This window comes from Lygodium microphyllum, chromosome 16 (assembly GCF_053477565.2).
Source record: "Lygodium microphyllum isolate KBCC chromosome 16, Lygodium_microphyllum_v1.1.10, whole genome shotgun sequence".
NCBI lineage: Eukaryota > Viridiplantae > Streptophyta > Polypodiopsida > Schizaeales > Lygodiaceae > Lygodium > Lygodium microphyllum.
The window spans coordinates 85904438-86048616 of record NC_141150.1 but is presented as its reverse complement, the minus strand read 5'-3'; the positions used below and the strand labels follow the sequence as shown (position 1 = coordinate 86048616).

Sequence of the window (144179 nt, the reverse complement as noted above, 5' to 3'; positions counted from 1 at the left end):
TGCAGATCAGTGCATGGGTGGCTAAAAGTCAAGTTTTTGATAAGCATTTTAGCTCAAATAGACATTCTGTCCATGCTTCCTTTCCCTCCCATATCTCTTGAATAGCGATTCTCAAGCTAGGAATGAAAAATTCCACAGGTAGAATTTCCTCAGTTTCATAGGTCAACTTGAAGAGAGTCTGTCCCACAACTATTTTATAGGCTATTCGATAGGCCCATAAGGGTGCCATTAGCTTGTTATCCTAGTTGCTACAGGAAGCAGAGACTACCTTGGTCAGGACGTTTACTAGAGTCTTATTTGTCGATTCCGCTTTGCCATTTTCCTGAGGGTAGTAGGGTGAGGATTTTTTATGGATGATCAAGAAGGTGGACAGGAGATGAGCAATCACCTCATTGATGAACTGCATGCCTTGATCTCACTGACAAGTTTGATGGGGCAACCAAATCGAGAGATTACCTGCTTCCATAAGAACTTAGCAATGGCTTGTGCGCCATTCTTTGTGGTGCATCGAGCTTTCGCTCACTTTGTGAGATAAATCGGGCGAGCAAATAAATTTCCCAATGTATTTAGACTTACCTACGAGAATTAATGCAATGTCGCATGGTTTTGTGTCTGAATCACAAAATAATATTGCCACTCCTTAGAACAAGGTTGGCGAGTTCTAAGTACAAGTCTAATTTTCTAGAGGATGAGTAGTCATCCTGACACATCACCCTTCCTTGGGGCTGATTTGCCAAGTTAGAGGAGTTACGAAATTGCCAAGAAAGCAGTTCACCAACCAAGTTAGGGCGACGAGGTTGCCTAGGATTTATTGACCTTAATATAAGGAAACCTAAGGTATTGACAATTTGGGTCAACAGGGTATAAATCCTAACCCAAGGATAAAAGGGTAAACAAGCAACTCAGCTTACGAAACCCTTGGGATCTTGCCAAGTCGCGATTGATCCCGGATCGAATGCTGGATGTATTCAGAGAAAAGGGCTCACACCTTAGCAGTTGTCCGTACAAAGAACCACCGGAATGCTCGTGATTGTACACTTAGGAGCACTGTTTATGCTTCTTTGCTCAAGGAACTAATGCCAGAAAAATAATTAATGCTTCAGGTTAAAATCCTAAAGGGAGAGGCTGTTTCATTTACCTTCGACTGTCTGCCTGACCCTATCCAAGGGGATTGTTAGCCGCACCAGGTACATGGACCGAACCCACCGCGAGATGTCTCTCCGTGGGTGCTACTTGGAGCAGGAGGACGCTTGGGTGCCAGGGGAGGCTCTGGCCGTAAATCCCTTGCCTCCGGATCCTACCCAAGAGGCTAACGTGACTCTAGATGGGATCTTGAGGCCCGCATACTAGTCAACGGGTGGAACTTGGAATAGCAATCCCTGAGGATTGCTGGAATAGCCTTCGCGTGGAATATCCTTCGGGCAGATTATATGATGTATTCCAAAAACTGATAAATAAATATCAAATGTTGAAAAAGGAACTTGCTTAACATTGTTTTTCTATGTCAGTGCCTAAGTTATGTGAAGGAACCAATGATTAATTTGCTAATTAAGGAAGCTGTTTTTGTTTGTCAAACAAAATGTGGTAGGTAATTAGATAACAAAAGCAACCTAAGGAAAGTGTGGTGGACGTGACCTTGGGTCCGTCCTACGGAAGGGTGGTCACGCATTGGCCGGGAACTTTCTCAAAGTTATTGACAGCAAGGTAGCAATGACCTAGAATTTAGAAAGCTAGAGTCCTGATTTATACTGTTTTAGGGGAACAGAATGGGACTATGCCTTACGGGCAGAGAGGTCAAGCTTTGCATCCCTCTCGTTTCCCATTCTCCTTGAATCAAGTGCCATATAAATCCGCTTTGACCCTGACGTTTCTGCGCAAAGTAGTTCGTCTGGGGCTCGATGCTAGTTACCTCATAAGATTTTGACCATTAGGGAAACCCTAATTCAGGTCGGTCCTTAGTGGGAAAGGCCGAAATGCTTCCACTTCATGGCAGACTTGGGAAGACCTAGATCGCAAACCCCGTGACATTCCTTTGAAGTGACAGGTGGTGCTTTCTGGACTCTCTTCCCGATTGGCTGCTAAGCGTGTCCTACAAGTGGAAAGGGGACACGTTACAGTAAAGAATGTAACATTTCCGCTACGAAATATTGAAGATCCAAAATCTCGCGTAAAAGCGGTTCAAAATAATCCCCCGCAATGGAAAAACCTTTTGCTAAGTGCTCCACCCTCACGCAATAGCAAACTCTAGCTCCGTGTCACGTATAGGAAGCCATGGCTTGAAAACCGCGAGCCACCGTAGGCCTACGCGGGAACACCCCTTGAAGGGGGAAAAGGGATAATGGATAAATTTTTGGCAATTTTTTTTATGGATAAACTCCCCTCCCCTTCAGCCGTTGCATGGTAGGAGAGAGGGAGTGTGAGAGGAGCTCGAGTGCGGAGTAGGAGAGCATGGGGGGGAGGAGGCATGCAACTTGCCACGTGTGTGGCTATCCCCCCCTTCAATCTATAAGACCTCCCCTCTCAAGCTTGAGAGGGAGAAGAGGGAATCGTGCTGCCCGCCCTTCCGTGAGGAGCCGCCGTCGCCACGCTGCTGCCGTGCCCCTGCCGTCATCATCACCATCATCTTCATCATCATTACCATCATCATCATCATCATCTTCTTCAGCATCGTCGTCATCCTCCCAATCATCTCCCCACCTCCACGTTATTTCCTGTACTCAAAAGCTTGGAAGCTTCCATAAGCCTTGTTTACACGTGCCTTCCCCGGTTTTTAAAACCGCGTCTTGTAAGGCCAATTTTTGCGCGGGGGAGAAATCTCGGCCTAGTAGGCAGTTTTGGAAATCAGAAAAAAGGCAAGGAGAGTTCACGAAGTCGAAGTCCACTGTGCCAATGGCTCCAAAGCAAAAGGCGAGAGGAGCACACGCGGGAGCTTCCACCTCGAGTATGCGAGTGGACAATGCCCCGAATCTTAATGCCCAGGTTCCGATAAAATTCCTACATGAAAAGGATGCACTAAGCATGTTTAATTCTTGTAGGCAAGTTTAAATACATTGGGAAATTTATTTGCTCGCCCAATTTACAAAAATTAGTTGCATGTCGTGCATTTGCAATTGCTTGCACTTCCATGGTCAAGATGCAATCCTGAACGCATGATGCATAAGTAAAAGACGGAATTGTGCAAAGGCATCTTTGTTGCACCTCGCAAAGAATAGGACATATAACTCATAACGCATTTATGTAATAAATTCTTGGTTGTGTCTTGCGATTAAGGTAATCATAGACGGACATTAAATGATGTCCGAATAGTTGCAATACATGGAAAGGATTTATGTACCTTGCGAATTGCATGCGATGATAGTTCATTCTGGGTCGGGTTAAGTGCTAAAGGAAGGATTGATTTAATGATGGACTCATGGTATTCGCTCATGCATGGAGTCCTTTTATCAAAGTTTGAATGCATCTTCATTAAAAATATTAAAGCTTTGACTTCGTTGCATCAACGAAGGGTTTATACGAGTTAGCTCTGAATGTCAATCATTATAGTATAGGGCAAGGAAAAGAATGATCTCTAAGTTGCATAAAAGCAAAAGGTCTATGGTTTGAAGTTGCATACTCGCATGGAATGATGCATCCCACCTATCTTCCAGTTACTTACATCTTTGAGGGGAAAGTACTTGCAAATTTAGAAGAATGTATTTACATCTTTAAAGAAAGACCGTCCTAAATCGTGGGTTGGTTAGAGCAACTAAGTAATCCGCAGATGGTTGAGTAGCTTACATGAAAATCATAAAGGTACGATTGGATTGCAAATGACGTTCACCTCAAAGTGCTAGGTAGGGTTAAGTTATGTTAAAATTCTGCCTAGTATCACACTTAGGATGCCAGACTAATATTTTCGATCCCAAAGATCCTACCCACATTCTTGGAATATTAGGGTTATTTAAACATCCATGCAAGAACGATCTAGGGTTCTCACCCTAAGGATCAATTGATCAAATACTAGACCTTCGTATGAATTTAGGAATCCTAGGGCCAAAGCGTTATCGGCCTAGTAGGGTTAGGGATTGGATTGGGTCAAGAGGACTCCCAAACCCTACATCTTGACCAAAGGTATTCTTGACCAAGGAATACCGTGTGATGGGAGAAATAATCCCACAAGTTGGGTGCTAACATCTATCTCGTGCAACAAGTTGCAACGTCGCATGGTTTTGTGTCTGATTTTCACAAAATAGTATTGCCACTCCTTAGAACAAGGTTGGCAAGTTCTAAGTACAAGTCTACTTTTCTAGAGGATGAGTAGTCATCCTGCTACATCACCCTTCCTTGGGGCTGATTTGCCAAGTTAGGGGAGTTACGAAATTGCCAAGAAAGCAGTTAACCAACCAAGTTAGGGCGACGAGGTTGCCCAGGATTTATTGACCTTAATATAAGGAAACCTAAGGTATTGACAATTTGGGTCAACAGGATATAAACCCTAACCCAAGGATAAAAGGGTAAACAAGCAACTCAGCTTACGAAACCCTTGGGATCTTGCCAAGTCGCGATTGATCCAGAATCGAATGCTGGAAACACCATATTGGAGAATATGGGAATTTCCCACAAGTTTGGGACACGTGGTCAAATCTTCGAATTTGTCATAACTTGAACACTATAACTCCAAATCAAGTGCTCTATAGCTCAATAGATTCCATTTTTCAAGCACTTTCCAATGATAGGTCGCATCATATGGTTTTGAGAAACTTATGGGCATGTTATCCGAGTGCCACCTTTTTAGTATTCAGAAAATGGGAATTGGGAGATTCCCAAACTCACTAATATTGTGTTTGGATGTATTCGGAGAAAAAGACTCACACCTTAGCAGTTGGCCGTACAAACGACCACCGGAATGCTCGTGATTGTACACTTAGGAGCATTGTTTGTACTTCTTTGCTCAAGGAACTAATGTGGAAAAAAAATTAGTGCTTAGATTAAAAGTATGGAGGGAGAGGCAGCTTCCGTTACCTCCAACTGTTTGCCTGACCCTATCCAAGGGGGTTGTTAGCCAAGTCGGGTACGTGGACTGAGCCCGCCGCGAGAGGTCTCTCTGTGGGTGCTACTTGGAGCAGGAGGACGCTTGGGTGCCAAGGGAGGCTTTGGCTGTAAATCCCTTGCCTCTGGATCCTGCACAAGAGGCCGACGTGACTCGAGATGGGATCTCGAGGCCCCCATACTAGTCAACGGCGGGCGGAACTTGGAATAGCGATCCCTGAAGATTGCTAGAATAGCCTTCAGGCGGAATAGCCTTTGGGCAGATTATATGATGTATTCCAAAGATTGATAAATAAAGATCAAATGTTGAAAAAGGAACTTGCTTGACATTATTTTTCTATGTCAGTGCCTAAGTTACGTGAAGGAACCAGTGATTAATTGGTTAATTAAAGAAGCTATTTTTGTTTGTCAAACTAAATGTGCTAGGTAATTAGATAACTAAAGCAACCTGAGGAAAGTGTGGTGGATGTGACCCTGGGTCTGTCCTATGGAAGGGTGGTCCCGAATTAGTCAGGAACTTTTCTCAAAGGAATTGACAGCGAGGTAGCAATGACCTAGAATTTAGAAAGCTAGAGTCCCAATTTATACTATTTTAGGGGAACGGAATGGGACTATGCCTTAGGGCAGAGAGATCGAGCTTCGCATCCCTCTCATTTCCCATTCTCCTTGAACCAAGTGTAGTATAAATTCGCTTCGACCCTGACGTTTCTGCGCAAAGTAGTTCATCTGGGGCTCGACGCTAGTTACCTCATAGGATTTTGACCATTAGGGAAACCCTGATTCAGGTCAGTCCTTAGTGGGAATGGTCGAAATGCTTCCGCTTCGTGGAAAACTCGAGAAGACCTAGATCACAAACCCCGTGACATTCCTTGGGAGTGCCGGGCGGCGCTGTCGTATTGCTGTGCATTCGAGGTGTGAAAACCACCCAAAAGTTGTGCATGAGATTTGTTACTTTGTACATACTTTGATGTAGACGTTGTGCTTTGCTTTGCTTGAACATTTTTCTTTCAGTTGGTTCATGTTCAATTTTACAGAAGAAACAAGCGCAAGTTTCCTTAGGCAGTGAACTGTTCTTCTTCACAACTGAGAATGGAATGGTGGATATCTTGTCTATCCATCTCTTTCTACATTACACACACTTGATGCTCACACAGCAGGTTGTTATTGTTTTGCCATTGATCCGATTGGGAGGTACTTTGCAATGGGGAGTGCAAATGCTCTTGTGAGTCTCTGGGATCTTTCTGAGATGCTTTGTGTTCGTACTTTTACCAAGCTTGAAGCAAAGCAAAAGATCTAGAGTTGAAGGGACATGCAACGTGAAGAGGAAAAGATGTTGCTTTTCTGTGTGTGTAAGAGAGGAAAGTGTGGCTAAAAAAGTGGACTTTTTCTAGTTCATGAAAAGAAAAGCAAAGGAAAAAAAAACGCAGGCTAAAGAGGGGGATTTTAAAAAGCTAAAGGAGGAGGGAAGGTGGGACCTTTGTTTTTGGCATCAATGGGTTTGCTTTGAGTTTATCTTTAGAGACTCACCATTAGGATGAGGATGTAGTTCAAGGACATTGAGGGGGGATATTAGATATCCTCAATGGCTAACCTTCTTAAGATGCCACATCAATGGCCCATGATAGTCTAAGTAGTAAGGCCCCCATTATAGGGAGAAGCCATATGTGAGCATGAATATTGGTTGGGTCTCGACTTATATTTTAGATAAGGTCAATGTGGTCAGATGTAACGTGTCCACTTGACCACTTGTGGGACATGTCTTAGCAGCCCATCGGGAGAGGAGTCTAGAAAGCACAACTTGGCATCACAAGGAATGTCACAGGGTTTGCGATCTAGGTCTTCCCAAGTCTACCCCGAAGCAGAAGTATCCGGTCGTTCCCACTTAGGACCAACCTGAAGTCAGGGTTTCTTTCCTATCTGCCAAGTCTCTAGGAAGTAGCTAGCGTCGAGCTCCAGATGAACCACTTTGCGTAGGAGCAACAGAGTCGAAGCGGATTTATGCTGCACTTGATTCATGGAGAATGGGAAACTAGAGGGATGAGAAGCTCAACCTTCTGCCCATAAGGCATAGTCCCATTCTGCTCCCCTAAAACACCATAAATTCGGATTCTAACTTTACTGGCTCTAAGTCTTCATAGTCTCGTTTTTCACGCCTTTTGAGAAAAGTTCCCAGTTAATCGGGACCATCCTTCCATAGGATGGACCCAAGTCACATCCACTGCACTTTCCTTGGGTTGCTTAGTTATCTAATTACCTACCACATTATGTTTGACATGCAAAAGCATCTTCCTTAATTACCCAATTTAAACACAGGTTCCTTCACGCAACTTAGGCACTGACATTAAAAAAACAATGTCAAGCAAGTTACTTTTCCAAATATTTGACCTTTATTTATCATAGTCTTGAAATACATCAAGTATCATGACAATGGTCTGTGTACTAGTCTACGGGCGAAACTTGGAGTATTTGGAATCTTATTGAATAGTTTTTGATAGTATGGAATGATTTGAGTATGAGTTATGACCTTCTGTAACCTTCTGTAGAGCCTCTGTCTCTGCTATGTCTCTGTACTGTAACTGTACTATAGCTGCTCTGGTACTGTACTGTACTGTTCTGTAGACCTTCTCTAAGTGTTCTATAGAATGTATGTGTGACTTTGGGAAAGTTTTCTAACCTTTGGGAAAGGATGAATCTAAGTTCAAAAGAGCTAAAAAAAGTGGAAGAAATAGCTATTGAAGACTAAAGAGAAGACTAAGTGACAGTGACAGTAGTGAGCTGTGAAAAGACACTGTAGTGGCTTTGGTGACTCTTCATATCAGACATTCCTCTTGGGAGGTGTATCCACGACATAAGAAGGATTATTGAGGGTTATTATGAGAGCATTGTTGTGAGGATATAATGTACTATTGATAGAGAGAGAGAGAGAGAGAGAGAGAGCCAGAGATAATCAATTCTATCAAAACAGTGTAACTGTATATGAGAGATTGAGAGAGAGAACTATGAAAACATTGAAGAAGAATAATATGTGATTGATTTCCATTCAAAGATGGTGTATTCTTTTGTGTTCTTTGTTATGTTGATGGATTCTATGAAGATGTTGAAGATTATGGTTGATTCTATCAAATCTGTGGGAGATATCTACTATGATGCTGCGTGAAGAATTGTTGTTTTCTTTGTTTTGATGATCAGAAGAATGAAATAAAAGCTTGTTGATGTTACAAGATAGATTTTCTTGCAAGAGAATTCCATTTTCCTTGGTGTTCCTCTTGGGGCTCCATGTTTTTTGTGCGCAGCCGGGAAAACTTGCCATCAACAAGCACCAAAAGAGGCTGAAAATGAAGGAAATGGCATTGCCAAGAAGAGAAGAATTCAATGGATGTTTATAAAGTTCCTTCTTCCACTGAAGAGTTGGAATTTCTCATTATCAAATCCACTTTCCACAAGAAGTTCATCCCACAATGGCAGAAAGATATCACCATCATGATGCATGCTCTATGTGGTGGACTGTTTCCTCTTCCTGTTGAAGCATCAAAAACTTGTATCTTGGTGGCAAACTGTTTGGGAAAAAATTGAAGAGTAGAAAAAGAGAGAATGACCATACATGGAAGATTTGGCATTCATTGAGAAGTTTCTAGACATCATCAAGTGGGAGATTGTGAAGAAGCTTCAAGATTCTTGGTCTGTGGAGGTTCACGAAGACAAGAAGGAAAAGAGTTGGAATTTGTTCGTGGATGCTCAACAACAAGATACATGGGATGCTTGGTGCACTGACAATCTTGTCCAATTAGCTACCCACTGGAAGTTGGTAGACAGAGTGTTTTTCACAACATACACTATTGAAACCCTCAGAAGGTGGCATTATTATAATGACACAACAACGATCTTAAGAAGAATGAGTTTTGATACTTTTAGAACATAATATCTTCCCCTCTGTAGTGGTTTGAAAGCTGAGTTCAGAGATGTTGAAAAGAAGGAAGTAGAGGAGATGTTGGCCAGAGAATCCATCAGAGATTGAATCCGTCTCTAATACTATCCTGTTGAGTCCAGACCAACTGGTTGAAGCCAACCCCCTAATGAATGACACAATAAAGAGGTAAGCGTTGGAACGAGTCCAAAGGTACGTGAGAAGAGAGAAGGCAAAAATCAAAGCTGAGAACGAGCTTGTAGCAGAAGCCTCCTTTGACGCCCTTAAAGGACTCTTTACAGAAGTCCCCATGGCGACTCAAGGTCCCCTTCCTAGTCAGATTCATCCTGGAAATATTGATGGGGCAGGCCAGCAAATGCAGTCCCATTGCCAGTTTTTAAGGGAGAGTACAATGAAGACCCTGATCTTCATGTAGCAGAATTCATGGTAGCATGTGTGGCTAACAATGCCAAAACCCTTGAGCATTGGTTAGCAATATTCCCCGTCACTTTCAAGGGCGCGGCGTTTCACTAGTATGAGAGATAAGAAGTAGGAACTTTTGGCACATGGGACGACCTGAAGTTGGGCTTCCTCACTAAATTCAGGCATGGAGGTTTTGAAGAGCGGATGCGAGAGGAGTTCATGAACCAAAGTCAGAACCTAAGTCAGTCCTCTGGAGAAAGAGTAGAAGCTTATGTCTCATGAATGGAATCCATCCTAAAGAGATGGACTAACCATCATTTGGATGAAGGAATCCAGAAAGGAGTGTTTCTCAGGGGCCTACAACCAGAAGTTCTCAAGTTTGTGGAATTGAGAAGACCTGTCAATCTGCAAGCTATAGTGGAAGGGGCAAGATTGTATGACAAAGTTGAAGCAAGGCTGTCAATGACTCTAGGAAGAGGAGTCTTACCTCCTCCCATGCCTGGAATGGTATGCCCACCAAATGCAGTCCCAGGGATAGTTCCCTACCCCTATCCCCATATGCAAACAGTGCCACAGTATAATGCACCTAATCCAGTGTGGTCACCGCAGACGACAGTGCCTCAAATGATAGTTCAACCACAACAATAATAGCCTCAAACAGTTCCTCCAATGGTGACTCAACAACAGTGGAATCCTACCAATTGGAATCAACAACCCCAAGTCTCAATAGGAGCTCTGAATCAGAGTCAGAATAGAGGACCTTCTGAATCTACCCAACCAGTTTATGCAGTAATTACAGACGCTTCCCGAAATCCTACTACAAGTACTTCAGGAGGTGAAAATTTGAAGGATTACTTATCTAACTCAGTTTGCAAGTATCAAGAAAGAGCTTCTAGATGTGATTATAGAACAGCTACAGACGCTGAAAGTGAATACCACCAATATATCCACTCATGTGGGAGCTGGAAGAGATGTGATGCGCTCTAATACATGGTGCGGAAAGTGTCATTAAGCGGGACATTTAGCCACTGAATGTACCCGAAAACCAACCATTCTTGGAGCCTTCTGTTCCTACTGTTTGCGGAACAACCATATAGAGGATATTTCCTCTCTGAAAGAGATGCATGAACGAAGACAGAAGGATGAAAATGCAAGGTTCAACTTGCTAGAATCCAAAATGACAACACAGGATATTGGACCCAAGCCTAGGGAATTTGGTCAATTTTGGCCCAAGGAGGTTTCCCTCTCAAAGTTACAGAGGACGACAGTCTGGCAGTGGTCAGAGATCAGAGGTGGAATGTTATAGGTGTGGAGAAAAGGGACATATCTCCCCGAATTGCCCAAACCCTAGATGATCTGTGGATTACAAGCCCTTGTGCAGTCGATGCAAAGAAGAAGGCCACACTGTAAAGGACTATCCCAGTCCAGCCCTGTAAGGCCAATGCCACTGATAGCCAACAGAAGGTACAAGAACATGCTTCCAATTTGGTCGAGTTGGAAGTTGCTGCTGTTACGCGCACCAACAAGAAGGAACCGATGGTTCAGAATGGAAATGACTCTCCTGCCAAGACTGTGAAGTTCAACCTACCTAGTGAGGGTTGTTGGCACATGGGGAAGGGGCTTGTTCTCTTGTTAGGCTGTTAAGCAGATTTTTCCTAAGAAAACAAAGGCACAACCCCTAACAGTGGGCACTGTAAGCCAACTGTTACGGGAAGCAAAATCCTTGTCCATGGGTGAATACCTCCTGTCTCAACTAGAATTAACTTCGAAAATCACCTCTGACAGTGAAATAGAAGCATGGATGTATTGTTCTCCCTATTACATGACAGTCTCGCAGAGACAGAGCAGAGACAGTACAGAGGTAGAGCAGATACAGAGCGGCTACAGATAAGAGACAGAGCAGATACAGAGACAGTCACAGAGACAATAACAGATACAGAGCCAGATCCAGAGGGAGAAGTAGAGTCAGAAGCTGTAGCAGAAGCAAAAGCACATGTAGAGGCAGAAGATCTGTTCTTCTCTTACAGAGCCTCTACAGAAGCAGAGACAGAGCCTTCAGAGGAAGAGGATGAAAATGATGAGGAAGAAAATGAAGCAGGTTATGCAAGTGCAAATGAAGAATTTCCTCTGATAGAGGACAATCTTGTTGATGTCCCTACAGAGGCCTCAGAGGCCGAAGCTCTCCGGGTGCTGGATGTAATGACCATGGTTCCATTTGGGTTGATCAATGGACTACTTGTGGAATTATTCCAGTCACACCTTATTGATCTAAGATGTATCTTTCTTTAAAAATATAGCAACATGGCTACTAAACTACCTCTTGTTTTCTCTTGTGCTTCAGGTAGTTCTACTTTCCCAAGTGGCTCAGTCATAACAGCGGCCCCTTCATATTGCAACTCCATCTCAATCCATGTATTTGGCCACTCTCTCATAAAGCCTCATGATCTAAAGATATGGCATCCTCAAGACCCTAGTGGTTGCACCATAATCAAGACACAAAGTTGCAATACAAGTTGGCAATTTGAACATCAAATATATAACCTTTTTTTGTACAAAATTTGTTACTGGAAATGTAAAAGCATGAAATGATTTGATTTAGGAAAAACAAATAAACACTACAATTTGTATATAAGCTAGGGTGACGGTTATAAAGAAAAACACCTACCTACCAACCTCTTAAGGGTAGGATGCCTAGATAAAACAAGGTAGAAGAGGGAGCACACCTCATCAGATAGCCATGCATAGTGGGCTATGAATTTATTAGGCACTTTAACAAAAATTATATTATCATTGTAGCCTCCCTGTAAAGTTGTAGAAAGAAATCTTATGATGCAAGTAAGAGAAAAGCCTTGTGAGAAGACTCTTCCAAAGTGTTTTCCCTTTTTTTTGGGGGGGGGTGGGGGGGGATTGAAAGGAACATCCATGCCTTTTGGTAGGAAAAGATTTAACATGTTTTTGTCATGTAATGGTAATTTATGATGTGTTGATATTCTTGCTAAAAGGAAGAGGTTGTGATGAACTTTGTTTGAAAAAGAAGAATTGAAAAGAGTTGCTTCTTGATCCTAAGCTTTGAATAGTTTTATATTTTTAAAAAAAATTGGATCCAAAAAATCAAGAGTTCTTTTAGCAGTTACAAATCCATAAAAACCTATTGAGAAAAAAGGAGCATGCTTTCCATGTGTGTCTCATGCCCCAAGCTAAATATTCTTGGTAATAAAAGCTACAACCAAACAAGCAAACAAACAACAATTTAAAATAAAAATACAACAAAAGACCTTAGATCCTTACTTTGATCACTAGGAAGAAAACCTATGAAACAAAGTAAAATAAAGTCCAACCTAGAGACCATAAAGAGAATAGGAAAATATCTTCCAAGAATAGAGAGTGAGACCCTACACTCAGAATATTATGAAGGATAGATTATGGGTTGTGATCACAGATTACACTTCATCCTTAGAAACAATGAATGGTGGTAGATAAAAGAGTATTTTTTGTTGGCATTCAAGATTAAGGCCTTCCTAGAAATGATTGCTTCTAGATTTTGTATCATCTCAAAGATAAGATAAATCATTAGAGGTGAACCAGATAGTTTGAATATACGGATGAACCCCACTGTAGAGTATGAGCAATACCCTTTTACAAGGAAAAGAGCACTCTAGGGTCTTAGGAAAGTGGATCAACATGGAAAACCTCAATTTCTCTTTTTCTATGAAAATGTACATGTTATATATGGGTTTGTTTCAAGTCTTTGAGTTTTTTTTAACCTACTACTTGGGTTTAAAAAGCTAGTTGTCAAGGGCAAAAGTTTAGTTGCAGTTTTCTTTTGTGGTGTAATTGTAATTTGAATGTATAAAGTGCATTTAAGAGGAATGTGAAAGGAGGAAACACACTTTGAAATCCAACTCAGATTGAAAGGAAAGTTTGAAGCATGGTTTAAGATCTTGAGAGAATTTGCCAAATAAGTTCCGAACGGAAGATTGTGAAGCAAGAAACCATGGAAGTGCACCTAACTAAGGGAAGCCAGGATCTTTTGAAAGAGATCGAGGAAGAAACTATCTAAGGGTTTAATCAAAGAAGCTTTTTGCCAAGGAAAGAGCCACAATTGTTCCCTACAATCCTAATGATTGAAATGTGAAAAGAAAAATTTTAATAGAACCCTCAAAATATTCTTATTGGAGCATCTTTGCAATAATTTGATTTAGGAAAGACCCTAATAATTCTTCTACAGGAAAATCCTTGGCTTGTTTGAGGAAACATTGCAAGGAGCAAGTTGGAATTGTGAGTGGAAAGTTTCAAGACAACTCGACAATAACAGGAGTTCTTTCATGAGCTTCAAGGCATGAGAAATTATTAAAGAGCATAAAGATATATTTTGTCAATACTGAAAGATTGAGATTTCCTTAAATTGGGGAGGGAGCTCCTACTACGTTTAAGATCAAACATTTTATCGATAAACCCCATGGAGACATCAAGATGAAACTTGAGGTTAAGAACCTTGGCACAATTAAAGAAGTTCTAGCTATATCCATTGAAAAGGAATATAAACATGGAAAAGATGAGAAAGAGGGATTATAGCAAAAGCTCCAAAGAAAAAAGACCCATGCTAAGGGCTAGAGAGAAAACCATAGAAGTAGATTGTAGCAATTTAGGTTTTGAGATAATTATGATGTATCATGCCTAATTTATCATTAATTTCTAGAAAAAAATATAAATTTATGCTATATAAACATGATATTAAGATACTAGCTTGCCTAGAAAAAAATCCTTTAAAAATGATCTAGTTTATAAATCAACATCCTTGTGTCATAGTAGTTTTTATTTTGAAATGCACAAAATTAAAATTATTAGAAACTTATATGTTATTTTTTACCCAATTTTTAAAAATGAGTCATTCACTTAAGTTTTTTTAGAGAATCCAAGGGAATCTCCTTAGGAGAAACATGCAACTTACTTGAAAGGTTTGCAACTATGTTGAAGAACAATCTTAGCGAAAACATGGTCTATAAAGAAAGCCTAGAGAGTCATCCTCATAGTATTCTAATACCCATCTAAGATTTGTCACTTTGCAACCAATGAAATATGCAAGTAGCCAAAAATTACTTAATTCTAGAGAGGGGTAGTTGCGTCCATTAACCTAGCATTATTTCAGCCCACTCCCCTAAGATAGTATTAGCCTGGGTTCTATCCTACTAAAGGTGATTATGCTCCTATGATTCTTCCTAAAATTTCTTTAATTGAGAAGTTACTCGATTGAGTGTGTCCACCCATCCATAAGAGTTAGTAATTAAGATTGGGCTTGCCACTTTCCACATGCTCACCCAAGGTTTAATTATTAAATCCAATAATTATGTAAATATTTAAGAACATCAAAGGTATTTTTAAATAACTAAGTAAACTATAAACATTCATAATTTTTTCTTACCAAGAGAACTCGATGTTCCTTAAGTCCAAATCCCAAAAAGAAGGTTATGAAACTTACCTGAGTAGCACTAACATTAACTTTATACATGTACTAAGTGTTGAGATATCGAGCTCCACTCATGATACGCCAGGGTGACCGTTGTGTATTTATGTCACCGACTTGTCAGTTGCAGATGCGGTTGGTACACCGCCCATGAATAATAGCTACATGACAGCTATCCTTATCTACTCTAGTTCGTGGCTCAGTTAGTATGCCACCTTAGTTAGTTGAGTTTGGTTTGAGACCCATATATAGGGTTCTTCTATTTCTTTGTATGAGAGTCCTTTTTTGGCTTACACAACTAAGAAGAGGAAAACTGTTTTCAGCCTCCACCTTTGTGTGTATTCCCCCATTGTGCAAGCAAGAAAGCTACAAGTGAGACTCTTTCCTTCTCTCCCACAATCTTGACATGGTATCAGAGCCTTGTTTGTGGTAAGGAGCTCAAGAAAGCAAGCCAAGCTCACGGTGTTCTGGTAAGAGGAGTAGTGTTGCTTTCATTTTCTGTTTTGGGAGCAGATCTCTGCAGGTAGCACAGCCGGAAAGTGCAAGAGTGCATTGTCTCAGGTTGAGACGCCCTTCGCGGTGAAGCAAGAGGGCAGTATATGCTGCGGGTGGGGGCTTTAACCCCAGGCGACCCTATTTTTTTTATTTGAGGCCATTTCGGGGCTAGTTTTGGAGGCGGAAGTTTTCTGCACGCACTCAGGAAAAGGCCCAGTTTTATGCTGTGCAACCACTGTTCTACAGGTCGGTGAAAAGTTACTATAGAAATTGCATCGTATGCTTGTGTGCAGAGACATTGGGAGTTACAGAATCATCCTTGGTTCCTGTATATGCAAAATCGTCACTAGGAAGTGACTGTGTGGTCAAATACTACTTTCACCAGTTTTGCAGATTTGCCCTTGTGAGGGTGAAGCTGTGTTCTTTGCAGTGACAGAATTTTTTGCAGTGTTCTGTAATGGCGTCTGATTCTCTTTCACAGATTGTAACTGAAAAGCTTGACAAGAACAACTTCCAAGCATGGAAGTTTAGAATGACGAATTTCCTTATGGGAAAAGGATATTGGGAATTTGTTGCAGGAAATGAAGAAGAACCAGTTCTTCCTGATGTTCCCAATCAACAGCAAATGCAGGCATTTAAAGCATGGCATGAGAGAGCCAGGAAAGTTATGTATTGGCTGTCTATCAGCATTTTAGACTCTATGATTGTGCATATTCAAGATGCAAGTACGCCAAAGGAGGCATGGGATACTTTGTCAAAAATGTATAGCACAAATACGCAAGCCAGGAAAATGCAGCTCAAGAAAGAGTTGCATAATGTGCAAAGAGAAAATATGAGCATCAATGACTACCACATGAAGGTGAAGAAGATTGCAGATGCACTTGCTTCCATTGGGTCGCCAGTGGAAGATGATGATTTAGTTTCTGTGACCTTGAATGGTCTAGGAAAGGATTATGCACAGTTTCGGACATCCATTTCAGTTCGTGAAAGATTTCCTGATTTTGAGGAGTTGATTGCTCTTCTAATTTCTGAGGAGCAGAGAAATGGTGGTGCATCTTCTTCAGGAGGAACTTCAAAAGAAGCTGTCTTCTACTCAAATGCTGGAAGAGGTAGAGGCAGAGGTAGAGGAGGCCGATTTGGAGGCCGTGGTAGAAATCAGAATATGCAGCAAACTCAAGAAAACCAGCCCTATGGAGGAGGACGTGGTAACTTTAGAGGCAGGGGGAGCCAAAGAGGTCGTGGTGGATGGCAAAGAGGCCAAAATGCAAAAAGTAATGTTGAATGCTACTACTGTGGTAAAATGGGTCATATGGCTAAAGACTGCTATAAAAAGCAGAATGACATAATGAATGGAAAACTGGAACAAGGGAATTATGCATCTTCTAGTAGACAAGGTGATGATAGAAATGAGCATTTGTTTATGGTGCACCACATGAACAATTCTGTGACAAGTGTAGAAGAAAGCAACGATGTATGGTATGTTGACTCAGGTGCATCAAACCACATGACAGGTCATGCAGAATGGATGGAGGATACAAGGAAAATGGAAAAACCAGGATTTGTGGAGACTGGTGATGATACTGCACATCCGATTATGCAAATTGGAAAAATTCCTTTGTCTATGTAGGATGGGAAAAAGAAATACCTGTCCGATGTATTTCATGTCCCGAATATCACCAAGAATCTGGTTTCTGTTGGTCAAATGGTTGAGCAGGGCTTGCAGGTCAGATTTAATCCTTATGGATGCTTTGTTGAGGATATGAAAAATAAAGGTCGCTTGATAGCAAAAGGAAAGAAGAAGGGCAGAATGTTTACATTGGATGCAGACATGTCTGAATTGAGTGCAGCAATGTTTGCACATGGGACCGGTGTAGTTGCAGATATTGATATCTGGCATAAACGCATTGGTCATGTTAATGTACAGCGACTTAAATCAATGTAGGCCCAAAATATTGTTGCAGGATTGCCTAAATTCAAGGTTGCAGAAATGCATAAGGTATGTGAAGCCTGTTAGTTTGGAAAACAGGCAAGGAAACCATTTCCTAGACATGTTCAAGAGAGTAAGAAGTCATTGGAATTAATCCACTCTGATGTGTGGACTACTAAAGCTGCATCTCTTGGAGGCTATCATTATTTTGTTACTTTTATTGATGACTATAGTAGAAAAGTTTGGGTGTATTTTATAAAAAAGAAAAGTGAAGTTTTTGGGCATTTCAAAACCCTTAAAGCTATGGTTGAAAAAGAAACAGGCCTGCAAATAAAATGCCTAAGGTCAGATGGAGGAGGAGAGTACCTCTCAAATGAGTTTGCAAGGTTCTTGCAGGAGCATGGCATAAAGCAGCAATATTCATGCAGTCATACCCCACAACAAAATGGAATTGCAGAAAGGAAAAACAGGCATATTGGAGAGGTATCTCATGCCATGCTCAACGAAAAAGACTTGCCAGATTTTTACTGGGCTGAAGCAGTTGCTACAGCAGTCTATATAATGAACAGGACTCCCACTGCAGCAATACATGGGATGACTCCAGAGGAGAGGTATACTGGTAGGAAACCAGATATTTCTCATTTGAAAATTTTTGGTTGCATTGCCTATGTACATGTGCCAGATGAGTTGAGATCCAAGTTGGATCCAAAAGCTGAGAAGTGCATCTTTATTGGTTACTCTCTGCAGCAGAAAGGGTATAGATGCTATAACCCTTCTACTCGTAAGTTTACAGTGAGCAGAGATGTTGTTTTTGATGAGATGAGTAGCTGGTATAAACTAGTAAATGTGATTGATGATGTAGATGCACAAAATGGTAATGCTGCACAGAATTCACAGCAGCAGTCACAAAATATTAGTGGACCTGGAGCGTCCTCTAGCAGTGGTTCACATTCTTCGCCATGGACAGGCAGATTGAGATCAGGAGAATCTTCTCAAGGCAGTGCAAATAGTGGTATGCAGTTGTCACGAAAAGGAAAAGAGAAGGTAGATCAGCCCATGTTTGATGTGAATGCAGGTCACTCTTATGTGGATGGTGAATCCAGTGGCTCAGAACAGAGCATTGATGATGAGTTGGGTATCCTCTCTATTGTTACACCTAGAGTAAGGAAGACCAGGGATGTTTTGAGAGCACCTGGAAGTGAGCCTACTTTGCGTAGGTCTACCAGAGCTAGGTATCCTGTGGATAGGCTGAAATATGATGGATTTACAGCCATCCACTATGCATATATGGTCAAAGTGATACAGGAACCATAACCCACTTCTTTTGAGCAAGCCATGGGAAAAGAAAAATGGGAGAAGGCCATGGATGAAGAAATGGATGCCTTGGAAGCAAATGCTACATGGGAGTTAGTACCTTTGCCTAAAGGTAAGAATGCAATTGGCTGTAAGTGGGTTTATAAGGTGAAGCACAATGCAGATGGTTCAGTGAACAGATATAAGGCAAGATTAGTAGTCAAGGGGTATGCACAAACATATGGCATTGATTATGAAGAAACATTCAGTCCGGTTGCAAGGATGGCAACCGTAAGAGCAGTCATTGCTATGGCTGCATCAAAGGAATGGTCTTTAAATCAGATGGATGTAAAGAATGCCTTTTTGCATGGTGATTTGCAAGAAGAGGTATATATGGAGTAGCCACCAGGTTATGTGCATGCTGTTCATCCTGAGTTTGTTTGCAGGTTGAAGAAAGCATTGTATGGCTTGAAGCAAGCACCTAGAGCATGGTCTGACAAGATAGAACAGTATCTTGTCACTATTGGCTTTCAGATTTCCAAGGCAGATTTCTCACTTTATGTGAGAAAAACAGAGAAAGGTATTATGCTACTTGTCATTTATATTGATGATTTGATTATGACAGGTGACAGTGATGAAGATATCCTTCATGTGAAAATGCTATTGAAGCAGAAGTTTGAGATGAAGGATTTGGGAGAGCTGCGTTATTTCTTGGGCATTGAGGTGATTAGATCACCAAGTGGGATACAGCTCTTGCAGAGGCAGTATGGATTGGACATGCTATCCAAATATGGGATGACAAGCTGTAAGCCTATTTCAGTTCCTTTGGAGCAGAATGTGAAGCTGAGCGCGGATGCAGGTGAGCTTCTGGAAGACCCTACTATGTACGGACGCATAGTAGGAAGCTTGATTTATATGACTATTACCAGGCCAGATTTGAGCTATGCTGTTGGATTGGTAAGTCAGTTTATGCAGGCTCCAAGGAAACCGCATTTGGATGCGGCTAGACGCATACTCAGGTATGTGAAGTCCACATTGCAGTATGGACTATTTTATGAGACTGGGGTTCAGATACAGTTGCATGGATACACTGATGCTAATTGGACTGGTAGCATTTCTGATAGACGATCTACCAATGGATATGTGTTCTCTTTTGGGAGTGCTGCAATCACTTGGAGCAGCAAGAAACAGCCTATAGTTTCCTTATCCAGCACAAAGGCTGAGTACAGGGGTGCAGCAATGGCTGCATGTGAGGTAGCTTGGTTGCATAAGCTACTTTATGATATGGATCAGCCTACAGATGGGCCAGTTGTCATTTATTGTGACAACATGAGCAGTATACACTTGGCAAATAACCCAGTCTATCATGCTAGAACAAAGCACATTGAGGTGCATTATCACTATGTGCGAGAGAGGGTTTTACTAGGTCTTATTGATCTAGTTTATGTCAGCACAGAGGATCAAGTAGCTGACATATTTACGAAGGCATTGGGTGCAGAGAAGCTGCGCAAGTTTAGAGACCTGCTTGGTGTGCAGGAATTGGGATTGAGCTCGAGGGGGAGTGTTGAGATATCGAGCTCCACTCGTGATATGCCAGGGTGACCGTTGTGCATTTATGTCACCGACGTGTCAGTTGCAGATGCGGTAGGTACACCGCCCATGAATAATAGCTAGATAACAGCTATCCTTATCTATTCTAGTTCGTGGCTCAGTTAGTATGCCACCTTAGTTATTTGAGTTTGGTTTGAGACCCATATATAGGGTTCTTCTATTTCTTTGTATGAGAGTTCTTTTTGGCTTACACAACTAAGAAGAGGAAAACAGTTTTCAGCCTCCACCTCTGTGTGTATTCCCCCATTGTGCAAGCAAGAAAGCTACAAGTGAGACTCCTTCCTTCTCTCCCACAATCTTGACACTAATTAAGGCTTGTGTTATAGCCTTTTGAAAAAATGCTTATTTGTGAGGAACAAGTCCACTATGATGTGGTAGAGACGTCTTGATGTGCATCAACTAGACCAAGAATGGAAAGATGAGGTGCTGAGGCAATTGACAAGACCATGAGGGAGGTGGTTGATGAGGAGCTACACACTTATATGGAGATGTTGCATGGCAAACACTTTTTTGAGATTCAGTGAAGCAATCAACTACATCAACAATTGTGGATGCCTATAAGATGGCATGATGATGCTCCTTATTTCCCTGACTATGCGTGCTAGAGTGGTAATCTCTATAAGCTTGCGATTGTATCATTGCTTTTGATAGCCTTGTTGAGGAGCATTCTAATCATTCTAATCAAGAAGCTAGTAACTTGATTTGTTTCAACCATTTCAAGTCTCATGAATAATTGTTTCAACATTGATTGTTTCATCCTAATTTTAACATTTTATTGTCATCTTCTTTGAATCATCATTGTCTCAGTTCTGCATTTCAACATATTAGCATTGATTTGTACAAAAATTTGCCTCCTATTAGGCAAAGCTCATAGTATATTTCTCTTTGATTTTTTATTATATCTACAGCATTATACTCAATGATAGTCACTCGATCGGACTCTCAAGTATCACAAATCTAGTTCATGTTATGACTTTAGGGTTGATCATCCTCCCTGGCTGAGGCCTAATTCCATCACCATATCCCTCAGACCAATCCTATTGCTCACTCATTTAGTGTCTTGGTTTATGTATTTCCTATATTGATCGATTTCTATGACTTTGATGAATGGCTACGGGCCATGGGGCTGAGAATAGCACTCCTCCAAGTCCTTAGACTAGTTCTACCGCGGAGGATGGGACCAACCTTGCTAAGTCTTCTTGACTAATTAGACCAAGCAAGAGAGCAACTCCCAAAGGCTAATAAATTTACCACTAATTTCACCTCAAATTAGATTTTCTCTAGTATGGCATGAGCTATTTCTAGCGCTCCAGGTCTCATCAAGGATAGTGATATGTATGGAATTCAAGGCCTAGTTCTTTAGACAAGATTTTGTTATGGCATATCCAAAGATGTAGCAGAGCAAGTTCAAATGGGAACCCGAACTGTCACAATTGTGACTAACCTTCTCTTATTCTATAGTCATTTAAAGAATAAAGAATAAAGTAACAGTGATCGGTTCCCACCACCTGCAGCAAAGATGTGTGCGACCATGGTTTGTGAACTAAATAGAGGGCATCCGAGGCATAGGTGGCTCTAGTGACAAGACAGAACAAGAGAAAGTAACAATGTAAAAATGTACATAAAGTAAAATAGGATGGGGAATAAACATCATCTCATCCTACGAAAGCAAGGCAAAACATTCTACAAAGAGAAAATTTTTAGTGAGCACTATGTAGAATTCTTGTTAGTCACCAAGATCTTAACAAGCTCAATAGACATGTCCTCTACCACCTCCTTGATTAAGTGATAGAGCACCTTAATGTGTTTTTTCTCCGCATGGAGGACTAGATTCTTAGCCAACTAAAAAGCACTTATAGAATCCGAATGCAGTGTAGGAATAATAGTAATACCAATGTCTTCCACTAGACAGCCTAACCATAGGGCCTCCTTGTAAACCTCAATGGTTGCAACATACTCTGCCTCATTGTTATGTATTTTTTGCACCCTATACATCAAACAAGAAACACCCCTAGCAAAAGTGAAGACATACCGCGAGGTGGACTTTTTTCTATCTTCATGTCTTGCATAGTTAGAGTCAGTGTAACCCATGACTATAGTATCCTAGCCACCATAGCAAATGCTCATATTTGCATTGCCTTTCAAGTACCTCATGATACCCTTCCCCGTTTCTCCCAGTCCTTAACTATTTTACCTTCAAAATAGCCTATTATGGATACAGGACCTGCGATTTTGTGCAAGATGCCTCCAACTTTTCCCTCAAGTATTCGAGTTAACTTTAACTAGTTGTCCTTGGTCTCCATGGTCGAACTCTCAAGTATCACAAATCCACTTCACATCATGACTTTAGGGTAGATCGTCCTCCCTAGCGGAGGTCTAATTTTATCACCACAACCCTCAAGACCAATGGTGTTGCTCACTCATTTAGTGTGTTGGTTCATGTCTTTCCTGTATTGGTCCATTTATGTGACTTTGATGAATGGCTACTTGCCATGGGGCTGAGGAGAGCTCTCCTTGGATACCTTAGACTGATCCTACTGATCACTCATTTATTTTGCTAGTTCATTACTTATCCTGCTCTCTATGATTACATATCTCTCCTCAGATTTCTTAGAATAATCATGTTTTCCATGTTATCATCGTTTATATGCCTAACATCATTTTACACGTAGGTAGATATGTGTATTAATCAAAAGAATTTATATTGGATATCTTGGATAAAAACATAGACTTAGCGGAGGAGCAGGACCAGTCTCACTAAGTCTTCTCCACTAATTAGACTAAGAAAGAGAGCTAACTCCCAAAGACTAACAAATTTACCACTAATTTCACTCCTAATTACATTTGCTCTAATATGGTATGAGCTACTCATCATTAGATAAGATTCTGTTATGGAATATCCAAAGATGTAGTACAGCTAGTTCAATATTCTTTCTCACTCGTGCCTAGTTTAGCTAAAACTTTCTCCTAGACTCCTACATCCAAGTAGTCATTCCAAAACATGTGGATTATGGTTTCCCTTTTCCCACATTGGTACATTCCATCTATGATACCAAAGCCTTTCAACTTATCTGCACTCTATAAGACATATGTGATTAGTCCCCATACAAAGAGTCTTTCACTCAATGCTCATGTGAAGATTGGATCCTTTGCAAGTACTCATGATCCATCTTAAACTTATAGAGATTTCCAAGGATATTGAATAGGAAAATTAATCCATAACTTGAGGGGACATATTTCAAAAATGGATGCCACTAAGGAAAAGTGAATTGATGGAGTAAGGATTACCTAAAAGATAGAGCCTTAGTGGATGCACACAAGTGGAAGCATGAGCAAAGCAAGGGCTATTGCAAATGGATCGAGAGAGAGAGAGAGAGAGAGAGAGAGAGAGAGAGAGAGAGAGAGAGAGAGAGAGAGAGAGACTCTATGTGGGAACCCCAACTGGCATAATGTGTGACCGGCCTTCTCTTATTCAATAGTCATTGAAAGAATAGAGAATAAAGTAACAAGGACAGGCACCCACCACCTATAGTGAAGACATGTGCAATCATGGTGTGTGAAGTAAATAGGGTATTAATGTAGCCATAGGTGCCTTTACTCCAAACCTCCCACTTAAAGGTGAATGTACCTCTAGTGAGGAGAGATCAAGAAAAAGTGACAAAGCAAAAATGTACATAAAGTAAAATGGAATTGGCAATAGACATCATCTCATCCTACGGTAGCAAGGAAAAAAATTCTACGAAGAGAATTTTATTGAGTAGATATATACGATTCTTGCTGGTGGAGATCTTAACAAGGTCAACAAACTTGCTCTCTACCACCTTCTTGATTAAGTTATAGTGAGCCTCAATGCACTCTCTCTTTGCATGGAAAATGAGATTCTTGGCCAAGTGAATAGCCTTCATAGACTCTAAATGTACTGTGGGAGCAACATTAATACTAATGTCCTTCTAACATGTCTGCTTGTCCACTTGTGGGACACGTCTCAGTAGCCCATCGGGAAGAGAGTCTAGAAAGCACCACCTTGCACTCGCAAGAAATGTCACAGGGTTTGCGATCTAGGTCTTTCCGAGTTTTCCCTGGAGCGGAAGTATCCGGCCGTTGCCACTTAGGGCCGACCTAAAATCAGGGTTTTTTTTTCTAACAGCCAAGTCTCTAGGAAGTAGCTAGCGTCGAGCTCCAGATGAACCACTTTGCGTAGAAACAACAGGGTCCAAATGGATCTATGCTGCACTTGGTTCAAGGAGAATGGGAAACGAGAGGGATGCAAAGCTCAACCTCTCTGCCCATAAGGCATAGTCCCATTCCGCTCCCGTAAAACAGCATAAATCAGGATTCTAACTCTATTGACTCTAGGTCATCACAATTTTATTATCACTACTTTTGAGAAAAGTTCCCAGCTAACCGGGACCACCCTTCCGTAGGACGGATCCAAGTCACGTCCACCACACTTTCCTCGGGTTGCTTAGTTATCTAATTACCTACCACATTATGTTTGACATGCAAAAGCAGCTTCCTTAATTAACCAATTTAAACACAAGTTCCTTTACGTAACTTAGGCACTGACATAAAAAAATAATGTCAAGCAAGTTTCTTTTTCAAATATTTGATCTTTATTTATCATAGTCTTTGGAATATATCAAGTATCTAGCTCGAAGGCTATCCCAGCAATCATCAGGATTGCTGCTCCAAGTTCCGCTCGTAGTTTAGTACATGGGCCTCGAGATCCCATGTTCCACCCGTAGATTAGTACATGGGCCTCGAGATCCCATCTCGAGCCATGTCGGCCTCTTGTGCGGGATCTGGAGGCAAGGAATTTATAGCTAGAGCCTCCCTTGGTACCTAAGCGTCCTCTCGCTCCAAGCATCACCCACGAAGAGACCTCTCACGGCGGGTTCGGTCCATGTACCCGGCCCGGCTAACAACCCCCTTGGATAGGGCCAGGCAGGTAGTCAGAGGTAACTGAACCTGCCTCTCCCTCCAGGCTTTTAACCTGAAGCATTAAGTGTTTTTCCTTGAATTAGTTCCTTGAGAAAAGAAGTTCAAACAATGTACCTAAGTGTACAATCACGATCATTTCAGTGGTCGTTCGTACGACCAACTACTAAGGTGTGATTCCTTCTTTCCGAATGCTCCTAGCATTCGATCCAAGATCGTTCACGACTTGGCAAGATTCCAAGGGCTTGGCAAGCTAGGTTTCTTGTTTACCCTTTTTCCTTGGGTTAGGGTTTATACCCTACCGACCCCAATTATCATTGCCTTAGGTTTTCTTGTACTATAGTCAAATAGATCTTGGACAACCCCGTTGTCCTTGGTAGGTCAATTTGCTTATTGACAATTCACAATTGCCCTAAGTTTGACAAATCAGTCCCCAAGAGAGAGAGTTGTAGTAGGGCGACTACTCAACTCTTAATGAATCTAACTTGTAATTAGAACTCGCCTTCCTTGGCCTAAGATGTAGTGGTATCATCTTATGATTTAATTGCAATAGCATATGACCTTGCAGACTTGTTGCACGAGATAGGTAGCAGTACCTATCTTGAGGAATTACATCTCCTATCATATGGCACTCTTTGATTAAGAATACCTTTGATCAAGGTATAGGATTTGGGAATCCCATTGACCCCAATCCAAAACCCTAGTCCCACTAGGCTGAAGATTGATTTGGCTCTAGGATTTCTTGTGAGATTTTAATGTTTGGTCCTTCGATCTTTAAGATGAGAACCCTAAGATCACATCCTTTTTCCTTATGGACCACTTGTCCCCCTAGTAAGATTGTCTAATCAAACAATCCGATGATTGTCTGATATTATCCTCTCCAAATGTCCAAGGTGTAGGCCTTGATCGATAATCCAACCTAGAGTTTAACCTATCGATTTATCTTGGACTAGAGAAACGTCCTCGTTCCGTAGTCTAAGGTCATAACAACAGTTTGCAAGCAACTTGCTTGGTCGCTTAACATCCTTTGTTTGTTGATATTACTAGTATTCGTGTCCTAAGACCTAGTACCCTCTCTTACTCACAACATAGAACGATCTAAGTATGAGAACGTTGGATTAACTCTACAAGTGCAATACTAAGCAAAATTTTAACTTAACTTAACCTATCTTTTCATATTGAATGTAACTATCATCTCATGCGTATTGCATCCTATATGCTTTTCATCAAATAAAACATAACCCTTTTTCTTTTCATACATTTACTTATGCATGCAAGTTATGCTATGTAAATTTACAAAGATATTGAAATGAAAACATAATCTTTTCTTTTTCCATGCAAGACACGTGAATAAGAATGCAGTTTCTTATGCGAATTCTAATAAAATATAACTCTTTTATTCCTCTCCATAGCAACTATCTATTCTTTAATTAAACATCCTTCTATGAATTAATCTATTTATGGTCATAACAAGGGATTTTTATTGCATAAATGCATTGTGTACAACATAATTCATTCTTTCCAATGTAATTTACTCAATGAAAACCTTCCAATGCACAAAAACATCGCAATATATATATTTAACCTATATGCGAGATGCAATTAGAACATTATTGCATAAGTGCATCTTTTAACACATGAACCATATATTCAAAAATGCAACAACCTTTCATCATGATGATGCAAGAATTATAAGTACCTTGACATGCAATTTAAAACTTTTTTGAACATTCCTATGATCTTTTTAAAGCAAAGTGCTCTAATATAGTAAATTTCCAATGCAATTAAGTTTTCCCTATGCGAATTTATACTTAATGCACCCATATGATGTGGAAATGAAGAAGGTGAATTTGATGGAACATGAACATCCACAGGAGGGGTATTATCGATTATTGCACTTCAGGTGGGAAGTCCTACACGTGATCCTCTTGCTCCCGTGCGTGCTCCTCTTGTGTGGCACTTTGGGGCCATCGCAATTGGGATTTGGGAATAAGTCGGACAGGTGGAGGATGTGCAGAAATTTTCTGCAAGTTGGCAATCCTTCCTTCCCGCAAGGGAACTCCCTTCACAAACAAATCGTGTCCTTCACGTGATCTGTGGGTGAAGCACCCCTAGGAAGCTTTTAGTGGAAGCTTCTAGGAAGCTTCTTTAGCTTCTTGCTTTCTGTCAGTTGGGCCTGACAGTGTCTCCTCCTCCTCAATCGTGCTGAAAATGATGATGATGACGAGGGTATGTGGCAGCAGTCCGACAACTTGGTGGTGTATTAGATGGAGCAGGGGGTGGCATTGAAGACAACGATCTAGCGGGGGAGGGGGGGGGCTCCCCTTATATAGTGGGGAGGGGGGTGGTTCATGGGTGGGGGAGACGGCCATTTGGCAGGCCATCACCCCACACTTGGGGGATGCATGCCCCCTCTCCCACTCTTACTTCCTCTCTCTCTCTCTCTCTCTCTCCTCGACACATTGTCTGGCAGGGGGAGAGAGAGAGACAAAAAATTTTTGAACTCATCTTAATTAAAAGGGTAGCTTTAAAATTTTGAAAAGGGGGGGGGGGGGGGGGGGGGGGGTTTCTTATGGGAGAGGCATGGGAACCCTTTATATGACACCCTTGAAAAAGGAGGCATGTAAAAGAGTAACCCCTTTTTATGACACCCTTCTATATGTAAAAATATATATAAAAATGGTGTTTTAAAAATCCCTTATTTTGAACTCACGTTATATATACATATATACATGAGTGACCCCCTCGAGGTCTTTTCTACTTGAGCAATCAAATGGAGTATTATCCTTAATCTATTAAAATCTCATTTGCAAATGGCTGATAATGGAATGAAACTCATTTAGTGAGCTAACATAGAAGTGCCCTCCTTCATGCAAAGGTCCATGAGTTGCTTCAGTTTGCATAGATCTCAAGAATGGTGCTTTCTTGTCATAGATATTATGAATCTTTTTCTATAATTCCTATGCATATTGCCCATCAGAGAAAACACTATAGAGAACCTGCTTATTAGAGAGGGATAATATGATGGTGGACTTACATAGCTCATCTATTTCAGCCCAATCATCTACATCAGTAAGTTTGGGCTTGATACCCTTGTGTTTCAAGGACCTAACCTACATTTTTTGTACTAAAACTTGCCAAATTTAAGCCTTCCAGTAGCTATAGTTTGTGCCATCCAATTTGTCAATATTAAAGATATCACTATTAGTCAAGCCACTACCCATAATGAAGGCAAACAATTGCACAAACTATCAAAACAAGTTGCTATAATTATTGAAAAGAGCCTAAAACCACTACTAAATGAGGCTGAAAATAAGGGGTCCTGACTAAGTAATGAATTGTCCACAATACTCAATGCAAAGATCTGTCAAATGAAGGTGAGTGCTCACATAAAGAGTGCATTATCTTGCAATTACAACATGCTGATAATGAAGTATAATAGTCAGAGATCAATGCAAAAGAGGGGCAATCACTGATATAAGACAAATTGCAACTACCAAGGAATAGCTCCAAGTAGCCACCGTGAGTGAATATGTGACTCACACTGAGAATTGTCAAAGAATCAGTGTGTCAGACTCAGTTACATCCCATACGCATACGCATAAGTACCATGCATAGAGTGTCTCATGGGTAACGAAAGAGACCAACTAGAGGCACAAGAACGGATTGAGCAATGTAACAGAAGCTCAATACATAACCAACCAAGATGCATACATCACTAACAACATCATGACAGACATAGTTTCCGGCCCTCAAAGGTAATGTCATATCATCCCACTAAGCATCAACTACATACATAGAGCATGACAAGAGCATGTACATGTCTCCAAGTTCCATAGTCTCATTGTAAGACCCTTAAGCTTAACTATGTAACTAAAAGCTTAATGTAATATCCAAATGTCAAAAATTGGCTCCAACTGGAACAAAAATTGAATGCTCGATGAGGAAATAAAGCTTAAAGCATCATGTGGAAGGCATATGACGACCCAAGTAGCTTGCAAAGCTCTTTTACTGGAGCATCAAATAGCCATACATAATAGTGAATGGCAATTAATGTCAAGATTTTTAGCTCCAATCTTAGCTCAAATGCAAATTGGAAGTATAACCAAGCATGTAACAATCTTGGCTACATTTCACTGTTGGCTTGCTTTGGTTGAGAAATAGCCTAGGTATATAGGCACTGAAATGCCTAAGGTCAGATAATGGGGGTGAGTATGTCTCTAAATCCTTTGAGCAGTTTTGTGATTAAGTGGGAGTTGACTACCCCATAAAACCCACCCTAGAATGGTATGGCTTATCACATAAATAGGACAAGTCAGTATAGCAAGTTTGCAGTATGCTTAGCTAGGCAGGCTTAGCATAGCATTTTCTGGCTAAGGTAGTTACTACTAATATACACTTGATAAATTTGTCTTGATGTACTTCTCTTGACTATCAGGTTGTAGAGGAGCTATGGCCTAGAAAACCTCCCTCATATGCTTATTTTCTTGTCTTTAGTTGTGAGCCTTTCTAACATGTACCCAAGGACAAGAGAAATCTTTCTTGGTTACGGGGATGCAAGTGAGATGGGATATCGCCTATGGGATCCATAGGCTTGGAAGGTTATCCACAGCCATGATGTTGTTTTCCATGAGGAGAAAATGCATAAGCATCATGAGCATGTTATTGATGTATGCAAGGTGATCTTTCAAGAGGAACCTTTTGCTACTATATACAACCAACTAGACAGCCTACAGTAGTAACTAATGGCCCAGTGGCCCACGTCCTTGATCCTCCATAGGATATATAGGCCCCATAGCTTGCTTTGAAGTCTACTAGAGATAGACGATAGCCTGCACGGTTTGAGCCCTCTATGGATTACTTTATGGTGACAGATGCTAGTGAGCCTCTTATCTATGATGAGGCCATGCATATAGGTGATAGCCACTCTTTGGAGAGGGCCATGTAGTCAGATTATGACTCACTACAGAAAAATCATACATAGGATTTGGTTCCCTTGCCTAGTGGTGGGCAAGTGTGTTTTGCCATGCAAGTGGATCTACAAGTTGAAAAAGGTACCCCTAGATGCTCCAAGCTAGGATACAAGGCCAGATTCATTACTAAGGGATTCAAGCAAGAATATGGTGTAGACTTTGATGAAGTATTTTCTCTTGTTGTCAAGATGACTACACTACTCTTGGTACTGGCTCTGATTACTCAACTTGACTTGGATCTTTATTAGATGGATATCAAATTGAATTTTCTTCATGGTGACTTGCACGATGAGATTTACATGAAGCAGCTTAAGGGCTTTGCAAAACATGGTAAGGAACATCTAGTGTGTAGATTGAGGAAGAGCCTTCATAGCCTAAAGCAAGCATCTAGGGAATGGTACCATAAGCTTGATGCCTTTATGTATTTACATAGATATTCTCACAGTGATATGAATCCGTGTTTATACATGAGGAAGGCTCGTGATGACAACCTTATGATTTTGATCCTTTATGTGGATGATATGTCGATTGTTGGGAGAGCTCATGATGAGTTGAATGCCTTGAAAGGTCAAATTAAGAAGATATTTGAAATCAAGGACATGCGATAGGCCTCACATATTCTTGGGATGCACATTATGCACAATTTCTCTAAGTGGATCCTCTACTTATCGCAGAAGGAGTACATCCGAAAGGTCCTTGAGCAGTTTCATATGTAGGATTGGTTGTCTTTTACCTTCTCACATGAAGGTTAGTCAAGCCGATTTTCCACAATGTGATGAGTAGAAGGCTGAGATGGCCAAGATGCCTTTTGTACAAATGCAAGGCTTGGGGAGAAACAACTGGTTGAGAGAGTGTAGAACCCCACCCTCTGGGGCACAGAGGATACAGCTTAGATCGTGCACGTAACGAGGAGCTTGATCTGGGAGGTTTCCCAGAGAAGATCCAGCAAATGGTGAATGAATATGACGTTACTCTCTTGGTGGCCACCACTACCACCACCATATCCACACCTAGCTCTACAACCCAGGTGGACACTAGCAACACTCATCGTGTGACATAGCATGTGCAATGGGAGCTATGACATGCTATATGGCTACACCTAGAAGATGGCATTGGGATGCTACCAAGGGTATCATAAGATATTTAAAGGGCACAACAGCTATGTGCATCTATTATGGTGGCTAGGATATAGAAGTCATGGGATACACTACCTTTGATTGTGTAAGGCATGTAGATAGCAGGAAGAAGTCCAACTTTGGCTATGTCTTTATCTTTGCTGAAGGTGTTGTTTCTTGGATGTCCAAGGTGCAGAAATACATCGCCCTATCTACTATAGAGGCAGATTATGTTGCTGCCACTAACGCTTGCAAGGGAAGCCTTTCCTTAGGCTATCTAGTGGTGGCAAAGACCTTGGTATTATTGATGCAATCCCTACACTATATTCAGGTTCTATGAGTGCTATTCACTCAGCCAAGAATCTAGTCTTTCATGTGAAAATGAAGCACATTGAGGTGTGTTACCACTTTATTCAAGAGGTCATTGAGGATAAGTTTATTGAGCTTGTCAAGATCTCAACTAATCAAAATCATAGAGATATGCTCACTAAAAGTCTCTCAGCAGCGGCGGCGGAGCATTTTTCCTTCCTTAGGAAATTGATGGCCATTGGATGAGATGATGTCTTTTCTCATCTTGTGGTAATAATGTAGATTTGTACTTTGTCACATTTTTCTTATTCTCTCCTCATTAGTGGTAAATTTTCCTTTAAGTGGAAGGTTGTTGGGGATAAAGGTGCCTATGTCTAGCCACTCGTATATTAGTTACACTGACAGTACCTACATACCCGCACACTTATACATTGCAAGTGATGGATACCTATCACATTGTCACTTCTGTTGAGAATCAGCAATCACACTCACTAACACAGCCTCTTTGTATGGAGCTTCAGGGTCAAGGATATGCAGGCTAACTTATCCCATATGCACAATGGTGCCTACTGCAGTTTCCTACTTTCCTATAAAGCATTGTACTTGCTTCCTTTCTTAATGCAATGATAGTACTCTTTTCTTTTCAGTGAAGTGTCAATGTCATTGTCCACATACACAAGATTGTGTTTATGAGTCCAAGTCTCAATCTTGGAACCTAATTCACTTGTGTAACAAACAGTGTCTTTGTCTTCTCCATCATGAGTCCACACTTCTCATTTCATCCTCCATAGCTTCCGATTTTGCCATGCTCTAGATCCCGCATTTCTCACATGGTATCAGAGCCCAGTTGGGCATGGCATTGGTTCTCTAGCCTCTCTTGATTCCTCTCAACCTCAGTCTAGCTCAATGTCAGCTCATGACTTCATCTCCCAACTCTACTCTCACTGAAGCTTCCATGGCAGCCATAGCCAGCAGCACCCTGTCAGATTGAGCTGCTTATATCTCACTCCACAGGTCAAATCTCTTGGAGCTTCCTTCTCGAAAAGTATTTCCCAACTCACAAAGCTTCCCTGTATCACATCAATCCCGGACATTGGACCATCTGGAGCTCAGCATTGTGAAAATCCTCAATCTCTGCTCTGTGTCTGACATAGCCAGACAGGACCTACCTTACTTGGAGCTTCAATAACTCCTCAACCGGGCCATTTCAGCCCACGATTTCTTCTAGGGAGTTGTTCCTCTACTCAAGACGATTCATCCTGGCACAAAAATCGACTGCATTACTGCGCCCTGACTCTAGCATTGTGGAAATCGCGGAAATCTGTCAGAATTGCGCCTGCTTACGTTCGAGCTGCCTGCATGCTACATACAGTCCATGATGTTGACGATTATCATGGGGCTTTGATAGCCCATGAAGTCAGCTTCCTAGGCATATAAAAATTTTTGAAAATGATCCACTGTAGCTCCTGCAATTAGCAAAAAACCAGGCTGCCCCCAAAAACCCTAATGCAAAAGCCATAGCCAAAGCTTCAAAATTTTGACATTTCTCACTGTTTCTCTCACTGAAGTTATCAACAGTGATTTTAATCACTGAGCAATACTCTCTAAAGTTCATTAAAGTACTGTCACTCAGATTTGAAGGTATCAGCATCAAATCAAGAAAGGGAAGATTACACTTGGATTTAAAAAGAGTAAAGGACTTTGCAGATTTGATATTCATTGACACTCAGTTAGTGTTTTTTAGCACTTGTGTCTCTCAACCAACTCTTCTGCTGCTCAAATCTGATAAGTCTGAAGTTGATTTGCTACTGTTCTCGTAAGTCTAACATGGGCAAAGACTCTCCAAATGCTCGATTCAAAGGAGTCGGGTTCCATACCTGGCAAACCCGCATCAAGCTCATCTTGATGAAAAAGGGTCTCTGGGCCATCACAAATGGCAAAGAGAAGAAACCTCGGGACTCGAACCTTGCAACTACTTGGCAAAAGAATGATGACAGAGCCCAGGCCATTATCAAACTGGAGCTAGACGACAGTTATATCCATCATGTGGATAACTGTGAGACCTCACAGAATAGATGGAAAAGACTTGACACCCTGTTCGGTGCACAATCTAAATCATCAAAGTATGGTCTCCTGATTGAGTTCTTCAGGCTTGAAATGAAGTCCAGTACATCACTTGCCACACATCTTAATTACATGGAAGGACTCCTAACCCAACTTGCAGGAATCAACATTAAAATGGATGAAGATGTTTGCATCGGTGTTCTACTTAAGAGTTTGCCTCCTGAATATAATAATGTATCAACAACTTTAATCAACATGCCAAATCCTGAACTTGTTGATATCCAGGCATCACTGTTAGAAGAGGAAAAGAAGCTAAAAACTAAGGAAGAGCCAAGTACCTCTAGAGATGAGAATGCATTATATGTTGGCAACAGGTACAAAGGCAAGAAGGATCAGCTCTTCTGCGACTTCTGCAAAAGGACCGGACACACCGAGAAGTTCTGCCACGCAAGAAAGAGATCCCAAAAGGCCTATCTAGTCGCAGTCAAAGAAGAAGAAGAAAATGGAGCAAAGGAAGAAGAAGATGAAGATGAAGACCACCAGGATCGGAAGGACAAGACTCATCAGTCCTTGTACTCTCATAATTCTGATAGACTGTTTTAATAGCCTTGTATTTTCCTTGCCCTAATGCTTCCTGCCATAAGCTTTGTAAACTCCTTATGTAACTTGGCATTACAGTCCATGTACACTTTGTGAGGCCCCTGTTACAGCCTCTGGATGTTCACCATGTTTATGGTACCCACACTTAGCCTTTTCTGCGATAGCCTCTGGTGTTTTGCCATGTTTGTGGTATGCTCACACTTTGCAGGTGGTTCTCATTACAGCCTCTACACACTTTGTGCCTTTCTAGTTGTGATTGAGGAGGGGTGTTGAGAATCAGCAATCACACTCACTAAAACAGCCTCTTTGTATGGAGCTTCAGGGTCAAGGATATGCAGGCTAACTTATCCCATATGCACAATGGTGCCTACTGCAGTTTCCTACTTTCCTATAAAGCATTGTACTTGCTTCCTTTCTTAATGCAATGATAGTACTCTTTTCTTTTCAGTGAAGTGTCAATGTCATTGTCCACATACACAAGATTGTGTTTATGAGTCCAAGTCTCAATCTTGGAACCTAATTCACTTGTGTAACAAACAGTGTCTTTGTCTTCTCCATCATGAGTCCACACTTCTTATTTCATCCTCCATAGCTTCCGGTTTTGCCATGCTCTAGATCCCGCATTTCTCACAACTTCATTATTTATTCTTTCAGTGACATTTGAATAAAGGAAAGGGCAATCACACATTGTGATTAGTGGAGTTCCCATATCTTGTGTGTCTCTCTCTCTCTTACTCTTTCTTCTTCCACCATAGCTTTTGCTTCTGCTCCATGCTTTCACTTTAGGGCTCACTCCTTTCACCTTTATGGTGTGATGCTTTTTGTGAAAATACTAAAAAACCCTAACTTTGGGTTTTTGAAGACCTTGTACAAATATTTGGTTAATGCTTGTTGGTTTGGATACCCAATAAAACTCAACCTTCTAACACCTTAGGAGTTCAAATTCTCTTTATTCTTTGAATTTCTATAAATCATAGGAAATTTCTCTTGTCAAATTTGAGTTGTTGTACAAGTTGACCGGTGATGAGTCGGAGGTAAGTTCACACAGTGATCTTGAGGTGCCACAACCACCTAAGACCAGACGCACCAAAGGGGACCTGTTACTCCATCTAAGGCGTCGAAGGTTGAAGGAAGAACAACACAAGTAGTCTAGGGATATACAGGCTGAAGATCAAAGGAAACCGCAAGACTTGCCAAAGCAATTTACTAAGTTTAAGAAAGGCAAGAGGGTAATGATCTTGCTAGGAGCCAAATGACAAGGGCAAGCAAGCGAACTAATAGAGGTTCTAACCAAAGTAAATGAGGTTAATCTACCTAAGGAAGGGGAGATACCCTCACTTGTCTTTATTGCGGATTCCTTGACCAAGGAAGAGGAAGAAAGTCTCATTGCTCTCTTGTGTGAGAGTACATGGATGTCTTTGCTTGGTCCCTCGATGAGTTGAAAGGGGTAGATCCAAGTGTCGTACCTCATAATATCCCCATGACCCCCAATGCAATGCTGATCAAAAGTAGCGACCATACCCTATGAATCCCAAGCATGCTCACGCTATCAAGAAAGTTATTGACAAGCTGCTAAGGGCACGTTTCATTTATGCAATTGAGCACACGGATTGGGTCTCGCCTATATTGACCATACTGAAGAAGAATGGAAAGATTAGAGTGTGCGTCAACTACAAGAAGTTAAACGCTACTACCAAGAGGGACAATCATCCTCGTGATCGAAATCCACACTAGGAGCTGTGTTGTGCCAGCTTGGTTTTTTCAAATTCTCTATCTCTTCTCGATACCTATGTGCCCTTTCCTCTCTTGCCACCTCTAACTCTTCCGGGTTTTATGCAACTTTTCCATCTCCCATTTCAGATCTTCATAGAGCCCTACAAGATCATCACTCATTATGGTATCGTAGGCTCACTAGGCTTGAGTCTCTTCGTCTAGCCTTGCGTGACAATTGGTTTTTTCTTTGTCCTTGGATTGCAGTTTCTCCTTCAACTCACTTATCTCCCTTTGGCACATGGCTACTTGACAAGTTTTCTCTAATTGGGATGCATCCATGGCCTCCTTTTCTGCCTCTAGTTCAGCCACTACTATCTTCTTATCCTCCTTTTCCTTCTCTAGCTCTGAAAGAAGCTCGTTAACGTATTTTTCATAGTCTCTGTAGGTTGTGGAGGTTTCCACCGTCTACCTCTTGGAATCTTGCCTAGACTCGGTGTATGCTCTGCCATCTGTGTTTTAGTTCCTGGTATGGGGGTATCTTCCCCCATTCCTTGGGCCATTTCCTTATTAACAAACTACTGTACCCGAGCCATGAGGTTGTTAGCATGCACTTTGGCTGTGGAGCTTAGAGTGGATATGGTTGTGGGGGTCGTGGGCACTAGGAGAGTAGGGATGGGATCGATTGGGGCCTTGCCCTTGCCTTTTTGCACTACGGGTGGCGTGATCTCTGGTGCTTGTGTGCTTGAGCTAGGGTTTTCATCTCTAGATGGGCTCTCATGGCACACAACTCATCTTGTCTACACTGCTCCTCTATAGATATACGTGTTTCCAGAGCCATGTCTTCATCTTCCTTTCTTTTCAACTCTTCCTCTTATTCAGTTGCCTTCCCTTTTCTCTCCTCCTCAAATTTTCTTGATTCTTCTTTCACCCTCTCTGACTCCTCTTTTTCTTTCTTCTTCCTCTCTTCCTCTTTCTTCTTAGACTCTTTTTTAGCTTTTTGTAAGTCTACTTTTTCTTTCTTCCTGCTTTCCTCCTCATCCTTCTCTTGCAAATCCTTCTTCTTTGGCTTTCGTTGGGCTACTTGGCATTTCTTTTTCTCCTTCCTCATCATCACTCACTGTCCTTTCACTAGAGTGTGGCTACTATTCATTGTGAGGAGGTGACCTCTCTAATGTTTCTCCGATTTCTTCTCCTTCACCCTGTCCTTCCCCCAATGCTTCGCTTATTACAGTTGTCAAAACCCCACCGAATCTGATGGTAGAGGCCTTTGAGGATGACACTTTTCTTTTTGCCTTGGTAGTAGGGGACTCTCCTCCTAGCGGTCTTCCTCCCTCCTATAGCTAGTTCTTTTGCTGAAGACTCAATGGTCTTCCACACAAAGCCATTTATGTTTACTTCGTCAAGGGATCTTGCTGCAATGCTCTCCAGCATAGGCACATTGATTCGGCTCATTATTGAGTTGTACCTTTGGCTAGAGAATAGTGTGTGCATCATTTTGGCTTGGAGTTGGATTTCAGGGTTGGGGATGTCTGCCAAGTTGATGCCATCGTTTATGTGGACCATCACCTTGTCCATTCCTAACATGGCATACACATCTCTCTTCAGCCGCCTTTCCACCTTATCATTGGATAGACCCAATGCTTTCTCCACCAACTCTGGAGTCAACTCGATCTGGACTTGGCGGATTTCTTCTATTTTCTGCACTATCATGGTGCCGTGGCTCCTACCAAAGGTCCGAAGGAACTCCACACACTAGTTGTAGTCCACTCCTTGACCAACTGCCTCCATGTACTTTTGCAGATGGCATTGTTCAACAATCTGCTTCATTGCTTGTTGCTCCCTGGCAACTTCCTTCAAGTTCAAGATAGGGCCTGGACTTGAACTGGTTAAAGGCCCTTATTTTCATGGAAAGGCCATATTTTGCTTGCTCTTCTTGTGAAAATGGCAACTTGCTGGCTTTCTCTTGGCCTGTCATCATGCTGGGTGCCTGTCATGAATCCGTGTTCGCCATTAGTGCTTTTCAAAACAATTATATGCAAAGGAAAAAGATCAGATGCTAATGGAATTGAAATGCTTAATTATAGAATTAAACGTCTCCCTCAGGTAGTCCATACATTCCAAATTTTATGACCCTTTTTCTTAGCCATGAATTGGTTTTGATTTGTTTTCATTTTCTTTTGCGTTTTATTCTTATTTCCACCTTACTCCCTTCCCCTGCAGAAATAAGAAGAATCCTTCCTAGGATTATAGATTAAGGGGGCTCCACGCATGGTTACTATACTTACTTTTGCATAAGACAAGGATAAAAATTGGGGTTTTATTCCATTTGGGCATATTGGTCCATGTTGTAGGGTGGTCGGATGCTTTGAAAAATACGAATTTAGATTCCTCCCATGAGCAAGGTAGGATTCGCACTTCCATTCCTAAAGGCTCATCCAAAAGACCTAAGTCTAGTCGATCGTAGCTTTCAGCAAGCATGGTAAACGTGGCATCCAAACATCTGGAGAAAGCAACCAAGACATCGCATGTATTCTCACCTAAGTCTGCGGGGCCAAGGTTAGAATGGATCCCCTAAGGCCGACAAAGTGATTGAGGTTTGGTTGGGCTTGACACTTTAGTAGAGCTGACAAGTGCAACTCTGGTTGCGGTTCTGGTTGGGGTTGTGGCCTTCGTACACTTGGCATGGCTAGTGTGGTTGGTGGTGCACTACTAGATGCTTGGGCAGTGGTTGGGGTACTACTAGGGCAAGGTTGAGGTAGTTTAGGAGTAGCAGGCTGCGATTTGGGTCTATAGACTTATTGAGTCTCGATGGATTTAGGTTTTCGAATGGCAATGGGCCTTGCAACAGCCAGAGGCTTTTGTAGCATTGATGCTTGATTCGTCTTGATGTTTGGTGTGCTCAAGCTTGAGGGTAGCGTTTCAATAGTGTCCTTGGCCATATTCACTGTAGGTATCCAAATCCAAGTATTACCTTCATAATAGCCTTACGCTCGCAATATGGTTTCTTCTAGGCGTCCTAGGTTTTGAGGGGAGGTTTCTAGCCTTGCAAGCTCATGGTTGGGTGCTCCTAGGCAGAAGTCTTGGATGTTTTTGTACCCATTTGAACTAGTATTCAAGGGTTTTAGATTTGTGGTTGGCTTTTTTTTTGTGCTGAGGTTTGGTGGGTGGTGACGACAAATCACAATCCCCCTCCTTAGGCTTGATGGTGGATTTCTCTACCGATGGTGATGGAGTCGCTCAGCCCTTGCTGAAAGCTACGACGATTCGTACGTTGCCGATGGCTAGGTGAATACACTATGACTAGTAGTCAACATCACAGTGGGCCTACTTCTTAAAGGTTTGTCCTAACAACGATTTTGCACCTACATATTTCGTGTTTGGAAACAGATAAAAGATCATGGGCAAGATTTTAGACTTGATAGAGACTGCAACTTTGCACTTTCCCAGAAGTTCATATGATCGGCGGGCGGCTGAGTTTGGCATTGGTGGGCTGTAGCTATGGTTTGCCAATTTGAGTCCAATGATCGTGAGTCATGATATTAAAGTTAACGCCCTCGTCGATCAATGCGTCAATGGCATGCGTCTCCTGGGTTGTAATGGTCATGTGTAGGTAAGCCAATGGAGCTACAGCTTCCTCATCCTCATCTTTAATCTCCATAATGGTGGCTACTCCTACATTGACAGGGGCTTCTAGCATAGGGGGTTCATGTAGTAGATGTGTGGGAGGGTAGTACTTTTTTATGTGGCTATCATTAAAGAAGCCTATGCCTTGACCCTCTAGGGTTTCAAGTCCCACATTACCAGTTTGGCGTATGGTGCAAACTCTAAAAGGTCTTAACCCCCTAAAATTCATTTTCTGCTTATGTCCCTTGACCGAGTAGAACAATATGAAGTCACCTTGTTTGAAATTTTACTGCTTGACATGCTTGTCAAACTAGCTCTTGCATCGTGCCTTTTAGCAGATCAATGCATGGGTGGCTAGAAGTCAAGTTTTTTATAAGAGTTTTAGCTCAACTAGACATTCTGTCCATGCTTTCTTTCCCTCCCATATCTCTTGAATAGCGATTCTCAAGCTAGGAATGGAGAATTCCATAGGTAAAATTTCCTCAGTTTTTTAGGTCAACCTAAAGGGAGTCTGTCCCACAACTACTTTATAGGCTATTCGATAGGCCCATAAGGCTGCCATTAGCTTGTTATCCTAGTTGCTACAGGAATCAGAGAATACCTTGGTCAGGACATTTACTAGAGTCTTATTTTTCGATTCCGCATCGCCATTTTCTTGAGGGTAGTAGGGTGGGGATTTTTGATGGATGATCAAGAAGGTGGACAGGAGATGAGCAATCACCTCAAGTTCGATGGGACAATAAAATTGAGAGATTACCTGCTCACATAAGAACTTAGCAGTGGCTTGTGCATCATTCTTCCTGGTGGCTCGAGCTTTCGCCCACTTTGTGAGATAATTGGGGCAATGATGATGTATTTGGCTTGCAAATATTGAGCTGTGGGATTGATAGGCCCGATGAAGTCAATCCTCCATTTCTCGAATGATTGTCTTGCAATGATGGGACTTAGCTCCATTGTGTCCTTGAAAACTGGCACCTTGGTCCATTGGAACTCATCACATTGTTTCACAAATCATGTTGTATCTTGGAAAAACGTGGGCTACCGGAGTTGAGACTATAGCACCTTGTGGGGTGTCGTATCTCCCCCCTAAAGTGTCCTCTGTGGCAATTCCACCGTGCGCTGTCGTACTGCTGCGCATTCGAGGTGTGGAATCCACCAAAACATTGTGTGTGTGACATTTGTTACTTTGTACATACTTACTTGTTGTGTTTGCATTTTTGTTCTGCGTGCCAGTATAGTGGAGAGGGGTTTGGAAGTGAATATATTTGTGGGAAGCATAGTGGTGGAGATGTTTGGGAAGTTTAGCTCAGTTTCAGAAGCACTAGAGATCGATTACCATCTACCTTGGATCTTTCAATGGAGGTGAAGAGGAAGAAGAAAGACTGAGCTTGTACATTCAAACTTTGCAAGGGGTTGTTGTTTATAGTCTTAAGGGGTACAAAGATATCGTGTATTGTGTGGCCTATTCAAGGGATGGTAAAAGATTTGCATGAGGAGGAGCAGACAAGACAGTGATTACCTGGATTTATAAAGCCTCGGGCATAGATCTGGTCAGATTTGCTAGTAGATCACTGAACTGCATTTGCAATCAATTTGTTAATAATGCAAATATATGCTGAAAGTATAAATCAAGTGAAGGCCATTTCGCAGCATATGTGGAACATGGCCTTGGTGATGAGGCACTAAAATGTTCTCAACAAATGCAACTTGAAGGTTGCAGCCCTGACCCCATCACATTTGTTTCCATCTTGAAGGCATCTAGTATCACAGGAGCTCCAGAAACAGGTTATCAAATACATAGAGAAGTAATTACTAGGGGATTTGGAACAGATGTGTACATGGGCAGCACATAAACAAATGGTAGTGGAAGGTGTGTCTGTGGGTGCCATTACTTTGCTCTTTGTTTGAGAGCTTGTGCCACCTTAGGAGCTTTAGATACAGGCCGAGAACTCCATGTAGAGATATACAAAAGGGGACTGGATAAAGAGCTTCATGTTGGCAACACACTTGTGACTTTGTACAGCAGCTATGGCTTGTTTACAGAATCACAGAAGGTGTTCAGCAAGCTTCGGTTCAAGACATAGTTTCATGGAATGCAATTATCACAAGAATTATTGGAGGTGGGCGGCGATTTGTTGAAAATGGTGAAACAGGGGAGGGGGCTATTGTGGGAGGAGGCCGCTTTTCTGGGAAAAAAGGAGGAGAGTGATCAGGAAGGGAAAAAAAAACGATTGCTAATAAGGAGAAGATGCCAAGTTTGTGCGTTTAAAAAAAAATATTACCCGTCTAATCTTGCAGAACAGTAGGGGGATTATCAATTGCGATCCCAGCTGAATTGGGGATTCTTTCCTTCTTCTCCTGTGCTGCCTGCTGATCAGTAGAGGATTCCTGACGTATTGTCCACGCCAGAGGTACCAGTGGAAAGGGCTTCTTTGAAGTGACTCATGATATTTCACACCTCATATGTGCAGATTTCCTACGTGCTCCTGGTGTGCAGAGACCATTACTTGTCAGGTTTTCAATTGTGATTCATGAGTGGGGCAGTCTTGAGACAAGGTTTTGCTGTGAAATTCTACACTAGAGAAGGAAACTTTGACATGGTGTGGCAAATGGTCCAAAATTATTCGAAAGCTTCCAGATCCTGAAATTTAAGGAAGAAATATTTTGCAGGTATGGATGTATAGGCAAGATTACAGCTGATCATGGAGAGCTAGATGCAGATGAAGCTAGAGAATTCTTCTCAGGGCTTGGGATTAAATTGGCTCTAACTACTGCCTATAATCCAGAGGGAAATGGCAAGAGTGAAAGAGGACATCCGCCGATAGTTAAAGCATTGGCAAAAGTCCACTTTACATTATGGAATTTTTTATGAGGAAGGTAAGGATGTACAGGTCTTTGGATACACAGATGCAGATTGGGCTAGTGACATGTCAGACAGAAGATCTACAAGTGGATTTATGTTTTCCCTTAGTAGTGCAGCAGTTACATGGAGTAGCAAAAAGCAACCTACAGTTGCTTTATTGAGTATAGACGCTGAGTATAGAGGTGCTGCTATGGCAGCATGTGAGGTGGACTCTAGGTCAACAGGGGTCGTCTTCCAAGCATCCATCTCTACCCTTTCTACACTAGTTATGTTCCCTAGGAAAATCAAACCATTGCCCCAGTCCTCAACGACACGCACATTCCTCATCCAAGGTCGGCCTAATAGTATGTCATAATCCACTCCCTTCATGACAATGAAGTTTACGGAAAACTACTCACCGGCAATCTTTACTAGCCAATTCTTTAAGACCCCTAATGGTCTTACCTTCATTCCATTTGCTAACGTGACGTTAAACATGGCAGTCTCTACAGGAGGGTTTCCCCATGCCTCTAAGACTGCATGGCTTAGTACAATAACACCTGTGCATGTGTCTACAATTCCTTTTCGCGTCATGTCTCCTAAGGCTAGGATGGGTAAAACTGCATGCATTTCAGTGCCTTCCCAAAAAGCATTGATGTGCAAAGACTTAGGAGTTGAGTGTAGAGTTAGACTTGGGATCTGTGTAACCGCATCACGATCTTGCGGATCAGCACCCACAAGTCCCGTGTGTCCCTCCATCAAGTCTTTTAACTCCTGTCATAAGGAATGATTTTGCCTAAGCAGGTCTTCCAAGCTTAGAGTTACTGGAGTAGACAACAAGGTTGTGAGGAGGCTACTGGGCTCTTGTCTTCCCCTAAGGCTAGCATTTCTAGGCTATGCATTCTGTCTACCCTGGCAAGTTTCCCCTTGGCCTTGCTGTTGAGTTGCCCCTAGTGGTGCAGGTATGCTCGCAGCTTGTGGTTTTGAAGGTGAGACTGGTGTGCTCACGCTGGAGAAATCGTCAATAGGATCTTCTAATATGGGTTCAGCATCCTTGACCCACTCCTTGACCTTAGCTATAGCCTCGAGCTGCCGTTTGGAATGGGGATCCTTTTAATATGGGTTCAGCATCCCTAGCTCGGCTGTCTTAGGAGCTGAGGTCTCTGCCTCTGCGTCTGTGACCCTCTTTCCCGTTACTAATGTACTCGCTTCCTCAGTTTTAAGAGTTATCTTTGCATCGGCTCTCTTTTTTCGTCTCCTCCGGCTTTTCTTTCCTATTGAGGTTGTGTCAAGGTTACTTGGCCCTGGCAAAGAGATGCTTGCCTGTTTTGTTTGAGCTCGCATCATAACATGTAGTGGGATGGGTGTATCCTCACTATCAAAGGTTTCCACTCCAAAAAGCCCCAAAGGCAACGATGGCATGTTGGCAAAGCTGGTTGATGGCTTCCGCCTAGGACAATCAGGAAACAGATGTGTGATTCCACACTCTGTGCATCGGAGATCCGCTTTGTCCTTGTTAGCTTGTTCTTGTTGTGGGCAGCGTGATGAAATGTGGCCTGGGTGGCCGCAAGTCCAGCATGTGACTGGATCTTGGCTTGGCCCTCCAAAGCCTTTGCCTCTTCCTCTTCCTAAAGCCATCACCAGCACCGGCCGATAGTCCATCAGGACTGGATTGCCCTCCTCGTCATAGGATATGTATGGGTTGACATATGTTTCTTCCTCATTAGGCTCCTCCACAAAGTGAACAGGAGCATCGCTAGATGGGTGGGTTACAAAAGGCCCTGGTGGTCTGGGTATACTAGTTGGGTCCATCTCCAGCCTAGGTACGGTAGGTCTTGAGTCAGTCGGTGCTGGGAGAGCTAGCTGGGCTCCCCTCCCAAGGAAATTGGGTGGCCTATTACCTAAGTATGGAGGGTTGTATTGCTGCGCATATGGGAATCTCCTCGGCATTCTGCAACGCACTGCATCATACCCGAATCTACCACAATTTGAGCACAGCCGAGATCTAGGATCTTGGCACTCAACTAGGAGGTGATTGCCATCGCAGTATATACATTGTACATGCGATCTCATAGGCTTCCTTACCAGCTCTTGCAATCGTGCAATCTCCATTCTCATTTCTGCCATCCCCTGGTCGTGGTCTACACTCTTTCCCTTATCTTGCACACTAGCAGTTGCTTTTTTCCCCGAAGTAGTTGATCTCTCAAGGTCCCTTTGGCTTGCACTCTCTCGGTTGGTAGTCCTCATGCTACGTTCCTTGAGTTGATCATCTACGCGTATTGCCTCCTCGAAAATTCTAGCTAGCACGTCTCATTGCAAGGTGGAGTTACTAGCCAAAGCCTTGTAGAGCTCCTCACTCCAAATCCCATTCATGAACACTGTAGATACTGCCCTCTCGGTAGGTCGCTCATTGGCAGGGATTCTCTTGTAGAGGCTACGCACCTGAGTGACGTAATCCCTAACGTCTTCCTTCTCCCTTTGACTGATATTCATCAACCTAACGATGAGGTTATCCAAATACCCTACCTCCAAAAACCTCTTGATGAAGAGGCCCTTAAGGAAAACAAAGTTCGTACGTTCTGCGTCATCTAGACTAGAATACCAGGTCCTCCCCTTATCGCCTAAGCACAGGTTGAAAGATTGAGCTCGCTGCACAGGGTCTGTAAGACCGTTTGCCTCACATACTTGCTCGAACTGCTCCATGAAGCTGTACGGGTCACTGCTAGGTTCGTATCTAGCTAGTTGTTTTGCTACGATGGGGATTCTAGCCTGCCCTTTAGCCCCTTACGTGACTCCCAATCCCGATAGTAGTGCGGTGGCTAGGACAGTAGCGCTCTGTTCAACGGACATATTGTCCAAGAGTTGCTTTGCTACCAATTCGCTCAATGTCATGTCAGCCTTTGCTGCCCGTTCCCTCTCTACATTCGGTCCAAATTTGGCCGCTCCAGCTAGGTCTAACTCGTCTAGCCTCGTACATATCTACGTCTTGTTGTAACCTTCTAGCCCTTTGCTCATGGTTGTAGGCAATTATACCTTCTAGCGCTCTCTTGATTGCTCTTCTCTCTACTTCCAGGTTAGCTACCACTTCCTCTACAGGTCTGCTCTGGATCACGGTCCTAGTGAGTAGATCGTAGTTGTGGACCAGTTCCTAGACTGAGGTTGGAAATTCTCCTAAGTCCAATTGGTCCTCTCCTCATTTGCCTCTTGATCCTGACATTGTTTCTGCTTCCAGCTCCACGAGATTGTCAATAAATCCAAGCAGCTTTGGCAGCGTCCAATTCTCTATATTGTTGCTTTCCGTGTCTTCATGTCTTCTCCAAGTCCTACTAGTAGGGCACTCAGGCACATGTCTAAGTCTTGGGGTCTTCTCCTACTAGTGGGTTCCTTAATGTTATTAGATATCCTGATGTGTTCCTTGTTATTTGAAAGCAGCTGCAATCCTTATTCACACGTTATGCTTAGTGCTTTCGTGGTGCTTGGTGCGAAAACAAGCTTTTCTCTTTTCTTGCAGTGCAAACTTAGTGGAACACAAGAGTGAAGTGCTGATGCAGAAAGCGTTTAATGCAAACTCCACTCTATTTCTCTCCACATTCTTAGCCTGATTTGAGTTCTAAGCTCGGTTCCCAGCTATTCTATGGTCTTTCTGAAGGTCTGTGTTGCGTTTTCTATTCTGCTCTAAGTTCGATTGGTCTCTGAGGTTCTAATGGTCAAACTGGGTCTTGGGGGTGTTCAGGGTTGTGTCCTGGGGGTTAGGTCTATGGCAGGGTCAACTAAAGATCCTTATTTTTCCTTCTGCTAGGATGGTCTGATTCCCAAAATCGGACAGGGTTGGTCCGACTCTAGTAGTCGAACGGTCTGATTCTTGCAATTAGACAGGGCTGGTCCGATTCTTGCAGTCAGATAGAGTGGTCTGAGTCCAGCAGTCAAACAGGGCTGGTCCGACTCTTGCAGTCGGACAGAGTGGTTCGAGCCCAGCAATTGGACAAGGCTGGTCTGATTCTAGCAATTGGACAGGGCCAGTCCGATTCCTAAAGTCTGATGGTCCGACTATGATGGGCGGTCCGAGTGCCACATGGCACATCCGATCGAATTGTCCAATTCTGGGAATCGGACAGGGCTGGTCCGACTCTAGTAGTCGGACGGTCTGATTCTTGGAATCAAATCAAACGGTCCGACTCCAAGACTCGGGTGGTAGACCTGGTCCGACTGCATCTGGCGGCAGGCGCGATTTCGACGCGTTTTGATCCCACTTGACGCCTGTTACACACAATCACAAGAGACTTTCCAGATATGATTAGGGCACTACTAAGAAGCACCAGACTCACTTGGAGTAGCACAAATCGATGGCACCCAGAATCGTGATAGCACTCCCTCTTCCTGGCAACCAGAAGCTCTCTCTGTCTCTATCTCACAAAGCTAACAAGCGCAAGGATAAGGGGAAAGATAAAGTGCAGGAGAAGTCCTCTGATCGCAGCATAGTACCTGCAAAGTCCAGCGTCAAGATTGAGGAAATTAATGTCACGCAGACTGAGGAGTCCGATGGTGGTGATGAGTTTATACTTGCAGCTAGTTCTTCTGATGCTTCACACTTGACTGAGACATCTAGCATGTATGCACAGTGCTGGTTATTGGATTCAGGTGCGTCCTTCCATGTGACGCCTTACCGTGAGTGGTTTCACTCTTACCGTACTGTATCTGGATCAGTCAGACTTGGAGATGACAGGTCTCTTGATATTGTGGACTGTGGAGATATTCAGTTGCAGATTTCCACTGGCAGTTCCTTTTTGCTCAGGGATGTACGTCATGTACCTGCGCTTACGCGCAGTCTTATGTCTGCAGGACAGTTGGATGATGCAGGGTTTCATGTCTGTTTTGGGGATTCTGCCTGGAAAATTACCAAAGGCAGACTTGTGCTTGCTAGAGGCACCAAGGCTGGTAGCCTCTATCCTCTTGTTGTATCTGGGTCTTCTGTAGACCATGTTTTGGCAGTGGGCTCTATCCCACATGTATCACTTTAGCATGCCCGTTTGGGGCATATGTCTTTGAAGGGAATGAAAATGTTATCTGGTTTGCAGTATCTTTCGCCTTTGGACTATGCACGTTTTGACTCGTGTGATCATTGTCTTCATGGTAAGCAGAATAGATCTATGCATAAGAAATCGGGTAGGCCATGCATGAGTGAGCCCTTGGCATTGGTGCATTCTGATGTTTGTGGGCCTATGCCTTGCATGTCTATGGGTGGCGCGAAGTACTTTGTTACCTTCATTGATGATTTTTCTAGGAAAGTGTGGGCTTATCCCATAAAGCAAAAGTCCGATGTCTTGGCAGTCTTTCAACGTTGGCTTGCTCTTGATGAGAACCAGACTGGGTATAGGCTGAAATGCCTTAGGACTGACAATGGGGGAGAATATGTCTCACGTGATTTTGAGCAGTTTTGTGATGACAGGGGTATTAAGCGTCAGTTGACCGTCCCTTACACCCCACCCCAGAATGGTTTGGCTGAGCGCATGAACAGGACTATTCAGGAGCGTGTGCGCTCTATGCTTAGCCATGCAGGCCTACCCCAGAGTTTTTGGGCTGAGGCAGTTAGTATGGCAGTGCATGTCATAAACCGATCGCCTTCCAATGGATTGGATTTCCAGGTTGTAGAGGAAGTTTGGGCTGGTAAGCCACCCTCTTATGCGCATCTCCGTGTCTTTGGATGTGAGGCATTTTGCCATGTGCCCAAGGACAAGAGGAGTAAATTGGATCCAAAGAGCATTAAATGCATATTCCTTGGCTATGGTGAGTCAGGAGAGATGGGCTATCGCCTATGGGATCCGCAGGCGCGGAAAATAGTACGCAGCCATGATGTCGTCTTCCATGAAGACAAGATGCACAGGCAGCCTGAGAAGGTGGTTGAGATCTGCAGAGTGATCTTTCAGGAGGAGCCTAGAGCTCCAGCACAGCCAGTAGTACAGCCTGCAGCAGTTCCTCCACAGGGCTAGGGTGTTGGACAGGCAGTTAAACAGGCAGCAGAGCCTGCGGTGAGACGGTCTACTAGAGACAGACGTCCACCTGACAGATTTCAGCCCTCTATGCATTATGTTTTGGTTACAGATGCAGGAGAGCCTTTCACTTATGATGAGGCTATGCGCAGGGGTGACAGTCACTCCTGGGAGAGGGCTATGCAGTCTGAGATAGACTCCCTGCATAAGAATGAGACTTGGGATCTGGTTGCCTTGCCTAAGGGCAAGAAGGCTTTGCCATGCAAGTGGGTGTACAAGCTGAAAAGTACCCCTGGACACCCCAAGCCGGCATACAAGGCTAGATTGGTAGCAAAGGGTTTTAAGCAGGAACATGGTGTGGACTTTGATGAGGTCTTCTCTCCTGTGGTTAAGATGACCACCCTGCGCTTAGTCTTGGCTTTGGTTGCACAGCTTGACTTAGATCTATATCAGATGGATGTCAAGACGGCTTTTCTACATGGGGACTTGCATGATGAGATCTATATGGATCAACCTAAGGGCTTTGCAGAACTTGGTAGGGAGCACCTAGTGTGCAAGTTGAAGAAGAGCTTGTATGGCTTGAAGCAGGCACCTAGGGAATGGTATCATAAGTTTGATGCATTTATGCAGTCACAGGGCTATAGCAGGAGTGCTATGGATCCGTGTACTCTATGTTGATGATATGCTGATAGCAGGGAAAGCTCATGATGAGCTAGATGCTCTTAAATCTCAGCTGAAGAAGAGCTTTGAGATGAAGGATTTGGGACAGGCCTCACATATACTTGGGATGCGCATTAAGCGCGATAGGCATCAGGGGCTTTTGTATCTCTCACAGCGGGAGTACATTCATAAAGTCCTTGAGCGCTTCCGCATGCAGGACGTAAAGCCTATTGGCTGTCCATTACCTTCTTATGTGAAGGTATCACAGGCCAATTGTCCGCAGACAGATGAGCAGAGGGCCGAGATGGCCAAGATCCCTTATGCTTCAGGCGTGGGCAGTTTGATGTATGCCATGATAGCCACTCGTCCTGATATTGCGCGTGCAGTTGGTCTTGTGGCACGCTATATGGCTACACCTGGCAGCAGACATTGGGATGCCGTGAAGGGTATCATGAGGTATCTGAAGGGCACAGCAGATATGTGTATTTGCTATGGCAGCCAGGATACAGGGGTCGTGGGGTATACTGACTCCGATTATGCAGGACATGCAGATAGTAGGAAGTCCACTTCTGGCTATGTATTCACCTATGCTGGAGGGGCTGTCTCTTGGATGTCCAGGGTTCAGAAGTGTACGGCTTTGTCTACCACTGAGGCCGAGTATGTTGCAGCCACTGAGGCTTGCAAGGAGGCCATATGGCTAGGACGTCTAGTTTCTGACCTTGGGATTGATGCTACACCTACACTGCATTCAGATTCTATGAGTGCCATTCAGTTGGCTAAGAATCCGGTCTTTCATGCGAAGACGAAACACATTGAGGTGAGGTATCACTTCATACGTGGTGTCGTGGAGGACAGGTCTGTTGACCTTGTCAAGATCTCCACTGACGAGAATCCTGCAGATCTGCTCACAAAGAGCCTCACTACTGAGCGTTTTGCCTTCCTCAGGAGGTTGATGGGCGTTGGATGAGATGTCGCCTTTCCTCATCCCTTGTACCTATGTACATTTGTACTGTCTTTTCTTTTTTCTTTTCTCTCTCACTAGGGTAGATTTGCCTTTAAGTGGGAGGTTGTTGGGGGTAAAGGCGCCTCCGCCGTGCCGCCCCGTGTATTACTACACTAACAGTACCCGCCATTGCACACTGCAAGTGGCGGGCGCCCGTCACATCACTTTATTCTTTATTCTTTTAGTGACAGTTTGAATAAAGGAAGGCCCGGTCACACATTGTGACTGTTGGAGTTCCCATTTCTTGTCTCTCTCTTTCTTGCTCTTGCTCTCCCGCCATAGCTCGCGTGCAAGCTTCGATCCTTCTCACCTTTCACAGAGAACCCTACTGTTTGCTTGTTTTTTTTTCTTTGTTTTTTCCTATCCTAATTGCATCCAAATCACAAACTAAATACCTACACTACTCCATTCCACAACATAAATCTCAAGAAAGCAAAAAACCTACTTGCCAAGGAGATCGAACACCCTCTTCAACCCCCTCGCTTCCTACCTATCTACCTCAAGCACCGGCTCGGGGAAAACCCTACTCCAACGCTCGATTCGAAGCGCGCAAGCGCTCAAGGCTTGAATCCGTTGTCTCGGCAACAGAACCAAAATGTGGGAGCTTTCACTCAACCTCCAAGACCCACGGACCACTTATTGTTCAAGCATTCCAAGCCGAGCACTAATGGCTACCTCTCACATAATCGACGCGCCATCCATATCTACGGGTGTAGTGAGCTTACCTCCGTGCCGTTCGAGTTACCTCCTCTCCTGCACACTCCGGTGGCTCCACGATCCAAGTGCAAGCTTCAAGCAAGCTCCATCCTCAAGCTCCACGCTCCAAGCTCCATTGCTGCGAGCAAGACAAGAGAAGAGAAGAGAAGAGAAGAAGAGAGGAGAAGATGGAGAGCTTCTCCTCCTCGGTCCCTCACCCTCACACACTCACTCCCTCACACTCTCACACTCCCTCTCTCAAGCACAAGCTCAAGCAAGCAAGAACAAGAACAAGAAGAAGAAGAAGAAGAGGAGAGATACTTTTGGCCACACACAAGAATGAGCTTCTCATTCACTTTTCCACTTTATATACAAAACCCTAAATCCCTTTTGGGCGGTCATCCCCTTTTCCCTTTTTTACATGGCCGGCCATAGCCTAGGCCCTTTTTCCCATTGTCCTTCTATCTTCCTAGCTTCCTTTCCACCGCCCATCTACATTTACAATTTCCACGGGTGAGAGCCCGGCGCTCTTTTACAAGATTTCAGGGTGCGCCTTTTTATTTAAAAATGCGCCTTTCCCCTTTTGCCTTTGCCTTGGACTTTTAAGGTTGCCCTTAACACCATATTGGGGAATATGGAAATTTTCCATAAGTTTGGGACACATGGTCAAATCTTTGGACTTGTCATAACTTGAATACTATAACTCCAAATTGAGCACTCTATAGCTCAATAGATTCCATTTTTCAAGCACTTTCCAATGATAGGTCACATCATATAGTTTTGAGAAACGTATGGGCATGTTATCCGGATGCCACCTTTTTAGTATTCAAAAAATGGGAATTGGGAGATTTCCAAACTCACTAATATTGTGTTCCTTGCGCTTTTGGCCTTTTCTCCTTTACTTTCTTCAGTCGGGCTACCTTTTTTCCGCCTTTGCCCTGCGTCTTTCCCACTTCCTTTTGCTTTCTTCGTGTTGCTTTCTTCGTGTTGGGGTTAACAGCTGCTCTGTAATCACATCCAAAAGCTCTTTCTTGATACTTGCAACTGAGTTAGATAAGTAGTCCTTCATATTTTCACCTCCTGAAGTACTTGTAGTAGGGTTTTGGGAAGCTTCGGTAATTACTGTATAAACTGGTTGGGTCGATCCAGAAGGTCCTCTGTTTCTAACTCTGATCAGAGCTCCTGTTGAGACTTGGGGTTGTTGATTCCAGTTGGCAGGATTCCATTGTTGTTGAGCCGCCATTGGAGGAACTGTTTGAGGCCACTGTTGTTGTGGTTGAACCATCATTTGAGGCACTGCTGTCTGTGGTGACCACACTGGATTAGGTGCATTATACTGCGGCACTATTTGCATCTGGGGATTGTTGAGATATCGAGCTCCACTCGTGATACACCAGGGTGACCGCTGTGTATTTATGTCACTGACTTGTCAGTTTTGCAGACGCGGTTGGTAACACCGCCCATGAATAATAGCTACATGATAGCTATCCTTATCTACTCTAGTTCGTGGCTCAGTTAGTATGCCACCTTAGTTAGTTGAGTTTGGTTTGAGACCCATATATAGGGTTCTCCTATTTTCTTTGTAAGTGAGTTCTTTTGGCTTACACAACTAAGAAGAGGAAAACTGTTTTCAGCCTCCACCTCTGTGTGTATTCCCCCATTGTGCAAGCAAGAAAGCTACAAGTGAGACTCCTTCCTTCTCTCCCACAATCTTGACAGGGATAGGGGTAGGGGACTGTCCCTGGGATTGCATTTGGTGGGTATACCATTCCAGGCATGGGAGGAGGTAAGACTCCTCTTCCTGGAGTCATTGACAACCTTGCTTCAACTTTGTCATACAATCTTGCGCCTTCCACTGCAACTTGTAGATTGATTGGTCTTCTTAATTCTACGAACTTGCGAACTTCTGGTTGTAGGCCCCTGAGAAACACTCCTTTTTGGATTCCTTCGTCCAAATGATGGTTAGTCCATCTTTTCAAGATGGATTCCATTGGCGAGACATAAGCTTCTACTCTTTCTCCAGAGGACTGACTTAGGTTCATGAACTCCTCTCGCATCTCCTCTTCAAAACCTTCATGCCTGAATTTAGTGAGGAAGGCCAACTTCAGGTCGTCCCATGTGCCAAAAGTTCCTGCTGCTTGTCTCCATACCACTGAAACGCCGCGCCCTTGAAAGTGGTGGGGAATATTGCTAACCAATGCTTAGGGATTCTCGCATTGTTAGCCACACATGCTACCATAAACTCTGCTACATGAAGATCAGGGTCTTCATTGTACTCTCCCTTAAAAACTGGCAATGGGACTACATTTGCTAGCCTATCATCAATATTTCTAGGATGAATCTGACTAGGAAGGGGACCTCGCCATGGGGACTTCTGTAAAGAGTGCTTTTAGGGCGTCAAAGGAGGCTTCTGCTGGCGAGCTCATTCTCAGCTTTGATTTTTTCCTTCTCTCTTCTCACGTACCTCTGGACTCGTTCTAACGCTTGCCTCTTTATTGTGTCATTCATCAAGGGGTTGGCTTCAACCAATTGTTCTGGAATCAACAGGATAGTATCAGAGAGGGCTTCAGTCTGATGGATTCTCTGGCCAACATCTCCTCTACTTCCTTCTTTTCAACATCTCTGAATTCTGCTTTCAAACCACTATAGAGGGGAATATATTATGTTCTGAAAATATCAAAACTCATTCTTCTTAGGATCATTGTTGCGTCATTATAATAATGCCAGCTTCTGAGGGTTTCAATAGTGTATGTTGTGAAAAACACTCTGTCTACCAACTTCCAGTGGGTTGCTAATTGGACAAACAGAAGATTATCAGTGCACCAAGAATCCCATGTATCTTGCTGTTGAGCATCCACGAACAGATTCCAACTTTTTTCCTTCTTGTCTTCGTGAACCTCCACAGACCAAGACTCCTGAAGCTTCTTCACAATCTCCCACTTAATGATGTCTGGAAACTTCTCAATGAATGCCAAATCTTCCATAAATTATCATTCTCTCTGATTCTGCTCTTCAGTTTGTTCCCAAACAGTTTGCCACCAAGATGCAAGTTTCTGTTGCTTCAATAGGAAGAGGAAACAGTCCACCACTTAGAGCACGCATCATGATGGTGATATATTTCCGCCATTGTGGGATGAAATTCTTGTGGAAAATGGCTTTGATAATGAGAAATTCCAACTCTTTAGTAGAAGAAGGAACTTTGTAAACATCCATTGAATTCTACTCTTCTTGGCAATGCCATTTCCTTCATTTTCAGCCTCTTCTGGTGCTTGTTGATGGCAAGTTTCCCCGGCTGCGCACCAAAAACATGGAGCCCCAAGAGGAACACCAAGGAAAAGGGAATTCTCTTGCAAGAAAATCTATCTTGTAACATCAACAAGCTTTGATTTCATTCTTTTGATCTTCAAAACAAAGAAAACAGCAATTCTTCACGTAGCATCATAGTAGATTTCTCCCACGGATTTGATAGAATCAACCATGATCTTCAACATCTTCATGGAATCCATCAATATAACAAAGAACACAAAGGAATACACCATATTTTGAATGAAAATCAATCACATAGTATTCATCTTCAATGTCTTCATAGTTCTTTCTCTCAATCTCTCATATACAGTTACACTGTTTTGATAGAATTGACTATCTCTGGCTATCTCTCTCTCTCTCTCTCTCTATCAATAGTACATCATATCCTCACTAAAATGCTCCCATAATAACCCTCAATAATCCTTCTTATATCGTGGATGCACCTCCCAAGAGGTATGTCTGATATGAAGAGTCACCAAAGCCACTACATTGTCTTTTCACAGCTCACTACTGTCACTGTCACTTAGTCTTCTCTTTAGTCTTCAGTAGCTGCTTCTTCCACTTGTTTTAGCTCTTTTGAAATTAGGTTCATCCTTTCCAAAGGTTTGAAAAATTTCCCAAAGTCACACATATATTCTACAGAACTCTTACAGAAGGTCTACAGAATAGTTACAGTACAGTACCAGAACAGCTACAGTACAGTTACAGTACAGAGACAGAGCAGAGACAGAGCAGAGACAGAGGCTCTACAGAAGGTCATCAAAACCTCATAACTCATACTCAAACCATTCCAAACTATCAAAAACTATTCAATAAACTTTTAAGAGATCTCAATCTTCATCAATCATCAATCCATTCTTCATACAGAAGACAATCAGAACAAAACAGAAGCTATACAAAAGGTATACAGAACCAATCAGAAGCTCAACAGAACCTACCAGAACATCACTTGCTTCATATCTCCACTAAAAATCATCATGAACTTCCAAAACATAATCAATATCATCCAAAAAACTCTCAAATACTTCCATTAACAACCATACATCACTCTAAATCCATAAAAAATCAATCATTCAGACCTCAAAAACAACAAAAATCAGTCAAAAATTCAGTCTTTTTCCACTCTCAACACTATCTTAGCTAGAAAATGCTATGCTACGCCCGCCTAGCTAAGCATACTGCGAACTTGCTATACTGACTTGTCCTATTTATGTTCTAAGCCATACCATTCTAGGGTGGGTTATATGGGGCAGTCAACTGCCACTTAATCACAAAAATGCTCAAAGGATTTAGCGACGTACTCACCCCCATTATCTTACCTTAGGCATTTTAGTGCCTATATACCTAGGCTAGTTCTCAACCAAAGCAAGCCAATAGTGAAATGTAGCCAAGATTGTTACATGCTTGGTTATCCTTCCAATTTGCATTTGAGCTAAGATTGGAGCTAAAAATCTTGACATTAATTGCCATTCACTATTATGTATGGCTATTTGATGCTCGAGTAAAAGAGCTTTTCAAGCTACTTGGGTCGTCATATGCCTTCCACATGATGCTTTAAGCTTTATTTCCTCATCGAGCATTCAATTTTTGTTCCACTTGGAGCCAATTTTTGACATTTGGATATTACATTAAGCTTTTGGTTACATAATTAAGCTTAAGGGTCTTACAATGAGACTGTGGAACTTGGTGACATGTACATGCTCTTGTCATGCTCTATGTATATAGTTGATGCTTAGTGGGATGATATGACATTACCTTTGAGGGCCGGAACCTATGTCTGTCATGATGTTGTCAGTGATGTATGCATCTTGGTTGGTTATGTATTGAGCTTTTGTTACATTGCTCAGTCCATTCTTGTGCCTCTTGTTGGTCTCTTTTGTTACCCATGAGACACTCTATGCATGGTACTTATGCGTATGCGTATGGGATGTATCTTATTCTAACACACTGATTCTTTGACAATTCTCAGTGTGAGTCACATATGCACTCACAGTGGCTACTTGGAGCTATTCCTTGGTAGTTGCAATTTGTCTTATATCAGTGATTGCCCCTCTTTTGCATTGATCTCTTACTGTTATACTTCATTATCAGCATGTTGTAATTGCAAGATAATGCACTCTTTATGTGAGCACTCACCTTCATTTGACAGATCTTTGCATTGAGTATTGTGGACAATTCATTACTTAGTCAAGACCCCTTATTTTCAGCCTGATTTAGTAGTGGTTTTAGGCTCTTTTTAATAATTATAGCAACTTGTTTTGATAGTTTGTGCAATTGTTTTCCTTCATTATGGCTAGTGGCTTGACTAATAGTGCTATCTTTAATATTGACAAATTGGATTGCACAAACTATAGCTACTGGAAGGGTTAAATTTGGCAAGTTTTAGTACAAAAAATGTAGGTTAGGTCCTTGAAACACCTGTATCAAGCCCAAACTTACTGATGTAGATGATTGGGCTTAATAGATGAGCTATGTAAGTCCACCATCATATTATCTCTCTCTAATAAGCAGGTTCTCTATAATGTTTTCTCTAATGGGCAATATGCATAGGAATTATAGAAAAAGATTCATAATATCTATGACAAGCAAAGCACCATTCTTGAGATGTATGAAGACTGAAGCAACTCATGGGCCTTCGCATGAAGGAGGGCACTTCTATGTTAGCTTACTAAATGAGTTTCATTCCATTATCAGCCATTTGCAAATGAGCTTTTAATAGATTAAGGATAATACTCCATTTGATTGCTCAAGTAGAAAAGACCTCGAGGGGGTTACTCATGTATATGTATATATAACGTGAGTTCAAAATAAGGGGTTTTTAAAACACCATTTTTATATATTTTTTACATACAAAAGGGTGTCATATAAAGGGGTTACTCTTTTACATGCCTCCTTTTTCAAGGGTGTCATATAAAGGGTGTCGTATAAAGGGTTCCCGTGCCTCTCCCATAAGAACCCCCCTCCCTTTTTCAAAATTTTAAAGCTACCCTTTTAATTAAGATGAGTTCAAAAAAATTTTACCTCTCTCTCCCCCTGCCAACAACGTGTTGGGGAGAGAGACAGAGAGAGAGAGAGAGGGAGTAAGAGTGGGAGAGGGGGCATGCACCCCCTAGGTGTGGGGTGACGGCCCATCAAATGGCCCAATTGGCCGTCTCCCCCACCCATGAACCACCCCCCTCCCCACTATATAAGGGGAGCCCCCCCTCCCCCGCTGGATCGTCGTCTTCAACGCCACCCCCTGCTCCGTCTAATACACCACCAGGCTATCGGACTGCCGCCACATACCCTCATCATCATCATCATTTTCAGCACGATTGAGGAGGAGGAGACGCTGTCAGGCCCAACTGATAGAAAGCAAGAAGCTAAAGAAGCTTCTTAAGAAGCTTCCTAGAAGCTTCCACTAAAAGCTTCCTAGGGGTGCTTCATCCGCAGATCGCATGAAGGACACGATTTGTTTGTGAAGGGAGTTCCCTTGTGGGAAGGAAGGACTGCCAAGTTGCAGAAAATTTTTGCACACCCTCCACCTGTCCGACTTATTCCCAAATCCCAATTGCGATGGCCCCAAAGTGCCACACAAGAGGAGCACGCGTGGGAGCAAGAGGAGCACGTGTAGGAGTCCCCACCCGAAGCGCAAGAATCGATAATACCCCTCCTGCAGATGTTCAGGTTCCATCAAATTCACCTTCTTCATTTTCGCATGATATGGATGCATTAAGTATAAATTTGCATATGGAAAACTTAATTGCATTGGAAATTTACTACATTAGAGAGCTTTGTGTTAAAAAGATCATAGGAATGTTCGAAAAAGTTTTAAATTTCATGTCAAGGTACTTATAATTCTTGCACCATCATGACGAAAGGTTATTGCATTTTTGAATATATGATTCATGTGTTAAAAGATGCACTTATGCAATAATGTTCTAATTGCATCTTGCATATAGGTTAAATATATATATTGCGATGTTCTTGTGCATTGGAAGGTTTTCATTGAGTAATTTACGTTGGAAAGAATGAATTATGTTGTATACAATGCATTTATGCAATAAAAATCCCTTGTTATGATTGTAAATAGGTTAATTCATAGAAGGATGTTTAATTAAAGAATAGATAATTACTATGGAGAGGAATAAAAGAGTTATATTTTATTAGAATTGGCATAAGCAATTGCATTCTTATTCGCGTGTCTTGCATGGAAAAAGAAAAGATTATGTTTTTATTTCAATATCATTGTAAATTTACATAGCATAACTTGCATGCATAAGTAAATGTATGAAAAGAAAAAGGGTTATGTTTTATTTGATGAAAAGCATATAGGATGCAATATGCATGAAATGATAGTACATTCAATATGAAAGGATAGGTTAAGTTAAGTTAAAAATTTTCTTAGTATTGCACTTGTAGAGTTAATCCAACGTTCTCATACTTAGATCGTTCTATGTTGCGAGTAAGAGAGGGTACTAGGTCTTAGGACACGAATTCTAGTAATATTGACAAACAAAGGATGTTAAGTGACCAAGCGAGTTGCTTGCAAACTATCGTTACGTTCTCATACTTAGATCGTACTATGTTGCGAGTAAGAGAGGGTACTAGGTCTTAGGACACGAATACTAGTAATATCGACAAACAAAGGATGTTAAGTGACCAAGCGAGTTGCTTGCAAACTGTCGTTACGACCTTAGACTACAGAACAAGGACGTTTCTCTAGTCCAAGATAAATTGATAGGTTAAACTCTAGGTTGGATTATCGATCAAGGCCTACACCTTGGACATTTGGAGAGGATAATATCAAACAATCATCGGATTGTTTGATTAGACAATCTTACTAGGGACAAGTGGTCCATAAGGGAAAAGGACGTGATCTTAGGGTTCTCATCTTAAAGATCGAAGGACCAAACGTTAAAATCTCACAAGAAATCCTAGAGCCAAATCAATCTTCAGCCTAGTGGGACTAGGGTTTTGGATTGGGGTCCATGGGACTCCCAAATCCTATACCTTGATCAAAGGTATTCTTAATCAAAGAATGCCATATGATAGGAGATGTAATTGTATTGCTACTTATCTCGTGCAACAAGTCTGCAAGGTCATATGCTATTGCAATTAAATCATAAGATGATACCACTACATCTTAGGCCAAGGAAGGCGAGTTCTAATTACAAGTTAGATTCGTTAAGAGTTGAGTAGTTACCCTACTACAACTCTCTCTCTTGGGGACTGATTTGTCAAACTTAGGGCAATTGTGAATTGTCAAGAAGCAAATTGACCAACCAAGGATGACGGGGTTGTCCAAGATCTATTTGACTATAGTACAAGGAAACCTAAGGCAATGATAATTGGGGTTGGTAGGGTATAAACCCTAACCCAAGGAAAAAGGGTAAACAAGTAACCTTGCTTGCCAAGCCCTTCGAATCTCGCCAAGTCGCGAACAATCCTGGATCGAATGCTAGGAGCATTCAGGAAGAAGGAATCACACCTTAGAAGTTGGTCAAGGGGGTTGTTAGCCGGGCTGGGTACGTGGACCGAACCCGCCGCGAGAGGTCTCTCTGTGGGTGCTGCTTGGAGTGAGAGGACGCTTGGGTGCCAGGGGAGGCTCCAGCTATAAATTCCTTGCCTCCAGATCCCGCACAAGAGGCCGACGTGGCTCAAGATGGGATCTCGAGGCCCATGTACTAATCTACGGACGGAACTTGGAGCAGCAATCCTGATGATTGCTGGGATAGCCTTCGGGCAAGATACTTGATGTATTTCCAAAGAATATGATAAATAAAGATCAAATATTTGAAAAAGGAACTTGCTTGACATTGTTTTTTAATGTTAGTGCCTAAGTTACGTAAAGGAACTTGTGTTTAAATTGGTTAATTAAGAAAGCTGCTTTTGCATGTCAAACATAATGTGGTAGGTAATTAGATAACTAAGCAAGCCGAGGAAAGTGCGGTGGACGTGACTTGGGTCCGTCCTACGGAAGGGTGGTCTCGGTTAGCTGGGAACTTTTCTCAAAAGTAGTGATAATGAAATTGTGATGACCTAGAGTCAGTAGAGTTAAAATCCTAATTTATGCTATTTTACGGGAGTGGAATGGGACTATGCCTTATGGGCAGAGAGGTTGAGCTTCGCATCCCTCTCGTTTCCCATTCTTCTTGAACCAAGTGTAGCATAAATCCACTTCAACCCTGCTATTTCTACGCAAAGTGGTTTATCTAGAGCTTGACACTAGCTACTTCCTAGAGACTTGGCTATTAGAAAAAAAAACCCTAATTTTAGGTCGGTCCTAAGTGGGAACGGCCAGATACTTCTGCTTTGGGGTAGACTTGTAAAGACCTAGATCACAAACCCTGTGACATTCCTTGCGAGTGCGAGGTGGCGCTTTCTAGACTCACTTCCCGACAGACTACTAAGACATGTCCCACAAGTGGACAAGCGGACACGTTAGAAATACATTAGTATTACTGTTTCTCCCACACTACATTCAGAGTCTATAAACGCTATTCACTTGGCCAAGAATCTCGTTTTCCATGCAAAGAGAGAGCACATTGAGGTTGACTATAGCTTAATCAAGAAGGTGGTAGAGAGTAAGTTTGTTGACCTTGTTAAGATCTCCACTAGCAAGAATCGTATATATCTAATCAATAAAATTCTCTTAGTAGAATGTTTTTCCTTGCTACCATAGGATGAGATGATGTCTATTGCCAATTCCATTTTACTTTATGTACATTTTTGCTTTGTCACTTTTTGTTGTTCTCTCCTCACTAGAGGTACATTCACCTTTAAGTGGGAGATTTGGCGTAAAGGCACCTATGCCTACAATGCCCTATTTACTTCACACACCATGATTGCACATGTCTTCACTATAGGGGGTGGGCGCCTATCCTTGTTACTTTATTCTCTATTCTTTCAGTGACTATTGAATAAGAGAAGGCCGGTCACACATTATGCCAATTGGGGTTTCCACAGAGTCTCTCTCTCTCTCTCTCTCTCTCTCTCTCTCTCTCTCTCTCTCTCTCTCTCTCTCTCTCTCTCTCTCTCTCTCTCTCTCTCTCTCTCTCTCTCTCTCTCTCTCTCTCTCTCTCTATCCATTTGCAATAGCCCTTGCTTTGCTCATGCTTCCACTTGTGTGCATCCACTGAGGCTCTATCTTTTAGGTAATCCTTACTCCATCAATTTACTTTTCCTTAGTGGCATCATTTTTTGAAATATATCCCCTCAAGTTATGGATTAATTTTCCTATTCAATAGCCTTGGAAATCTCTATAAGTTTAAGATGGATCATGAGTACTTGCAAAGGATCCAATCTTCACATGAGCATTGAGTGAAAGACTCTTTGTATGGGGACTAATCACATATGTCTTATAGAGTGCAGATAAGTTGAAAGGCTTTGGTATCATAGATGGAATGTACCAGTGTGGGAAAAGGGAAACCATAATCCACATATTTTGGAATGACTACTTGGATGTAGGAGTCTAGGAGAAAGTTTTAGCTAAACTAGGCACGAGTGAGAAAGAATATTGAACTAGTTGTACTACATCTTTGGATATTCCATAACAAAATCTTATCTAATGATGAGTAGCTCATGCCATATTAGAGCAAACGTAATTAGGAGTGAAATTAGTGGTAAATTTGTTAGTCTTTGGGAGTTAGCTCTCTTTCTTAGTCTAATTAGTGAAGAAGACTTAGTGAGACTGGTCCTGCTCCTCCGCTAAGTCCATGTTTTTATCCAAGATATCCAATATAAATTCTTTTGATTAATACACATATCTGCCTACATGTAAAATGATTTTAGGCATATAAATGATGACAACATGGAAAACATGATTACTCTAAGAAATCTGAGGAGAGATATGTAATCATAGAGAGCAGGATAAGTAATGAACTAGCAAATTAAATGAGTGATCAGTAGGATCAGTCTAAGGTATCCAAGGAGAGATCTCCTCAACCCCATGGCAAGTAGCCATTCATCAAAGTCACATAAATGGACCAATAGAGGAAAGACATGAACCAACACACTAAATGAGTGAGCAACATGATTGGTCTTGAGGGTTGTGGTGATAAAATTAGGCCTCCGCTAGGGAGGACGATCTACCCTAAAGTCATGATGTGAAGTGGATTTGTGATACTTGAGAGTTCGACCATGGAGACCAAGGACAACTAGTTAAAGTTAACTCGAATACTTGAGGGAAAAGTTGGAGGCATCTTGGACAAAATCGCAGGTCCTGCATCCATAAGAGGCTATTTTGAAGGTAGAATGGTTAAGGACTGGGAGAAATGGTGAAGGGTATCATGAGGTACTTGAAAGGCAATGCAGATATGGGCATTTGCTATGGTGGCTAAGATACTATAGTCATGGGTTACACTGACTCTAACTATGCAAGACATGAAGATAGAAATTGTCCACCTCGTGGTATGTCTTCACTTTTGCTAGGGGTGTTTCTTGTTTGATGTATAGGGTGCAAAAAATGCACAACAATGAGGCAGAGTATGTTGCAACCATTGAGGTTTACAAGGAGGCCCTATGGTTAGGCCGTCTAGTGGAAGACATTGGTATTACTATTACTCCTACACTACATTCGGATTCTATAAGTGCTTTTTAGTTAGCTAAGAATCTAGTCCTCCATGCAGAGAAAAAACACATTAAGGTGCGCTATCACTTAATCAAGGAGTGGTAGAGGACATGCCTATTGAGCTTGTTAAGATCTTGATGACTAACAATAATTCTACATAGTGCTCACTAAAAATTTTCTCTTTGTAGAATGTTTTGCCTTGCTTTCGTAGGATGAGATTATGTTTATTCCCCATCCTATTTTACTTTATGTACATTTTTACATTGTCACTTTCTCTTGTTCTGTCTCGTCACTAGAGCCACCTATGCCTCGGATGCCCTCTATTTAGTTCACAAACCATGGTCGCACACCTCTATTTGCTTGCCCTTGTCATTTGGCTCCTAGCAAGATCACTACCCTCTTGCCTTTCTTAAACTTAGTAAATTGCTTTGGCAAGTCTTGTGGTTTCCTTTGATCTTCAGCCTGTATATCCCTAGACTACTTGTGTTGTTCTTCCTTCAACCTTCGACGCCTTAGGTGGAGTGGCAAGTCCCCTTTGGTGCATCTGGTCTTAGGTGGTTGTGGCACCTCAAGATCATTGTGTGAACTTACCTCCGACTCATCACCGGTCAACTTGTACAACAACTCAAATTTGACAAGAGAAATTTCCTATGATTTATAGAAATTCAAAGAATAAAGAGAATTTGAACTCCTAAGGTGTTAGAAGGTTGAGTTTTATTGGGTATCCAAACCAACAAGCATTAACCAAATCTTTGTACAAGGTCTTCAAAAACCCAAAGTTAGGGGTTTTTAGGATTTTCACAAAAAGCATCACACCATAAAGGTGAAGGGAGTGAGCCCTAAAGTGAAAGCATGGAGCAGAAGCAAGAGCTATGGTGGAAGAAGCAAGAGTAAGAGAGAGAGACACACATAAGATATGGGAACTCTACTAGTCACAATGTGTGATTACTCTTTCCTTTATTCAAATGTCATTGAAAGAACAAAGAATGAAGTGACAATGTGATGAGTATCCACCACTTGCAATGTATAAGTGTGCGGGTATGTAGGTACTGCCAGTGTAACTAATATACGAGTGGCTAGACATAGGCACCTTTATCCCCAACAACCTTCCACTTAAAGGAAAGTTTTCCCACTAATGAGGAGAGAATAAGAAAAAAGTGACAAAGTACAAATCTACATTATTACCACAAGATGAGAAAAGACGTCATCTCATCCAATGGCCATCAACTTCCTAAGGAAGGAAAAATGCTCCGTCGCTGCTGCTGAGAGACTTTTATTGAGCATATCTCTATGATTTTGATTACTTGAGATCTTGACAAGCTCAATAAACTTATCCTCAATGACCTCTTGAATAAAGTGGTAACACACCTCAATGTGCTTCATTTTCACATGAAAGACTGGATTCTTGGCTGAGTAAATAGCACTCATAGAACCTGAATATAGTGTAGGGATTGCATCAATAATACCAAGGTCTTTGCCACCACTAGATAGCCTAAGGAAAGGCTTCCCTTGCAAGTCTTAGTGGCAGCAATATAATCTGCCTCTATAGTAGATAGGGCGATGTATTTCTGCACCTTCGACATCCAAGAAACAACACTTTCAGCAAAGATAAAGACATAGCCAAAGGTGGACTTCTTCCTGCTATCTACATGTCCTGCACAATCAAAGTTAATTTATCCCATGACTCCTATATCCTAGCCACTATAATAGATGCACATAGCTGTTGTGCCCTTTAAATATCTTATGATATCCTTGGTAGCATCCCAATGCCATCTTCCAGGTGTAGCCATATAGCATGTCACAACTCCCATTGCAAATGCTATGTCACACGATGAGTGTTGCTAGTGTCCATCTGGGTTGTAGAGCTAGGTGTGGATATGGTGGTGGTAGTGGTGGCCACCAAGAGAGTAACGTCATATTCATTCAACATTTGGTGGATCTTCTTTGGGAAACCTCCCAGATCAAGCTCCTCATTACGTGCGCGATCTAAGATGTATCCTCTGTGCCCCAAAGGGTGGGGTTCTACACTCTCTCAACCAGTTGTTTCTCCCCAAGCCTTGCATTTGTACAAAAGGCATCTTGGCCATCTCAGCCTTCTACTCATCACATTGTGGAAAATCGGCTTGACTAACCTTCATGTGAGAAGGTAAAAGACAACCAATCCTACATATGAAACTGCTCAAGGACCTTTTGGATGTACTCCTTCTGCGATAAGTAGAGGATCCCCTTAGAGAAATTGTGCGTAATGTGCATCCCAAGAATATGTGAGGCCTATCGCATGTCCTTGATTTCAAATATCTTCTTAATTTGACCTTTCAAGGCATTCAACTCATCATGAGCTCTCCCAACAATCGACATATCATCCACATAAAGGATCAAAATCATAAGGTTTTCATTACGAGCCTCACATAATACCACTAGAGAGTTGCTATTACATATGTTTAAAGGAGAGGAAAATACAAAGTAGAGAATGGTGGTTGGTTCTCGGCGTGCCGACGGGTGGTACTTCTCTACTTTTCCTCATTTCTTTCACGTGCTTCGCTTGAATGCAACGATTCTTCTTTTTCTTTTATTTCCTTATCTGTATTTATTACTCATTCTCCTATTTCTATGTAGCTAGGATGAATCAATCCAAATGCTTACAAGGGCCTTCTGACCTCAAAATTGGCGAGGCGGGTATTGCATTACTCGGTGTCTTTGTATACGCAAATGGTTACTTCAGGTACAATGCATGCGGCCTCTTCGTAGGAGGCAACTCAACCATCCATCTGTTTTTATGTATGAGTCAAACTAAAAACAGAAAACGGTGGGTGGGATCGTTGGCCGTGGCCGGGCAGCTAGGGGGGGGGTCAATTTTCTTCATTTCTTTCTTTTGCTTCCTTATTTTTTTATTAATTATTACTTTTCTTACTCTTCTCTTCTTGTGGTTTGTTGTTGTTGTGCTGTTCCGTTCGTTGTTATGTTAAGGTAAAGTAAGGTGGTGGCAGGGGGCCGTCCCAAGCCTCCCGCGACAAGGCCGAGCATCCCCGTCCATGCCTTACCCCTCGCGAGAGACAAGCTCTCGGACGGCGGGTGGCATGGAGAGCTCACTCGGCCAACGACGACTCCGTTGCATCGTATCTCCACCAACGCGGGGTCTGCAACAAGGAGAGCCCACCGGGGACAGACGAGGTAGGCGACGCTGCTCTCCGCACAATTTATACGCAAAGCCCGGATTGCACGCCGTTGCATGTGGGATACGCGGGATGCAACAGTGTTGAAGGATAAGGCATCCTACCATCCCACGTAACGAACGGTGTTATATATGGGTTCGTTGCGAGGCTTTAAAGAGCTAGTTGTTAAGGGCAAAAGTTTAGTAGCAATTTTCTTTTGTGGCACAATCCTACTACTTTGAATGTATAATGTGCATTTAAGAGGAATGTGAATGGAAGAAACACACTTTGAGATCCTACTCAGATTGAAAGGAAAGTTTGAAGCGTGGCCCAAGCTGTTGGGAGAATTTTCCTAATAAGTTCCAAAGGCAAGATTCTCAAGCAAAATGATTGCATAGTCAAATCCATGAGCTATAGCCACCCAATGTCCATCAACTAAAGAAAAAGATAAGAGTGCGCTTAATGGTGTATGGGCAAGTAGATGTAGCACCAGCACAAAGAGAATGAGAGAATGTGAGAGATGAATCCAAAACTAGCAAAGTATGGTAATGACATAGGACAAAGGCAAACAAAGATCTTAAAGAACAAAAGAAAAGGCTAAAAATGATGCAAAGAAAAAGGAGACAAAAATAGAAGCTCCTTGAAAACGTTGTCATGCGGCTAATATACCCCTAGGAGAGGGTGAAGAAGACTAAAAATTATGATATGATTTAAGGGAAAGAAGAGCTAATATATCTTTCTCTTAGCTCATGGAATTATATCCAAGATGCACAAGTCAATGGAAAAGGTTGATAAACCCGAAAGCCAAAGAAAAAAAATGAAAGGAACAATCAGAGTGGTAAGTGTAGAAGAGCTTCCCAATATATTGTTGAGATATTTTGCAATCACACCTACTTCAGTCCCTTTGTAAGGAGCAATGAGGGCTCATGACCAAAATCCCATACATGCACAGTAGGAGAAAGTGCCACCACTCAATTCCTATAAAGCATTGTATTTGCACTCGTTTTCTAATGCAATGATAGTACTCTTTTCTTTCCAGTAAAGTGTCTATGTCAATGTACACACACAAGCTTGTGTTTATGAGTCCAAGTCTCAATCTTGGAACCTAATTCAGTTGTGTGACAATTTTTCCTTGTCTGGGTCAATGTCTTCATGAGTTTCTTCTTCCTCTTTCAACCTCCATAGCTTTCGCAACTGCCATGCTCTAGATCCCGCATATTTTAATACGGTATCAGAGACCAGCTGGGCATGCTCCTCCAGCTCCATTCTACTCTCATCTAGCTTAGCTTTAGCTTAGTCCATATCAAGTCTAGGAGCTCATCTCCCACTCCTTCTTCTCCAAATTTCGACCTTGTGGCAGCCATAGCCACCCTGCACATATCCTGCTTCAAGCCCTTACAACTCTTCAACCAGAAGAGATCTTGATAAACTTTCTTTTGGATAAGTGTTGTTTTGCTCCTAGAGCTTCTCTGTATCACCTTAGAACTTGACATTGCCCTGTCCACTAATCAACATTGTCATTTTTCTCAGGATCTATCATGTGGCCTCCATAGCCAAGCAATACCTAGGCATCTTGGAGCCTATGGATCTCACACTACAAGACACCATTCATCATGATGCCTTCTCGGAAAATCTTCCTCAACATCAGCCGCATCTCTATGCACATCATGCTGCAACATTGGCCATCATATGCTTCAGCATTGCTGAAGATTCGTCACGTTGTCAAAATATGTGCCCATGTTGATCGAATGCTTTGATCCATCTCTGTGCAGCACGATTTTAGTTGCCATCATAGGATAATGATAGCCCATGAAGTAAGCTTCATCCTCATATAAGAAATTTTCAAAATGATCAAGTATAGCTCCCACAATCAGTAAAAAACCAAGGCTGGGTCAAAACCCTAATCTAGGAAGCCATAGCAAAACTTCACCAAGCTCAAAAATCTTATCATTTTCTCTATCCTGCCACTTGGAACAAACCACTACCACTCCAATCTACTATCCCAGTATCAAATCAAGGAGGAGAAGAGCTTGGATTCATTGACAGAAGATCAACGACCCCGAACTAAGAAGATTTGAGTTCCCGGACATAGTCTTTACATAGTGTGTTTTCACATTGTCATTACTTGTGTCTCTTGACACACTATAATCTGCTCTTTCACTGATAAAATCTAAGAATTATGGAGTTATTTTCTATTGCTCTAGCCATTTAACATGGGCAAAGACTCTCCAACTTCTCGCTTCAAAGGATTCGGGTTTCATACCTGGCAGATCCACATCAAACTCATCCTGATGAAGAAGGGCCTCTGGGCCATTACTACTGGAAAAGAAAAGAAGCCTCATGATGTGGACCTTGCAGTCACTTGGAAAAAGAATGATGATAAGGCTCATGCCATTATGAAATTGGAGCTAGACGATAGCTATATCCACCATGTGGATAATTGTGACACTTCACAGGATACATGGAAGAGATTTGACACCTTGTTTAGTGCATAATCTAAATCATCAAAGTATGGTCTCCTGATTGAGTTTTCCAGGCTTGAAATGAAGTCCAGAACATCACTTGCCACACATCTGAATTACATGGAAGGACTTCTAACCCAACTTGCAGGAATCAACATTAAAATGGAAGAAGATGTTTGCATCAGCGCTCTACTTAAAAGTTTACCTCCTGAATATAATAATATATCAACAACTCTAATCAATATGCCAAACCCTGAACTTGTTGATATCCAGGCATCACTGTTAGAGGAGGAAAAGAAGCTAAAAACTAAGGAAGAACCAAGCATCTCTAGAGATGAACATGCATTATATGTTGGCAACAGGTACAAAGGCAAGAGGGATCAACTCTTTTGTGACTTCTACAAAAGGACCGAACACATTGAGAAGTTCTGCCAAGCCAAAAAGAGGTCCCAAAAGGCCTATCTAGTTGCAGTCAAAGAAGAAGAAGAAAACGGACCAAAGAAAGAAGAAGAAGAAGAAGACCACCACGAGAAGGACAAACCTCATCACTCCTTCTATTCAGATAGACTTTTTTAGCTTTGTATTTCCTAGCCCTAATGCTTCAGACCTAAACTTGTAAACTCCTCAGTTAGCCTTCTACTACAGCCTCTGTACACTTTGTGAGGCCCCTGCTACAGCCTCTAGATGACCACCATGTTTGTGGTATCCATACTTAGCCTTTTCTGCGATAGCCTCTGGTGTTTTGCCTTGTTTATGGTGTGCCAACACTTTACAAGTGTTGCTCTCACTAAAGCCTCTACACACTTTGTTCTTCTGATTGTGATTGAGGAGGGGTGTTGAGATATTTTGCAATCATACCTACTTCAATCCCTTTGTAAGGAGCAGTGAGGGCTCAGGACAAGAATCCCATATGCACAATTAAAAAAAAGGGCCACCACTCAATTCCTATAAAGCATTGTACTTGCACTCTTTTTCTAATGCAATGATAGTACTCTTTTCTTTTCAGTGAAGTGTCTATGTAACTATACACATACAATATTTGAAACGAGTATTTACGAGGCACCTATCAAGGTAAATTGTTATATAATTATATATGGTTTAGGATCATTTCCTTTTATATTAGAGAGGTACTATCTTAGAAATACATGAGTGATATAAGACTTGATAACAATATACGAAAAATGTAGAGTGCTAAGAATATTTTAAATGACAATAAGAAAGAAATTCACTCAAGATGATATAGAAGAGAAAAGGGATTTGTAAAGTTCAAGAGAAGAAGAAAAAGAAGATCAAAGCTCTGAGATCAAGAACCCCGATGTTTTTAGATATGCTCAATGTCGCACCCTTGTAAGGTGCCACCAAAGGTCCATGGTGCTCTAAGATGTAACGTCCCCATTATGAGGGGAAGCCATGTGTGAGCATAGACATTTGTTGGGTCTTGACTTGTATATCAGATGAGGTATATATGATTAGATGGAAAAAAGGTGACATTTGTGGATCTAGCCTTTGGGTTAGATACAGTAGTTATGATGGTAGCAACTGGAGGCACAATCCATCGAGTTGCCAGGTAGGTGTGGGAGTTATCAGGGACCCCTATTTTGGGATCTAGGGACCGCCAAAGTGGTCCTTCGCTGGGGGGATCTTAGGGGGGTCAACAAGCCCCTTGACAAGGATCAGAGAGTAGCACCCTTGGCCCCTTGGCCCAACCTTAAAGAAAATATTTCTTGGAATATTCCCTAGCCGACTAATGAATGTTCATAATATGGTTGGACATGCCGACTAGACTACAAGCAAAGCCCCTCAAAAGCCATCATCAATCTATCTTTCACCCAATGAGAGTTCTTCCAGCTATCCTTAAGGCCTTTGTCTATCATTTGTTTGGATCACCATCTAAGCCTCATAGTGAAAGCACAAGGATGACTAAATCTATCTTTGTATCAATTGGTTTGAAATTAAAGTACTTTTTTTATTCTCATAGTTGTTGTATGGTCTCTACTCCTTGCTAATATTTTGTTTATTACGTCGTGTAGTTTCTGCATGGTAGGGGGCTGTAAGGAGTAAAGAGTTCTTGAGAGGCAAGGGCTTCAATATGAAAGATAAGAAATTTCATTTGCTACATCAGGTAGTGGTGCTGGCACATCAAGTGGTAGTGGTATTGTATCGATAATTCAAACACTTAGGATTGGTCCACCAGCCTTCAATGAAGGCAAGTTAGATGGTAGAAACTACACTTTGTGAAAGTTTAAAATTACAACTATCATTGATTCTTATAAGCTTCTTAAGATAATGATGAGGGCATACCCAACACCCCAACCCATCCCTGGCCCATCAAATTTGAGTATCATGATTCCTCCAAATATAGATGCATTGTGTGACTTAGTTACACAGTATTCTAACTTTATTTTGACCTTGATTCAGCATACAACCAAGGCATCAAAAGCTTGAAACATAATGAGGAGAAAATAGAAAACGCAAAATCAAGCATAGATTTAAAACTTGGAGACTCAACTAGTAGTAGAGAAGTTTGCTAAAGGAGAGATAGATGAAGCATTCATCATTGTGATCAAGAATTTATGTGACTAGATGGTTGATGTTAGGATATAAAAGACTAGTGAGGAGCTAGATTAGAGATGTCTTCAAATTTTCCCACTAAAGTTTAATGGACGAATAACTACCCTAAACACTCAAGTGAGATTCCAAGCTTTGATGTTTAAGGAGTTTTGTACACTACAAATGGAGGAGGAGTTGCTGGTAAAAGCTCACGAGAAGATAGCAATAGTGGAGATGCTGCATTATCTACAAATGAAAGGCAAAGGTGATTTCTCTACGAATGGTGACAAAAAGAAGAAGGGTGGAAAGAAAAAGGTGTTGCATTTTCTATGAACATGAAAAGAAAAGATTATTTCTCTACGAATGGTGACAAAAAGAAGAAGTGTGGTAAAAAAAAATTTCAAGAAGAGTGCTTCTACTACAAGAAGTAAGGATATGCGATTGTAGATTGCGTGTTAATAAGGCAGATGAAAAGAATAGCACCCTGAAGAGTAAAGGAAAGGAGAGAAGTCAATATGGCTGAACAAGAGTTGGATTTATTCATGGCAAGCATTGAGAAAGTTTGTTCCTTTAGTGCAAGAAATATCTACCATTGACTGATGGGTATTGGATAGTTGTGTCTCTTGTTGCATGACCAATAAGAAAGGTCTGATAGTTCTATAATGCCTTTGCAAGAATCCATTACTATGACTCTTGGAAATAATCCAAAATGTCCTACTAAGGATACAGGTACTTTTTCCTTTATTTTTCAAATGGTGATTTCAAAAATCCTTCATTGGCCATGAGGTGAGGTTCATTAAGACAAGTGTAAAAATCATTTACAGTTCTAGCAAAGCTATTGGCAAAGAAGAAATAAGGAACAACATGTATTAGCTCAGTTCTCTTACAGCCAGTGTTGGTGTGGGTGCAAGTAAGCCTCGGTATGAAAGATTTGGTCACATTGATTTTGCAGTGTTAAAAGAGATGCTTAAGCAATGTATGATTGCTCACCTACTCGCACTAGCTAAAATAAAGGACAAGAAAGCAAGATTATAGTGAGGGATCCTCTAGAGTTAGTGCATGCTGACTTGTATGGTAAAAGGCCTACACATGCATAATTTGGGAGGATCCTCTTGTTTTATGTTGATTGTTGACGACAATAGTAAGAAGATGTGGGTGTAAATCCTTCGTGATAAGGCTCAAGATTTTGGTAAGTTGAAAGGATGTCTAAAACTTGTTGAGAATGAAATAGGGAAAAGTGTGAAGAAGTTTAAAATAGATGGTGGTGCTGAGCTCAAATCAAAGGAGCTTGAAGTCTTGATCACGTATTAAACATGTTCAAATCCAGTATCACTATGTGCGTGACTTGATCGAGGATGGGATAGTAGAGGTCATCTACTATCCAAGGAAGGATAATGGAGCATATATCTTCATCAAAGCTCTTATACAAAGGATCTGCTTCGAGCTTATCTTTAGAGACTCACCATTAGGCTGAGGATGTAGTTCAAGGACATTGAGGGGGGATATTAGATATCCTCAATGGCTAACCTTCGTAAGGTGCCACATCAATGGTCCATGATAGTCTAAGTTGTAAGGCCCTCATTATAGGGAGAAGCCATGTGTGAGCATGAATATTGGTTGGGTCTCGACTTGTATTTTAGATAAGGTCAATGTGGTTGGATGGCAAAAAGGTGACCTTTGTGGATCTAGCCTTTGGGTTTGATAGAGTACTTATGCTAGTAGCAACTAGAGTCATAATGTATTGAGTTGTGGGGTGTGGAACTTATCAAGACCCTTATTTTGGGGTGTCAAGGTAGTGCCCCTAGTCCGCGGCCGTCGACAGTCCAGGGAATATTCCCTCACTAACTAGGGGAGGTTCATAATATAATTAGAGAGGCTGATCAGACTATTCTCTCAAGCTATAAAAGGAAGATCCTTCCAAAGCTATCATCAATCTATCTTTCAACTAGTTCGAGTTCTTCTAGCTATCCTTAAGCTCTTCGCCTATTATCGATATAGATCACCATCTATGCTTCAAAGTAGAAGCACATGGGTGGATAGAACCATCTTCGTATTAGTTTGTTTGAACTTAAAGCAGTTTTTATTCTCCTTATAGTTGTTATGTGTTCTCTACTCATTGCTCAAACTCTGCCCGTTGTGCCATGTAATTTCTACATATGTTTCACCCCTTGCTGTAGAAATAAAATTGAAGTATGAAATCAAAGGACGAGGAAGTGGGTAAAGTTGAGGTCTCTCTAATGATATAGAGAAGAGGGATAAATGTAATTGAGAAATAGAAGATGATAATAAAAGTATGGAAGGTGATTAGCTTGGCAAAGTTGAGCTCTCTCTAATGATAGAGAGAAGAGGGATAAGCATAATTAAGAAATCAATGAAAACGTATGTTGAAAGAGATAGGAAGTTAGATTCCAACAGAAGATAATAGAGGTCTTCTGCTTTTATTTAAGAGATGAGAAAGAAATCTCCAAACTTTTAAAGTAAGAGATGAAAAAGAAAAGCAAGAGATTAAATTATATGGAAATCTGAGAAGAAGAGAGTCAATTGGAAGAGAATATAAATCCTTTTATCACAGTGGACTCACTATAAAGTTGGAAAAAGAAAGCTTAGAATGTAAGCAAGAGAGAATCGTTTAAAAAAGACTGTTCAGTCAATAGTTCTTAGTACATGTATAAAGTTAATGTTCGTGCTACTCAGGTAAGTTTCATAACCTTCTTTTTGGGATTTGGACTTAAGGAACATCGAGGTCTCTTGGTAAGAAAAATTTATGAATGTTTATAGTTTACTTAGTTATTTAAAAATACCTTTGATGTTCTTAAATATTTACATAATTATTGGATTTAATAATTAAACCTTGGGTGAGCATGTGGAAAGTGGCAAGCCCAATCTTAATTACTAACTCTTATGGATGGGTGGACACACTCAATCAAGTAACTTCTCAATCAAAGAAATTTTAGGAAGAATCATAGGAGCATAATCACCTTTAGTAGGATAGAACCCAGGCTAATACTATCTTAGGGGAGTGAGCTGAAATAATGCTAGGTTAATGGATGCAACTACCCCTCTCTAGAATTAAGTAATTTTTGGCTACTTGCATATTTCATTGGTTGCAAAGTGACAAATCTTAGATGGGTATTAGAATACTATGAGGATGACTCTCTAGGCTTTCTTTATAGACCATGTTTTCGCTAAGTTTGTTCTTCAACATAGTTGCAAACCTTTCAAGTAAGTTGCATGTTTCTCCTAAGGAGATTCCCTTGGATTCTCTAAAAAAACTTAAGAGAATGACTCATTTTTAAAAATTGGGTAAAAAATAACATATAAGTTTCTAATAATTTTAATTTTGTGCATTTCAAAATAAAAACTACTATGACACAAGGATGTTGATTTATAAACTAGATCATTTTTAAAGGATTTTTTTTCTAGGCAAGGTAGTATCTTAATATCATAAAGTTTATATAGCATAAATTTATATTTTTCTAGAAATTAATAATAAATTAGGCATGATACATTATAATTATCTCAAAACCTAAAAAATTAATTAGAAAAATTTTGATACTTAATTGACAAGAAATTTATTCATATATATCAATCTTGTATGAAAAAATGTGAAAATAACAATTTTCAAATGCTAATATGGGTTAATAACTTCATATGCAAGAAGAGGTGTCCAACTTCTCATGGGTACTCAATAAATCTAACAATTTGCATTGTCCAAGAATGCATAATTTGATGTCAAAGAGCTAGATGGAGACTCTTGAGTTTTACATGTCTGTGGATGCTCTTTAGGTTTTCATTTTATACATGAGGACTTTGATGGAGACTCTTGAGTTTTACATGTCAGTGGATCCTCTTTAGGTTTTCATTTTATACATGAGGACTTTGAAGGTAGAGCATGTTTTTGTTCAACACCTAAGGGTCCCTAGCTCCTTCATTATTATTTTGCCTCAATGCTTGTGCGGTCTTACTTTGTTCAGTAGAAGCATCACATGGGAAAAATGCTATCTTGCTTGGGGTTTGATACGTTAATGTGTTACCCAATTTGCTACCACTATCTCTCTTGCCACCAATTTCAATTTTGCTACTCTTCTTTGTCATGGTAGAGAGGGGAGGAGAATCAAATGGACCGGAGATATCCTATTTAAGAGTATACTCCCATGTTCTCTTTGACTTCTTGCTACTTTCTTCTTGACTCCTCTCTGGGACAAAAATGATTTAAAATTAGTGCAATAATTGCTCAATGTCTCTATTGTCCTTTGTCCATGGATGTGCTAGATGGGTACCTCACCTCTTTTGCAAGAAAATTTTTGAGAGATAGAGTTCTTGTGGTGGTCCTCTTTTCTAAGGCTTTTTAAAATGATCGTATTTTTTTACAATGTCAAGTAAGCTTCAACATATCCTTAAAATATTCCATCTTACAAAAGGTCTCAACCTTTATTTTCTAAGGAGGCATCTTTCTTTCCCTCTTGAATGATGCACATATAAGTTCCCTACCATGTAATCAATTCAAATGTCTTCAAATGAGGTAAAATTTAGAGGCTATGTGCTAGATTCATCTTAACACCCAACGTTGAAGGTTTCACAAGTAAAAATCCATATATGCTCTCTATCCATAGTGATAAGGCCCTTTGCAACCATAAGATGATTGTCTTTTTTAGAGATTTTTTTTTTGAAACCATTGGATGCTTTTCATGTAAGTGATACCAAGGGCAATGGAATGTCAGTCAGGCCCACATTTTCTTAAAAATGCCTCCCCGTCCAAAAATAGATTACCCATATACATACTGTCATCGTAGTTGCCCATGTTACTCTCAACATGCAGCTCGATCAGCGTTCCTATTGTTAGAGGTGAGAGTGCATGACCCCTGAGTTTTATAATTATAGAGGGGGTGAGACTCAGACTTAACTCCTCTACATAGCTTGTTCAAATCAACTAAAAGTTGCAGCCATTGAGATTAAGCTGTGCTATCAGCTTTGCAACTAATTGGTTACAATAAAAAAGGCAATCATCCCATGGCACATCCCTCCATATTTTGTCACCTATGGTGCTTCTAGGAGGGACATGTGAAGGGGAGACGCTTTTGCACATTCTCCCTTAGGTGAATAGTTATGATTTTTCTACATGAAATCTCACTTGCAACTCAATTTTTCTCATCCTACCAATAATAGAAGAGAATAGTTAGCCATTGAGTTATAGAGGGAGCATTTTACACATTGGAGATTGTGATCATCTCTCTTTTTGTCATCTTTTGGTACCCCCATAAAGGATTCAATATATTTTTATTTAAGAACTCAAGGAAACCTTCAATTGTATGAAGATGATGAGCTTATCGAGTCGAGTGTTTATGGGTAAGGAAGATCCAACGAAGTGGCTTGCACATTGTGAATGGTTTATGTTTATGAGTCACATGGTAACTCATGAAGAGAAGCTTTATGATTTTCGTCTAGTTATGCAGGGAGAAGTAAAGATTTGGTATGAAGCTTTGGATGATGCTGTGAACCAAGATTGGGATAAACTAACAAGTTCTCTTGTATCACACTTTGCTCATCATGAAACAGCAATACAAGTTGATGAGAAGCTTCAACGTCTTCATCAAAATCCAAGAGAGGATTTCCAAAGTTTTCTACATCAATTTGAAGCTCTTTAGTTGAAGATAGGGAAGAATACTCATATTTAACATGAAAACAACCTCAAGCTTGACAAGTTTAAGGCTTGTCTTCACCAAACAGTTTGTGAAAAGGTGGAATTGGAAAAACCACATGTGCACGCCCAGAGCTCAGACATGAGGTCTACATTGTTGGAAACATTATTTGCAACTCTCCTATGTCTGTTCGTGTCTTTGTACCAAGCCTAAGTAAAGAAAGTGGTTCTATGTTGCCTAGTCAAACATGGGATCTATATTCTTGGACACCTTCTCTCTGGCTCTCCTGTGTCTGTCTATGCCTTTGTGTTCACCCTATACTACGGGTCTCTATATAAAAGGGCCACCCTTTTTAGCGGGTCAGCCCCTACCCCATTATATGGGCGTCCTCTCCATTAAATGGGTCTATAGATTTGTACATAAGACTCCACTTCAATGCAAAATATCTCATCACTCTTCTCCTCGGACTTGTCTAGCCACTCCTTGATTTTTGAATCGATGACTATGGCATGAGACAAGTAACCTGTGCATCATGGTCATGCATCCTCTTACATCCTTGCATTGTTGCCTCCTAGCTATTCCTACAAGTGGCATCCATGGCTATGGTACTAGACAAGCATCTTTGAGGAGATCTATAGGATGAGAAGCTTTCTATCCACACTTGAGTTTTTTGGGTTGATGCGGAGTTATGAATATATCTACCCATCTAGGTCATTTTTCGAGTGCTCACCCATGGATTCCTCTTCTGTGAGTGTTGACCCACTTAATAGATAGTTGTAGGTGACAATGTAAGGATGAAAGAGGATGCACGCTAGGACAAATTGGTACCTTATCCAGTACCATAGCCATCGATCCCAAAGTCAATGAGTGGCTAGACAAATACCCTTCTGCATATGCCTTAACCTACTCATGCATGTATGCCATGACTTGCTGTTACCCTGATGGGGTCCCTTCCCACCCGATCGTTCATTTTCCACCCACCCTTGGGGCTGTTCCCTTGCAGTTTTTCTTCATTCCCTAATTTTGAGGATCTGCCATGTGAATGCATCCTACATTTAGCGAAGTCCACATCCAACCTTATAGCCCTGTTCCTCTCTTTGAACTGACCATTTTTCCTTTTTACCTACCCCTGTTCCGGTGTACGGTTTTCGCGTTATTAATTTTTGAAGCATTTTGCGCAAATTAGCCGGTTTTCCATATGAATGCACTTTTCTTGCTTCGAAACCGTGATCTGACGTCATAGCCCTACCAAGCACTTTTCCCTTGACATTTTTCCTTTTTACGCCGTGTCATTTTGATGCACGGTTTGTCCAATATTAATTTTCCGGTTTTTTACAGCTTTTTCGTGCGTCTTTTTGACATTTTTCCATGAGAACCTGCCCTGTGTGCCTCGGAATTCCAATTTGATTTGACAGCCATGTCCCCGTGTCTTCCCCCACATTTTTCCTTTTTCCTCCCCCCTCTTTCGACTTCTGGATTTTTACTTATTAAATTTTCAGTGAGTTTTCAGGTGTATTTTTGGAGTTTTTCGCATGTGAACCCCTCCTACTTCCACCGGAACTGCGGTTTAACGTGATAACCCTATGCCACTCCTTCCGGCGAACGGTTCGTTCGATATTAATTTCCGATCCCATTTTCGGGGTTGTTTTTTGGGTTTTCTCCACGTGAATGCGTCTTATCTTCGTCGGAATTATGTGTTGATGTGATAAGATTGTCGGGCACGTCTTTTTGCACAGTTTTCCTTTTTTTTGCACCTCATTCCGATGCACGGATCTTCTGATATTAATTTTTAATTGCGTTTTTTAATCCGTTTTTTTGTGTTTTTTGCACGTGAACGGCCTGTGTTTCTCCCGGAACCCCCGTTGTCTATTTTTCCTGTCATCCCCCTGCAGTCTTGTCCACTTTTTGTTTTTACGCCATTTCATTTTGACGTCTGGATTGGGAGATATTAGTTTTTCTTTATTTTTATGTGTTTTTGCGCGCCCGTCCCGCGCGTGAACGCGCCCGTTTTAAATTTTACGCATCTTAACGTGCCCCAATCTCATCCACGTGCCTCGTCCCCGCATCTGGGCGCCCTTTCAATTCCGTCACGGCAAATTTTTTTACCCCGCCCCGCGCACGCGCGCGGGACGGGGGTACGCCTCTCTTGCCTGGGCCCCCCGCCCATTTTCTCCCTTGGGCACCCCCCCTATGGACCCCCCTGCCCCATCCCTTGGGTACCCTAACCCATGGGCCCCTGCCCATACCCTCCCACCCTTTTCACCCCCCCATACCCTTACCTATCCCCCCCCACCCTTCTCTCTCCCCGACCCTCCCCACCCCAACTACCTTTCCCTCTCCCTCTGTGTGTCCCCCCCTCCCTCCCTCCATCTCCATCTCCCTGCTCCTACCCTTCCCTCCTCCTCCTCTGTTCCATTCTCCTCCCCTCCTTCTTCTCCTCCCTCTCCTCCCCTCCTTCTTCTCCTCCCTCTCCTCCCTTCCTCCTTCTCTCCTCCCTTCTCTCCTCCCTCACGACGCCCTCCTTCCCTTCCCTCTTCCCCTCGTCCTCTTCTGCAGTCGCCGGCGCCCTTCTCTGCCAGCCCTGCAGTGGTCGGCGCCCTCCCCTCGCCACCCTGCAGCCGTCGCCTCCAGGTGCGGGACGACGACGCCCTCTTGTGGCGTCCTGCAGCGCCGCCCTGCGCCGCCTCTGTGGACCGCTCTGCCTCTGCTCTAGCCTGCCGCCATCGCGCAACGTCAACCGCCCCGCCTATGCTCCAGCACGCTGTTGCCCGACGTCGATCGCCCGCCCCTGCTCGCCGTGCGAATGCCGTCGCAGCGCCCGTCGCAGCTGCCACGTGAGCCCCGCCGCCGCTCCACTGTGCAGCTTGCCGCCGTGACGACGTCAACCGCCCGCCTCTGCCACGACCTCCCGCTGCGTTGACCTCCTCCCACCCTGTCCGCCCTGCCACGTGCCCCCAGTTCAAACCCCTCCCCCCCCATTCCCCTAGCAACCACATCCACCCCCCATTTCCCTACCTTAGCCCTCATTCCCCCAGAACACACCCCTTCACACCCCCCCCCCCCCCCCCCCCGCCCATACAAGCCCCCCTTCACACCCCCCATTAAGTACACACCTACCTCCTCTAAGCCCCCCTTCCCCCCAAACACACACACCAACCCTCCCACCCCCATTACCCCACCCAAGCCCCCCATCACACACATAACCACACCCCCCCACCTAAACCCCCCTTCCCCCCTTGCAACCAAACCCAGCTACCCCATCTAAGCCCTTTCCCCCCACCATTCCACACACACACTCTACCTCCTGCAAGCCCTTGTTCCTCCCCACCATTACACCTCCACCTAACCCCCACCCGCGCCCACAAACACACACAACCCCCCTACCCCGCTGTAAGCCCCCTATTCTCCCGGAGCAGCTCACCACACCCAAACCTCCATAAACCCCCGTCCCACCTGCAGCCACCCTCGAGCCGTCGACACACGCGTAGGTATGTACGCACGAGTGCGTGATCGCGATTGCTTGTGCGTGTTCGTGTGCGGAAGATCATTAGCCCGTTGCTGACACGCAGCTGCCACGCAGCCTATTTCTGGGTATTTTCCCAGATTTTTAATTCAAACACCCGAAACCTTTCAACAAAAAAAAAACAAAACAAAACAAAACAAAACCATTGACAATTTAAAAAAAACATTAAAAGACACTTAAAATTTTGAAAAAAAATACAAAAAAATCTAGACACATTCCTACTATTTTTGCAACCAATTGCCTATTTTTTCTAACCTGTCAATTTCAAGAAAAAACTTCAACCTATTTTTTTAAAAAAATTTAACATTCTTTTAAAAATACTCAAAACCATGAAAAATTCTTTAAAAATGCTAAAAATTTTCCAAATTAATTTCCGAAAATTTCCTAAAACTTCCACTACCATTTTTACTTATTTTTGACATATTTTCTAAGATGAACAACTACTTCATGCAACACCTAAATTCATTAAAAAAAAATCAAAAACAAAAATAACATAAAAACTCATTTTTCATCCACATACCCACTAACTATCTAGGAAATAAAAATCCAGATATTTTTGGATTGAGGAGAGCGCATTCTTTGCATTTTCATACACCCACTACCAGGTATTTCCCTTTTTTTGTTATGTTTTTTAAAACAAAATAATAATAATAATAATAATAATAACAAAAGCTCCCCAAAACCCACGGTTAATATAAAACTACAAAACTCCACCACGAAAACCAACCACAACAAACAAACGAAACCCATAATTAACATAAATGACACCTGACTACTACCATGGCACGCGCATTCGCGTTATATAACTACACCATATTTTTTAAATTAAAATAAACCCGCCGTTCACTTAGCACGCGCTACGTGCGCTACAGAGGCACTTTAATTTTTAATTAAAATGAACCCGCCGTCACAAGAGCACGCGCTGGCAAAAAAGCGCTCCACATCACCTTAATTTGTAATCCATGAACTTCCATTTAGAGACCCAATCTGGGTATCGAAGTCCGGGATTCGAATTAACGCACCGTTTTCACCTAATAATTGGTAATTAAATTTATAATAAGGAACCGCCATTTTTTTGCTAAGGTTTATCACTTAATAAAAATTCACCCATTCTTAATAAATTATTAAAATCAACCCTTCATTAAATTAATTCCCCCTCACTGCACTTAATTCCCCTTTTTAATAAACCGTTTCGTGGGATGAGTATGTTGAGATATCGAGCTCCACTCGTGATACGCCAGGGTGACCGTTGTGTATTTATGTCACCGACTTGTCAGTTGCAGATGCGGTTGGTACACCGCCCCTGAATAATAGCTACATGATAGCTATCCTTATCTACTCTAATTCGTGGCTCAGTTAGTATGCCACCTTAGTTAGTTGAGTTTGGTTTTGAGACCCGTATCTAGGGTTCTTCTATTTCTTTGTACTTGAGTTCTTTTGGCTTACACAACTAAGAAGAGGAAAACTGTTTTCAGCCTCCACCCTTGTGTGTATTCCCCCATTGTGCAAGCAAGAAAGCTACAAGTGAGACTCCTTCCTTCTCTCCCACAATCTTGACATGGTATCAGAGCCTTGTTCGTGGTAAGGAGCTCAAGAAAGCAAGCCAAGCTCGCGGTGTTCTGGTAAGAGGAGCAGTGTTACTTTCATTTTCTGTTTTGGGAGCAGATCTCTGCAGGTAGCACAGCCGGAAAGTGCAGGAGTGCATTGTCTCAGGTTGAGACGCCCTTCGCGGTGAAGCAAGAGGGCAGTATATGCTGCGGGAAATGGCTTTAGCCCTCGGCGACCTTATTTTTTTGATTTGAGGCCATTTCGGGGCCTGTTTTGGAGGCGGAAGTTTTCTGCACGCACTCAGAAAAAAGCCCAGTTTTATACTGTGCAGCCACTGTTCTACAGGTCGGTGAAAAGTTACTGTAGAAATTGCATCGTATGCTTATGTGCAGAGACATTGGGAGTTACAAAATCATCCCTGTTGCCTGTTGATGCAAAATCGTCACTAGGAAGTGACTGTGTGGTCAAATACCACTTTCGCCAGTTTTGCAGATTTGCCCTTGTGAGAGTGAAGCTGTGTTTTTTGCAGTGACAGAATTTTTTGCAGTGTTCTGTAATGGCGTCTGATTCTCTTTCACAGATTGTCACTGAAAAGCTTGACAAGAACAACTTCCAAGCATGGAAGTTTAGAATGACGAATTTCCTTATGGGAAAAGGATATTGGGAATTTGTTGCAGGAAATGAAGAAGAACCAGTTCTTCCTGACGTTCCCAATCAACAGCAAATGCAGGCATTCAAAGCATGGCATGAGAGAGCCAGGAAAGTTATGTACTGGCTGTCTATCAGTATTTCAGACTCTATGATTGTGCATATTCAGGATGCAAGTACGCCAAAGGAGGCATGGGATACTCTGTCAAAAATGTATAGTACAAATACGCAAGCCAGGAAAATGCAGCTCAAGCAAGAGTTGCATAACGTGCAAAGAGAAAGTATGAGCATCAATGACTACCACATGAAGGTGAAGAAGATTGCAGATGCACTTGCTTCCATTGGGTCGCCAGTGGAAGATGATGATTTAGTTTCTGTGACCTTGAATGGTCTAGGAAAGGATTACGCGCAGTTTCGGACATCCATTTCCGTCCGTGAAAGATTTCCTGATTTTGAGGAGTTGATTGCTCTTCTAATTTCTGAGGAGCAGAGAAATGGTGGTGCGTCTTCTTCAGGAGGAACTTTAAAGGAAGCTGTCTTCTACTCAAATGCTGGAAGAGGTAGAGGCAGAGGTAGAGGAGGCCGATTTGGAGGCCGTGGTAGAAATCAGAATATGCAGCAAACTCAAGAAAACCAGTCCTATGGAGGAGGACGTGGTAACTCTAGAGGCAGGGGGAGCCAAAGAGGTCGTGGTGGATGGCAAAGAGGCCAAAATGCAAACAGTAATGTTGAATGCTACTATTGTGGTAAAATGGGTCATATGGCTAAAGACTGCTATAAAAAGCAGAATGACATCATGAATGGAAAACTGTAACAAGGAAATTATGCATCTTCTAGTAGACAGGGTGATGACAGAAATGAGCATTTGTTTATGGTGCAGCACATGAACAATTCTGTAACAAGTGCAGAAGAAAGCAATGATGTGTGGTATGTTGACTCAGGTGCATCAAACCACATGACAGGTCATGCAGAATGGATGGAGGATGCAAGGAAAATGGAAAAACCAGGATTTGTGGAGACTGGTGATGATACTGCACATCCGATTGTGCAGATTGGAAAAATTCCTTTGTCTATGCAGGATGGGAAAAAGAAATACCTGTCCGATGTATTTCATGTCCCGAATATCACCAAGAATCTGGTTTCTGTTGGTCAAATGGTTGAGCAGGGCTTGCAGGTCAGATTTAATCCTCATGGATGCTTTGTTGAGGATATGAAAAATAAAGGTCGCGTGATAGCAAAAGGAAAGAAGAAGGGCAGAATGTTTACATTGGATGCAGACATGTCTGAATTGAGTGCAGCAATGTTTGCACATGGGACGGTGTAGTTGCAGATATTGATATCTGGCATAAACGCATTGGTCATGTTAATGTACAGCGACTTAAATCAATGCAAGCCCAAAATATTGTTGCAGGTTTGCCGAAATTCAAGGTTGCAGAAATGCATAAGGTATGTGAAGCCTGTCAGTTTGGAAAACAGGCAAGGAAACCATTTCCTAGACATGTTCAAGAGAGTGAGAAGCCATTGGAATTAATCCACTCTGATGTGTGGACTACTAAAGCTGCATCTCTTGGAGGCTGTCATTATTTTGTCACTTTTATTGATGACTATAGCAGAAAAGTTTGGGTGTATTTTATGAAAAAGAAAAGTGAAGTTTTTGGGCATTTCAAAACCCTTAAAGCTATGGCTGAAAAAGAAACAGGTCTGCAAATAAAATGCCTAAGGTCAGATGGAGGGGGAGAGTACCTCTCAAATGAGTTTGCAAAGTTCTTACAGGAGCATGGCATAAAGCAGCAATATTCATGCAGTTATACCCCACAACAAAATGGAATTGCATAAAGGAAAAACAGGCATATTGGAGAGGTATCTCGTGCCATGCTCAATGAAAAAGACTTGCCAGATTTTTATTGGGCTGAAGCAGTTGCTACAGCAGTCTATATAATGAACAGGACTCCCATTGCAGCAATACATGGGATGACTCCAGAGGAGAGGTATACTGGTAGGAAACCAGATATTTCTCATTTGAAAATTTTTTGTTGCATTGCCTATGTACATGTGCCAGATGAGTTGAGATCCAAGTTGGATCCAAAAGCTGAGAAGTGCATCTTTATTGGTTACTCTCTGCAGCAAAAAGGGTATAGATGCTATAACCCTTCTACTCGTAAGTTTACAGTGAGCAGAGATATTGTTTTTGATGAGATGAGTAGCTGGTATAAACTAGTAAATGTGATTGATGATGTTGATGCAGAAAATGGTAATGCTGCACAGAATTCACAGCAGCAGTCACAAAATATTAGTGGACCTGGAGCGTCCTCTAGCAGTGGTTCACATTCTTCACCGTGGACAGGCAGATTGAGATCAGGAGAATCTTCTCAAAGCAATGCAGATAGTGGTATGCAGGTATCACGAAAAGGAAAAGAGAAGGTTGATCAGCCCATGGTTGATGTGAATGCAGGTCACTCTTATGTGGATGGTGAATCCAGTGGCTCAGAACAGAGCATTGATGATGAGTTGGGTATTCCTTCTATTGTTACACCTGGAGTAAGGAAGACCAGGGATGTTTTGAGAGCACCTGGGAGTGAACCTACTTTGCGCAGGTCTACGAGAGCTAGGTATCCTGTGGATAGGCTGAAATATGATGGATTTACAGCCATTCACTATGCATATATGGTCAAAGTGATACAGGAACCAGAACCCACTTCTTTTGAGCAAGCCATGGGAAAAGAAAAATGGGAGAAAGCCATGGATGAAGAAATGGATGCCTTGGAAGAAAATGCTACATGGGAATTGGTACCTTTGCCTAAAGGTAAAAATGCAATTGGCTGTAAGTGGGTTTATAAGGTGAAGCACAATGCAGATGGTTCTGTGAACAGATACAAGGCAAGATTAGTAGTCAAGGGGTATGCACAAACATATGGCATTGACTATGAAGAAACATTCAGTCTGGTTGCAAGGATGGCAACCGTAAGAGCAGTCATTGCTATGGCTGCATCAAAGGGATGGTCTTTACATCAGATGGATGTAAAGAATGCCTTCTTGCATGGTGATTTGCAAGAAGAGGTCTATATGGAGCAGCCACCAGGTTATGTGCATGCTGTTCATCCTGAGTTTGTTTGCAGGTTGAAGAAAGCTTTGTATGGCTTGAAGCAAGCACCTAGAGCATGGTCTGACAAGATAGGACAATATCTTGTCACTATTGGCTTTCAGATTTCCAAGGCAGATTTCTCACTTTATGTGAGAAAAACAGAGAAAGGTATTATGCTACTTGTCATTTATGTTGATGATTTGATTATGACAGGTGACAGTGATGAAGATATCCTTCATGTGAAAATGCTATTGAAGCAGAAGTTTGAGATGAAGGATTTGGGAGAGCTGCGTTATTTCTTGGGCATTGAGGTGATTAGATCACCAAGTGGGATATAGCTCTTGCAGAGGCAGTATGGATTGGACATGCTGTCCAAATATGGGATGACAGGCTGTAAGCCTATTTCAGTTCCTTTGGAGCAGAATGTGAAGCTGAGCGCAGATGCAGGTGAGCTTTTGGAAGACCCTACTATGTACAGACGCATAGTAGGAAGCTTGATTTATATTGTAAAATATTACACGGCGCAGCGAACAGAATCTGAGAAAGAGATAGAGAGTACACAACAGATAAGAGGAGAATCAGTAAATTCTTTAACTCCAAACAACTGATACAAAGATGGCTCTGTCCACCCGTGCGCTTCCACTGTGTGAAGCTTAGATGGCGATCTAGACAGAAGATAGGTGAAGAGCTTAAGGCTAGCTGGAACAACAACTCTGACTGGGTGAAAGATAAGTGTAAGATGGCTGCGAAGGGGTTTAGCTTTTATAGCCCGCGAAGGTCGTTAGGTCGGCCTGCTGACCAACCTACCATATGAGCCTCCACTAGTCGGCCAGGGAATATTCCAGGGAATATTCCCTTTACCATCGGGCCGGGGGCGCTGCCCCCGGACCCCCGCCAGGGGGGCCGCTGGCCCCCCTGGGACCCCCCAGCCAGGGGCCGCTTCCGCGGCCCCCGGACCCCACAATAGGGGCCCCTTTTAACTCCCTTACCACGCAACTCAATGCAATGTGCCTCGAGTTGCTACCAGCTTAACCACTCCGTCTAACCCAAAGATTAGACCCACAATGGTCACATTTTTGCCATCCGGTCACATAGACCTCATCTGATATACAAGTCAGGACTCCACCAATGTCCGGGCTCACACTTGGCTTCTCCTCATAATGGGGGCCTTACAACTTTGAGCACCATGGATCATTGGTAGTACCTAATGAGGGTGGGGCATTGATCATATCTAACACCCCCCCTCAATGTCCACCCATAAGTGAACTATCTCCTCGGCCCAATGCCGAGTCTCTGAAGATGAACTTGAAGCAGATCCTTCGTAAGTGCTTTGGTGAAGATATCTGCTCCATTCTCCTCTGTTGGACAGTAGACCAATTCCACTATCCCATCCTCCATCAAATCACGCACATAGTGATACTGGATCTCTATATGTTTGGTGCGTGCATGAAACACTGGATTTTTGGCAATGGCGATGCAACTCTGATTGTCACATCTCAGCACAGTTGGTTCTTCATCCTGCACTCCCATATGCCATAGAATCCTTCTCAACCATACGGCCTCACATGCAGCAAAACAAGCTGCCTTGTACTCTGCTTCGGTAGAAGACAATGCCACTGTTGGTTGCTTCTTACTAATCCAAGAGAAAATTCCTGAACCCAAAGAGAAACAATAACCAGAAACTGACTTCCTGGAATCAATGTCTCCTGCCCAATCTGAGTCACAGTTCCCCACAAGAGAAGTTCCGAAACTGTATGTGATACCATAGTCAAGAGTTTTCTTCAAGTATCTGAGCACCCGCATCCCAGCCTTCCAATGACTCTCATGAGGTTTGTTTGAGAACCTGCTCAAAACACCAACAGCAAAACTGATATCTGGTCTGGTGTTACACAAGTAGATTAGACTGCCGACCAACCTCCTATACCTCCCAATGTCTGCTAGTGCTGATGTATCCTCAACGGATAACTTTACATTCACCTCCATAGGTGTAGCTATCTCCTTGCACTCGGTCATGCCAAATGCCTTCAAGATCTCCCATGCATACTTCTTCTGAGAGATGAATATCTTTCCTGGCTCTTGCCAGACTTCAATCCCTAAACAATAGTGCAGCAAGCCCAAGTCTGTCATTTCAAACTCAAAACTCAAAGCCTTTCGAGTTTGGTTGATCATATCTTCATAGTCACCTGTAATAAGAAGGTCGTCCACATATAGGACAATCACTACAGACTTTTTACCATCCCTGTAAACATACAAGTTAGCATCTGAGGCACATCTTTTGAAGTTTAGGTTTAAAAAGAACCTATCTATCCGCTGGTACCATGCTCTGGGGGCTTGTTTCAGCCCATACAATGCCTTCTTCAGTTTACACACTTTGTTCTCAGAATGGGGGGCCTCAAACCCTGGTGGCTGAGCCACGTACACCTCCTCCTTGAGGTCACCATTTAAGAACGCTGACTTAACATCCATTTGGTACACTGGCCACTTCTTGGGGGCAGCCACTGCAAGTACCGTGCGAATAGTGGTCATTCTGGCAGTTGGGGCAAATGACTCTTGAAAATCAAACCCTTCAACTTGTGAAAATCCTTGGGCAACCAGTCTAGCTTTGTACTTTTCTAAGGTACCATCAGCCTTGTACTTTACCTTCCAGATCCACTTGGTGCCAATAATCTTCCGCTTTGCTGGCCGATCCACTAGCTCCCAAGTGTCATTCTTCATTATGCTGTCATACTCCGCCTGCATAGCAGCCTTCCATGATGGATCTGCAAGTGCTTCTTCTAAGTCAGTTGGCTCCTTTACTTCTCTCATAATCTCAACCATCAAGGCCATGTTGACTATGTGAGCAGAAGCCCTCCTTTGCTCCTCTATTCTCTGAGACCTCCTTGGTCCGTCTGCCTTCTCCTCAACAGATGCAGGCATAGGATTATTGTGGTCATAGAGCTGCTTCACCCAGCGCGGCAATGGCTTTTCCGGTGGGGTGATGTCAGGTTGGTGAACTTTTTCCTCATCATCTGAAGATGATGCTTCCTCCTCCTTAAGGATAGGGATAGCTCTCGGGACAGGTTCATAGTGGACTACTTCTTCGCTTGATGATAAAGTGGAAGACCTTGCCTTCTCCTCCTCCACTGTATGCGGCTCCTCCTTGAACACCACATCACGGCTCGCGATGATCTTCTTTGCCTCTTGGTCATATAACTTGTAAGCCTTCTGCTCATCACTATAACCCAAGAAGATACATTTTCTGCTTTTTGGTTGTAACTTGTTTCTCTTCTCATCTGGAACATGTGCATAACATTCACATCCAAAAATTCTGAAATGTGAAACAGATGGTTTCTTACCAGTGTAAGCCTCATGAGGTGTTTTTCCCTTGAGAGCCTTTGTGTAGCTCCGATTTAGAATGTAGACTGCAGTATTAACAGCTTCAGCCCAAAAATGGTTAGGCAATCCCTTGCCCTTTAGCATGCATCTTGCCATCTCCACAATGGTACGATTCCTGCGTTCCACAACACCATTCTGCTGAGGTGTGTGAGGCGTCGTCAATTGACGCTTGATCCCTTTGCTCTTGCAAAAGCCTTCAAACTCCTTTGAGTTGAACTCACCACCACCATCTGTTCTAAATTTCTTCACACTTTTCCCTGTTTCATTCTCAACAAGTATTAGCCATTCTTTAAACTTACCAAAAGCTTGAGCCTTATCACGAAGGAAGTACACCCACATCTTCCTACTGTAGTCGTCGACAATCAACATAAAATAAGAAGATCCCCCCAAGGCCTGTGTAGGCATCTTACCACACAAGTCAGCATGCACCAACTCTAGAGGAGCATGTGCTCTATTCTTGCTTTCTTGTGGAAATGCCTTTCTCTGTTGCTTGCCCATCATACAAGCTTCACATGGTTCCTTCAATTCAGTTATTGTAGGTAGGTGAGCAACCATACCTTGCTTTTGCATCTCCTTCAATACTGCAAATCCGATGTGTCCAAACCTTTCATGCCAAAGCTTACTTGTGCCCACTCCAGCGGTGGCTGTAAGAGCACTTAGCTCATACAGGTTGTTCCTCCTTTCTCCTTTGCCAACAATTGTGCCAGCACTATCAATAATTTCTGCACCTGTCTTCTTGAACCTTACTTCATGACCAAGATCAGTTATGGCAGCAACTGATAAGAGATTTCTTCTGATTTCGGGAACATACAACACATTTGAAAGCTTTTTGACTTCACCATTTGCAGCAACAAAAGAAATGGTACCTGTGCCCGCAGCAGGGCATTTAGCATCATTTCCAACCGTCACAGTGATGGATTCTTGTAGAGGCTGCATAGAACTGTATAGACCTTTCTTGTTGGTCATGTGACGGGAGGCCCCACTATCCAACACCCAAGAGTCAGTGGTAGACTCTTCTTGCGCCGAGGAGCACACTTCCTCAATGGTCGCCATGAATAATTCCAACTCTGCTTCAGCCGTATTGGCTGTCTCTTTCCCTTTAGTTTTAAGGGTACCATTCTTTTCATCTGCCTTCTTGACACGACAATCTGCAATTGCATGTCCTTTCTTCTTACAGTAGAAGCACTCTCCTTGAAACTTCTTCTTGCCGCCCTTTTTCTTTTTGTCACCATCATTTTTGGTGGAGGAAACACCTTTGCCTTTTGCATTGGCAGAGAATGCAGCATCTCCATTGTTGCTTCCTTCTCGGGCTTTCAGCCTCAACTCCTCCTCCATTAATAATGCACAAAACTCCTCAAAAGTCAAAGCTTGAGGTCTCACCTGAGTATTAAGGGCAGTTACTAGTCCATCAAACTTTTGTGGACAAATCCGAAGACACCTCCGAGCTAGCTCTTCGCTAGTCTTTTGTATCCCAGCGCCAGCCATCTGGTCGCGCAGATTCTTAATCCGAGTGATGAATGCTTCAACCGTCTCTCCTTCAGCAAACTTCTCCGCTGCTAGTTGATTCTCCAAGTTTTGAATCCTTGTTTGGTTTCGTGTTTCATACTGACTCCTTAGTACATTCCAAGCCTCTGACGCTTTGGTTGTATGCTGAATCAGAGTCAAAACACTGTCAGAACAGCTTGTAACTAAGGCACACAATGCATCTGCATTCCTTCGTTTCCAAGCTCGTAGAAGATCTGCATTCGGAGGAATCATCACACTAGGATTTGATGGGTCAGGGGTAGGATGTGGTTCTGCGTCAGTCCCCAGCACAGTCTCCAGAAGCTCATAAGAATCAAGGATAGTAGTAATTTTGAACTTCCACAAGGTGTAGTTTGTACCATCTAACTTGCCTTCGCTGAAGGTTGGTGGACGAATCCTCAGTGTTTGAATAGCCGGTACAGCAGCACCACCTCCTGCACCGCTTCCTGATGCGCCAGAACTGCTTCCCGGAGTCGACATCGTTTCTCTTTGCTATTGAAGCCTTTGCCTCTTGCACTCTCTCCGATCTCTAGAGCCCCCTGGGCTCTGATACCATGTAAAATATTACACGGCGCAGCGAACAGAATCTGAGAAAGAGATAGAGAGTACACAACAGATAAGAGGAGAATCAATAAATTCTTTAACTCCAAACAACTGATACAAAGATGGCTCTGTCCACCCGTGCGCTTCCACTGTGTGAAGCTTAGATGGCGATCTAGACAGAAGATAGGTGAAGAGCTTAAGGCTAGCTGGAACAACAACTCTGACTGGGTGAAAGATAAGTGTAAGATGGCTGCGAAGGGGTTTAGCTTTTATAGCCCGCGAAGGTCGTTAGGTCGGCCTGCTGACCGACCTACCATATGAGCCTCCACTAGTCGGCCAGGGAATATTCCAGGGAATATTCCCTTTACCATCGGGCCCCTTTTAACTCCCTTACCACGCAACTCAATGCAATGTGCCTCGAGTTGCTACCAGCTTAACCACTCCGTCTAACCCAAAGATTAGACCCACAATGGTCACCTTTTTGCCATCCGGTCACATAGACCTCATCTGATATACAAGTCAGGACTCCACCAATGTCCGGGCTCACACTTGGCTTCTCCTCATAATGGGGGCCTTACAACTTTGAGCACCATGGATCATTGGTAGTACCTAATGAGGGTGGGGCATTGATCATATCTAACATATATGACTATTACCAGGCCAGATTTGAGCTATGCTGTTGGATTGGTAAGTCAGTTTATGCAGGCTCCAAGGAAATCGCATTTGGATGCGGCTAGACGCATACTCAGGTATGTGAAGTCCACATTGCAGTATGGGCTATTTTATGAGACTGGGGTTCAGATACAGCTGCATGGATACACTGATGCTGATTGGGCTGGTAGTATTTCTGATAGAAGATCTACCAGTGGATATGTGTTCTCTTTTGGGAGTGCTGCAGTCACTTGGAGCAGCAAGAAACAGCCTACAGTTGCCTTGTCGAGCACAGAGGCTGAGTACAGGGGTGCAGCAATGGTTGCATGTGAGGTAGCTTGGTTGCATAAGCTACTTTATGATATGCATCAGCCTACAGATGGGCCAGTTGTCATTTATTGTGACAACATGAGTAGTATACACTTGGCAAATAACCCAGTCTATCATGCTAGAACAAAGCACATTGAGGTGCATTATCACTATGTGTGAGAGAGGGTTTTACTAGGTCTTATTGATCTAGTTTATGTCAGCACAGAGGATCAGGTAGCTGACATATTCACGAAGGCATTGGGCGCAGAGAAGCTGCGCAAGTTCAGAGACCTGCTTGGTGTGCAGGAATTGGGATTGAGCTCGAGGGGGAGTGTTGAGATATCGAGCTCCACTCGTGATACGCCAGGGTGACCGTCGTGTATTTATGTCACCGACTTGTCAGTTGCAGATGCAGTTGGTACACCGCCCCTGAATAATAGCTACATGATAGCTATCCTTATCTACTCTAATTCGTGGCTCAGTTAGTATGCCACCTTAGTTAGTTGAGTTTGGTTTTGAGACCCATATCTAGGGTTCTTCTATTTCTTTGTACTTGAGTTCTTTTGGCTTACACAACTAAGAAGAGGAAAACTGTTTTCAGCCTCCACCCTTGTGTGTATTCCCCCATTGTGCAAGCAAGAAAGCTACAAGTGAGACTCCTTCCTTCTCTCCCACAATCTTGACAGAGTATGCGCAGTCATTGGAGTTATTTCCATGGTTAACCACTGGTTTATCAACGATGTAGTCTTGATATGTGTCGGATGTGGTATTGTTTTGGTTTCCTGTCTTTGATACGGTTACGGGTACGGTATGCAGTTTTTTCTTTCATTGCCTGATACGGGGTTCTGGGTGTTTGTCTGATGCATAGCATGAAGCTTTCGGTCGCATTTGTCTCAAGGTCATGTCGAATTTTTTCTAGGCTGTGGTTTGCTTGAGGTTAGTTGGTTGAGTCATGTTTTATTGTTTTGGTTATTCTCTTATCCTTGGATTTTTGTCTGTTGCTTTGCAGGCATTCTCCTTGATTGTCTGTGTTTGTGGTGTGTGTGTAACCATCTGAATGGTGTCTTCTCATGCTCCTCCGCCTATCCAGTACGTCCCATTAGTTAGTAGGGATTACTCTTCCCTACTTACTTTTGAGCCTCTCACGAAGGCAGGACTCGCTGCTTTTGTGGCTACCTCCTTTCCATTGCTTCCAGAGGATCCGTCGTTATGTGATGAGTTTCTGGCCTCCTACAGCAAGAAGACAGGACTAGTCCAGGGAATTTCTATGACTTTGACACCTCAAGGCTTAGGGAAGGCTCTGTCTCTTCCCTCCAAAGGTGAACCTTTTGTTACCACTCGTCAGCTTTTCTCTAATGAAGAGATTCTGAAGCTGTTGCAAAAGCAGACAAGGGAAATGCTGGATGTTAAGAAGGTGATCAACTCTTCAGGAGTTTCCTTTTCCATGATCACTCATTCCATATGGAAGACGATCTGTCAGTTTCTCCAGGACAGGTTTATGCCTGCCAAAACGCCATCCCAGTACTTGTCCAAAGAGCTTTTTACAGCTTCCAAGATGGTGTTGAAAGGAGTTGCTATTGATTGGAGCACTTACCTCCTCACTAAAATGGATCAACATTTCGTCAAAGTCACCAGGGGTAATGTTACCAATGTCACATATGGATCATATTTGTCTGCCTTCTTGACCTATTCAGGTTTACCGAAGACTCTGCCTCCACCTCCTCCATCAGATCCCGTACCTCCTCCTCCACCTTCAGATGAGTCCGAACCCATTGACATAGAGGATGATGATTCTCCGCCTCCCCTGGTCATCCAGCGCAAATGCTTGAAGAGGGTAGCGGATAAAGCTCCTTCTATACTTCCTTCAGTGCCCATTCCTGCTACCTCTGGCAGTGATCTTCCTGGGTATCTCACTTGTAATAACCTGTTCAGAGCACATCGAGAAGGATCATTGGACATATCAGTTCCCTCACTGAACAGTCTAGTCTCAGGAGATGCAATTCCTTTCCTCTGTAAAGATATTCAGAGTTCCATTGAGTTGTCAGTGACAGCCTGTGTTCAACAGCTGTACGCGTCTTTTTATGAAGAACTCATGCAGTCTAAGGACCAGTTGCATAAGGCAACATCCGAGTTAGCTTCTGCTAAGGATACCCTAGCAGATTTGTTTAAGCAAATGGAACAACAAACCCAACTGGTTGCCACCCAAAGCGATGAGATCTCTTCTTTGAAGATCCAGTTACTAGAGGCTCAATCCCAGGTTACTAGCCTTTCAGAGGAGAAGGAGAGGATGTCCAGAGAAGCAAAGGAGTTTCAAGCTATCTTAGATGACAAACTTTCAGCTTTACAGATTGCTAATGACACAGTGGTCTCCCAAGCCTCTCAAATCCAGCAGTTGCAAGATCAAGTGGCAAAATCCCACTCTGTTCCTCCAAGCCCTAATGTTCCATTGATTCCTTCTCTTTCACAGCAGGACTTGGCTGCTCTTCAGAGACAGGCTACTTTGTGTCCTCTATTCCAAGATAAAGTGGAAAGATTGCAGTCCAGAATGGACTTGTTATGGTCTACATTTGAGCAGTTTCAGGAATATGTTCCACCAGACCATTCTTTCTTTGTCCACTACCACTTACAAAAGTTGGTCTTCTACATGAAGCTTTCCACGATGGATTTACCTCTTCCAGAGGATGGATGGAGTGGGGCTTGGTCTGTTGAGTTGCTGACAGAGGTAGTAAGGATGGTGTTTGAAGATTCTGTCATGCCAGATACCATGTTGATGTCCTACATGTATCTACGAGGAGACTTGTTAATTCCAGATGAGGTGGATATGGCATGGTATGTGGGGGATGTGGTCTTACAGGCTGTTTTGTATGTCAACCATTTGGAATTGCGCATAGCTGACATGTTCCAGAGTTACTCCTCCAAAGTGGCTGATTGTCATGATAATTCGTGGCATCCCATGATTGATTCTGTGGTCCTGAATCAAAGACAAAACACAGCTCCTATCTCTGCCCAGAGTACTAATCAACTGAGGATGGATCTCTTAGCCTATCTTTCAAAACATAATCCGTTTGATGCTTCCTTCTTTGATGCCTATCATCGACGATCTCTCTTAGGACCTTCTGTTCCTACCCTCCTCTATTACCAACAAATGGCTCACCGCTATGCTATATATCTTTCCCTTTGTCAATCTAATTCCACAATTATTTTACCCCTTCTTTTCCAACCTTCATCTTTCCCTCAAATTCCCATTTTTACATACTGTTCCTTTATTGAGGATAGGGTATTTTGCCCTTCTCCACCCTGTCCTTCTCCATCCATTCATGTACCCTCCACATTTCCTATGTATCAGTTAACACCCTTCCTTAGTGATTCCCTCCAAATTTCTGCCACTCCTTCTTTAACCTTTTCTTCCTTTTATGATTTTTCCTATCCCTCCCTTCATCCACTTTTTCTTATTCCACTACCCTCTCCTAACACTTCTATATCTCAACCACCTCAGTTGGTTAGTGACTATGACGGGTTTGATAATTAGATTTCCAGAAGAAGGGGATGGAGTTCGGATGATTCCCTTACAGGACCTCAGATCAATTGGCCAGTAATTCCAAGAGAATGGACAGCTTCCAGTCAAGCTTATCAGAACTATGTTCATTTTGCTCAGCAATATTCCCAGTCTGCGGATCCCTCAGTGAGATTAACTGCTCACTTTGCTTGGTACCTGGCGTATATGCATAGGCACTCTCATAATGATTCCAAGCCTATTCCAAAGTTGTGCATGAATGTCAATGTGAGCATTGATTCCCAACAGCTGGATATTTTGTATTTTCATGCCCTTTGTTTGCCTAGCAAATACCTGGTCCTGTTGGAAAGGATGTGCTGTCTTCAGTTTTTTCAAAATCCTCCCAAAAACTTTGTAGATGAATCCTTGTCTATGGATCGTTTCCGACAACATCAATCTTTCAAGAGGGATCATCTTCATTGATACCTTTCCAATGTATGGTGGATGCTTTTTAATGAAAATCTCTCTTTTTGGAGGAGTCATTCAGATGGTTGTGTTGTGTGTAGTGTTTGTGTTGTGAGTTCATTTATGTCAAACGAACGTGGTGGTTTCCTATTGGATTGGATTTCGTGTGCGAGTTACATTTTGGAGAATTGTTGTGCTGGGTCGTGGTTGCAGAGTTGAAGCTGATGCTGATGAAGAAGAAGAATCCTCTTATATCCTTTACAAATTTGTTGTGATTTTTTAGTTTGATGAGAAGTGTTACTGTAAAAAGGGTTTTCCTTTCTTTGTATTTTTATATCAGAAACAGGTTAAAAGTTGGGGTCATGGTGGATGGATTCTTTTTAAAGAGATATTGACGATCAAAGTTGAGCTTTTCCCTGAACTTGTATTCCCTTTTTCCTGGGTCGCGAGGACGCTTCCTTATTAAGTGTGGGGATATGTTGAGTGTTGAAATGACTTGTTTTTTGGCTGATTTTTGTTGTTTTTGAGAGCTGAATGGTTGATTTTATGAGATGCTTGATTGGTTTGGAAGTGGTTTGAGAGTGTTTTGGATGATATTGATTGTGTTTTGGAAGTTCGTGATGTTTATTGGTGGTTCTATGATGTTCTGATAGGTTCTGTATACCTTCTGTTTTGCTCTGTTTTGGTCTGTTTTGTTCTGATTGTCTTCTGTAAGGAGGGATGGAGTGTTGATTGATGAAGATTGAGATCTTGTGAAAGCTTATTGAATGGTTTGTGAAAGTTTTGAATGGTTTGAGTACGAGTTATGTGGTTTTGATGACCTTTTGTAACCTTCTGTAGGTCTTCTGAGCTTCTGTCTCTGTTCTGTTTCTGTTCTGTACTGTAGCTGTTCTGGTACTGTTCTGTGACTGTTCTGTATGCTTCTGTATGTGTTCTGTAGAATGTATGTGTAGCTTGGGAAAGTTTTCTAGCCTTGGAAAGAGGTGAATACAAGTGCAAAAAGAGCTGGAAGAAGTGGAAGAAGTAGCTGGTGAAGACTCAAGTGAAGACTAGACTGAAGTGACAGTAGTGAGCTATGAAAAGACACTGTAGTGGCTCTGGTGACTCTTCATATCACACATACCTCTTGGGAGGGGTATCCACGACCTAAGAAGGATTTTTGAGAGTGATTTTGAGAGATTGTAGTGAGGATATGATGTATTATTGATGGAGAGAGAGAGAGAGAGAGAGAGAGTCAGAGATAGCCAAATCTACTGAAACAGAGTGATTGTATATGAGAGATTGAGAGAGAAGACTATGAAGATATTGAAGATGAATACTATGTGATGTATTTCCATTCCAAGATGGTGTATTCCTTTGCTTTCTTTGTTCTATTCATGGATTTTATGAAGATATTGAAGAATATGGTTGATTCTATCAAATCCGTGGGAGATCTACATGATGCTGCATGAAGATTTGTTGTGCCTGGTGTTCTTTTCTTCATTGTGATCATATGAAACATAATAAACAAGCTTGTTGGTGTTACAAGATAGACTTTCTTGCAAGAGAATTCCCTTTTCCTTGGTGTTCCTCTCGGGGCTCCACATCGGTGTTTTAGTTCCTGGTATGGGGGTATCTTCCCCCATTCCTTGGGCCATTTCTTTATTAACAAACTACTGTACCTGAGCCATGAGGTTGCTAGCATGCACTTTGGCTGTGGAGCTTAGAGTGGATATAGTTGTGGGGGTCGTGGGCACTAGGAGAGTAGGGATGGGATCGATTGGGGCCTTGCCCTTACCTTTTTTCACTACGGGTGGCGTGATCTCTAGTGCTTGTGTGCTTGAGCTAGGGTCTTCATCTCTAGTTGGCTCTCATGGCACACAACTCATCCTGTCTACACTGCTCCTCTATAGATATACGTGTTTCTAGAACCATGTCTTCATCTTCCTTCCTTTTCAACTCTTCCTCTTATTCAGTTGCCTTCCCTTTTCTCTCCTCCTCAGATTTTCTTGATTCTTCTTTCAGCCTCTCTGACTCCTCGTTTTATTTCTTCTTCCTCTCTTCCTCTTTCTTCTTAGACTCTTTTTTAGCTTTTTGTAAGTCTAATTTTTCTTTCTTCCTGCTTTCCTCCTCATCCTTCTCTTGCAAATCCTTCTTCTTTGGCTTTCGTTGGGCTTCTTGGCATTTATTTTTCTCCTTCCTCATCATCACTCACTGTCCTTTCACTAGAGTGTGGCTACTATTCATTGTGAGGAGGTGACCTCTCTAGTGTTTCTCCAATTCCTTCTCCTTCACCCTGTCCTTCCCCCAATGCTTCACTTATTACAGTTGTCAAAACCCCACCGAATCCGATGGTAGAGGCCTTTGAGGATGACACTTTTCTTTTTGCACTAGTAGTAGGGGACTCTCCTCCTAGCGGTCTTCCTCCCTCCTGTAGCTAGTTCTTTTGCTGAAGATTCAATGGTCTTCCACACAAAGCCATTTACATTTACTTCATCAAGGGATCTTGCTGCAATGCTCTCCAGCATAGGCACATTGATTCGGCTCATTATTGAGTTGTACCTTTGGCTAGAGAATAGTGTGTGCATCATTTTGGCTTGGAGTTGGATTTCGGGGTTGGGGATGTTTGCCAAGTTGATGCCATCATTTATGTGGACCATCAGCTTGTCCATTCCTAACATGGCATACACATCTCTCTTCAGCTGCCTTTCCACCTTATCATTGGCTAGACCCAATGCTTTCTCCACCAACTCTGGAGTCAATTCGATCTGGACTTGGCGGGTTTCTTCTATTTTCTGCACTGTCATGGTGCCGTGGCTCCTACCAAAGGTCCGAAGGAACTCCACACACTAGCTGTAGTCCACTCCTTGACCAAATACCTCCATGTACTTTTGCAGATGGCATTGTTCGACAATCTGCTTCACTACTTTTGCAAATAAGGGCTGGACTTGAACTGGTTAAAGGCCCTTATTTTCATGGAAAGGCCATATTTTGCTTGCTCTTCTTGTGAAAATGGCAACTTGCTGGCTTTCTCTTGGCCTGTCATCATGCTGGGTGCCTGTCATGAATCCGTGTTCACCATTAGTTCTTTTCAAAACAATTATATGCAGAGGAAAAAGATCAAATGCTAATGAAATTGAAATGCTTAATTATAGAATTAAATGTCTCCCTCAAGTAGTCCATACATTCCAAATTTTATGACCCTTTTTCTTAGCCATGAATTGGTTTTGATTTGTTTTCATTTTCTTTTGCGTTTTATTCTTATTTCCACCTTACCCCCTTCCCCTGCAGAAATAAGAAGAATCCTTCCTAGGATTATAGATTAAGGGGGTTCCACGCATGGTTACTGTGCTTACTTTTGCATAAGCCAAGGATAAAAATTGGGATTTTATTGCATTTGGGCATATTGGTCCATGTTGTAGGGTGGTCGAATGCTTTGAAAAATACGAATTCAGATTCCTCCCATGAGCAAGGTAGCATTCACACTTCCATTGCTAAAGGCTCATCCAAAAGATCTAAGTCTAGTCGATCGTAGCTTTCAACAAGCATGGTCAACGTGTCATCCAAGCATCTGCGGAAAGCAACCAAGACATCGCATGTATTCTCACCTAATTCTACGGCCAAGGTTAGAATGGATCCCCTAAGGCTGACAAGTGATTGAGGTTTGGTTTGGCTTGACAGTTCAGTAGCTGACAGGTGCAACTCTGGTTGTGGTTCTGGTTGGGGTTGTGGCCTTCGTACACTTGGCATGGCCAGTGAGGTTGGTGGTGCACTACTAGATGCTTGGGCGGTGGTTGGGGTACTACCAGGGCAAGGTTGAGGTAGTTTAGGAGTAGCAGGCTACGATTTGGGTCTATAGACTTATTGAGTCTTGATGGATTTAGGTTTTCAAATGGCAATGGGCCTTGCAGCACAGCCAGAGGCTTTTGTGGCATTGATGCTTGATTCATCTTGATGTTTGGTGTGCTCATGCTTGAGGGTAGCGTTTCAATAGTGTCCTTAGCCATATTCATTGTAGGTATCCAAATCCAAGTATTACCTTCATAATATCCTTACGCTCGCAATATGGTTTCTTCTAGGCGTCCTAGGTTTTGAGGGGAGGTTTCTAGCCTTGCAAGCTCATGGTTGGGTGCTCCTAGGCGGCAGTCTTGGATGTTTTTGTACCCATTTGAACTAGTATTCAAGGGTTTTAGATTTTTGGTTGGCTTTTTTTTGGTGCTGAGGTTTGGTGGGTGGTGGCGACAAATCACGATCCCCCTCCTTAGGCTTGATGGTGGATTTCTCTACCGATGGTGATGGAGTCGCATAGCCCTTGCTGAAAGCTACGACGATTCGTACGTTGCCGATGGCTAGGTGAATACACTATGACTAGTAGTCAACATCACAGTGGGCCTACTTCTTAAAGGTTTGTCCTAACAACGATTTTGCACCTACATCTTTCGTGTTTGGAAACACATAAAAGATCATGGGCAAGATTTTTGACTTGATAGAGACTGCAACTTTGCACTTTCCCAGAAGTTCATATGATCGGCCCCCAAATGGGCTAAGTTTGGCATTAGTGGGCTGTAGCTATGGTTTGCCAATTTGAGTCCAATGATCGTGAGTCGTGATATTAAAGTTAACGCCCTCATCGATCAATGCATCAATGGTGTGTGTCTCCTGGGTTGTAATGGTCATGTGTAGGTAAGCCGACGGAGCTACAGCTTCCTCATCCTCATCTTTAATCTCCGTAATGGTGGCTACTCCTACATTGACAGGGGCTTCTAGCATAGGGGGTTCATGTAGTAGATGTGTGGGAGGGTAGTACTTTTTTATGTGGCTATCATTAAAGAAGCCTATGCCCTGACCCTTTAGGGTTTCAAGTTCTACATTACCAGTTTGGCGTATGGTGTGAACTCTAAAAGGTCTTAACCCCCTAAAATTCATTTTCTGCTTATGTCCCTTGATCGAGTAGAACAATACGAAGTCACCTTGTTTGAAATTTTACTGCTTGACATGCTTGTCAAACTAGCTCTTGCATCGTGCCTTTTTGCAGATCAGCGCATGGGTGGCTAGAAGTCAAGTGTTTTATAAGAGTTTTAGCTCAACTAGACATTCTGTCCATGCTTTCTTTCCCTCCCATATCTCTTGAATAGCAATTCTCAAGCTAGGAATGGAGAATTCCACAGGTAGAATTTCCTTAGTTTCATAGGTCAACCTAAAGGGAGTCTATCCCACAGCTACTTTATAAGCTATTCGATAGGCCCACAAGCCTGCCATTAGCTTGTTATCCTAGTTTCTACAAGAATAAGAGAATACCTTGGTCAGGACATTTACTAGAGTCTTATTTTTCGATTCCGCATCACCATTCTCTTGAGGGTAGTAGGGTGGGGATTTTCAATGGATGATCAAGAAGGTGGACAGGAGATGAGCAATCACCTCATTGATGAAGTGCATGCCTTGATCACTGACAAGTTCGATGGGGCAACCAAATCGAGAGATTACCTACTCACATAAGAACTTAGCAGTGGCTTGTGCGTCATTCTTCCTGGTGGCTCGAGCTTTCGCCCACTTTGTGAAATAATTGGGGCAATGATGATGTATTTGGCTTGCAAATATTGAGCTGTGGGATTGATAGGCCCAATGAAGTCAATCCTCCATTTCTCGAATGATTGTCTTGCAATGATGGGACTTAGCTCCATTGTGTCCTTGAAAACTGGCACCTTGGTCCATTGGAACTCATCACATTGTTTCACAAATCATGTTGTATCTTGGAAAAGCGTGGGCTACCAGAGTTGAGACTATAGCACCTTGCGGGGTGTCGTATCTCCCCCCTAAAGTGTCCTCTGCAGCAATTCCACCGTGCACTGTCGTACTACTACGCATCCGAGGTGTGGAATCCACCAAAAAGTTGTGTGTGTGACATTTGTTACTTTGTACATACTTAGTTGTTGTGTTTACATTTTTGTTCTGCGTGCTAGTATAGTGGAGAGGGGTTTGGAAGTGAATATATTTGTGGGAAGCATAGTGGTGGAGATTTTTGGGAAGTTTGGCTCAGTTTCAGAAGCACTAGAAGATCGATTACCATCTACCTTGGATCTTGCAATGGAGGTGAAGAGGAAGAAGAAAGACTGAGCTTGTACATTCAAAATTTGCAAGGGATTGTTGTTCATAGTCTTAAGGGGCACAAAGATATCGTGTATTGTGTGGCCTATTCAAGGGATGGTAAAAGATTTGCATCAGGAGGAGCGGACAAGACAGTGATTACCTGGATTTATAAAGCCTCGGGCATAGATCTGGTCAGATTTGCTAGTAGATCAGTGAATTGCATTTGCAATCAATTTGTTAATAATGCAAATATATGCTGAAAGTATAAATCAAGTGAAGGCCATTTTGCAGCATATGTGGAACATGGCCTTGGTGATGAGGCACTGAAATGTTCTCAACAAATGCAACTTGAAGGTTGCAACCCGGATCCCATCACATTCGTTTCCATCTTGAAGGCATCTAGTATCACAGGAGCTCCAGAAACAGGTTATCAAATACATAGAGAAGTAATTACTAGGGGATTTGGAACATATGTGTACATGGGCAGCACACTGGTAGACATGTACATCAATTGTGGATCATTGGCAGAGGCATGCCAAATTTTTTATGCACTACTTGTTCGAGATGCAGTTGTGTGGTCTGCATTGATTGCAGGATACGCTGAACATGGTCTCAATGAGGAAGTACTGGAATGTTTCCAACGTCTACAATTGGATGGTATTTCTGCAGATGCTGTCACATTTATTATTTGCTTGAAAGCATGCGGCAGTAGAGGAGCCATAAACGCAGGTCGAGAGATCCATGCTGAGATCAGGAAATCAGGATTAGAAACAGATTTTTTAATAGGAAACACGCTGATAGACATGTATGGCAGATGTGGGTTGTATGCAGAAGGGCAGAAAGTGTTTGACAAACTGCTTGTTAAAGACATTGTCTCATGGACTGTAATGATAAAGGCATACGTTGATAACCATGAGGGCAATTTGGCTTTACAATGTTTTGAGGAAATGAAAGAGCAGGGTATATCTGTGGATACTGTCCTAGTTGTTCTCTGGTTAAAAGCTTGTGATACTACTCAAGCCTTGGAGACAGGTCGAGAAATACATGCAGAGTTGAGGAAATCAGGGTTGGAAAAAAACATTTTTGTTGGTAACACATTGATTGGCATGTATGGGAAGTGTGGATCAGTTTGCAGAAGGACGAGAGGTGTTTGATCAGTTGCTTGTTTGAGATGCAGTGTCATGGGCTGCATTGGTTGCATCTTATGCTCAGCATGGGCTCGGTGAATAAATTTTAGATTGTTTTAAACAAATGGTAGTGGAAGGTGTGTCTGTGGGTGCCATTACTTTGCTCTTTGTTTGAGAGCTTGTGCCACCTTAGGAGCTTTAGATACAGGCCGAGAACTCCATGTAGAGATATACAAAAGGGGACTGGATCAAGAGCTTCATGTTGGCAACACACTTGTGACTATGTACAACACAGCTGTGGCTTGTTTACAAAATCACGGCAGGTGTTCAGTTCAAGACATAGTTTCATGGAATGCACTTATCATAGGAATTACTGGAGGTGGGCGGCAAATTGTTGAAAACGGTGAAAGAGGGGAGGGGGCTATTGTGGGAGGAGGCCGCTTTTCTGGGAAAAAAGGAGGAGAGTGATCAGGAAGGGAAAAAACAAATGATTGCTAAGAAGGAGAGGACGCCAAGTTTGTGCGTTAAAAAAAAAATACCCGTTTAATCTCGCAGAACAGCAAGGGGATTATCAATTGCGATCCCAGCAGAATTCCTGAACGTATTGTCCATGCCAGAGGTACCAGCGCAAAGGGCTTCTTTGAAGTGACTCATGATATTTCACACCTCATATGTGCAGATTTTCTACGTGCTCCTGGTGTGCAGAGACCATTACTTGTCAGGTTTTCAACTGTGATTCATGAGCGGGGCAGTCCTGAGACACGGTTTTGCTGTGAAATTCTACACTGAGAAGGAAACTTTGACATGGTGTGGCAAATGGTCCAAAATTGTTCGAAAGCTTCCAGATCCTAAAATTCAATGCTACTCCTGTTGAGAAAGAAGTCCTCTTTATGCTGACTGTTCTTTCTTTCAGCAAATCAAAGAGCTATCTGCACTTCTAAGTGGCAGAATTCCAGCAAAGTGCCAGGGGGAGTAAAAATCAAGGACAGATTATGATGTGGAAATTACTAAACAGCCATAAAAGATTCTGCTTTCAGATGATAACTGCCAATGATTGATACAATGATGTTGATTGATGCATTACTTATGGTTTTGATTAAACACTCTTTCTACAGTAATCTTCCACTGCTTGCAACCAAGTTCTGCTTCACCAAGGCTTAAACAATTGGGTCAAACCTTTGGAATTGTGCGAAATTGACAATTACCTGCATGTTTACCACTCATTACTTCCAAAACCCCTGAGAAACCATTGATGGATCTGGTCTGATTTGCCATTAAATCACTCTTCTGTACCTGAATACAAAGATGTCTTCTTGATCCTATTCCAACCTCTTAGATCTTAGTTCAGATTACTTTGTTCCTTTTGGGAGAGACAGGCTATTTATATGACATGAGTTTTTGTCAAGACATTTATTGGAGATGCTCCCAATCACATGTAGCTGATTGTAAGTCTCATATTATCTGAAATTGAGCTTTCAAATTGAATCTGATCTTACTAGATTGATCTTCTATCCTGAAATTAGACAAGGTCCTCCGTGGTTGCGACTTTGCTTTCGAAAACCCTTCGACAGCACCTCGACTAGTATGTGGTGCATTTCGTGCTCACACATGCATCTCTGCAACAATCTGTCTTGCCCTAGTTGATAGAGTTGGCCTATTATTAACTAATAGGGTTGGATTTTGAGAATGAGTCACCTTAGTCAGGCCTTTTCTATGGGTTGGTCAAGTAGTCTATACTCAAGCACTTGAACCATGTTGTATGCCTAGTATGGCATCAAGTTGGTTCTAAACACGTCTCTTTCGCTAGTAGATAGGGTGTATAGATGTGCATCTAGCAATTTGTCTCCAATGCCCTATCATCTAACGACTTCTCACCTGGGTATGTAAGACATATGATTAGCCATATAGTGTTTCTTTCCCTTGCATACGATGAAAAAGAAGTCAAATTCAAGAAGCAAAAGTAATCGTCGAGCTATATGCATCCTATAGCGCAAGGTTTGTTTACTAGATACAGCAAGGCTTGATGGTCAACAAAGAAAATAAAGGGCATATCCAGAAGATAATGCTGAATTTTCTTTATGAAAAACACCATCACTAGCCCCTCTCCTTTTTTTGTGTGAGTAATTCATTTCTGTATAACTATGAGTTATTTGCTAGCAAATTTTAGTAGATAGTCGAGATTGTGGTCACCAAGCTGGCACAACATAGCTCCTAGTATGGATTTCGATCACCAGGATGATTGTCCCTCTTGGTAGCAGCGTTTAACTTCTTGTAGTTGTTGCACACTCTAATCTTTCCATTCTTCTTCAGTATGATCACTATAGCCGAGACCCAATCTGTGTGCTCAATCTCATAAATGAAACGTGCCCTTAGCAGCTTGTCAATTTCTTTCTTGATAGCGTGAGCATGCTTGGGATTCATAGGGTATGATTGCTACTTTTGATCAGCATTGCATCGGGGGTCATGGGGATATTATGAGGTACGACACTTGGATCTACCCCTTTCAGCTCATCGAGGGACCAAGCAAAGACATCCATGTACTCTCACACAAGAGGGCAATGAGACTTTCTTCCTCTTCCTTGGTCAAGGAATCCGCAATAAAGACAAGTGAGGGTATCTCCCCTTCCTTAGGTAGATTAACCTCATTGACTTTGGTTAGCACCTCTATTAGTTCGCTTGCTTGCCCTTGTCATTAGGCTCCTAGCAAGATCACTACCCTCTTGCCTTTCTTAAACTTAGTAAATTGCTTTGGCAAGTCTTGCGGTTTCCTTTGATCTTCAGCCTATATATCCCTAGACTACTTGTGTTATTCTTCCTTCAACCTTCGATGCCTTAGGTGGAGTGGCAGGTCCCCTTTGGCGCGTCTGGTCTTAGGTGGTTGTGGCACCTCAAGATCACTGTGTGAACTTACCTCCGACTCATCACCGGTCAACTTGTACAACAACTCAAATTTGACAAGAGAAATTTCCTATGATTTATAGAAATTCAAAGAATAAAGAGAATTTGAACTCCTCAGGTGTTAGAAGGTTGAGTTTTATTGGGTATCCAAACCAACAAGCATTAACCAAATCTTTCTACAAGGTCTTCAAAAACCCAAAGTTAGGGGTTTTTAGGATTTTCACAAAAAGCATCACACCATAAAGGTGAAGGGAGTGAGCCCTAAAGTGAAAGCATGGAGCAGAAGCAAGAGCTATGGTGGAAGAAGCAAGAGTAAGAGAGAGAGACACACATAAGATATGGGAACTCCACTAATCACAATGTGTGATTACCCTTTCCTTTATTCAAATGTCATTGAAAGAATAAAGAATGAAGTGACAATGTGATGGGTATCCACCACTTGCAATGTATAAGTGTGCGGGTATGTAGGTACTGCCAGTGTAACTAATATACGAGTGGCTAGACATAGGCACCTTTATCCCCAACAACCTTCCACTTAAAGGAAAGTTTTCCCACTAATGAGGAGAGAATAATAAAAAAGTGACAAAGTACAAATCTACATTATTACCACAAGATGAGAAAAGATGTCATCTCATCCAATGGCTATCAACTTCCTAAGGAAGGAAAAATGCTCCGCCGCTGCTGCTGTTGAGAGACTTTTATTGAGCATATCTCTATGATTTTGATTAGTTGAGATCTTGACAAGCTCAATAAACTTATCCTCAATGACCTCTTGAATAAAGTGGTAACACACCTCAATGTGCTTCATTTTCACATGAAAGACTGGATTCTTGGCTGAGTGAATAGCACTCATGGAACCTGAATATAGTGTAGGGATTGCATCAATAATACCAAGGTCTTTGCCACCACTAGATAGCCTAAGGAAAGGCTTCCCTTGCAAGTCTTAGTGGCAGCAATGTAATCTGCCTCTATAGTAGATAGGGCGATGTATTTCTGCACCTTCGACATCCAAGAAACAACACCTTCAGCAAAGATAAAGACATAGCGAAAGGTGGACTTCTTCCTGCTATCTACATGTCCTGCACAATCAAAGTTAGTGTATCCCATGACTCCTATATCCTAGCCACCATAATAGATGCACATAGCTGTTGTGCCCTTTAAATATCTTATGATACCCTTGGTAGCATCCCAATGCCATCTTCTAGGTGTAGCCATATAGCATGTCACAACTCCCATTGCAAATGCTATGTCACACGATGAGTGTTGCTAGTGTCCACCTGGGTTGTAGAGCTAGGTGTGGATATGGTGGTGGTAGTGGTGGCCACCAAGAGAGTAACGTCATATTCATTCAACATTTGGTGGATCTTCTCTAGGAAACCTCCCAGATCAAGCTCCTCATTACGTGCGCGATCTAAGATGTATCCTCTGTGCCCCAAAGGGTGGGGTTCTACACTCTCTCAACCAGTTGTTTCTCCCCAAGCCTTGCATTTTTACAAAAGGCATCTTGGCCATCTCAGCCTTCTACTCATCACATTGTGGAAAATCGGCTTGACTAACCTTCATGTGAGAAGGTAAAAGACAACCAATCCTACATATGAAACTGCTCAAGGACCTTTCGGATGTACTCCTTCTGCGATAAGTAGAGGATCCCCTTAGAGAAATTGTGCATAATGTGCATCCCAAGAATATGTGAGGCCTATCGCATGTCCTTGATTTCAAATATCTTCTTAATTTGACCTTTCAAGGCATTCAACTCATCATGAGCTCTCCCAACAATCGACCTATCATCCACATAAAGGATCAAAATCATAAGGTTGTCATTATGAGCCTCACATAATACCACTAGAGAGTTTCTATTACATATGTTTAAAGGAGAGGAAAATAAAAAATAGAGAATGGTGGTTGGTTCTCGGCGTGCCGGTAGGTGGTACTTCTCTACTTTTCCTCATTTCTTTCACATGCTTCGCTTCAATGCAATGATTCTTCTTTTTCTTTTATTTCCTTTCTATCTAGCTAGGATGCAAGTATGAATCAATCCAAATCCAAATGCATCGTATCTCCACCAACGCGGGGTCTGCAACAAGGAGAGCCTCCCGGGGACAGACGAGGTAGGCGACACTGCTCTCCGCACAATTTATACTCAAAGCCTGGATTGCACGCCGTTGCATGGGATACGCGGGATGCAACAGTGTTGAAGGATAAGGCATCCTACCATCCCACGTAACTAACGGTGTTATATATGGGTTCGTTGCGGAACGTTGCAAAATGATTGCATAGTCAAATCCATGAGCTATAACCACTCAAGGTCCATCAACTAAAGAAAAGGATAGGAGTGCACTTCATGGTGTATGGGCAAGTAGATGTAGCACCAGCACAAAGAGAATGAGAGAATGTGAGAGATGAATCCAAAACTAGCAAAGTATGGTAATGACATAGGACAAAGGCAAACAAAGATCTTAAAGAACAAAAGAAAAGGCTAAAAATGATGCAAAGAAAAAGGAGACAAAAATAGAAGCTCCTTGAAAACGTTGTCATGCGGCTAATATACCCCTAGGAGAGGGTGAAGAAGACTATAATTTATGATATGATTTAAGGGAAAGAAGAGCTAATATATCTTTCTCTTAGCTCATGGAATTATATCCAAGATGCACAAGTCAATGGAAAAGGTTGATAAACCCGAAAGCCAAAGAAAAAAAATGAAAGGAACAATCAGAGTGGTAAGTGTAGAAGAGCTTCCCAATATATTGTTGAGATATTTTGCAATCACACCTACTTCAGTCCCTTTGTAAGGAGCAATGAGGGCTCATGACCAAAATCCCATACATGCACGGTAGGAGAAAGTGCCACCACTCAATTCCTATAAAGCATTGTACTTGCACTCGTTTTCTAATGCAATGATAGTACTCTTTTCTTTCCAGTAAAGTATCTATGTCAATGTACACACACAAGCTTGTGTTTATGAGTCCAAGTCTCAATCTTGGAACCTAATTCAGTTGTGTGACAATTTTTCCTTGTCTGGGTCAATGTCTTCATGAGTTTCTTCTTCCTCTTTCAACCTCCATAGCTTTTGCAACTGCCATGCTCTAGATCCCGCATATTTTAATACGGTATCAGAGACCAGTTGGGCATGCTCCTCCAGCTCCATTCTATTCTCATCTAGCTTAGCTTTAGCTTAGTCCAGATGAAGTCTAGGAGCTCATCTCCCACTCCTTCTTCTCCAAATTTCGACCTTGTGGCAGCCATAGCCACCCTACACATATCTTGCTTCAAGCCCTTATAACTCTTCAACCAGAAGAGATCTTGATAAACTTTCTTTTGGATAAGTGTTGTTTTGCTCCTAATTGCCGTGTCCACTAATCAACATTGTCATTTTTCTTAGGATCTATCATGTGGCCTCCATAACCAAGCAATACCTAGGCATCTTGGAGCCTATGGATCTCACACTACAAGACACCATTCATCATGATGTCTTCTCGGGAAATCTTCCTCAACATCAGGCGCATCTCTATGGCACATCATGCTGCAACATTGGCCATCATATGCTTCAGCATTGCTGAAGATTCGTCACGTTGTCAAAATATGTGCCCATGTTGATCGAATGCTTTGATCCATCTCTGTGCAGCACGATTTTAGTTGCCATCATAGGAGAATGATAGCTCATGAAGTAAGCTTCATCCTCATATAAGAAATTTTCAAAATGATCAAGTATAGCTCCCACAATCAGTAAAAAACCAAGGCTGGGTCAAAACCCTAATCTAGGAAGCCATAGCAAAACTTCACCAAGCTCAAAAATCTCATCATTTTCTAAAATACTTGTTTATGACATCTAATATCTCTTGCATTTCTTTAGGCTATATACCATAGTAATCTCAAATCCTACTCTAGATATTGAGAGCATGGGTTTGGTAGAAATATATAGCCAATGGTGTTGCATCTTCTACTATGAGTAGCAACACTTTATGCACTTGTGAAACCTTTTCATTGGATTTTAACTCAATAACTACATTATATTTTTCAAAATCAGAAAAAGAACAAGTCAAGTTATCCATAATAATATCCTCATCGAGGAAACCATGATCCTTAAACTTGTCACCCATGAAAATATCATATCTTATCAGTTTTAATCATGAATTCAGATCCCATTAAATAGTGCTTCCATTGACGTAAAGCTTGTACTACAGCTAGCAATTCCTTATCATAGGTAGAATACTTGAGTTTAGAGGGCTTAAGCTTGCGGCTAGAGTAGGCTATGGGATGGGAATCTTGCATAAGGATAGCTCCTATTCCAGATCCACTAGCGTCAGTGACTACTAGGAAAAATGGCCTATTAAAGTCAGGGAGTTGCAATACAGGAGCATGTGTTAAGTCATGTTTTAATAAATCAAAATACTTTTTTTAATTTTCAAACCAATGATATACAATACCTTTCTTTAATAATTTTGTCAAAGGTAATGCAAGCAATTAAAATTTTTTCACAAATTTTCTATAAAAGCTAGCAAGACCTAAGAAAGAAAGTAATTCATGCACATTTTTAGGTATCAGCCAATTCAAAATTGCTTCTATCTTTTTAGGGTCAACTTTAATACATTCAAAATTGCTTCTATCTTTTCTGATTTTGAAAAATATAATGTAGTTATTGAGTTAAAATCCAATGAAAAGGTTTCACAAGTGCATAAAGTGTTGCTACTCATAGTAGAAGATGCAACACCATTGGCTATATATTTCTACCAAACCCATGCTCTCAATATCTAGAGTAGGATTTGAGATTACTATGGTATATAGCCTAAAGAAATGCAAGAGATATTAGATGTCATAAACAAGTGCCCCTAGTCCACGGCCATCGACAGTCCAGGGAATATTCCCTTGCTAACTAGGGGAGGTTCATAATATAGTTAGAGATGCTGATCAGACTATTCTCTCAAGCTATAAAAGGAAGATCCTTCCAAAGCTATCATCAATCTATCTTTCAACTAGTTCGACTTCTTCTAGCTATCCTTAAGCTCTTCGCCTATTATCTATATAGATCACCATCTATGCTTCAAAGTAGAAGCACATGGGTGGACAGAACCATCTTCGTATTAGTTTGTTTGAACTTAAAGAAGTTTTTATTCTCCTTATAGTTGTTATGTGTTCTCTACTCATTGCTCAAACTCTGCCCGTTGTGCCATGTAAGTTCTACATATGTTTCACCCCTTGCTGTAGAAATAAAATTGAAGTATGAAATCAAAGGACAAGGAAGTGGGTAAAGTTGAGGTCTCTCTAATGATATAGAGAAGAGGGATAAATGTAATTGAGAAATAGAAGATGATAATAAAAGTATGGAAGGTGATTAGATTGGCAAAGTTGAGCTCTCTCTAATGATAGAGAGAAGAGGGATAAGCGTAATGAAGAAATCAATGAAAACGTATGTTGAAAGAGATAGGAAATCAGATTCCAATAGAAGATAAAAGAGGTCTTTTGCTTTTATTTAAGAGATGAGAAAGGAATCTCCAAACTTTTAAAGTAAGAGATGAAAAAGAAAAGCAAGAGATTAAATTATATGGAAATCTGAGAAGAAGAGAGTTAATTGGAAGAGAATATAAATCCTTTTATCATAGTGGCCTCACTATAAAGTTGGAAAAAGAAAGCTCAGAATGTAAGCAAGAGAGAATCGTTTAAAAAAAACTCTTCAGTCAATAGTTCTTAGTACATGTATAAAGTTAATGTTAGTGCTACTCATGTAAGTTTCATAACCTTCTTTTTGGGATTTGGACTTAAGGAACATTGAGGTCTCTTGGTAAGAAAAAATTATGAATGTTTATAGTTTACTTAGTTATTTAAAAATACCTTTGATGTTCTTAAATATCTACATAATTATTGGATTTAATAATTAAACCTTGGGTGAGCATGTGGAAAGTGGCAAGCCCAATCTTAATTACTAACTCTTATGGATGGGTGGACACACTCAATCGACTAACTTCTCAATCAAAGAAATTTTAGGAAGAATCATAGGAGCATAATCACCTTTAGTAGGATAGAACCCAGGCTAATACTATCTTAGGGGAGTGAGCTGAAATAATGCTAGGTTAATGGACGCAACTACCCCTCTCTAGAATTAAGTAATTTTTTGCTACTTGCATATTTCATTGGCTGCAAAGTGACAAATCTTAGATGGGTATTAGAATACTATGAGGATGACTCTCTAGGCTTTCTTTATAGACCATGTTTTCGCTAAGTTTGTTCTTCAACATAGTTGCAAACCTTTCAAGTAAGTTGCATGTTTCTCCTAAGGAGATTCCCTTGGATTCTCTAAAAAAACTTAAGAGAATGACTCATTTTTAAAAATTGGGTAAAAAATAACATATAAGTTTCTAATAATTTTAATTTTGTGCATTTCAAAATAAAAACTATTATGACACAAGGATGTTGATTTATAAACTATATCATTTTTAAAGGATTTTTTTTTCTAGAAATTAATAATAAATTAGGCATGATACATTATAATTATCTCAAAACCTAAAAAATTAATTAGTAAAATTTTGATACTTAATTGACAAGATATTTATTCATATATATCAATCTTGTATGAAAAAATGTGAAAATAACAATTTTCAAATGCTAATATGGGTTAATAACTTCATATGCAAGAAGAGGTGTCCAACTTCTCATGGGTACTCAATAAATCTAACAATTTGCATTGTCCAAGAATGCATAATTTGATGTCAAAGAGCTAGATGGAGACTCTTGAGTTTTACATGTCTGTGGATGCTCTTTAGGTTTTCATTTTATACATGAGGACTTTGATGGAGACTCTTGAGTTTTACATGTCAGTGGATCCTCTTTAGGTTTTCATTTTATACATGAGGACTTTGAAGGTAGAGCATGTTTTTGTTCAACACCTAAGGGTCCCTAGCTCCTTCATTATTATTTTGCCTCAATGCTTGTGCGGTCTTACTTTGTTCAGTAGAAGCATCACATGGGAAAAATGCTATCTTGCTTGGGGTTTGATACGTTAATGTGTTACCCAATTTGCTACCACTATCTCTCTTGCCACCAATTTCAATTTTGCTACTCTTCTTTGTCATGGTAGAGAGGGGAGGCGAATCAAATGGACCGGAGATATCCTATTTAAGAGTATACTCCCATGTTCTCTTTGACTTCTTGCTACTTTCTTTTTGACTCCTCTCTGTGACAAAAATGATTTAAAATTAGTGCAATAATTGCTCAATGTCTCTATTGTCCTTTGTCCATGGATGTGTTAGATGGGTACCTCACCTCTTTTGCAAGAAAATTTTTGAGAGATAGAGTTCTTGTGGTGGTCCTCTTTTCTAAGGCTTTTTGAAATGATCATATTTTTTTACAATGTCAAGTAAGCTTCAACATATCCTTAAAATATTCCATCTTACAAAAGGTCTCAACCTTTATTTTCTAAGGAGGCATCTTTCTTTCCCTCTTGAATGATGCACATATAAGTTCCCTACCATGTAATCGATTCAAATGTCTTCAAATGAGGTAAAATTTAGAGGCTATGTGCCAGATTCATCTTAACACCCAGCGTTGAAGGTTTCACAAGTAAAAATCCATATATGCTCTCTATCCATAGTGATAAGGCCCTTTGCAACCATAAGATGATTGTCTTTTTTAGAGATTTTTTTTTTGAAACCATTGGATGCTTTTCATGTAAGTGATACCAAGGGCAATAGAATGTCAGTCAAGCCCACATTTTCTTAAAAATGCCTCCCCGTCCAACAATAGATTACCCATATACATACTGTCATCGTAGTTGCCCATGTTACTCTCAACATGCAGCTCGATCAGCGTTCCTATTGTCAGAGGTGAGAGTGCATGACCCCTGAGTTTTATAATTATAGAGGGGGTGAGACTCAGACTTAACTCCTCTACATAGCTTGTTCAAATCAACTAAAAGTTGCAGCCATTGAGATTAAGCTGTGCTATCAGCTTTGCAACTAATTGGTTACAATAAAAAAGGCAATCATCCCATGGCACATCCCTCCATATTTTGTCACCTATGGTGCTTCTAGGAGGGACGTGTGAAGGGGAGACGCTTTTGCACATTCTCCCTTAGGTGAATAGTTATGATTTTTCTACATGAAATCTCACTTGCAACTCAATTTTTCTCATCCTACCAATAATAGAAGAGAATAGTTAGCCATTGAGTTATAGAGGGAGTATTTTACACATTGGAGATTGTGATCATCTCTCTTTTTGTCATCTTTTGGTACCCCCATAAAGGATTCAATGTATTTTTATTTAAGAACTCAAGGAAACCTTCAATTGTATGAAGATGATGAGCTTATCGAGTCGAGTGTTTATGGGTAAGGAAGATCCAACGAAGTGGCTTGCACATTGTGAATGGTTTATGTTTATGAGTCACATGTTAACTCATGAAGAGAAGCTTTATGATTTTCGTCTAGTTATGCAGGGAGAAGTAAAGATTTGGTATGAAGCTTTGGATGATGCTGTGAAGCAAGATTGGGATAAACTAACAAGTTCTCTTGTATCACACTTTGCTCATCATGAAACAGCAATACAAGTTGATGAGAAGCTTCAACGTCTTCATCAAAATCCAAGAGAGGATTTCCAAAGTTTTCTACATCGATTTGAAGCTCTTTAGTTGAAGATAGGGAAGAATACTCATATTTAACATGAAAACAACCTCAAGCTTGACAAGTTTAAGGCTTGTCTTCACCAAACAGTTTGTGAAAAGGTGGAATTGGAAAAACCACATGTGCACGCCCAGAGCTCAGACATGAGGTCTACATTGTTGGAAACCTTATTTGCAACTCTCCTATGTCTGTTTGTGTCTTTGTACCAAGCCCAAGTAAAGAAAGTGGTTCTATGTTGCCTAGTCAAACATGGGATCTATATTCTTGGACACCTTCTCTCTGGCTCTCCTGTGTCTGTCTATGCCTTTGTGTTCACCCTATACTACGGGTCTCTATATAAAAGGGCCACCCTTTTTAGCGGGTCAGCCCCTACCCCATTATATGGGCGTCCTCTTCATTAAATGGGTCTATAGATTTGTACATAAGACTCCACTTCAATGCAAAATATCTCATCACTCTTCTCCTCGGACTTGTCTAGCCACTCCTTGATTTTTGAATCGATGACTATGGCATGAGACAAGTAACCTGTGCATCATGGTCATGCATCCTCTTACATCCTTGCATTGTTGCCTCCTAGCTATTCCTACAAGTGGCATCCATGGCTATGGTACTAGACAAGCATCTTTGAGGAGATCTATAAGATGAGAAGCTTTCTATCCACACTTGAGTTTTTTGGGTTGATGCGGAGTTATGAATATATCTACCCATCTAGGTCACTTTTCGAGTGCTCACCCATGGATTCCTCTTCTGTGAGTGTTGACCCACTTAATAGATAGTTGTAGGTGACAATGTAAGGATGAAAGAGGATGCACGCTAGGACAAATTGGTACCTCATCCAGTACCATAGCCATCGATCCCAAAGTCAATGAGTGGCTAGACAAGTTCGAGGAGAAGATTGATTAGATCCTTGTGGAAGCCATGATAAAGACCTTGTAAAAAGTCACACTTTTAAGCCTTAGAATGCATAAAATGATGTGCCCTAGTAGACATATACAATGCAAGGATGAAAGAGGATGCACCACTAGGACAAACTAGTTTCTCATCTAGTACCACAACCATTGATCCAAAAGTCAATGAGTGGCTAGACAAGTTCAAGAAGATGACTAATTAGAACCTTGGGGACGCCATGATAAAGGCCTTGTAAAATGTCACACTTTTAAGCTTTGTGCATAAAATGATGTGCCCTAGACATATACATAAGGGTTTGGGAAGCACACATCACAATAGGATCATCCTAGCATCAATAAACATCACCTTTGACTACTCCTCGAAGGAAAAACATATTGTATCCAAACTCCAACTACGTAGTGTCTTATGCTTTGAAAAATTGAACTTGTATATCTAGGCAAAAGAAAATGCATTGTACCTTCAAAGGGATTAAACCATAGAATTATTCATTTATGAACCCACAGCACCATTGAGATCTTGTTTTCCTTCATTCACATATTCAAACGTTTAGTTGCAAGAAGCTTCAAATCTCACAACTATGGTGAATATCCCTATCCTCAATTGTCAATAGCACCTTCATAAAAACATAGCATGTGGCATAAGAAGTCATGGAAGATCCCAAAGAGCTCACTCGTGAGTATCATTTCCTTGCAAACTCGCCACCCTTTCTTTTAGAAACAATCATGGACTCCTCAACATGCTACTCTTCAACATTGAACAAGGCATCGTGCTGCATTTGCTAGGGCCCCCAAGATAATTACAACCATAGCTCCTCATAGGTTTATTGTGGCTAAAACTTTCCAAAACAGTAGCTAGCATGTCTCTTTCACACATCCATAATTTTCAAGCTTGACATTATTGTAATGAGCCTTTCAAGCTCCCCCCTAATGAACCCTCAATCTCAAGGCTGATAACCTATGTCTTCTAGCAATAAGGCCCCCTAGGGATTTCCTCCTACTCACATGACTATGTTACCAAAGACTGTAGAACCCTCGGCTTCAATTTGTGTAGTAGGCTAGTCTCCGACTCTAGTAGTGTATCCCCCCAAGATAACCATAGCCTCGGATACTTGTGGAATTATTCCAATCACACCTTATTGATCTAAGATGTATATTTCTTTAAAAATATAGCAACATGGCTACTAAACTACCTCTTGTTTTCTCTTATTCTGTAGGTAGTTCTACTTTTCCAAGTGGCTGAGTCATAACAGCGGCACCTTCATATTGCAACTCCATCTCAATCCATGTATTTGGGCACTCTCTCATAAAGCCTCACGATCTAAAGATATGGCATCCTCAAGACCCTAGTGATTACACCATACTCAAGACACAAAGTTGCAATACAAGTTGGCAATTCGAACATCAAATATATAACCCTTTTTTTGTACAAAATTTGTTACTGGAAATGTAAAAGCATGAAATGATTTGATTTAGGAAAAACAAATAAATACTACAATTTGTATATAAGCTAGAGTGATGATTATAAAGAAAAACACCTACCTACCAACCTCTTAAGGGTAGGATGCCTAGATAAAACAAGGTAGAAGAGGGAGCACACCTCATCAAATAGCCATGCATAGTGGGCTATGAATTTATTAGGCACTTTAACAAAAATTATTTTATCATTGTAGCCTCCCTGTAAAGTTGTAGAAAGAAATCTTATGATGTAAGTAAGAGAAAAGCCTTGTGAGAAGACTCTTCCAAAGTGTTTTCCCTTTTTTTTTGGGGGGGGGGGGGGGGGGGGGTGGATTGAAAGGAACATCGATGTCTTTGGGTAGGAAAATATTTTACATGTTTTTGTCATGTAATGGTAATTTATGATGTGTTGATATTCTTGCTAAAAGGAAGAGGTTGTGATGAACTTTGTTTGAAAAAGAAGAATTGAAAAGAGTTTCTTCTTGATCCTAAGCTTTGAATAGTTTTATATTTAAAAAAAATCTTGGATCCAAAAAATCAAGAGTTATTATAGTAGTTACAAATCCATAAAAACCTATTGAGAAAAAAGGAGCATGCTTTCCATGTGTGTCTCATGCCCCAAGCTAAATATTCTTGGTAATAAAAGCTACAACCAAACAAACAAACAAACAACAATTTAAAATAAAAATACAACAAAAGACCTTAGATCCTTACTTTGATCACTAGGAAGAAAACCTATGAAACAAAGTAAAATAAAGTCCAACCTAGAGACCATAAAGAGAATAGGAAAATATGTTCCAAGAATAGAGAGTGAGACCCTACACTCAGAATATTATGAAGGATAGATTATGGGTTGTGATCATAGATTACACTTCATCCTTAGAAACAATGAATGGTGGTAGATAAAAGAGTTTTTTTTTTGGCATTCAAGATTAGGGCCTTCCTAGAAATGATTGCTTCTAGATTTTGTATCATCTCAAAGATAAGATAAATCATTAGAGTGAACCAGATAGTTTGAATATATGGATGAACCCCACTGTCTCTAAAAGAATTAGAGTATGAGCAATACCCTTTTACAAGGAAAAGAGCACTCTAGGGTCTTAGGAAAGTGGATCAACATGGAAAACCTCAACTTCTCTTTTTCTATGAAAATGTACATGTTATATATGGGTTTGTTTCAAGTCTTTGAGTTTTTTTTACCTACTACTTGGGTTTAAAAAGCTAGTTGTCAAGGGCAAAAGTTTAGTTGCAGTTTTCTTTTGTGGTGTAATCGTAATTTGAATGTATAAAGTGCATTTAAGAGGAATGTGAAAGGAGGAAACACACTTTGAAATCCAACTCAGACTGAAAGGAAAGTTTGAAGCATGGTTCGAGATCTTGAGAGAATTTTCCAAATAAGTTCCGAACGAAAGATTGTGAAGCAAGAAACCATGGAAGTGCACCTAACTAAGGGAAGCCAGGATCTTTTGAAAGAGATCGAGGAAGAAACTATCTAAGGGTTTAATCAAAGAAGCGTTTTGCCAAGGAAAGAGCCACAATTGTTCCCTACAATCTAATGATTGAAATGTGAAACGAGAAAGTTTAACAAAACCCTCAAAAGATTCTCAAAAGTTTGTATGCAGAAGGGCGGAAAGTGTTTGACAAATTGCTTGTTAAAGACATTGTCTCATGGACTGTAATGATAAAGGCATACGTTGATAACCATGAGGGCAATTTGGCTTTACAATGTTTTGAGGAAATGAAAGAGCAGGGTATATCTGTGGATACTATCCTAGTTGTTCTCTGGTTAAAAGCTTGTGATACTACTCAAGCCTTGGAAACAGGTCGAGAAATACATGCAGAGTTGAGGAAATCAGGGCTGGAAAAAAACATTTTTGTTGGTAACATACATCCAGAGTTTAGGGCTGTTCCTATGCAATCCATAGAGTAGAGGGATGAGGATATTCAACCACCAGAGTGCTGAATTGTTGATTTACAACAAGATTTGAGTAATGCAGAGGATCATAATGAAGCCAGGGTTGACATGAAATACAAGACTGTGGATAAGAAGGTGAAGCCGGTAGCTGTACCGCTTCCACCTGACAGTGATCAGCAAATAGAGAGGGCTGCCAAACAGTTAATTTTCAACAGAGACTCTTGCTGAATTAAAAATTGAAAATGGTGATTTCTTGCTACCCACAGAGAAGCAATGCTTTCAGGATATGCTTGAGTGACATGGAAGGGGGTTTGCTTTTTTCTCGCATGAGATTGGATGTGTGAATCCAGATATTGTTGCTCCTATGGTGATCTTTACTATTCCTCATAAACCATGGAACCTCTAACCTATTCCAGTGCCTAAGGCACACCTGCCAAAGTTAATTGACTTGTGGAATGAGAAAATCAGGATGGGAATCCTAGATCCGTCATCTGCACCATACTCAAATAGGTGGTTTACGGTTCCAAAGAAGAATGGTACTCTCCGATTTATACAGGACATGCAGCCAGTAAACATAGTTATTATCAGAAATGTTGGTATAGGTCCAATTGTGGATGAGTTTGCAGAAGCAGTTGCTGGACGTGACATCTATTCTTAAGGTGATCTGTATTCGGGATATGACCAGTTTCAGCTGGCTTTGGAAAGCAGGGACATAACCACTATGAGAACTCCTATTGGGCTTGTCAAGATGTGTACCTTGCCTCAAGGTGCCACTAATTCTGTTGCGCATATGATGAATGCCATGCATAAGGTCCTTCGTGAGTATATACCTCAGCTTACCATGCCTTTCTTGGATGATGTGCCCATTAGGGGGTGTGCAGAAGAAGAGAAGAATGAGAGTCTAAATGAGCAGGGATGCAAATACTTTGTGGCTGATTATATTTCAGCTTGTGAGAAGATTTTGGCCAGGTTAGAAGAAGTGACCTTGACACTATCAGGGCAAAAATCTGTTTTTGGAGTAAATGAGGTTGTCATTGTTGGACATATGTGTGGGTATTATGGCAGGAAACCTTCACCTGAGAAGGTGGATGCTATAGGCAAGATTACAGAGTATTGTTCTACCACTTCAGAGGTACGGAGATTCATTGGAGCCTGTGTGTTTTACATGATTTGGATTTCCCATTTTACACACATAGCAGATTGTTTATATCAGCTGCTTCGAAAGGGGCAAAAATTTTATTGGGATGAGAGCCACACTAGAGCCATGCGAAAATTGAAGAAGTTATTGCAGATTGCTCCTACTCTCAGGAAAGCAGATTATAATTGCGGAAGGCCTATTGTATTGACAGTTGACACTAGTCCAATTGGCATAGGTTGGGCTATGGGTCAAGATGATGCAGATGGAAACATGTATGCTATTCGGTTTGGGGCGAAAGTCCTAAACGAGAGACAGAGGAGGTTTCTGCAAATCAAGAGGGAATTATTGGGAATTGTTACGGCTTTCAAATGTGACAAGGAGTACTTTATGGGAGCCTCAGTTGTGGTAGAGACAGATTGCTTGCCATTGATAGGTATGATTATGAGTTGCTCTACTTCGGATATAGCTATGCTGAGATGGATTGCATACATCAAGTCATTAAATCCAGAATCTAAACACATAGCAGGGAAGGATAATCCACTGGTGGCAGATATGCTGTCTAGAGCCAGATATGATGATGAGGAGACACTATTTGCAGAAGAGGATGATGCAAAAATTTCAGTCGCTATGGTTGATCATGTTTGTCATGTCTATGATATTGTGGCTTTTATAGAAGAACTCTATGTTGGAGATTGGTTGCAAATTGGCAAATAGCTTAGTACACTAAGCAAAAGAGATGAATGGACAGATAAAGAGTTCAAGAAGATAAGAAGAAAAGCCTATGGTTATTTCCTCAAAGACGGATTTCTTTGGAAGCACCCGAAGAAAAGAGGTGGATTACCATTGCGGGTTGTCTGCGATAAAGAGACCTAGTTACAGGTGATGAGGGAGTTTCATAAGAGTCCTTGGGCTGGTCATAGAGGAGTGTGGGATACTTATGAGAAAATCAAGGAGAAATATTGGTGGAAAGACATATATAAAGATGTTTCTCACTTTGTAGAGACTTGCAGAGACTATCAGATGTATTCCGTAGTGCGTCATCGAGATGAGCTTCATCCGACCTATCCATTATGCGTTCATTACAAGTGGGTAGTTGACTTGGTTACTATGCCAATGGGTCTATGGCAGATGAGGTATATTGTTTTGGCTAGAGAGGATCTTACCAATCATGTTGAGGGTAGACCTTTGAGAACGAAGACCACTAGTGCAGTGTGTAAGTTCTTATTGGAAGAAATTTTTTGCAGGTATGGCTGCGTGGGTAAGGTCACTGCAGATCGTGGAGAATTGGATGCAGATGAAGCTAGGGAGTTTTTCTCTCAACTAGGAATCAAGTTGACTCTAACCACAGCATATAATCCAGAGGAAAATGGAAAGAGTGAAAGAGGGCATCCGTTGATAGTGAAAGCATTAGCCAAAGCATGCAGAGGAAGGTTTGGAGAATGGCTGAGACTTCTACCATTTGCTTTGTGGGCTGATCGTACGACTCAGTGTTACCACAAGATATATGCCCGCAGAGTTGATGTATGGTCAGAAACCGATTATGCCGACTGAGACTTGTGCTTTGACTTGGTCAGTTTTACCTTGGCAGGAGGATTTGATGAGAGAGGAACTTTTAGCTCTTCGGATTCGGTATTTGGAGAGAAGACCAGAGGATACTCAGCTAGCTATTGATAGGTTGAAGGTTGCTAGACTAAGAAATAAGGACAGGTTTGACAACAGGCATGGATTGCGGCCTAGAGCAATAGAAGAGGGAGACTGGGTATTAGTCTTTGATAGCAGCCTTGAAAACCAACATACTGCACTTCGGAAGATGGTGAAAAGATGGTTTGGGCCGTACATAGTCAGACATGTCTTTGATAATGCAACATATGAGCTAATAGAATTGGATGGGACAGTGCTTAGAGTGCCTATTGCAGGAAAAAGAATCAAGATTTTCAAGAAAAGAGATGATGAGGATTATGCATTGGAAGAATTTGCAAGAGAAGAGCAACGAGAAGAAACTCTAATAGAAGAGACAGATGATATGACAGATAATCTTGCTGATATACCGGAAATACACAATGAACAGATTGATCTATTCATGGATCTTGATGATAATGATCCTGGATAGTCGGCCCATCCGGAGGATGCGCAGGATCAGAGGGGGTGGATATCGTACTGCTGCGCATTCGAGGTGTGGAATCCACCAAAAAGTTGTGTGTGGCATTTGTTACTTTGTACATACTTAGTTGTTGTGTTTGCATTTTTGTTCTGCGTGCCAGTATAGTGGAGAGGGGTTTGGAAGTGAATATATTTGTGGGAAGCATAGTGGTGGAGATTTTTGGAAAGTTTGGCTCAGTTTCAGAAGCACTAGAAGATCGATTACCATCTACCTTGGATCTTGCAATGGAGGTGAAGAGGAAGAAGAAACACTGAGCTTGTACATTCAAACTTTGCAAGGGGTTGTTGTTCATAGTCTTAAGGGGCACAAAGATATCGTGTATTGTGTGGCCTATTCAAGGGATGGTAAAAGATTTGCATCAGGAGGAGCGGACAAGACAGTGATTACCTGGATCTATAAAGCGTCGGGCATAGATCTGGCCAGATTTGCTAGTAGATCAGTGAACTACACTTGCAATCAATTTGTTAATAATGCAAATATATGCTGAAAGTATAAATCAAGTGAAGGCCATTTTGCAGCATATGTGGAACATGGCCTTGGTGATGAGGCACTAAAATGTTCTCAACAAATGCAACTTGAAGGTTGCAGCCTTGATCCCATCACATTCGTTTCCATCTTGAAGGCATCTAGTATCACAGGAGCTCCAGAAACAGGTTATCAAATACATAGAGAAGTAATTACTAGGGGATTTGGAACAGATGTGTACATCGGCAGCACACTGGTAGACATGTACATCAATTGTGGATCATTGGCAGAGGCATGCCAAATTTTTTATGCACTACCTGTTCAAGATGTAGTTGTCTGGTCTGCATTGATTGCAGGATACGCTGAACATGGTCTCAATGAGGAAGTACTGGAATGTTTCCAACATCTACAGCTGGATGGTATTTCTGCAGATGCTGTCACATTTATTATCTACTTGAAAGCATGTGGCAGTAGAGGAGCTGTAAAAGCAGGTCGAGAGATCCATGCTGAGATCAGGAAATCAGGATTAGAAACAGATCTTTTAATAGGAAACACGCTGATAGACATGTATGGCAGATGTGGGTTGTATGCAGAAGGGCGGAAAGTGTTTGACAAACTGCTTGTTAAAGACATTGTCTCATGGACTGTAATGATAAAGGCATATGTTGATAACCATGAGGGCAATTTGGCTTTACAATGTTTTGAGGAAATGAAAGAGTAGGGTATATCTGTGGATACTGTCCTAGTTGTTCTCTGGTTAAAAGCTTGTGATACTACTCAAGCCTTGGAGACAGGTCGACAGATAAATACAGAGTTGAGGAAATCAGGGCTGGAAAAAAACATTTTTGTTGGTAACACATTGATTGGCATGTATGGGAAGTGTGGATCTGCAGAAGGACGAGAGGTGTTTGATCAGTTGCTTGTTTGAGATGCAGTGTCATGGGCTGCATTGGTTGCATCTTATGCTCAGCATGGGCTTGGTGCATAAATTTTAGATTGTTTTAAACAAATGGTAGTGGAAGGTGTGTCTATGGGTGCCGTTTAATCTCGCAGAACAACAGGGGGATTATCAATTGCGATCCCAGCAGAATTGGGGATTCTTTCCTTCTTCTCCTCTGCTACTACTGATCAGTAGAGGATTCCTGAACGTATTGTCCATGCCAGAGGTACCAGCGCAAAGGGCTTCTTTGAAGTGACTCATGATATTTCACACCTCATATGTGCAGATTTCCTACGTGCTCCTGGTGTGTAGAGACCATTACTTGTCAGGTTTTCAACTGTGATTCATGAGCGAGGCAGTCCTGAGACACGGTTTTGCTGTGAAATTCTACACTAGAGAAGGAAACTTTGACATGGTGTGGCAAATGGTCCAAAATTGTTCGAAAGCTTCCAGATCCTAAAATTCAGTGCTACTCCTGTTGAGAAAGAAGTCCTCTTTATGCTGACTGTTCTTTCTTTCAGCAAATGAAAGAGCTATCTGCACTTCTAAGTGGCAGAATTTTGGCAAAGTGCCAGGAGGAGTAAAAAGCAAGGACAGATTATGATGTGGAAATTACTGAACAGCCATAACAGATTCTACTTCCAGATGATAACTGCCAATGATTGATACAATGATGCTGATTGATGCATTACTTCTGGTTTTGATTAAACACTCTTTCTACAGTAATCTTCCACTGCTTGCAACCAAGTTCTGCTTCACCAAGGCTTAAACAATTGGGTCAAACCTTTGGAATTGTGCGAAATTGACAATTACCTGCATGTTTACCACTCATTACTTCCAAAACCCCTGAGAAACCATTGATGGATCTGGTCTGATTTGCCATTAAATCACTCTTCTGTACCTGAATACAAAGATGTCTTCTTGATCCTATTCCAACCTCTTAGATCTTACTTCAGATTACTTTGTTCCTTTTGGGAGAGACATGCTATTTATATGACATGAGTTTTTGTCAAGACGTTTATTGGAGATGCTCCCAATCAGATGTAGCTGATTGTATGTCTCATATTATCTAAAATTGAGCTTTCAAATTGAATCTGATCTCACTAGATTGATCTTCTATCCTGAAATTAGACAAGGTCCTCCGTGGTTGCGACTTTGCTTTCGAAAACCCTTCGATAGCGCCTCGACTAGTACGTGGTGCATTTCGTGCTCACACATGCATCTCCGCAACAATCTGTCTTGCCCTAGCTGATAGAGTTGGCCTATTATTAACTAATAGGGTTGGATTTTGAGAATGAGTCGCCTCAGTCAGGCCTTTTCTATGGGTTGGTCAAGTAGTCTATACTCAAGCACTTGAACCATGTTGTATGCCTAGTATGGCATCAAGTTGGTTCTAAACATGTCTCTTTCGCTAGTAGATAGGGTGTATAGATGTGCATCTAGCAATTTGTCTCCAATGCCCTATCATCTAACGACTTCTCACCTGGGTATGTAAGACATATGATTAGCCATATAGTGTTTCTTTCCCTTGCGTACGATGAAAAAGAAGTCAAATTCAAGAAGCAAAAGTAACCGTCGAGCTATATGCATCCTATAGCGCAAGGTTTGTTTACTAGATACAGCAAGGCTTGATGGTCAACAAAGAAAATAAAGGGCATAGCCAGAAGATAATGCTGAATTTTCTTTATGAAAAACACCATCACTAGCCCCTCTCCTTTGTTTGTGTGAGTAATTCATTTCTGTATAACTATGAGTTATTTGCTAGCAAATTTTAGTAGATAGTCGAGATTGTGGTCACCAAGCTAGCACAACACAGCTCCTAGTGTGGATTTCGATCACCAGGATGATTGTCCCTCTTGGTAGCAGCGTTTAACTTCTTGTAGTTGACGCACACTCTAATCTTTCCATTCTTCTTCAGTATGGTCACTATAGGCGAGACCCAATCTGTGTGCTCAATCTCATAAATGAAACGTGCCCTTAGCAGCTTGTCAATTTCTTTCTTGATAAAGTGAGCATGCTTGGGATTCATAGGGTACGATCGCTACTTTTGATCAGCTTTGCATCGGGGGTCATGGGGATATTATGAGGTACGACACTTGGATCTACCCCTTTCAGCTCATCGAGGGACCAAGCAAAGACATCCATGTACTCTCACACAAGAGGGCAATGAGACTTTCTTCCTCTTCCTTGGTCAAGGAATCCGCAATAAAGACAAGTGAGGGTATCTCCCCTTCCTTAGGGAGATTAACCTCATTGACTTTGGTTAGCACCTCTATTAGTTCGCTTGCTTGCCCTTGTCATTTGGCTCCTAGCAAGATCACTACCCTCTTGCCTTTCTTAAACTTAGTAAATTGCTTTGGCAAGTCTTGTGGTTTCCTTTGATCTTCAGCCTGTATATCCCTAGACTACTTGTGTTGTTCTTCCTTCAACCTTCGACGCCTTAGGTGGAGTGGCAGGTCCCCTTTGGTGCGTCTGGTCTTAGGTGGTTGTGGCACCTCAAGATCACTGTGTGAACTTACCTCCGACTCATCACCGGTCAACTTGTACAACAACTCAAATTTGACAAGAGAAATTTCCTATGATTTATAGAAATTCAAAGAATAAAGAGAATTTGAACTCCTAAGGTGTTAGAAGGTTGAGTTTTATTGGGTATCCAAACCAACAAGCATTAACCAAATCTTTGTACAAGGTCTTCAAAAACCCAAAGTTAGGGGTTTTTAGGATTTTCACAAAAAGCATCACACCATAAAGGTGAAGGGAGTGAGCCCTAAAGTGAAAGCATGGAGCAGAAGCAAGAGCTATGGTGGAAGAAGCAAGAGTAAGAGAGAGAGACACACATAAGATATGGGAACTCTACTAATCACAATGTGTGATTACTCTTTCCTTTATTCAAATGTCATTGAAAGAATAAAGAATGAAGTGACAATGTGATGGGTATCCACCACTTGCAATGTATAAGTGTGCGGGTATGTAGGTACTGCCAGTGTAACTAATATACGAGTGGCTAGACATAGGCACCTTTATCCCCAACAACCTTCCACTTAAAGGAAAGTTTTCCCACTAATGAGGAGAGAATAAGAAAAAAGTGACAAAGTACAAATCTACATTATTACCACAAGATGAGAAAAGACGTCATCTCATCCAATGGCCATCAACTTCCTAAGGAAGGAAAAATGCTCCGCCGCTGCTGCTGAGAGACTTTTATTGAGCATATCTTTATGATTTTGATTACTTGAGATCTTGACAAGCTCAATAAACTTATCCTCAATGACCTCTTGAATAAAGTGGTAACACACCTCAATGTGCTTCATTTTCACATGAAAGACTGGATTCTTGGCTGAGTGAATAGCACTCATAGAACCTGAATATAGTGTAGGGATTGCATCAATAATACCAAGGTCTTTGCCACCACTAGATAGCCTAAGGAAAGGCTTCCCTTGCAAGTCTTAGTGGCAGCAATATAATCTGCCTCTATAGTAGATAGGGCGATGTATTTCTGCACCTTCGACATCCAAGAAACAACACCTTCAGCAAAGATAAAGACATAGCCAAAGGTGGACTTCTTCCTGCTATCTACATGTCCTGCACAATCAAAGTTAATGTATCCCATGACTCCTATATCCTAGCCACCATAATAGATGCACATAGCTGTTGTGCCCTTTAAATATCTTATGATATCCTTGGTAGCATCCCAATGCCATCGTCCAGGTGTAGCCATATAGCATGTCACAACTCCCATTGCAAATGCTATGTCACACGATGAGTGTTGCTAGTGTCCACCTGGGTTGTAGAGCTAGGTGTGGATATGGTGGTGGTAGTGGTGGCCACCAAGAGAGTAACGTCATATTCATTCAACATTTGGTGGATCTTCTCTGGGAAACCTCCCAGATCAAGCTCCTCATTACGTGCGCGATCTAAGATGTATCCTCTGTGCCCCAAAGGGTGGGGTTCTACACTCTCTCAACCAGTTGTTTCTCCCCAAGCCTTGCATTTGTACAAAAGGCATCTTGGCCATCTCAGCCTTCTACTCATCACATTGTGGAAAATCGGCTTGACTAACCTTCATGTGAGAAGGTAAAAGACAACCAATCCTACATATGAAACTGCTCAAGGACCTTTTGGATGTACTCCTTCTGCGATAAGTAGAGGATCCCCTTAGAGAAATTGTGCGTAATGTGCATCCCAAGAATATGTGAGGCCTATCGCATGTCCTTGATTTCAAATATCTTCTTAATTTGACCTTTCAAGGCATTCAACTCATCATGAGCTCTCCCAACAATCGACATATCATCCACATAAAGGATCAAAATCATAAGGTTTTCATTACGAGCCTCACATAATACCACTAGAGAGTTGCTATTACATATGTTTAAAGGAGAGGAAAATACAAAGTAGAGAATGGTGGTTGGTTCTCGGCGTGCCGACGGGTGGTACTTCTCTACTTTTCCTCATTTCTTTCACGTGCTTCGCTTGAATGCAACGATTCTTCTTTTTCTTTTATTTCCTTATCTGTATTTATTACTCATTCTCCTATTTCTATGTAGCTAGGATGAATCAATCCAAATGCTTACAAGGGCCTTCTGACCTCAAAATTGGCGAGGCGGGTATTGCATTACTCGGTGTCTTTGTATACGCAAATGGTTACTTCAGGTACAATGCATGCGGCCTCTTCGTAGGAGGCAACTCAACCATCCATCTGTTTTTATGTATGAGTCAAACTAAAAACAGAAAACGGTGGGTGGGATCGTTGGCCGTGGCCGGGCAGCTAGGGGGGGGGTCAATTTTCTTCATTTCTTTCTTTTGCTTCCTTATTTTTTTATTAATTATTACTTTTCTTACTCTTCTCTTCTTGTGGTTTGTTGTTGTTGTGCTGTTCCGTTCGTTGTTATGTTAAGGTAAAGTAAGGTGGTGGCAGGGGGCCGTCCCAAGCCTCCCGCGACAAGGCCGAGCATCCCCGTCCATGCCTTACCCCTCGCGAGAGACAAGCTCTCGGACGGCGGGTGGCATGGAGAGCTCACTCGGCCAACGACGACTCCGTTGCATCGTATCTCCACCAACGCGGGGTCTGCAACAAGGAGAGCCCACCGGGGACAGACGAGTTAGGCGACGCTGCTCTCCGCACAATTTATACGCAAAGCCCGGATTGCACGCCGTTGCATGTGGGATACGCGGGATGCAACAGTGTTGAAGGATAAGGCATCCTACCATCCCACGTAACGAACGGTGTTATATATGGGTTCGTTGCGAGGCTTTAAAGAGCTAGTTGTTAAGGGCAAAAGTTTAGTAGCAATTTTCTTTTGTGGCACAATCCTACTACTTTGAATGTATAATGTGCATTTAAGAGGAATGTGAATGGAAGAAACACACTTTGAGATCCTACTCAGATTGAAAGGAAAGTTTGAAGCGTGGCCCAAGCTGTTGGGAGAATTTTCCTAATAAGTTCCAAAGGCAAGATTCTCAAGCAAAATGATTGCATAGTCAAATCCATGAGCTATAGCCACCCAATGTCCATCAACTAAAGAAAAAGATAAGAGTGCGCTTAATGGTGTATGGGCAAGTAGATGTAGCACCAGCACAAAGAGAATGAGAGAATGTGAGAGATGAATCCAAAACTAGCAAAGTATGTTAATGACATAGGACAAAGGCAAACAAAGATCTTAAAGAACAAAAGAAAAGGCTAAAAATGATGCAAAGAAAAAGGAGACAAAACTAGAAGCTCCTTGAAAACGTTGTCATGCGGCTAATATACCCCTAGGAGAGGGTGAAGAAGACTATAATTTATGATATGATTTAAGGGAAAGAAGAGCTAATATATCTTTCTCTTAGCTCATGGAATTATATCCAAGATGCACAAGTCAATGGAAAAGGTTGATAAACCCGAAAGCCAAAGAAAAAAAATGAAAGGAACAATCAGAGTGGTAAGTGTAGAAGAGCTTCCCAATATATTGTTGAGATATTTTGCAATCACACCTACTTCAGTCCCTTTGTAAGGAGCAATGAGGGCTCATGATCAAAATCCCATACATGCACAGTGGGAGAAAGTGCCACCACTCAATTCCTATAAAGCATTGTACTTGCACTCGTTTTCTAATGCAATGATAGTACTCTTTTCTTTCCAGTAAAGTGTCTATGTCAATGTACACACACAAGCTTGTGTTTATGAGTCCAAGTCTCAATCTTGGAACCTAATTCAGTTGTGTGACAATTTTTCCTTGTCTGGGTCAATGTCTTCATGAGTTTCTTCTTCCTCTTTCAACCTCCATAGCTTTCGCAACTGCCATGCTCTAGATCCCGCATATTTTAATACGGTATCAGAGACCAGTTGGGCATGCTCCTCCAGCTCCATTCTACTCTCATCTAGCTTAGCTTTAGCTTAGTCCAGATCAAGTCTAGGAGCTCATCTCCCACTCCTTCTTCTCCAAATTTCGACCTTGTGGCAGCCATAGCCACCCTGCACATATCCTGCTTCAAGCCCTTACAACTCTTCAACCAGAAGAGATCTTGATAAACTTTCTTTTGGATAAGTGTTGTTTTGCTCCTAGAGCTTCTCTGTATCACCTTACAACTTGACGTTGCCCTGTCCACTAATCAACATTGTCATTTTTCTCAGGATCTATCATGTGGCCTCCATAGCCAAGCAATACCTAGGCATCTTGGAGCCTATGGATCTCACACTGCAAGACACCATTCATCATGATGTCTTCTCGGGAAATCTTCCTCAACATCAGCCGCATCTCTATGGCACATCATGCTGCAACATTGGCCATCATATGCTTCAGCATTGCTGAAGATTCGTCACGTTGTCAAAATATGTGCCCATGTTGATCGAATGCTTTGATCCATCTCTGTGCAGCACGATTTTAGTTGCCATCATAGGAGAATGATAGCCCATGAAGTAAGCTTCATCCTGATATAAGAAATTTTCAAAATGATCAAGTATAGCTCCCACAATCAGTAAAAAACCAAGGCTGGGTCAAAACCCTAATCTAGGAAGCCATAGCAAAACTTCACCAAGCTCAAAAATCTCATCATTTTCTAAAATACTTGTTTATGACATCTAATATCTCTTGCATTTCTTTAGGCTATATACCATAGTAATCTCAAATCCTACTCTAGATATTGAGAGCATGGGTTTGGTAGAAATATATAGCCAATGGTGCTGCATCTTCTACTATGAGTAGCAACACTTTATGCACTTGTGAAACCTTTTCATTGGATTTTAACTCAATAACTACATTATATTTTTCAAAATCAGAAAAAGAACAAGTCAAGTTATCCATAATAATATCCTCATCGAGGAAACCATGATCCTTAAACTTGTCACCCATGAAAATATCATATCTTATCAGTTTTAATCATGAATTCAGATCCCATTAAATAGTGCTTCCATTGACGTAAAGCTTGTACTACAGCTAGCAATTCCTTATCATAGGTAGAATACTTGAGTTTAGAGGGCTTAAGCTTGCGGCTAGAGTAGGCTATGGGATGGGAATCTTGCATAAGGACAGCTCCTATTCCAGATCCACTAGCGTCAGTGACTACTAGAAAAAATGGCCTATTAAAGTCAGGGAGTTGCAATACAGGAGCATGTGTTAAGTCATGTTTTAATAAATCAAAAGACTTTTTTTAATTTTCAAACCAATGATATACAATACCTTTCTTTAATAATTTTGTCAAAGGTAATGCAAGCAATTAAAAATTTTTCACAAATTTTCTATAAAAGCTAGCAAGACGTAAGAAAGAAAGTAATTCATGCACATTTTTAGGTATCAGCCAATTCAAAATTGCTTCTATCTTTTTAGGGTCAACTTTAATAAATTCAAAATTGCTTCTATCTTTTCTGATTTTGAAAAATATAATGTAGTTATTGAGTTAAAATCCAATGAAAAGGTTTCACAAGTGCATAAAGTGTTGCTAGTCATAGTAGAAGATGCAACACCATTGGCTATATATTTCTACCAAACCCATGCTCTCAATATCTAGAGTAGGATTTGAGATTACTATGGTATATAGCCTAAAGAAATGCAAGAGATATTAGATGTCATAAACAAGTGCCCCTAGTCCGCGGCCGTCGACAGTCCAGGGAATATTCCCTCGCTAACTAGGGGAGGTTCATAATATAGTTAGAGAGGCTGATCAGACTATTCTCTCAAGCTATAAAAGGAAGATCCTTCCAAAGCTATCATCAATCTATCTTTCAACTAGTTCGAGTTCTTCCAGCTATCCTTAAGCTCTTCGCCTATTATCTATATAGATCACCATCTATGCTTCAAAGTAGAAGCACATGGGTGGATAGAACCATCTTTGTATTAGTTTGTTTGAACTTAAAGCAGTTTTTATTCTCCTTATAGTTGTTATGTGTTCTCTACTCATTGCTCAAACTCTGCCCGTTGTGCCATGTAATTTCTACATATGTTTCACCCCTTGCTGTAGAAATAAAATTGAAGTATGAAATCAAAGGACGAGGAAGTGGGTAAAGTTGAGGTCTCTCTAATGATATAGAGAAGAGGGATAAATGTAATTGAGAAATAGAAGATGATAATAAAAGTATGGAAGGTGATTAGCTTGGCAAAGTTGAGCTCTCTCTAATGATAGAGAGAAGAGGGATAAGCGTAATTAAGAAATCAATGAAAACGTATGTTGAAAGAGATAGGAAATTAGATTCCAATAGAAGATAAAAGAGGTCTTCTGCTTTTATTTAAGAGATGAGAAAGAAATCTCCAAACTTTTAAAGTAAGAGATGAAAAAGAAAAGCAAGAGATTAAATTATATGGAAATCTGAGAAGAAGAGAGTCAATTGGAAGAGAATATAAATCCTTTTATCACAGTGGACTCCCTATAAAGCTGGAAAAAGAAAGCTTAGAATGTAAGCAAGAGAGAATCGTTTTAAAAAAACTCTTCAGTCAATAGTTCTTAGTACATGTATAAAGTTAATGTTAGTGCTACTCAGGTAAGTTTCATAACCTTCTTTTTGGGATTTGGACTTAAGGAACATGGAGGTCTCTTGGTAAGAAAAAATTATGAATGTTTATAGTTTACTTAGTTATTTAAAAATACCTTTGATGTTCTTAAATATCTACATAATTATTGGATTTAATAATTAAACCTTGGGTGAGCATGTGGAAAGTGGCAAGCCCAATCTTAATTACTAACTCTTATGGATGGGTGGACACACTCAATCGACTAACTTCTCAATCAAAGAAATTTTAGGAAGAATCATAGGAGCATAATCACCTTTAGTAGGATAGAACCCATGCTAATACTATCTTAGGGGAGTGAGCTGAAATAATGCTAGGTTAATGGACGCAACTACCCCTCTCTAGAATTACGTAATTTTTTGCTACTTGCATATTTCATTGGCTGCAAAGTGACAAATCTTAGATGGGTATTAGAATACTATGAGGATGACTCTCTAGGCTTTCTTTATAGACCATGTTTTCGCTAAGTTTGTTCTTCAACATAGTTGCAAACCTTTCAAGTAAGTTGCATGTTTCTCCTAAGGAGATTCCCTTGGATTCTTTAAAAAAACTTAAGAGAATGACTCATTTTTAAAAATTGGGTAAAAAATAACATATAAGTTTCTAATAATTTTAATTTTGTGCATTTCAAAATATAAACTACTATGACACAAGGATGTTGATTTATAAACTAGATCATTTTTAAAGGATTTTTTTTCTAGGCAAGGTAGTATCTTAATATCATAAAGTTTATATAGCATAAATTTATATTTTTTCTAGAAATTAATAATAAATTAGGCATGATACATTATAATTATCTCAAAACCTAAAAAATTAATTAGCAAATTTTTGATACTTAATTGACAAGAAATTTATTCATATATATCAATCTTGTATGAAAAAATGTGAAAATAACAATTTTCAAATGCTAATATGGGTTAATAACTTCATATGCAAGAAGAGGTGTCCAACTTCTCATGGGTACTCAATAAATCTAACAATTTGCATTGTCCAAGAATGCATAATTTGATGTCAAAGAGCTAGATGGAGACTCTTGAGTTTTACATGTCTGTGGATGCTCTTTAGGTTTTCATTTTATACATGAGGACTTTGATGGAGACTCTTGAGTTTTACATGTCAGTGGATCCTCTTTAGGTTTTCATTTTATACATGAGGACTTTGAAGGTAGAGCATGTTTTTGTTCAACACCTAAGGGTCCCTAGCTCCTTCATTATTATTTTGCCTCAATGCTTGTGGGGTCTTACTTTGTTCAGTAGAAGCATCACATGGGAAAAATGCTATCTTGCTTGGGGTTTGATACGTTAATGTGTTACCCAATTTGCTACCACTATCTCTCTTGCCACCAATTTCAATTTTGGTACTCTTCTTTGTCATGGTAGAGAGGGGAGGAGAATCAAATGGACCAGAGATATCCTATTTAAGAGTATACTCCCATGTTCTCTTTGACTTCTTGCTACTTTCTTCTTGACTCCTCTCTGTGACAAAAATGATTTAAAATTAGTGCAATAATTGCTCAATGTCTCTATTGTCCTTTGTCCATGGATGTGTTAGATGGGTACCTCACCTCTTTTGCAAGAAAATTTTTGAGAGATAGAGTTCTTGTGGTGGTCCTCTTTTCTAAGGCTTTTTAAAATGATCGTATTTTTTTACAATGTCAAGTAAGCTTCAACATATCCTTAAAATATTCCATCTTACAAAAGGTCTCAACCTTTATTTTCTAAGGAGGCATCTTTCTTTCCCTCTTGAATGATGCACATATAAGTTCCCTACCATGTAATCAATTCAAATGTCTTCAAATGAGGTAAAATTTAGAGGCTATGTGCCAGATTCATCTTAACACCCAGCGTTGAAGGTTTCACAAGTAAAAATCCATATATGCTCTCTATCCATAGTGATAAGGCCCTTTGCAACCATAAGATGATTGTCTTTTTTAGAGATTTTTTTTTTGAAACCATTGGATGCTTTTCATGTAAGTGATACCAAGGGCAATGGAATGTCAGTCAAGCCCACATTTTCTTAAAAATGCCTCCCCGTCCAAAAATAGATTACCCATATACATATTGTCATCGTAGTTGCCCATGTTACTCTCAACATGCAGCTCGATCAGCGTTCCTATTGTCAGAGGTGAGAATGCATGACCCCTGAGTTTTATAATTATAGAGGGGGTGAGACTCAGACTTAACTCCTCTACATAGCTTGTTCAAATCAACTAAAAGTTGCAGCCATTGAGATTAAGCTGTGCTATCAGCTTTGCAACTAATTGGTTACAATAAAAAAGGCAATCATCCCATGGCACATCCCTCCATATTTTGTCACCTATGGTGCTTCTAGGAGGGACGTGTGAAGGGGAGACGCTTTTGCACATTCTCCCTTAGGTGAATAGTTATGATTTTTCTACATGAAATCTCACTTGCAACTCAATTTTTCTCATCCTACCAATAATAGAAGAGAATAGTTAGCCATTGAGTTATAGAGGGAGTATTTTACACATTGGAGATTGTGATCATCTCTCTTTTTGTCATCTTTTGGTACCCCCATAAAGGATTCAATATATTTTTATTTAAGAACTCAAGGAAACCTTCAATTGTATGAAGATGATGAGCTTATCGAGTCGAGTGTTTATGGGTAAGGAAGATCCAACGAAGTGGCTTGCACATTGTGAATGGTTTATGTTTATGAGTCACATGTTAACTCATGAAGAGAAGCTTTATGATTTTCGTCTAGTTATGCAGGGAGAAGTAAAGATTTGGTATGAAGCTTTGGATGATGCTGTGAAGCAAGATTGGGATAAACTAACAAGTTCTCTTGTATCACACTTTGCTCATCATGAAACAGCAATACAAGTTGATGAGAAGCTTCAACGTCTTCATCAAAATCCAAGAGAGGATTTCCAAAGTTTTCTACATCGATTTGAAGCTCTTTAGTTGAAGATAGGGAAGAATACTCATATTTAACATGAAAACAACCTCAAGCTTGACAAGTTTAAGGCTTGTCTTCACCAAACAGTTTGTGAAAAGGTGGAATTGGAAAAACCACATGTGCACGCCCAGAGCTCAGATTTCCTTTCGATGTCTTTGGGTAGGAAAAAATTTAACATGTTTTTATCATGTAATGGTAATTTATGATGTGTTGATATTCTTGCTAAAAGGAAGAGGTTGTGATGAACTTTGTTTGAAAAAGAAGAATTGAAAAGAGTTTCTTCTTGATCCTAAGCTTTGAATAGTTTTATATTTTTAAAAAATCTTGGATCCAAAAAATCAAGAGTTATTATAGCAGTTACAAATCCATAAAAACCTATTGAGAAAAAAGGAGCATGCTTTCTATGTGTGTCTCATGCCCCAAGCTAAATATTCTTGGTAATAAAAGCTACAACCAAACAAACAAACAAACAACAATTTAAAATAAAAATACAACAAAAGACCTTAGATCCTTACTTTGATCACTAGGAAGAAAACCTATGAAACAAAGTAAAATAAAGTCCAACCTAGAGACCATAAAGAGAATAGGAAAATATGTTCCAAGAATAGAGAGTGAGACCCTACACTCAGAATATTATGAAGGATAGATTATGGGTTGTGATCATAGATTACACTTCATCCTTAGAATTCTAGATTTTGGATCATCTCAAAGATAAGATAAATCATTAGAGTGAACCAGATAGTTTGAATATATGGATGAACCCCACTGTCTCTAAAAGAATTAGAGTATGAGCAATACCCTTTTACAAGGAAAAGAGCACTCTAGGGTCTTAGGAAAGTGGATCAACATGGAAAACCTCAACGTCTCTTTTTCTATGAAAATGTACATGTTATATATGGGTTTGTTTCAAGTCTTTGAGTTTTTTTTACCTACTACTTGGGTTTAAAAAGCTAGTTGTCAAGGGCAAAAGTTTAGTTGCAGTTTTCTTTTGTGGTGTAATCGTAATTTGAATGTATAAAGTGCATTTAAGAGGAATGTGAAAGGAGGAAACACACATTGAAATCCAACTCAGACTGAAAGGAAAGTTTGAAGCATGGTTCAAGATCTTGAGAGAATTTTCCAAATAAGTTCCGAATGAAAGATTGTGAAGCAAGAAACCATGGAAGTGCACCTAACTAAGGGAAGCCAGGATCTTTTGAAAGAGATCGAGGAAGAAACTATCTAAGGGTTTAATCAAAGAAGCGTTTTGCCAAGGAAAGAGCCACAATTGTTCCCTACAATCCTAATGATTGAAATGTGAAATGAAAAAGTTTAACAAAACCCTCAAAAGATTCTTATTGGAGCATCTTTGCAATAATTTGATTTAGGAAAGACCCTAATAATTCTTCTACAGGAAAATCCTTGGCTTGTTTGAGGAAACATTGCAAGGAGCAAGTTGGAATTGTGAGTGGAAAGTTTCAAGACAACTCGACAGTAAGAGGTGTCTTTCATGAGCTTCAAGGCATGAGAAATTATTAAAGAGCATAAAAATATATTTTGTCAATACTGAAAGATTGAGATTTCCTTAAATTGAGGAGGGAGCTCCTACTATGTTTAAGATCAAACATTTTATCGATAAACCCCATGGAGACATCAAGATGAAACTTGAGGTTAAGAACCTTGGCACAATTAAAGAAGTTCTAGCTATATCCATTGAAAAGGAACATAAACATGGAATAGATGAGAAAGAGGGATTATAGCAAAAGCTCCAAAGAAAAAAGACCCATGCTAAGGGCTAGAGAGAAAACCATAGAAGTAGATTGTAGCAATTTCTCATTGCTAGCTAGATAGGAAATGACTGTCACAAAAAATGGAGAATTTTCTAGAAGCTGAAACAATGTATAATATGAGTCTTGAAGCTATAAAAGGTAGATCTTGGAGAAGAGGGTTTGATGGTCCTATAAATTTGATTGGTTAAGAAGGAGTGAATAGAGTTGGAAGATAGGATGAAGGAGGCTATTATAGATATGTACCCTCTTTTTATAAATTTTCCAACAAAAAAAAAAGATTACAGAGTCAAATCTATGAGCCTATGACATCTCAAGGTCCATCAAATAAAGAAAAGTGTAAATGCGAGCTCATGCTCAACCGCCAAGATCCATATACCACTTATTGTTTCAAGCAAACACCTATGGCTATCTCTCACCTAGCCGATTTACCTTTGCTCCTACCGGGGTATAGTGAGCTTACCTCAATGACCGAATGAGTTTCCCCCTCCCTCAAGCACACAAGTAGCTCCATGATTTGAGATGTGAGCTAAAACATCCTCAAGCCTCCACCTCCAAGCTCCATCCTCCATAGCCGCGTGCGAGACAAGAGAAGAGAAGAAGAGAGGAGATGATGGAAAGCTTCACCTCCAATATCCCTGACCCTCACACACTCACTCTCTTACACTCCCTCTATCAAGCACACACAAGCAAGCAAGAAGGAGATGATAAGAAGAGAAGAAGATGAGTCCACTTTGCCACACACCAAAGAATGATATTCTCTATTCACTTTTTGGCTTTTATACATGCCCTAAATCCCTTGGGCACCGATCCCCTTTTTTACATGACCAGCCATTGTGGCAAGGTTCTATTTTCTCATTCCCTTCTATTTGCCCTATCTCTTTACCTATGCACGTTTACCTTTTATACAATCTGCACAGGTTGGATCCTGGTGCTCTTTCATAAAATTTTAAGGGACGCCTTGCATTTAAAAATTCACCTTTGTCTTTGACTTGATTTTTGAGGCCGCCCTCATGCTTTTGGTTGTTCTTCATCTTGCTTCTTCCTTTGCATCTACATTCTTGACTTATTTTTTATCCGTCTCGAATTGGGGTTAACATTACCTGGTTCCTAGAGGAGTGCTAGTCCCATGGCACTTGCGGGTGTTTATTGATGAGGGCTTGATTCTTTGAAGGGTGGTTCCCAAGTTGATGGTGGCGCCTTATGTGGATTAGCACTGGGTGAGAAGCTTTGGCAAATGGTTGCACTGTTGGAGGCCAGGGGTATGTAGAGTGGATGGCGGGGCTTCTGATATTAGTGATTTGCAATATTCGTCTTTACCTAAAAAGAGATTAAGTGCGCCACCTATGGGGAGGTTCTACCTTACCATGTGGTGAATTTTCTTGTGCTAGTGGAATTGGAAGTTGGGTTGAGCCTAGGTGTTGACCCACACTTGAGGACCTAGTTTGTGTATAAGGGAGATGCGGTGGGTGTAGCTTAGGGTGACAGGTCTAACCATAGGCAAGTGTGACCTTCCTAGGTATGTATTTCCCTTGATGTGCCCTAAGCATTGATGTGTGGGGAATCAAAATAAGGGCTAGGGGGTTAGACATGGAGCTAGCCGACCGAGGCCATCGGACACACATAACTTGAGAACCCCTCGATGTAGTGACTGTAGTCAATGTGGAGTTAATTGCTTTTCTTGTGATTTCATTCTCTTTTCATTTTGATTCTCTTCTTTCTTTTATTTTTCTTTTGCTTTTTGTTTTTTTAAATTTTATTGGGAGAGGGTGGAGTTGGGGGCTTACGAGATTTAATCAGGAATTTCCAGCTCTACATGTACCCTCTGAGGTTCACATGCATACTTGGAGAGTGGTAGTGGAAAGAAATGGATGATTTCAATGGGTGAAGCGGCTATCATTCATGTCTTCCAAGAGGGCTAAGAAAAATGAAGTTAGTAGAGCAGCTCGCATCATCAATCTAGCCATGGCACAACTATCTATTCCATTGGGATCAAAAAAGAGGGGTGGAAGCGATGCTCTTGTGGTGCAGGATCCTGTCTAAGTAGTATCCTAAGAAATCTTAGATAATTAGAGGTTCTGATGAAGGTGGGAATCGGGACAGGAAGAGAATTCGTCGATGAAGCAGACTATTGAATCACATAGGTCCTCTAACATGAAAATGAGGGCCTCTTTGGGTTTAGTAGCATTGGCATTGTAGCTCCATGGAAAGTCGTAGCGGCTGTGGATGCTTGGGTTAAAATCCACTCCTACCCTTCTCGAATATGGCATGAAGGTTGCATTATTCCTCTCAAAGGGTGGCGTGTTACAAAAAGCTATCCATGTATCCATGTTTACATAAAAAATGTGCCTCCTCCATGTGGGTTCGCATCCATGGACATTCACAGCCCTGGGCACTTCAAAAACTTTATCTTGCCAAAAATCTACATCCTCGGTCCCTCATAGGGTGGGATTCTGCTTTGTCTTCTTGTCTCCTAGCTTGCTTCCAACATTAGTCCCCTCTTTCACCACCTTGACTGGCAGTACTCTACGCAAGTGGGTGGGGAATTGAAAAGTAAAGTCGAAGGGCTCCCTACCACTCTCCCGTTGCTCCCAAATCATAAGTTTAGCATTAAATATTGCTGAAAAGTCATCTTGGCTTGGTGGGATAGGCATAGTGGGCACCACTACTGACTGGGCATTCAATCTTCTCTTTACATGCTCCACCATCTATTGTCTCTTCCTTTTAAGCTCTGCTTTTCTTTCAACAGAGGTGTCCACCTATTGTTGTTGTTCTTCTGCGCCTGGGGAAGGAATTTGTGGGACAATTTCTTCTTCATGAGGTCCCGTGTCAAAGCTTGTGCTAGCCTCTTCTCCTTGTTGGTCTTCCTTTTCTGTCTCCCTCAACAAACCTAGTGCATCAACTTCTTGTGGGGTCAGGCTTGCTTGTTGTAGTAGATAGTTTCATTGCTCCTCAAGGGCAAGGCTCGCACCTACGGGTTGCGCTGAGATCTATAGGCCTGCTCTTAGGGGCTTGCATGCAATCCCTAGCTTCTTCTTTATGGAGTCAACGACCTCCCCTTCCTCCATTTGAATGACATCTAGTATGTCAAGATTGTGGGAGAGAAGGAAGGAGTCTCACTTGTAGCTTTCTTGCTTGCACAATGGGGGAATACACACAAGGGTGGAGGCTGAAAACAGTTTTCCTCTTCTTAGTTGTGGAAGCCAAAAGAACTCAAGTACAAAGAAATAGAAGAACCCTAGATATGGGTCTCAAACCAAACTCAACTAACTAAGGTGGCATACTAACTGAGCCACGAACTAGAGTAGATAAGGATAGCTGTCATCTAGCTATTATTCAGGGGCGGTGTACCAACCGCATCTGCAACTGACAAGTCGGTGACATAAATACACAACGGTCACCCTGGCGTATCACGAGTGGAGCTCGATATCTCAACACTCCCCCTTGAGCTCAATCCCAATTCATGCACACCAAGCAGGTCTCTGAACTTGCGCAGCTTCTCTGCGCCCAATGCCCTCGTGAATATGTCAGCTACCTGATCCTCTGTGCTGACATAAACTAGATCAATAAGACCTAGTAAAACCCTCTCTCGCACATAGTGATAATGTATCTCAATGTGCTTTGTTCTAGCATGATAGACTGGGTTATTTGCCAAGTGTATACTACTCATGTTGTCACAATAAATGACAACTGGCCCATCTGTAGACTGATGCATATCATAAAGTAGCTTATGCAACCAAGCTAACTCACATGCAGCCATTACTGCACCCCTGTACTCAGCCTCTGTGCTGGACAAGGCAACTGTAGGCTATTTCTTGCTGCTCCAAGTGACTGCAGCACTCCCAAAAGAGAACACATATCCACTGGTAGATCGTCTATCAGAAATACTACCAGCCCAATCAGCATCAGTGTATCCATGCAACTGTATCTGAACCCCAGTCTCATAAAATAGTCCATACTGCAATGTGGACTTCACATACCTGAGTATGCGTCTAGCTGCATCCAAATGCAGTTTCCTTGGAGCCTGCATAAACTGACTTACCAATCCAATAGCATAGCTCAAATCTGGCCTGGTAATAGTCATATAAATCAAGCTTCCTACTATGCGTCTGTACATAGTAGGGTCTTCCAGAAGCTCACCTGCATCTGCGCTTAGCTTCACATTCTGCTTCAAAGGAACTGAAATAGGCTTACAGCCTGTCATCCCATATTTGGACAGCATGTCCAATCCATACTGCCTCTGCAAGAGCTGTATCCCACTTGGTGATCTAATCACCTCAATGCCCAAGAAATAACGTAGCTCTCCCAAATCCTTCATCTCAAACTTCTGCTTCAATAGCATTTTCACATGAAGGATATCTTCATCACTGTCACCTGTCATAATCAAATCATCAACATAAATGACAAGTAGCATAATACCTTTCTCTGTTTTTCTCACATAAAGTGAGAAATCTGCCTTGGAAATCTGAAAGCCAATAGTGACAAGATACTGTCCTATCTTGTCAGACCATGCTCTAGGTGCTTGCTTCAAGCCATACAAGGCTTTCTTCAACCTGCAAACAAACTCAGGATGAACATCATGCACATAACCTGGTGGCTGCTCCATATAGACCTCTTCTTGCAAGTCACCATGCAAGAAGGCATTCTTTACATCCATTTGATGTAAAGACCATTCCTTTGATGCAGCCATAGCAATGACTGCTCTTACGGTTGCCATCCTTGCAACCGGACTGAATGTTTCTTCATAGTCAATGCCATATGTTTGTGCGTACCCCTTGACTACTAATCTTGCCTTGTATCTGTTCACAGAACCATCTGCATTGTGCTTCACTTTATAAACCCACTTACAGCCAATTGCATTCTTACCTTTAGGCAAAGGTACCAATTCCCATGTAGCATTTGCTTCCAAGGCATCCATTTCTTCATCCATGGCTTTCTCCCATTTTTCTTTTCCCATGGCTTGCTCAAAAGAAGTGGGTTCTGGTTCCTGTATCACCTTGACCATATATGCATAGTGAATGGCTGTAAATCCATCATATTTCAGCCTATCCACAGGATACCTAACTCTGGTAGACCTGCGCAAAGTGGGTTCACTCCCAGGTGCCCTCAAAACATCCCTGGTCTTCCTTACTCCAGGTGTAACAATAGAAGGAATACCCAACTCATCATCAATGCTCTGTTCTGAGCCACTGGATTCACCATCCACATAAGAGTGACCTGCATTCACATCAAACATGGGCTGATCAAACTTCTCTTTTCCTTTTCGTGATACCTGCATACCACTATCTGCATTACTTTGAGAAGATTCTCCTGATCTCAATTTGCCTGTCCATGGCGATGAATGTGAACCACTGCTAGAGGACGCTCCAGGTCCACTAATATTTTGTGACTGCTGCTGTGAATTCTGTGCAGCATTACCATTTTGTGCATCTACATCATCAATCACATTTACTGGTTTATACCAGCTACTCATCTCATCAAAAACAACATCTCTGCTCACTGTAAACTTACGAGTAGAAGGGTTGTAGCATCTATACCCTTTTTGCTGCAGAGAGTAACCAATAAAGATGCACTTCTCAGCTTTTGGATCCAACTTGGATCTCAACTCATCTGGCACATGTACATAGGCAATGCAACCAAAAATTTTCAAATGAGAAATATCTGGTTTCCTACCAGTATACCTCTCCTCTGGAGTCATTCAATGTATTGCTGCAGTGGGAGTCCTGTTCATTATGTAGACTGTTGTAGCAACTGCTTCAGCCCAATAAAAATCTGGCATGTCTTTTTCATTGAGCATGGCACGAGACACCTCTCCAATATGTCTGTTTTTTCTTTCTGCAATTCCATTTTGCTGTGGGGTATGACTGCATGAATATTGCTGCTTTATGCCATGCTCTTGCAGGAACCTTGCAAACTCATTTGAGAGGTACTCTCCCCCTCCATCTGACCTTAGGCATTTTATCTGCAGGCCTGTTTCTTTTTCAACCATCTCTTTAAGAGTTTTGAAATGCCCAAAAACTTCACTTTTCTTTTTCATAAAATACACCCAAACTTTTCTGCTATAGTCATCAATAAAACTGACAAAATAATGACAGCCTCCAAGAGATCCAGCTTTAGTTGTCCACACATCAGAGTGGATTAATTCCAATGGCTTCTTACTCTCTTGAACATGTCTAGGAAATGGTTTTCTTGCCTGTTTTTCAAACTGACATGCTTCACATACCTTATGCATTTCTGCAACCTTGAATTTTGGCAATCCTGCAACAATATTTTGGGCCTGCATTGATTTAAGTCGCTGTACATTAACATGACCAATGCGTTTATGCCAGATATCAATATCTGCAACTACACCGGTCCCATGTGCAAACATTGCTGCACTCAATTCAGACATGTCTGCATCCAATGTAAACATTCTGCCCTTCTTCTTTCCTTTTGCTATCAAGCGACCTTTATTTTTCATATCCTCAACAAAGCATCCATGAGGATTAAATCTGACCTGCAAGCCCTGTTCAACCATTTGACCAACAGAAACTAGATTCTTGGTGATATTCGGAACATGAAATACATCAGACAGGTATTTCTTTTTCCCATCCTGCATAGACAAAGGAATTTTTCCAATCTGCACAATAGGATGTGCAGTATCATCACCAGTCTCCACAAATCCTGGTTTTTCCATTTTCCTTGCATCCTCCATCCATTCTGCATGACCTGTCATGTGGTTTGATGCACCTGAGTCAACATACCAGACATCGTTGCTTTCTTCTGCACTTGTCACAGAATTGTTCATGCGCTGCACCATAAACAAATGCTCATTTCTGTCATCACCCTGTCTACTAGAAGATGCATAATTTCCTTGTTGCAGTTTTCCATTCATGATGTCATTCTGCTTTTTATAGCAGTCTTTAGCCATATGACCCATTTTACCACAGTAGTAGCATTCAACATTACTGTTTGCATTTTGACCTCTTTGCCATCCACCACGACCTCTTTGGCTCCCCCTGCCTCTAGAGTTACCACGTCCTCCTCCATAGGACTGGTTTTCTTGAGTTTGCTGCATATTCTGATTTCTACCACGGCCTCCAAATCGGCCTCCTCTACCTCTGTCTCTACCTCTTCCAGCATTTGAGTAGAAGACAGCTTCTTTTGAAGTTCCTCCTGAAGAAGATGCACCACCATTTCTTTGTTCCTCAGAAATTAGAAGAGCAATCAACTCCTCAAAATCAGGAAATCTTTCACGAACTGAAATGGATGTCCGAAACTGTGCATAATCCTTTCCTAGACCATTCAAGGTCACAGAAACTAAATCATCATCTTCCACTGGTGACCCAATGGAAGCAAGTGTATCTG

The 144179-nt window shown here is 41.5% G+C and overlaps 1 protein-coding gene across 1 annotated transcript; it reads left to right on the top strand.

Annotated features, from left to right (window-relative positions):
• The first annotated feature begins 76095 nt into the window (after positions 1–76095).
• LOC148023067 (pentatricopeptide repeat-containing protein At4g18520, chloroplastic-like) lies at positions 76096–123157 on the top strand. Its single transcript, XM_087695308.1, has 9 exons — positions 76096–76254; positions 78886–79163; positions 99151–99229; positions 101820–102702; positions 102877–103086; positions 103363–103447; positions 121865–121940; positions 122255–122909; positions 122994–123157. The coding sequence occupies exons 1-9, from the start codon at positions 76096–76098 to the stop codon at positions 123155–123157; spliced, it is 2589 nt and encodes an 862-aa protein (XP_087551434.1).
• The last annotated feature ends 21022 nt before the right edge of the window (positions 123158–144179 follow it).

Excerpts from the sequence above, each read along its gene's own strand:
- LOC148023067 (XM_087695308.1), top strand. The coding sequence starts at position 76,096 with ATGGTAACTCATGAAGAGAAGCTTTATGATTTTCGTCTAGTTATGCAG. Across the intron at positions 102,703-102,876 it reads AGTTTGCAGAAGGACGAGAG|GAGCTTTAGATACAGGCCGA; the intron begins GTGTTTGATCAG and ends GTGCCACCTTAG. Across the intron at positions 103,448-121,864 it reads CGGGGCAGTCCTGAGACACG|TATAGTGGAGAGGGGTTTGG; the intron begins GTTTTGCTGTGA and ends TCTGCGTGCCAG.